This window comes from Eulemur rufifrons, chromosome 30, assembly GCF_041146395.1.
Source record: "Eulemur rufifrons isolate Redbay chromosome 30, OSU_ERuf_1, whole genome shotgun sequence".
NCBI classification, from domain to species: Eukaryota; Metazoa; Chordata; class Mammalia; order Primates; family Lemuridae; genus Eulemur; species Eulemur rufifrons.
In genome coordinates, this window is record NC_091012.1 from 90,956,299 (window position 1) to 91,072,300 (window position 116,002).

The 116,002-nt window shown below is 40.5% G+C and overlaps 2 protein-coding genes across 7 annotated transcripts; both read right to left on the reverse strand.

Moving 5' to 3' along the window:
- Positions 1–31,547: 31,547 nt before the first annotated feature.
- On the reverse strand, positions 31,548–107,796 carry TAF1 (TATA-box binding protein associated factor 1). Of its 6 annotated transcripts, XM_069463807.1 has the most exons (40): positions 107,617–107,783; positions 106,500–106,614; positions 106,241–106,357; positions 102,269–102,388; positions 100,910–101,151; positions 100,293–100,511; positions 99,652–99,870; positions 99,070–99,277; positions 96,483–96,659; positions 95,029–95,156; positions 94,827–94,934; positions 94,517–94,690; positions 93,198–93,371; positions 92,662–92,766; positions 90,869–91,069; positions 90,558–90,699; positions 89,727–89,857; positions 88,950–89,030; positions 82,856–83,005; positions 82,563–82,682; positions 82,105–82,280; positions 81,261–81,439; positions 79,595–79,808; positions 78,960–79,125; positions 77,578–77,789; positions 75,642–75,750; positions 75,326–75,424; positions 74,850–75,027; positions 72,223–72,290; positions 70,744–70,866; positions 69,950–70,042; positions 69,780–69,864; positions 43,107–43,174; positions 42,698–42,814; positions 42,543–42,548; positions 38,456–38,581; positions 37,556–37,657; positions 37,125–37,281; positions 36,049–36,226; positions 31,548–33,345 (listed from the first exon to the last, which is right to left on the reverse strand). In XM_069463807.1, the coding sequence occupies exons 1-40, from the start codon at positions 107,734–107,736 to the stop codon at positions 33,126–33,128; spliced, it is 5,727 nt and encodes a 1,908-aa protein (XP_069319908.1). In that variant the 5' UTR covers positions 107,737–107,783; the 3' UTR covers positions 31,548–33,125. The 6 variants fall into 6 exon arrangements, 5 of the variants coding, with proteins under 5 accessions (XP_069319908.1, XP_069319910.1, XP_069319909.1 ...); XM_069463809.1 differs by lacking the exon at positions 37,556–37,657 and having other exon boundaries at positions 107,617–107,796; XM_069463808.1 differs by lacking the exon at positions 42,543–42,548.
- LOC138377962 (tubulin alpha-1C chain-like) lies at positions 63,508–64,535 on the reverse strand. Its single transcript, XM_069463147.1, has one exon. The coding sequence runs from the start codon at positions 64,458–64,460 to the stop codon at positions 63,570–63,572; it is 891 nt and encodes a 296-aa protein (XP_069319248.1). The 5' UTR covers positions 64,461–64,535; the 3' UTR covers positions 63,508–63,569.
- Positions 107,797–116,002: the final 8,206 nt, after the last annotated feature.

Here is a 116,002-nt window from a genome sequence, read left to right on the forward strand (position 1 = left end):
ACAACCAAATCAATAGCCAGAGTAACATTGCCACATTGATCCCCTACACCACAGGTGACATGATTAGAACTGATGGAAACTTTCTGTGTGTGACAAGTTTCACCCCATAGATGAGGGGTGGAGAACAATGGATTTTCTCCATTGATATACAAGAGAGCCATCCTGCTCCCTTCCAAAAGGAGAGAGAAAACCTTTTGCTCCTTGGAAACAGATTGAAAGGATGGGATGCTAGTTTATACCTTAACCTTTTATAATGCAAACATGTCTTTCCAAGGGCCGAATAATCCCTTGTGTCTCCAGCTTTTTACAGCTTAGAGATGTCTCCAAGGTCTGGGCTTCAACCCTTTTGAAGTATAAACACCTAGGAAAATAGTGCTCCAGTCTTCCTGACACCTAGGAACCTAGTCCTGGCTGTAACCACTTGTACCTCTTGGGGAGAGAAGTTTTACCTTTTTAGATCAGAGCCATTAGCTAGACAAATGGCCACAGATATCATCCTCGTGATATATGAAAAGTGAACTATGTCTAGGGAAAGTGAAAGCAAACATTCTCTATGTTGTTATATATTCCTGTGTCTCAGGTGGCTAGGGCTCTTTACAGGGGCATGGAGAATCCAGGCAATCTTTTTTCCCCACACCCAGGATTTCTGTCCTCTTCTCATCTCAGCCAAATGCTCTCCCTGGACCATCCCACACACTCTTGTTTTAACCGCTACCTGGATGCTAAGGACTTCAAATATCCCACCATCTGCTAGACATCTACATCTGAATGTTCTACAGACACTTGAAATGCCACATGTTCTAAATGGAATTCCTCACCCCTGCCCCCAAACTCTTGTATTCTCTACATTAGCTAATAGCAGCACCATCTGTGTTGCAATTGTGGCTGCCCTCATAATTTGAATAGCCTTCCTATATATGGAAGAATTTCCACGTTATGAGCCCCACCTGCCCAGTATGAGTCAGAGCTATATGCCAGTTTCCCCTGTAGTTATGACACAGTCATGTGACATAGGCTTCTCCAATCAGAAACACCTGCACGAGATTGATTCGGACCTGAGCACCATGAGGAGGAAACCTGTTCTCTGTAACACTCCTGTTTTTTTTTTTTGTTGTTTGTTTTTGTTTTTTTCCTATCAGGGAATTTCCAGTGTTTTCAAGGTTAGCTTCTTGCAGTAGCAGTTTCTTCTTGTGCTCTGGGGTGGGGGGGAGGGGGCACCTGTATCATCCAGCCACTTCTGCAAAGGTTCGGGCATTGTTCCTGGAAACTTAGCCTCTAACCTGGTTCTCCAGTTCTCCCAATAATTAGGGGAGCTCCCCAATATCTTTTTTTAAATGCCTTTTCTGCTTAGTCAGCCTTTGTTGCTATTAACTAATACCTCTGACAAATATATAAAATAGGAACCTGGAGTCATCCTTGACTCTCCCTCACCACCAATATCCAATCAATCCTTAAGTGCTGTTAATTTTATCTTCTGAGCATTTATTGATTCGGACCCTTCCTTTTTATCCCAATTACCACTTCCCTGCCTGGCACAGACCCTGATAATTGTTCATCTGGACTACTGCAACAGCCTTCCAATCAGTCTCCCTGCCTCCACTCGTGTTCCTCTTCCAATGTTAGACTTCACACTGTTAATGGAAGGATTTATCTAAAACACAAACCTGACTGTCATTTACTTGTTTGAACCCTCATTACTTGCTACTTCCTATTTTGAAATTTTTCTATTACAAGATGAAACCACCTGTAATTACTCCCTATGCACGCACGCACGCACATGTACACACACACACACACCCCTTCCATCTCTTGGCTCTATGCCTTTATTTGTGCTTCTTTGTGCTTCTTTCCCTCTGCCTTAAATGATCTTCCTTCCCTCTTCACTTGGCCACTTCCTGCTCATTCTTTCATACATGCCTAGGCTGTCATGGGTGATGCTCTGTCTTACTTCCATAATACCTTGTACATACATCTCTCACTGCACTTACCACAAGGCACTGCAATTGCCGATTTATGTGTCTGTCTCTCCCAACTATTAATAGATTGTCAGCTCCCTGAGAGGGCAGAAAATTTAGCCGGGCATAGTGGCATGCGTCTGTAGTCCCAGCTACTCAGGAAGCTGAGGCAGGAAGATCCCTTGAGCCCAGGAGATGGAGGTTGCAGTGAGCTATGATGACGTCACTGCACTGTAGCCAGGGCAACAGAGTGAGACTGTGTCTCAAAAACAAAAAAAGGTTTGTTAATTGATTGACTTAGTTCAAACATCACTTCTGTGAAAATTTCTTTAAACTTTCCCGCCCTCCCATCTTCTAGACCCCTTTTGAAGCGGCTAGTGTTTCCTTCCCTTATGCACTCGGTACATTCCTCGTTTTAAAAAATTGATGTAAAATTCACATAACAAAATTAAACATTTTAAAGTGTACAATTCAGTGGCATTTAGTATATTCACAGTGTTGTGTAACCATTCCCTCTATCTAGTTCCACAATATTTTTATCGCCCCAAACAAATCTCGTACCCATTAAGCAGTCATTCTCCATTTCTCCCTCCCCCAAACCTCTGGCAACCACTAACCTGCTTTCTGTCTATGGATTTAGCTATTCTGAATACTTAACACAAATGAAATCATACAATATGTGACCTTTGTGTCCGTCTTTTTCACATAGCTTGGTTTTCAAGTTTATCCATGTTGTAACGTGTATTGGTATTTCATACCTTTTTATGGCTGAATAACATTCAATTGTATGATATATCACATTTTAAAAATCCATTCATCCATCGATGGACATTTGGGCTGTTTTCACCTTTTGGCTATTGTGAATAGTGCCGTTGAACGTCTGTGTACAGGTTTTGGTTTGAATACTTTACTTGTTTTCAATTGTTTTGGGTATAAACCTAGGTGTAGAATTGCTGGATCATAGAATTGCTGGATCAATTCTCTTTTCTTACCCCCTGTGAACTAAAATAAAATGTTAAGGCTCACCGCCGCCCCCCCACCCCCCGAGCCCACCGGCTGACTGAATGGACCCCTTCTTGGCCAAGGGGATATACTAAAACTAAATTGCCAGCCACTGGGAGGGAGGTCAGACTAGCCTCATCCTGCCCCCCTCCGTGCTTGGAGACATCCTTTGTAACCCATTAACAGGCCTAAGGGTATGCAAGGCAAACCTGCCGGTCCCCAATTTACACAACAAATGCGTGTCCTGCGATTGGGGCTGGTCTCGGATTAACGGATTAACGGCGCCTTATTTTAAAACATTCCAAGCCTTCAGACAAAGCTTTGCATATTTAACAAATTACAATTCAAAGAATCTTTAAACCTACCTGTAGCCTGTAAGCCTCCGCTTCGAGAAGGCCTACCTTTTCGGGCCAAACCAATGTATGCCTCCCATGTATTGATTTATGACTTTACCTGTAACCCCTGTCTCCCTGAAATGTATAAAACCAAACTGTAACCCAGCCACAGCGAGTCCGCTTGCTCAAGGCCTCTTGGGCGGGACTCCGGGTCATGAGCCTCAAATTTGGCTCAGAATAAATCTCTTTAAAATTATTTTAGAGTTTGGCTTTTTTTCTGTTAACACCCCCCTTCCCCAACCAGTAATTGTATTCTTAAAAAACTTTGAGGAACTGCCAAACTGTTTTCTATAGTTACTGCATCTTTTTACATTCCCACCAGCAATGCACAAGGGTTCCAATTTCCCCACATCCTTACCAACACTTGTTATTTTCCTTTTTTAAAAAAATCATAGCCAGTCTAGTGGGTGTGAACTCATTGTGAGTTTCGTTTGCATTTCCCTAATGACTAGTGATGTTGATCATCTTTTCATGTGCTTCTTGACCATTTGTATATCCCCTTTGGCAGAATGTCTAAGTCCTTTGTCCATTTATTTTAGTAGACTTAATTTTCTTAGTAGAGTTTCAGATGTACAGAATTGAGCAGACATTACATAAAGTTCTATGTATACCCAACCTACCCTCTCCATCCCCATGCAGTTTCCCCCATTGTTAACATCTTGCAATAGCGTAATATACTTGTTACAATTCATGAACCAATATTGATACATTGTTAGTATATAGTTCACATTTGGGTTCACTCTTTGTATTGCACATTCTATGGGCTTTGACAAATGTTTAATGACACATCCACTATTACAGTATCATACAGAATAGTATGACTCCTCTAAAAATCCCCTGTGCTCCATTTATTCAACCTTCCCTCCTTCCCCCCAAACCTCTGGCAATCACTAATGTTTTTACTGTCTCCATAAAGTTTTTTTTAAGAAGTTTTATATTTACAGAAAAATCGAGAGGATAGTACAGAGCATTCCCATATATTCCACATCCCGTTTCCCCTATTATAAAAATCTTTAATTTTTTTTATTTCAGCATATTACGGGTGTACAAATGTTTAGGTTACATATATTGCCCTTGCCCCCACCGAAGTCAGAGCTTCAAGCACGTCCATCCCCCAGACGGTGCGCACTGCACCCATTCGGTGTGTAGATACCCATCCCTTCCTCCCTCCTCCCACCTGCCCGACACCCGATAGATGTTACTACTATATAGGCACATAAGTGTCGATCTATTAATACCAATTTGATGGTGAGTACGTGTGGTGCTTGTTTTTTCATTCTTGTGATACTTCACTTAGTAGAATGGGTTCCAGCTCTAGCCAGGATAGTACAAGAGGTGCTAGATCACCACTGTTTTTTGTGGCTTAGTAGAACTCCATGATATACATATACATTTTATTAATCCACTCATGTATTGATGGGCACTTGGGTTGTTTCCACATCTTTGCAATTGTGAATTGTGCTGCTATAAACATTCGAGTGCAGGTGTCTTTTTATAGAATGTCTTTTGTTCCTTTGGGTAGATGCCCAGTAATGGGATTGCTGGAACAAATGGTAGTTCTATTTGTAGCTCTTTCAGGTATCTCCACATTATTTTCCACAGAGGTTGTAGTAGTTTGCAGTCCCAAAATCTTATATTAGTATGGTACATTTGTTATAATAACCAATATTGATATATCATTATTAACCAAAGCCCATACTTTATTCAGATATGCTTAGCTTTTACCTACCGTCCTTTTTCTGTTCCAGGACTCCATCCAGGACACCACATTACATTTAGTTGTCATTTCTCCTTAGTCTCTTCTTGGCTGTGACAGTTTCCCAGACTTTCCTTTTTGCTGATGATCTTAACAGTTCTATGGCGTGCTGGTCAGGTATTTTGTAGAATATTCATCAGTTGGTATAGTTGATGTTTTTCCCGTGATTAGACTGGGGTTATGGGTTTGGGGGAGGAAGACCACAGAGGTAAAGTGCCATTTTCATCACATCATAGCTAGGATACAGCCTATCCACATGACTTTTCACTATTAACATTGATCTTTTTTTTTATTTCAGCATATTATGGGGGTGCAAATGTTTAGATTATGTATATTGCCCTCCCCCCCCCCGTCAAAAAAGTCCCAAAACATTGATCTTGATCACCTGGCTGAGATAGTGTTTGTCAAGTTTCTCCATTGTAAAGTTATTCTTTTTTCCCCCTTTCTTTACTCTTTGAAAGGAAGTCACCGTGCGCTGCCTATGCTTAAGGAATAATTTTCCACCTCCTTGAGAGCAGAGTATCTACAAAAATTATTTGCAGTTTTGTTTGTTTGTTTGTTTGTTTTTGAAACAGAGTCTCCCAGGCTAGCATGAAGTGGCATCATCAAAGCCCACAGCAACCTCAAACTCCTGACCTTGAGCGATCCTCCTGCCTCAGCCTCCCAAGTAGCTGGGACTACAGGCATGTGCCACCACGCCTGGCTAATTTTTTTCTATTTTTGGTAGAGACAGGGTCTTGCTGTTGCTCAGGCTGGTCTCAAACTCCTGACCTCGAGCGATCCTCCTGCCTCGGCCTCCCAGAGTGCTAGGATTACAGGCGTGAGACACTGTGCCCAGCCTATTTGGAGTTCTTCTGCACTGGAGATTTGTCTCTTCTGCCCCATTTATTTGTCTGTCTGTTTGATCACTTATTTATATCAGTATGGACTAAGATATTTTCTACTTTGCCCACCCTCAGTTTTAAGCTCAGTTATTTTTACATTTTTTAAATCTATCTACTTATTTATTTATTTAGAGACAGAGTCTCACTCTGTTGCTCAGGCTCAAGTGCTGTGGCATTAGCCTAACTCACAGCAACCTCAAACTGGGCTCAAGCGATCCTTCTACCTCAGCCTCCCGAGTAGCTGGGACTATAGGCATGAGCCACCATGCCCGGCTAATTTTTTCTATATATATTTTTAGTTGTTTGGCTAATTTCTTTCTATTTTTTTAGTAGAGACGAGGTCTTGCTCTTGCTCAGGCTGGTCTCGAACTCCTGAGCTCAAGCAATCCTCCTGCCTTGCCTCCCAGAGTGCTAGGATTACAGGCCTGAGCCACCTTGCCGCAGCCAATTTTTACTTTTTTTTCTAATACAATTAACAGTAGTCTGGCAACAACCAACTAACCAATAATAGGGTGGTTCCATTTGACAACACTAGCACATTGCTCCTGACACTAGGTAACACTTCCTGGGACCTGAGGAACGTTCTTTCCTGTCAGAGGCAATGACAGCTCTCGGTAAGTATTCTCTGAAATTGGTCTCCCCCTTGAGGGGCAGGTAAAAGGGTTTGAGGAGCGCCTGCCTATGCTTGTCTTGTCAACGAGATGAGTTCCCGGACTGGATGGAGAAAATACTTTGAAGGATATCGCAGTCAGGGTTCAATCAGAGAAACAGACCCGGTAGATGATATACATTAAGAGAGTCATTGCAAGAAATAGGCTTACGCAGTTGTGGGGGGTTGTCAGGCAAGGCCAAAATCCCCAGGCAGGCCATCAAGAAGAGCAGGCTGGAACTCAGGCACAGGCTAAGGCTGCTGTTCACAGGGAGAATTTCTTCTTCATCAGGGAAACTTCTGCTTTGCTTTTAAGGCCTTTCAACACATTGAATCAGACCCACTCAGATTGTCAAGGATAACCTCCCTTACTTAAAGTCTACTGGTTATGGACTTTACTCGCATCACACGGCCTGCCTTGTGGATTGTGGCCTTGCCTGACAACCCCCCACAACTGCGTAAGCCTATTTCTTGCAATGACTCTCTTAATGTATATCATCTACCGGGTCTGTTTCTCTGATTGAACCCTGACTGCGATATCCTTCAAAGTATTTTCTCCATCCAGTCCGGGAACTCATCTCGTTGACAAGACAAGCATAGGCAGGCGCTCCTCAAACCCTTTTACCTGCCCCTCAAGGGGGAGACCAATTTCAGAGAATACTTACCGAGAGCTGTCATTGCCTCTGACAGGAAAGATGTGATTAAAGTAGATGTAGCCTAGGCTACAGTCCCCAGTTATTATTTTAGTTATTTTGAGACATCAAAGTACTATCATGAATGAGGAGGAGGGGAGCAGAGGGGGAGAAAAAGAAGTGAAGGAAGAATAAGGAGGAAGGTGAGGAAAGGGAGGAAGCCAGGAAATTAGCAGAGGGATTCCATAACCATGGTCACGATGACAAGTACAAGATTGTGAAAAGAAAAAAAAAAAAAAAGCATTAAACCAGCCACGTTACACCACAGACACAAAGCATTCTCCCTAAAGGATTTATGCAGATCCACTAGACACGATGTTTTATCACATACTCCAGAGAAGAGGAGGGAGGATTCTGCAAGTGGAAACAGAAAGAAGTAGAAACAGTTGCCCTTGGCAGCAGTAGCAGAGACTGTGGAAGTGGATGGCTTGCTGCCACACAGTGTTTAAGAGAGCGCTGGGGGGAGGGGGAGAGGGCTTAAAAATTTTTTTAAAAAGAGGTCAGTGGATAGAACCTCCTTGTGGCCAATCAAAAGGGATAGTGCCATATTCATTGATCTAGAAATTCTACTTTGAGGAATGTATTCTATATTTTATTCTAGATATTCTATAAATTTATTCTATATATTCTATAAATACATGTTTGAAATATACATGTACAAAATATTCACTGAAATAGTTTGCAAGAGCAAAAAAACTGGAAGTAACCTGAAAGTCCACCAGTAGGAAATTGGTTAAATAAACTATGGTACAGCTAGCAGTATAATACTGTGCAGTCACAAAAAAACAGTGAGCAGCTCTATGTAGACTGACATGGAAAGGTCTCCAGGATATATGAGGGCTGTCCAGGAAATATCCAGCCATTGTTTTTTTTTTTTTTTTTTTTTTTTTGAGACAGAGTCTCGCTCTGTTGCCCGGGCTAGAGTGAGTGCCGTGGCGTCAGCCTAGCTCACAGCAACCTCAAACTCCTGAGCTCAAGCGATCCTACTGCCTCAGCCTCCCAAGTAGCTGGGACTACAGGCATGCGCCACCATGCCCGGCTAATTTTTTCTATATATACATTTTTAGTTGGCCAGATAATTTCTTTCTATTTTTAGTAGAGACGAGGTCTCGCTCTTGCTCAGGCTGGTCTCGAACTCCTGAGCTCAAGCGATCCACCCGCCTCGGCCTCCCAGAGTGCTAGGATTACAGGCGTGAGCCACCGTGCCCGGCCATAGCCATTGTTAATGTATTTTTCATATTACATGGCTGGATACTTTTTGGACAGCCCTCGAACACTTAAGCGGAAAAAGCAAGGTGCAGAGCAGTGGGCATATAATGCTACAGTTTATGGGGTTTTTTTAAAAAAAAAATGTGTCTTTTTTATTAGAGACAGGGTCTCACTATATTGCCCAGGCTGGTCTCAAACTCCTGGCCGCAAGCAATCCTCCCCCCCTCAGCCTATCAAAGTGATAGGATTATAGGCATGGCCACTGCACCTGGCATTATTAATGTTTTTTTAAAAAAGGAATATACAGAGATATTGATAAATGTATAGAATATCTCTGGAGGGATATAAAGAAACTGATAACTGTTGTTGCCTCAGGGAGTGGAAGTGAATTGGGGGACGGGGAAGGAAGGGAAACTTACTCTTTATCACATACCTTTTTGAAGACTTTACTTTTTATGCCATGCATCATGTACATAAAAATTAAATACCATATGAATAGTAATACTGAAAGGAGATGAGGTGCTGTTTTCTCTCAAACCATGAATCTGGAATATATCACAGACTCTATCAAACTTTCTGATGTCTGTCTGCTCTTAGTGCCTGACATGGGGTTGAATAGCACTTCCACAAGTAACTTGCAAAGCACTTTTACAGAAGGACACCTGCGCAAAAGCTAAAAACCTTGGGAGCATAAGGGGGCATTTCCACTTTTTCCAACTGAAAGCAGGGATTTTATTTTTTATTTTTTATTTTTTTGAAACAGAGTCTCACTCTGTTGCCCAGGCTAGAGTGCCGTGGCGTCAGCCTAGCTCTCAGCAATCTCAAACTCCTGGGCTCAAGCAATCCCTCTGCCTCAGCCTCCCGAGTAGCTGGGACTACAGGCATGGGCCACCATGCCCGGCTAATTTCTTTCTATTTTTTTAGTAGAGACGGAGTCTCGCTCTTGCTCAGGCTGGTCTTGAACTCCTGAGCTCAAGCGATCCTCCTGCCTCAGCCTCCCAGAGTGCTAGGATTACAGGCGTGAGACACAGCGCCCGGCCTGAAAGCAGGGATTTTAGAAGAGCAGGGAAGATATAGCAGTGGCAAATGCATAGCTATTTAATAATGTCAGAGAACATAAAATTTGGCCTTTTGGACTATGACTTAACACATTGGAATGACAAGGTTTTAGCTACAGAGAGAGCATGTTTCATAAGGGCTAGAGTGAGTGTGTTTACTTGGAGATATGCCAATCTGATCATGTGGGCTTTAAACAGAAAACAAAGGAAAAGTTAGAAACATGGTCAAGTGAAACTAAAAATGGTTACAATGGAGCACATTAAGAATGGCATTAAAGAAAGAATGGGGGAGATCTACTCAGCCACAAAAAACAAAGGTGATCTAGCACCTCTTGTATTATCCTGGATAGAGCTGGAACCCATTCTCCTAAGTGAATTACCACAAGAATGGAAAAACAAGCACCACGTGTACTCACCATCAAATTGGTATTAACTGATCCACACTTAAGTGCACATATAGTAATAACATTCATTGGGTGGGAGGGAAGAAGAGGGGATGGGTATATACACACCTAATGGGTGTAGTGCGCCACCGTCTGGGGGATGGACATGCTTGAAGCTCTGACTCGGGTGGGGCAAAAGCAATATATGTAACCTAAACTTTTGTACCCCTGTAAGATGCTGAAAAAAAAAAAAAGAGCAACCACTTAAAAAAAGAGAGAGAAAGAATGGGGCAGGGCGGGGTGGCTCATGCCTGTAATCCTAGCACTCTGGGAGGCTGAGGTAGGAGGATCCCTTGAGCTCAGGAGTTGGAGACCAGCCTGAGCAAGAGCAAGGACCCCTCCCCGCCCAGCATCTCTACTAAAAATAGAAAAAATTAGCCGGCGTGGTGGTGTGCACCTGTAGTCCCAGCTACTCAGGAGGCTGAGGCAGGAGGATCGCTTGAGCCCAGGAGTTTGAGGTTGCAGTGAACTACAATGACGATGATGCCACTGCACTCTAGCACAGGAGACAGAGCAAGACTCTGTCTCAAAAGAAAAGAAAAAAGAAAAACAAAGAATGACAATAGAGGTGTGCCACCTTCACAAGATTGGAAAAAAGGTCAGAACTGATATAAATACCCCTGATGCTTTGTTTCCTTTACACACACCTGAACCTGTTTTTCCCATTGTTCAATTTTCTCAGAGCCCTTTCCACTATGCCCTCTGGAATCCTGCTCCATGAGAAACAAAGTCCCCTATAGCTGGCTTTCTTCACTTAACTTTCTCTTCCTGTCTTACCTGAACTGGGCTCTCTCCTGAGGCTCCTGCTTCCCTGTAGACCTCTCCAGGAGACTGCTGCTTTTCTCACTACCCCCGCAAAGACAGGGAGTTGGGAGGGGATGAGAGACGCTTTCTCCTGACTCCCCATTGCCAAATCCACCACTCCTGGGGAAAAAATTCTACTACTTTGAGGCTCATGACGTCAGGCTTTACAACCTTCTACATGACCTCAAAACTAGCATTCCAGCTTCTTTATTCAGTAAGAATTTTTCAAATCTAGCTTTCAGTTTTCATCTCTACCCCATGTCCTGTCATCAGCTGGAAAACTCCAGAATGAACCTGGATGACTTTCTGACCCCCTGGATTCCCAATTTCTGGACTTTCTCAATTGCCTTTAAGAAAATATCCAAATTCTTTAGTATAACAGAATCGGTCAAATATAGTCACCTGTCCGTTTCATTTCCTGAAATGATTTCTGCCTCTTACTCTGTTTTGTGCTGCTGTAACAGAATGCTTGAAAGTGGGTAATTTACAAAGAACAGAAATTTATTTTCTCACAGTTCTGGAGGCTGGGAAGTCCAAGATCAAGGAGCCAGCAGGTTCAGGTAAGGGCTGCATCCTCTAGAGAGGAGGAGGGGAGTAACACTGTGTCCTCACATGGCAGAAGGAGGGAGGACAAAAAAAGCTGAAGGCTGTGTGAAGCCTCTTTTGGAAGGGCCTTAATCTCATTCAGGAGGGAGAAGCCCTCCTGGGCTAATCACCTCTTAAAGGATTTACCTCTTAATACTATCACATTGGCAACACCTGAATTTTGGAAAAGGGACCCATTCAAACCATAGCATCTTCTTATGTACTTTATATTCCAGCTATAAGAAATACTTTATAATTCTCTGAAGCTACTGCTAATTTATTCCTCCAGGCCCTTTGCCCATCCTCATCCCTCTATCTGCAATGCCAATTCTATTCCTAGTTACTTAGCCTGTTAAGCATCTGTATAAATGACTCATTTAACAATTTAACCTTACATCTCTTATTAGGCCTTTGCCCCAGGAACTCTGTTTTCCATTCCATTTCAGCCCCCACTCCCAGGGCCACACCCTGGGCTGATCTTCACTGCCCAGAAGAACCCAACCTCTGAAATCTTAAACCCCAGTCTCACAAAAGGGCACAAGGACTTCGACTTTTGGCCAACATGAAGTAATTTACCCTACTGCTTAAAACAATAGCAACATAAAAGGACAAACTATATAAAACTATGGTTTCCAGACATTGGACATCAGGTAGCATATGATAGTAATCACAGAAAGAGGAGAAACAAATAAGATGAGTCTTGTGATTGCCCTAGCATACTGCCTGGAAAGTGTTTCTAGGCCACAGTGCAGGGAGGAGGAACACAGGCAGAGCCTAGCAGTCTCTAAGCTGAGAAGACAGAGTCGGGAGACTAGGGAAGCCAAGGCAGCTAAAGTTCACAGAACGGAGTACTAGAAAAAAGATAGAGAGCTGCACAGAGAGAAAACTCTGGTGATCTGGATCTGCAGAGGATGCATCTCAAATCTTCAGCTGAGGACTAGACAGTGCATGCCCATAAAGAAACTACCTAAAGCTAGGGGAAAGAACCACCAGAAAGGATTAGAGGGGGAAAATGCTCAAAGCTCACACAGGGACCAGAATAGTTTGTGTGCACACCAGCCTGATTGTGGGTGGGAAAACTTCATAATTTATAAGACAGAGGGTAGAACACTAGGTAGAATACTCCTTCAGTAGTGGAGCAAAACTAGCCCTAGACTAAAAGGCTGCTTTGATCCTGTCTTAAAAACCAATCAAGCAAACAAAAGCTTAAAAGCTTCAAAAAAGATCAAACTGGTTCCAAGTAACTTAACTTCCCAGAATAAAGCTTAAGAATATTTACAGTGGCTGGGCGCGGTGGCTCACGCCTGTAATCCTAGCACTCTGGGAGGCCGAGGTGGGCGGATCGTTTGAGCTCAGGAGTTCGAGACCAGCCTGAGCAAGAGCAAGACCCCATCTCTACTAAAAATAGAAAGAAATTATATGGACAGCTAAAAATATATATAGAAAAAATTAGCCGGGCATGGTGGTGCATGCCTGTAGTCCCAGCTACTCGGGAGGCTGAGACAAGAGGATCGCTTGAGCTCAGGAGTTTGAGGTTGCTGTGAGCTAGGCTGACGCCACGGCACTCACTCTAGCCCGGGCAACAGAGTGAGACTCTGTCTCAAAAAAAAAAAAAAAAAAAGAATATTTACAGTAGCACAAAAATATCCAGTACCCAACAAAATAAAATTCACAATATCTGGCATCCAATAAAAAATTAACAGACAAGCAAAGAAGCAGGAAAATATGCTTCACAGTGAGGAGAAAAATAAATCAGTAGAAACTGACCCAAAAATGACACAGGTGATAAAGTTAATAGACAAGGACAATAAAACAGTTATTATAACTACATTCCGTATGTTCAAGATGGTGAAGGAAAAATTGAGCATGTTAAATAGAGATATAGAAGATATAAAAAAAAGACAAATCAAACTTCTAGAGATGAAAAAGGCAATGCCTAAATAAAAAAAATACACTAGATGGGATTAACAGCAAAATAGATACTACAGAAAAAAGAGTAATGAATTGATGACATAACAATAGAAATTATCTGAGTGAAACAAAGAGAAAAAAGACTGGAAAAAAAAAAAGAACAGGCATGGTTGGCATGGCCTGTAGTCCCAGCTCCTCAGGAGGCTGACGGAGGAGGGTGGCTTGAGCCCAGGAGTTGGAGGTTACAGTGAGCTGTGGTAACGTCACTGCACTGCAGCCTGGGTGACAGAGCCAGACCCGTCTTTTTAATTTAATTTAATTTAATTTTCAAGACAGAGTCTTGCTTTGTCAACCCAGCTAGAGTGTAGCGGCATCATCATAGCTCACTGCAACCTCCAACTCCTGGGCTCAAGTGATCCTCCCCCCTCGGCCTAGTACCCAGAGTACTAGGATTACAGGCATGAGCCACCGCGTCGGACTCAGACCCCATATCTTAAAAAAAATGTTGCAACTCTCTCCCCTCAACACAGATACACTCTCTCTATAACCTTACCTTACTTTAGTTTTCTTCCTACGTCTTACCACCCATCACCTTACGTACATTTATTCATTATCTCCCTCTGCCCACGAAAAGAAGGACTTAATTTTGTTTAATGCTTTATTCTCAGCACTTAGATCAATGCCTGGCATATAGTATTCATTCAATTAGTTTTTTTTTTTAATTTTGAGACAGGGTCTTGCTCTGTCACCTGGGCTAGAGTGCAGTGGTGTCATCATAGCTCACTGCCAGCTCATAATCATGGGCTCAAGGGATCCTCTTGCTTCAGCCTCCCAAGCAGCTGGGACTACAGGTGTGCACCACCACGTAGGCTAATTTTTCTATTTTTTTTTTTTTTTTTTGGAGAGACGGGGTCTTGCTTGTGCTCAGGCTGGTCTCAAACTCCTGGCCTCAAGTGATCCTCTCGCCTCAGCCTCTCAAATTCATAGGATTACAGGCGTGAGCCACCATGCTCAGCCAACAAATATTTCTTGAATGAATAAATGAATTAATGATTTCCAACTCTTAGAACAGTGGGTAACTACATAATTGAATAAATATATCTCTGTGCCCCAGGGCCCAGCATAGTACCAGGTACACAGTGGGTAGTCAATAAATGTGTGTTAGGGTGGGCGTGGTAACTCTCACTGCCTGTAATCCCAGTACTTTGGAAGGCCAAGGCTGGGGGATTGCTTAAGGCCAGGAGTTTGAGACCTGCCTGGGCAACATAGAAAGAATCCTCTCTACAAAAAAATGTAAAAAATTAGTCAGGCGTGGTGGTGTGCGCTTGCAGTCCCAGCTACTCGGGAGGCTGAGGAAGGAGGATCGCTTGAGGCCAGGTGTTGGAGGCTGCAGTGAGCTATGATCGGGCAACTGCACTCCAGCCTGGGCAATAGAGCGAGACCCTGAGACCCCATCTATCAAATAAATAAATAAGTAAAATAAAATAAGTGTTTGTTGAATGACGCCTATAAACATGCACATATCTTACAAGTCTTTTAAAAACCTTCTGGTGTCATCTATAAAGTGGAAACTAAAAACAAAGAAAAAAAACCTTCTCGTGATGCCATTTCTCCCTCTAGCTGTTACTATCATTCTGCTTCCTTTGATGGCCTAGCTTCTTTCTTACCTTCCAATCACTGTTTTTTCAGCTTAAAAACTTTTATGAAATGTATCATAAATACAAAAGAATATATATATATTACATTTATAATATATGGCATGTATGTATAATTTAAAGAATAATAAAAAGAATGCACATGTACCCACCAACTAGCTTATGAAGCAGAACATTATCAGCACCTCGGAAGCTCTCTGTAGGCCCTTCTGGACTCTGTCATTTCCTTCCCCTCCCTGCAAGATATAACTGCTATGGGAATTATGCTTTTCTTTATGACTTTCTCATCTGTGGTTTTGAATTTTATAGACATAGAATCATATTGTATGAATTTTTCTGAACTTTCTTTCTCTCTACTTTATGTTAGTGGGATTCATCATGTTGATATTTCTAGCCGTTGGTATTCATTTTCACCAATGTATAGTTTTCCATTTTATGATTACACCACAATTTATTAAACCATTTTCCTGCTGAAGGACATCTGAGCTGTTTCCAACTTTTTGCTATTAAGATCAGTGCTGGTATTAACACTCTTGAATTCTTTATTTTTAATTTTTTTTATTTTTTTTGAGACAGAATCTCACTCTGTTGCCCGGGCTACAGTGCCGTGGTGTCAGCCTAGCTCACAGCAACCTCAAACTCCTGGGCTCAAACGATTCTCCTGCCTCAGCCTGCCAAGGAGCTGGGACTACAGGTGCATGCCACCACACCCGGCTAATTTTTTTCTATTTTTAGTAGAGACGGGGGTCTCCCTTTTTTCAGACTGGTTTTGAACTCCTGACCTCATGTGATCCTCCTACCTCAGCCTCCCAGAGTGCTAGGATTACAGGCATGAGTCACATTGCCCAGCCTGTTCTGATTTTTTTAAACTGTGTATTAATGTTACATAGATAACAATTTACAGAATTGTTTTTGACCTTTGGCCTAATAATTATACACTCAAGAACTGATGTTAGAGAAGCAATTTGACAGAAGTAAAAGCTATATGCACGAATTGTTCATTATTGTATTATCTAAAATTGAGGGGCCAGCCACAGTGGCTCACACATGTAATTCCAGCACTTTGGGAGGCCAAGGCAGGAGGATCCCTTGAGCCCAGTATGAGGTTGCAGCAGTCAGCTCTGATGATGCCACTGCACTCTAGCCGGGGTGACAGAGTCAGACTCTGTCTTCAAAAAAAAAAAAAGCTGTATTGTGTTTAAAAACATGGGTTTCAGAAACAGCCCTGTATTCAAATCCTGGCTCTATCAACTTACAAATATTTGATCTTAGAATATCAAAATCTTTCTGATCTTCAGTTTTCTCATCTGTAAAAAATGTGCATAGTATCACCCACCCTCACGGTTATTGTGAGGATTAAAGGAGATAAGTAGGCCAGGTATGGTGGCTCATTCCTGTAATCCTAGCACTCTTGGGAGGCCAAGGCAGGAGGATTGCTTGAGGCCAGGAGTTCGAGACCAGCCTAAGCAAGAGCGAGATCCCCATCTTCACAAAAAACTGAAAAATTAGTCGGGTGTGGTGGGGCATGCCTATAGTCCTAGCTACTGCAGAGGTTGAGGCAAGAGAATCGCTTAAGCCCAGGAGTTTATGGTTGCAGTGGGACTATGATGAAGCCAGTGCACTCTAGCCTTGGCTACAGAGCGAGACTCTATCTCAAAACAAAAACAAACAAAATAAAGGAGACAATTTAGATTAAACCATATGAAATTGCCAAAATTCAATTGGTTTGACCTACAAAAATGTTTTTCATTTGTTTCAGCCTAATACATAAAGCATGATATCTGGCATATTAGGTGATCAATAAATGGTAGCTGTTGAAATTATTATTATGGAAGTGGGATAATAGAAGTTAATGGCATCCTTACTGAAACCCCCAAAACCTAGAAGAAATAAGCACAAACTCCTAAAGAAAAACCTTTTAGAAAAGCAGTGGAGGCCTGAAGAATAAAAAGGAAGCTGGGCGTGGTGGCTCACACCTGTAATCCCAGCACTTTGGGAGGCCAAGGTGGGAAGATCATTTGGGGCCAAGAGATCAGCCTGGGTACCACAGTGAGGCCTTGTTCTCTACAAAAAATTTTAAAAATACCCAGGTGGGTAGCGCGTGTCTGTAGTCTCAGGTACCCGGGAATCTGAGGCAGCCTGGGTGATAGAGTGAGACCCTGTCTCTAAAAAAAAAAAAAAAAAAGAATAAAATGGAAAAGGGGAAGTAGCGATCAATCAAACAACTATGGGGAAAGAATTGGAGACCACCTGCCTTTTCACATCTGGAAATCTCTCTTGTAGTTTACATTCAAATATTACTTTGTGGAAGATGGGAAAATGCAAATTTTCCTAAATTTCAAAAGGAAAATAAGGAAACTATAAACTATATAAATAAGGAAACTATAGAATAGGTTTTGTGTCCATGTTTAGCTATTGCAAAACAGGGAGAAAAGAGAAACGCCATAAACCAGTGTTTCTCAAATTTGATCTAGCCAGGCACAGTGGCTCACGCCTGTAATCTTGGCTACTCAGGAGGTTGAGGCTGGAGGATCCTTTGAGGCCAGGAGTTTGAGACCAGCCAGGGAAACATAGGGAGAACCCCATCTCAAAAAAATTTTTTTTTGGTCTAAAAATAAGAATCAACTGGGAAGCTTTTAAAACTAGTTTCCAAGCTCAACGCCCTAGACACAGTGAATCTAACTCTAGAGGCAGGGCCTATAAACAAGTCCCCAGGTGATTATGATAACCAGACAAGTCTGGGAAACTGATATACCTTATGGCTTTTTTTTTTTTTTTTTGAGACAGAGTCTCACTCTGTTGCCCAGGCTAGAGTGAGTGCCGTGGCGTCAGCCTAGCTCACAGCAACCTCAAACTCCTGAGCTCAAGCGATCCTCCTGTCTCAGCCTCCCGAGTAGCTGGGACTACAGGCATGCACCACCATGCCCGGCTAATTTTTTCTATATATATATTTTTAGCTGTCCATATAATTTCTTTCTATTTTTAGTAGAGATGGGGTCTCGCTCTTGCTCAGGCTGGTCTTGAACTCCTGAGCTCAAACGATCCGCCCACCTCGGCCTCCCAGAGTGCTAGGATTACAGGCGTGAGCCACCGTGCCCAGCCCCTTATGGCTTTTAAGAAAGCAAAGGCAAACACATAACCTCCTGGATGAAGAAATATGAGGTGATGATAGTACAGGCAATATTGGTAATGATAAAATTAGGAAGAGTCAAAATGTAAGGGGTCTATCAAAAATTTATTAATCATTGTGGTGGTTTTAATATATGTCCACAACTTCTTGGGTATGTCTCCCTCTAGGAGGTGGAACTTAATTTCTGCTCCCCTTGAGTATGAGCTGGACTTAGTGACTTGCTTCTAAGGAACAGAGTATGGAAAAGGAAAAATTGTAATTTTATAGTGGAGAAACCTGGCAGACAGCTGCTTAACCTAAGTGATCAATGTTAATGTCACCAGTAATAAGTTATGTTGATATGTGTACCACCTGATATGATGCGATGAGAAAGGCACTTTACCGCTGTGGGTATTTTTCCCAAAAATGCATTACCCTAGTGTAATAATGAGAAAAATATCAGACAAACCAAAATAAAGAGACATTCTACAAAATACCTGGCCAGTACTCTTCCAAAACATCAAGGTCATGAAAGACAAGGAAAGACCAAGAATCTTTCACAGATTAGAGGAGACTAAAGAGACATGATGACTACATGCAACATGGATCCTGGAACTAAACTGGATCTTGGAACAGAAAAAGGACATTAGTGAAAAAGCTAATAAAATTTGAATAAAGTCTGTAGTTTAAAGAACTGTACCAATACTAATTTTTCGGGTTTTTTTTTTAGACACAGAATCTCATTCTGTCACTCAAGCTAGAATGCATTGGCATGGTTACAGCTCACTGCAACCTCAAACTCCTGGGCTCAAATGATGCTCCTGGCTCAGCCTCTCAAAGTGTTGGGATCACAGGTGTGAGCCACCAAACCTGGCCTAATTTTTTAGTTTTAATAAATGTACCATAATAAGGTGTTAATGCTAGAAGAGCATACAAGAACTCTCTATAGTCTTTGAAACTCTTTTGTAAATCTAAAATTATTTCAAAATAAAACCATTGAAGGAAAAAATGTAACTTTTTTTTTTTTTTTTCTTGAGACAGAGTCTCACTCTGTTGCCCGGGCTAGAGTGCCATGGCATCAGCCTAGCTCACAGCAACCTCAAACTCCTGGGCTCAAGCAATCCTTCTGCCTCAGCCTCCCAAGTAGCTGGGACTACGGGCATGTGCCACCATGCCCGGCTAATTTTTTCCATGTATATTTTTAGTTGTCCATATAATTTCTTTTTATTTTTAGTAGAGACGGGGGTCTCACTCTTGCTCAGGCTGGTCTCGAACTCCTGACCTCAAGCGATCCTCCCTCCTCCGCCTCCCAGAGTGCTGGGATTATAGGCGTGAGCCACGGCTCCCGGCCAAGATTCTTAATAACTTAGTAAATGTTTAGATGTCAGTGTGATTTCTGGTTTGGACACAGCTTCTGATTGGTGAGACTTGACACCATCGGCTAGGATGAATGCTATCAGTGGTCAACTAACTGGGTCTTCTCTGTGTGGACATACTACCCTCAACAGTTTCGCATTCACTATTTTACCAGCATGCCCTGTTTTTCTACTTGAACTGCAACACTAGTAGCTTGTGACTGAGGAATTGATGAGCAGTGGAATTAGAACAAAGGAAGGTCCGCTTCCCTTCTGCTGAACTCATTATTATTTATTATATGTAATAAAATATAACTATGTTGTTAACACTGAGTGCTTACTATGTGCCAGACATTATCTAAGCACTTCACAATATATTATTTCATTTAATCTTTACAACAATCCTATTATCCCACATTTACAGATGAGGAAACTAAGTCCCAGGAGACTTGCCTAAAGAGTCAGAGTTTGAGCACAGGAGTTTAACTTCAAAGACATGTTCTTAGGCATTAATACTATCTTAATTTGAGAAAAATGTCAGATGTCATCTAGTTTAATTATTTTGTAAATCATGCACATGAAACTCTCTTAACTATCTCTAGGCTCTAAAGCAGCATATTACAAACTAGGCAAGCACATATGTCCCTGGCAAAGTGTTCAAGGATAGTGTGCAGGATAAAAGCAACTTCATCTTGGATGCTAATCTGCCATGTTGACTTCTGGTTAACTTCTGTTCCGGAATGCCTCTGAGAGTTCTACTTTATCTACCATTACCCTAAATCCTGCCCTTAGGTCAAAACAACCTTGACCATAAATCCTGCCCTTAGGCAGATCCACCTAGCATTTTTGCTTTTCTTCTTTCTTTCTTTCTCTTTCTTTCTTTCTTTCTTTCTTTCTTTCTTTCTTTCTTTCTTTCTTTTTCTTTTATTTCTTTTACAGGCTATAGCAGAAGCATTTTTGCTTTTCCCTGAGAGGTCAACTTTAATTGTCCTACATATTCCTTACCTAAGGTATATAACCCTGGGTCTGGGGTGGGGGGTAATGGGGTGGGGATCCACCATCTTGTGTCTCCTTGCCCCTGCCCAAGACATAGCTTCTGTTCATAAATCCCTATTAAATTTTTCTTTCTAAGAACTAGATATCTCAGCTTCTTTCTTCGGCCTTTCAGCTTCCTCGGACTTTGGGGGTAGGTTTGCATAGACCTGTTCACTATGAAATAGCTTATGTTGGAGAAAAAAAGAGTTAATGGAAATTCACAGTTACATTTTGTAATGAATATTGGGGGCAAAAGAATAGGGCAGCATAGCCTCTTTTACCTTCATATTGAGAGACTATATTCTAAATTTAGTGGCACTATGTATGGTTAAGACTTGACACCTAGGGAAAGCTCCAGGCAGTCCTTTTTATACAGTTCCAACTGACATCAAAAGCAGTTTGTTTATTTATTTATTTTTTGTTGAGACAAAGTCTTGCTCTGTTACCCAGGCTAGAGTGCCATGGTGTCAGCCTAGCTCACAGTAACCTCAAACTCCTGGGCTCAAGCGATCCTCCCGCCTCCGCCTCCCAGAGTGCTAGGATTACAGGCATGGGCCACCGCGCCCAGCCCAAAAGCTGTTTAATTGCTTGGAGTTTTTTTATTTCTTGAGACAGGGTCTTGCTCTCTCAGGCTGGAGTGCCATGGCATGATCATAGCTCACTTGCAGCCTCGAACTCCTGGGCTCAAGTGATCCTCTTGCCTCAGCTTCCCGAGTAGCTGGGACTACAGGTGAGCACCATCACACCTGGCTAATTTTTAAAATTTTTTTTTAGGGACGAGGTCTCACTATGTTGCCCAGGCTGGTTTCCAACTCCTGGCCTCAAGTGATCCTCCTGCTTTGGCCTCCCAGAGTGCTGGGATTACAGGCATGGGCCACCATGCTTGGCCTTTTAAATTTTTTTATCTTCTATTTTTTTAATTATTATTTTTTTATTTATTTTTATTTTTTATTTATTTATTTATTTTTTAAATAGACATGGGGTCTTGCTCAGGCTGGTCTGGAACTCCTGACCTCGAGCAATCCTCCCACTTCGGCCTCCCAAAGTGCTAGGATTACAGGTGAGGCACCGCACCCGGCCAAATCCTTTTATCCTCTAAATATTGATTTTAAAAATCACCATGCTAGGATTCAGTTAAAGGAAACAACTTCTGGTTTAATTGTAAGAAATCTTTGTCTTACCTTTTACAAAATTTATATTACATTTTCTGGCAAACAAACTCTACCCGGTCTGGTATTTGTTGCTCAAAGTTAGGAGAAACCATACTTACTTGGTGATCTGAGAGTTAAATGTTAACTTATAATTTAATTATAAAGTTAAAAATGAAATAAGAGAAAATGAAATGAGAAGCAAACCTTTTAAAACTCCAAAATTTTATTCTAAACTTGAATTTTGGAAATACATGAAGAAACTATATTATAGTACTTGGAGTTGTCTAGAGCCCTCAAGTATCTATTTGCTTTTATTTGACTGTGTCATAAAGAGGTGTGTGTGTGAGACAGGGTCTTGCTCTGTCGCCCAGGCTAGAGTGCAGTGGCATCATAGTTCACCACAATTTCGAACTCATGGGCTCAATTGATCCTTCTGCCTCAGCCTCCCAAGTAGTTGGGACTCCAGGAGCGTGTGGCCACGCCCGGCTAATTTTTCTATTTTTTGTAGGGATGAGATCTCACTCTTGCTCAGGCGGGGCAAGAGTTTATTTTAAATAAAGAGTAAAGTAAATTGAAAAGCTTTGTTTTCTAGCCCTGTGAGAAACAGAAGATGAAGTCACTAAATGGTTCTGAAGCTTTTCCCCTACCTTTATACTTTTTCATCTGTAACAGTGGGGCTCACCAAGGCACTGATTTAAACAAATCTGAATGTGGGGAAGATTAATGGGGGAACGGGAGTTTGAAAAGTCTCTCAGGTAATTCTGACAAACCCCTTCTCTTTGTCTTGAGAATTTTTACTTAGTCTGGAATATAAGACTGGTATTTGGAATTTAACATTAAGATGTCACATTAAGGATAGTTAGAATAACTTAAATTTGTCTAAATGTATGAACTTTTATTGCTTATTCAGAATAGATAACAATAGGTAACATTTACTGGATGTTTACTATGGGCCAGGCACTGTGCTAAGCACGTTATATGCATTATTTCCTTTAATTCTCACTATAACCCTGTCAGATAGCTGTAATTGCTCAAGGTCACAATTAAGTGGTGAAAGCCACAAGTATGACACTCATGCCTATATTTCAAACCACCACACTACACACCCTGGGATCCGACATGTGGATTTTTGTTGAAATGTTTTTTCCTTCTAGCCCAGAAAGAGATTCTACTGGAATCTGGAGTTCCAGCTGGTATTTAGAAAGTTGGAGGTGGTGGAATGATTCATAAATTTACCTCAAGAGAATGAAAATGTGTTTTCCCAACTTCTCTTTTTATTGTAAACTGGCAATCTAGCCTGCAAGTTGCTTCTGATTCTTTCTCAAGATATAGGTGTACTTAAATTATGTTCTATTGTTTGAGACTTTAAGACATCTTTGGAAAGAAAATCACTTTAAACTCAGACTATACCTCTATCTATCTATCTATTTATTTATTTTGAGGCAGAGTCTTGCTCTGTTGCCCAGGCTAGAGTGCCCTGTCGTCAGCGTAGCTCACAGCAACCTCAAACTCCTGGGCTCAAGCCATCCTCCTGCCTCAGCCTCCCAAGTAGCTGGGACTACAGGCATGTGCCACCATGCCTGGCTAATTTTTTCTACATATTTTTAGTTGTCCAGATAATTTCTTTCTATTTTTAGTATAGACGGTGATCTCGCTGTTGCTCAGGCTGGTCTCCAACTCCTGACCTCAAGCAATCCTCCCCGCCTCAGCCTCCTAGAGTGCTAGGATTATAGGCATGAGCCACCGCGCCTGGCCTATACCTCTTTTTAAATTAGTTTCTTAACCAGGAGCCCAAGAGAAGCCTGATATTAAATATAAAACCTTATGTGTATACGCATTTTTCCTAGAGGGAAGGTCCATAACTTTTATCATATTTTATAATAGTTCCAAAATTGTCTATATCCCCCCTCCCCCCGCCAAACAGGTTAAGAGCCATTATTTTAACCATCGGTTGGTAGAGCAGTGCAAAGATAAAAGGCTGAGAATTCTTCATTGATAAGCAATCAGGTGGTTTTGAATTTAAATGCTGAGATCTTAGAAATTTTGCAATATAGGAGAAACTTCATCAAAATGTACAAATCAGGGATGGGGGGAGGCCTCCCTATCAATTGGAGACTTAAAAAAAAATCTTCCACATTCTGATGAGCTCTGCCCCCCACTTGCACATATTTAAGAGAGGTACCCTTACCCCACCTTGAGAATCTAGAAATTTGTTTACTGTGAACTAGCTTACCTTAAATCCCCATGTGTGTTGAGGGAACAAACAAAGAAACAAAAAGTTTGGTTTAAACTCTTGCTCACATGGTCGTAGTATGTGCCTAGCACTATGCTATTATTTTAAAAGATAGGCAGAATGCAAAAAATTGGGATAGAGAAACTTAGGAAGTGAGTTGTCTAAGATAAACAGCTTCTGATACACTTAGTGATATACTTTCTTCTAAATATACTTCACAGTTGGGGGAATTGAAGCAAAGTATCTCAGGCACTCTAGCAATCTTCATTTTTCTTTTTTTTTTTTTTTTTTTTTTTTTGAGACAGAGTCTCACTCTGTTGCCCAGGCTAGAGTGAGTGCCGTGGCGTCAGCCTAGCTCACAGCAACCTCAACCTCCTGAGCTCAAGGGATCCTCCTGTCTCAGCCTCCCGAGTAGCTGGGACTACAGGCATGCGCCACCATGTCCGGCTAATTTTTTCTATATATATTTTTAGCTGTCCATATAATTTCTTTCTATTTTTAGTAGAGATGGGGTCTCGCTCTTGCTCAGGCTGGTCTCGAACTCCTGAGCTCAAACGATCCGCCCACCTCGGCCTCCCAGAGTGCTAGGATTACAGGCGTGAGCCACCGCGCCCGGCCTTCATTTTTCATTTATAAATTCTTTTTCCTTCCTAAGCATTTAATTACTTCTCTAGTTTTGAACATTTATTTGCTTCCAATTTTCCAATATAGCCCTTTCCTTCATTTAAAGTATTCCTGATTTCATAGGAAGGAGGAAACACAGGAAGAGAGAGTAATTTTGTGATCATTGATATGAAATGCCTCAAGGGAAACCAAGTAGGTGGGAGTGGGGAGGAGGGGACAATGCATGTTACCTTGGTGATGGGCACACGTATAACTTTGACTCAAACTGCACAAAAGCAAAGTATGTAATCAAAACGTTTGTACCCCTGTAATATTCTAGAAAAAAAAAAGATATGTCATGCCCTCCAACTATTAAAATGTAATTTAATTCTGCTTACTCTAGTTGACCATTTCTTACATATATTATAGGATAACTGAGTCAAAATTTTGGCTAGTGGAAGGTCTTATTTATATTACATAAGTGATAGAGTCACAAACACAGGATATAAGTGCACATTTTTATTTTATTATAAATCAGGATGAATGGATATTTAAAGTTGAAAAGCTGTAATATGGAGTTGACTGAAACAATGGATTCCGAGTCCCCAAAATGTGGAAAATCCAAACCTATATAGGCAAAATTTAAAAGAAATGATTTTCAAAATCTTATATTCATTTAAACCAACCTGCAGAATTTATAATTTATATTTATAATTTATATGTAATTATAATCACCACAGTTTATGTATGACATAAATAAATGAAATATAAAATATTAAGAGCAATTTATTATTTTAAAAACTTTCACTATTAAGTTATGAACTAAAAAGCCAAGGATAAATATGCAATATGATATACCCGATAGTTAAAAAAATTATGACTATATTTCTTCTAAAATACTTATGTTTACCAAAGGATTATTATTATTAATGTTACTATTATTATTATTTTAGGGACTATCTGTATCAGAATGATAGGTATACATATTATAAATGCTCATTCCAAGCCCAGGAATTGAAATTTACAATAAGCAATCCCCTTTTGATGCACACTAGTTTAAGAACAGCTGATACAGTGGACATTAATTTGAGAATGTTGGTAGATCAGTTTCCCAAACTTCTCAAATAAGAATCACTTGGGCCATCTATAAAATATACAGACTACCATCTCTTCTCCCCTAGATATTCTAGTTTAAAAGGGCTGAACTGGAGCCTAGAATCAGTGTTTTTTAACAAGCACATCAGTTGTGATATTATCTTTAAGGTTGAGATGAGGGGAAAAGTTAGATTATTATATTTAGCAAATATTATACTGTAATTTCTATGACCTTAGAACTGCAAATGAAGCATCACTACCAATAGAAAAAAAACTTGGCTATTTTCATATTGATTTGGAAATACAAACCTGAAGTCACCTTTCTAGGCTTTACCTCCTTGTCATTGCAAAGTTTCCCACTACTCTAGAATAAAGACAAAACTTCTTAATAGGGCCTACAATGTCCAAGGGCATGGTTTTGCCGCCTTTCCACTGCATATACACGCATCTTTCTGGCCTTACTTTAAAGGTAGTCCTTCCTTCTCCAGTCCAAGGCTAATCCCTCTACTTGTATGAACCTCAACAAGTTTCCTCATTTGTAAAATGGGAATAATAATACCTATTTCATAGATGGTTCAGAATTAAATGAGGTCAGAGTTCTCTACAGAGAGGCTGGCACAATGAATGATAGCTATTATTTAAATCAAATCACATTCAATTCTTTTTTTTTTTTTTTTTTTTTTTGAGACAGAGTCTCACTCTGTTGCCCAGGCTAGAGTGAGTGCCATGGTGTCAGCCTAGCTCACAGCAACCTCAAACTCCTGGGCTCAAGCAATCCTACTGCTCAGCCTCCCGAGTAGCTGGGACTACAGGCATGCGCCACCATGCCCGGCTAATTTTTTCTATGTATATATTTTTAGTTGGCCAGATCATTTCTTTCTATTTTTTTTTAGTAGAGACGGGGTCTCACTCTTGCTCAGGCTGGTCTCAAACTCCTGACCTTGAGCGATCCAACCCGCCTCCGCCTCCCAGAGTGCTAGGATTACAGGCATGAGCCACCGCGCCCGGCCTACATTCAATTCTTAAACCACTTGCCATCTGATTTCAGCACCCACCATTCCAAAGAAACTCCTTTTACCAGGCTCATCAATTGCCAAATCCAAATAAATTTCAGTCCTTATCTAATTGACCTTTTTGCAAGTACTGGACATTGCTGACCACTCCATCCTTTTAAACTCTCCTTCTTTGGCTTCCCTCAAAACAGTGTATCCTGGTTTCATTCTTTTCCATTTTGGGGTTTTTTTTTGCTTTCTTTCTTTCTTTCTTTTTTTTTTTTTGAGACAGAGTCTTGCTCTGTTGCCCAGGCTAGAGTGCCATGGTGTCAGCCTAGCTCACAGCCACCTCAAACTCCTGGGCTCAAGCGATCCTTTTGCCTCAGCCTCCCAAGTGGCTGGGACTACAGGTATGTGCACCATGCCCGGCTAATTTTTTCTGTATATTTTTAGTTGTCCAGCCAGTTTCTGTTTTTTAGTAGAGATGGGGTCTCGCTCTTGCTGGTCTCAAACTCCTGACCTCTAACAATCCTCCCGCCTCAGCCTCCCAGAGTACTAGGATTACAGGCGTAAGCCATGACGCCCAGCCTGTTTTTTTTTTTTTTTTTTTTTTTGAGACAGGGTCTCACTCTGTTGCTGAGGCTAGAGTGCCGTGCTGTGATCATAGCTCACTGCAACCTCAAACTCCTGGGCTCAGGAGCTCCTCCTGCTTCAGCCTCCTGAGTAGCTGGGGACTATAAGTGAGCACCACCATGCCCAGCTAATTTTTTGTAGAGATGGGTGTCGCTATGTTGCCCAGGCTGGTCTTGGAACTCCTGGCCTCAAACTATCCTCCTGCCTCAGCCTGCCAAAGTGCTAGGATTACAGGCATGAGTCACAGCGCCTGGCCTGGATAGTCTTTTAACGTATCTTTTGTGGTTCTTTCATTCCTTACCCTTTTCAAATTTAAAAAAAGTTTTAACTTTACTGAAGTAATATGTGCATATTCATATGCCAATGATAGCTACTCAGCAGGGTCTTCCCTGACCATTAAATTAGCACCCTTGGCCAGGTATGGTGGCTCACACCTACAATCCCAGCACTTTGGGAGGCTGAGCCAGGAGAATCACTTGAGGCCAGGAATTTGAGACCAGTCTGGGCAACACAGTAAGACCTTGTCTCTACAAAAATATTTTAAAAATTAGCTGGGCATGGTGGCACAAACCTATAGTCCCAGGTACTGAGGAGGCTGGTGCTGGGGGATCACTGGAGCTCAGGCATTCAATGTTGCAGGGAACTATGATCATACCACCACACTCCAGCCTGGGCAACAGAGTGAGACCCCTCTCTTAAAAAATAAAAAAAAACTAGCACCCTCATGCCATACCCTCTCACATTTATTTTTTTCTTCATAGCACTTCTTAGTTTTATTTGTTTATTGTCTACCTCCCCCCACTAAATTCTAGGCTCTTTGAAGGAAGGGACTATTTTATTCATTGTTGTATTCAGAGCATCTAGAGTAATGCCTGGTACTCATTAGACTTAATGAATATTTACTGCCTGATTAAAATATTCATGACATCTAACCGGTCACCAAGTCTTACAGATTCTACCTTCTAACTTCTCTCAAATCTCTGCCCACTGTTCTTGCCTTATAACTGTCTTGCCTAAATGAGTGCTATAGCCATTTCCAATCCTGTTCTATCATCCACATTCTGAATTGCTGCTGAAGTGATCCAAGTCCTTCAATAGATCCCTATTGCTTTTAGGATAAAATCCAAATTTTTTAGCAAAGCATAGAGAGCTCTGGGAAGGTCTCCCTTAGCTCCAGAGTTGAGGTTAAATGTCTTCTGTACACTGTATTTTATCATTTCACTTATTATACTCTTGCATGGACTTGTCCAACACTAGACTGTAAGTTGTATTCACAGCACCCAGTATAGTGCTTGGTACAGAGTTGTAAAGAAAGGGTTATTGACCAGGCACAGTGGCTCATGCCTGTAAGCCTAGCATTCGGGGAGGCCAAGGTGGGAGGATTACTTGAGCTCAGGAGTTTGAGATCAGCCTGACCCCATCTCTACAAAAAATAGAAAAATTAGCTGGGCATGGTGGTGTGCATCTGTAGTCCAGGCTACTTGGGAGGCTGAGGCAGGCTTGAGCCCAGGAGTTTGAGGTTGCAGTGAGCAATGATGAAGCCACTGCACTCTAGCCCAGGAGACAGAGCAAGACCCTGTCTCAAAGAAAAAAAAAAAAGAAAGACAGGGTTATTGAAATGAAATGAAACCCACCAGTCTATCGCTTATAACCAGGGCTTCGTCCCAGATTGCTTTACCTTTTCTGCTTCTACACTCTGACAGCTGTATTGCTAAGTACCTCTGGAGAAAAATCGCACAATAAATTGGTACCATTTTATTTATTTTTTTGTTACCATTTTAATTAATAGTCTTTAACCTCACTTGTGTATTAAAGATTCAGTAATCCTTTTATGGATCCCTAGTTAGCTCTAGTTTCGATTTCCTCAGTGATCATTAAAAAATAAAAAACAGGCCAGGCATGGTGGCTCACGCCTATAATCCTAGCACTTTGGGAGGCTGATGTGGGAGGATCACTTGAGCTCAGGAGTTCGAGACCAGCCTGAACAAGAGTGAGACCCTGTCTCTACTAAAATAGAAAAATTAGCCGGGTGTGGTGGTGCACGCCTGGAATCCCAGCTACTCGGGAGGCTGAGGCAGGAGGATCGCTTGAGCCCAGGAGTTTGAGGTTTCTGTGAGCTAGGCTGATGGCTCGGCACTCTAGCCCCGGCAACAGAGCAAGAATCTGTCTCAAAAACTAAAAATAAATAAAATAAAATGCTTAAATAGAAAGGTTTAAAGTGAAAACAATGAGCCCCTCTCCCAATTCCGCCTCACTCCTAGAGATGCTAGCAGTCTGAAGTGCATCTTGCCCAATCTTTTCTGTGAGTATGCAAACATGGATTTATATCCCCTTTGTCCTCCAAACAAGTGAAATCTAACCCTGGCTTATTTTTTCAAGAATATCTTTCCACACTAGCACATACAGATTTTTCTCATTAACAGCCGCATATTTTTCACTGAATGGACATACCGTCATTCAACCCCTCTGCTACTAATGGGCATTTAGCTTGTTTCCAGTTTCTCATTATCCGCCCCCTCAGTAGTTTAACCTTATTCAAGCCCCATTCTCATTTTCATTTTTGTCACAAGGATGATCCCTATTTTAGAGAGGAAACTGAAACTTTGAAGTGTAAACTCCTCAAACTTCCCATCTCCCTTATCTACACACTGATCTGTAACTGCATCCATTCTTTTCTCGATCTCAGAGAAAGCAATCTCTCCTCATAAGGCAAATTTCTCTACGTTAGCTAACATCCCCTCTTTGTCTTCATAGGTCCTTCGAACAATTATCCTTTCTTGCTTTTTCCAGCCCTCCTCTATTGCTTTCCCCTAAGCCTATGTAAGCATACTTATTAATCTTCCATCCTAAGACTCTCCCTCTTTTATTCTTCACAGCCTAGCTTCTTGAAAGAGTAGTCTATGATCTCTTGATCTCTGTTGTAACTTCCTCACCTCCCATTTTTTTCTCACCCCCCTCACCCTGCTCGCTGGATTCCAATCTCACTACTGTGCTAAAACTGTTTTTGCTAGCTCAGGTCACCAGGGACCTGCTAATTGGACCAAATCCAAATGCTTTCTCTCAGGCCTGATTTTTACTTTTCTGTGGTAAATATGTTGTCTTTTTCCCCCCTTTAAAACTCCTTCCTTGGTTTGAGAAATACTGCTCTTTATGTTTTCTATTTCTCACCACCCCTAAATATTGGTGTGTTCACTGGGATTCTATCCTCCATGCTCTTCTGACTCTACACATGCTTCCTATGTGATCTCACCTATTCCTAAGGTGGTTCAAATCCTAAGCTTTATATATATTATACTTTAAGCTTACATGCTTCAAACCAAGCTTAGCTGTTTCCCCTATCTTCCACCCTCAACCTGTTCAGTGAATGGTATCATTTACTCATTTACCCAGTCACCTAAATCATAAAACTAGGTTCTATTATTTTTCCCCCCATTTCCAACCAGTCACCAAGATGTATCTCTCATTCCATCCTTACTGTCAATGCCTCAGTCACAGTTTAGATCTCCATCATCTCTCATCTGGCATCATCCCTCTCCTACTCTATTTTCATACTACTGCCAGAGTGATGGTTCTAAAATGAGCATTTGATTTTGAGCTTGTAATCACTATACTACATATGTTCCTTATTTTCCAGCCATCCATAACCACTTATAGTTCTATGAACATGTTATTTCGTGCTCCTAAGCATTCTGTTCCCTCTGCTTAGAATGCGCTCCCACCCTCTACCCCCTATGACTCTCTGGTAAATGCCTCCCTACTCTTCATGATCTTTTAAGGGTCTCCTCTGTGAAGCATTTCTGTCCTTTCTCTCTAAGTAGAGTTGAGAACTTCTTCTCTCACCGAATCTTGTAAATAACTATTCATTGCAATGATTGCTTTTTATTAAACTTATTTATTTACATATCTATCTTTCATTCTAGACCTAAAGTTCCTTGTAATCAGAGATTATATTTTACTTCTCTATCAGCATCTGATAGACTGCTTGACAAAAAATAGGTGGCTTGGTAATTGTTGAAATGAATGAATGAATACCATGTACCCACCCAATCTTCCAATCCAAAATTCTGGAAGCCACTTTCCATTCTTCCTCCTCCACCCCCAAATGCCAATCCTGTTGATTCTATTCCCTAAAGATCTCTTAAATCCATCCCCCTCCTCTCCATCCCAATGCCACAGCCCAAGTTTGGGTTCCTTTCCCCCTTGCTTGAACTAGATCTGCTCCCCTCCAAACCATTCTCCACACTATTGCTGGAATTAAAAAAAAAATTTTATTACAAAAATAATACATACTTGTAAAAAAATTCAAACAATACAGAAATAAAAGCACAATACCCCACCCGGTATACATACAAGCACATAAACCCCCTTCCCTCCAAACTCATTCCCCAGAGGTTATCATTGTGAACAGTTTAGTGTATATCCTTTCAGACCTTTTTCCTTCGCATGTACAAGTATATATACATACACATAAATAAACACACATGGTTTTGTCTTTTATAAAAATGGAATCACACGTCTTGTTACATATGATTGATTCTTCAATTTCGTTCTTCATTCATTCAACATACAGAAAATTCCTACAACACAAATCTGATTATTTCACTCTTCTAGAGCTTATTTCCCATAATATAAAATTCACACTCATTAGTATCAAATGCAAAGCTCCTGATGATATGCTTCCTATCTTTTGGTCTCATCTCTAGCCATTCCAGCAATAAAGGACTAGAACATAAACCATCTTAAATCCTTTCTGGAACAAGGCAGGTACAAACAAACAAACAAACAAACTAGGAACACACTCTGCCATTTCTAGACTTTGGCCTTTTCACTTTGTGTTACACTCTGCCTGGACTTTTCCACCTGGCAAGCTCCTACTAATTCTTCAACAATCAGCTTAAAAATTCTCTAGGAAGACTTCCCTCCCTAACTTTTTTTCAGACATGATCACTCCTCTATTTTCCCCTAAACTTTACAGCTAGCTTCTTAATTGCACTTATCTCACAGTTCTATAATGATTTATTAACATGTTTTGAATTCTACTCCCCCTTCCCCAACTTCATGGTAAGCTCTTTGGGTAAAAGAGATGTGTCTTGTTTACCTTTGCACCCCAAGGATCTGGTAGAGTGCTTACCATGAAGCAGATGTTCAGTAACATCTACTGAGGATTTTGTGATTTTAGGAACATTTACTGAGTACCTACTGTGCACAGAACCATATCCTAAGCATGAAAAGAAACAAAAGACACAGTCTTTGCCCTAAGAAACTTACCATTTTCCTACCATTTCCCCTGGGGGGGGAGGGAGAGAACACATTTACATGGCAACACATCATTTCTGACATATAGGCTGTTTCAAAGATTTATAGTCACTTGCCTCAAATCCATTTTGGAACAAGGCATTGTATAATCAAATAAATAATAAAATAATGGGCAGTTTGTCCAATAGGTTTATTTTTTAGTGTGGCACAGAGTCCACCAGAACCCATCTCTGTCCCAGCAGCGGGGTTCTCACCTATTCCAGCCTGCAAATTAGAAAACTGAGATGATACCATGCTTGGAAAATTTCTACTACATCAAGAGGACATAAAGTTATTAGTCCTTTCATAATTTCTCCTCCTTCCCCAGGGAAAAATTATACCAAGAGCAATAAATAGAGTTAAAGGAAAAAAGGAGAAGAATGAGCTTGCTCTCTCTTTTTGGTAGTGGTAGGGGGAAGGGGATTGTTAAATGGAAGGGTAACATTACCCCATGAAGATCAGGAGACATGATTTATTATCATTTACTATTTTTTTTAAAGGCTAAGGTGTTAGTTAATCTGGTGATTTCATGATCAGACACTGTACAAATATAAATAAATTGGGGAAAGGTAAACCACCTAGGCTGGAGAACAGGGAAAGCTGACCAAGGAGGCCCAAAGGAAGCCTCATTCATCAGAGTCCAAGTCACTGTCCCCAGCAATGGAGTGGAAATCCTCACTGTCCTCCTCGTCCTCTGACAGGTGGACCTGGCTTAGTACGCTCCGCCCAGACCGCTGCTCTTCCTCCTCATCTTCTTCCTCCTCTGATACCTCATACCCACCGATGCTGCTGAAGCTTGTGTCTTGGGTGTTCGACTTGGGATCAGGCTCCTCATAGCTCCCATAACTGAGAAGAGAAACATGTCATCTCTCAAGCTCGGACACCGTCCTCTAGCTGACCATTCCCATTCTCAGTGCCACCAAGGGATCAGCCCATCTCACCTCCCCTGGACACTAAAGTGACTAGTTCTGGACTGTTCTACATGTCTCTGAGAGAAAAATGGTCCTGTTCAAGAACATCAACTTGCCAATTTCGTATACACGAGAACCTAAATTAAACTCCCCTACATCTCTGAACAACGCACACTGCCAGCTTACATGACCATAAATGCTCTGACAGCCTAATGGTTACATCTACCACTTACAGTATCCAATTAGTCAATAGTCCTGAAGATTCTCTCTTCAATGTATCTTGTCTCTACCCCCTCCTTTCCATCCCTACTCTGTTTGCCTTGGCTTAGTCCTTTGTTAGCTCTGGACTGCACTACTGAAATAAGTCTTCATGCCTCCAGTCTTGCTCTCCTCCAATTACTTCTTCATACTTCTGCCAGAGTGCTCTTTATTTTTTGTTTGTTTGTTTATTCTTAATTTTACTTAAAAAAAAAAAATCACACAAGTAATGCATGTTCACTGGTAAAAAAAAAAAAAAAAAAAATTAGAATACACACCAGAAAAAAAAAAAGAAAAAAATCAGCAATAACTCCACCACCTAGAGATAATCATTTGGTAGATGACCTTTCAAATTTTTTTCTATGCACTTTAGATGCTTAAACATTTTTTTTAATTTACAAAATTGGGATACTCTACATACTCTCCAGGAAATCTGCTTTTTTTCCACTAATGATTATAATAAACATCTTTCCATGTCAATAAACATGTCCATAGTATAATTTTCATAGCTGCATGGTATTCCGATGTATGGCTATAACATGATTTAACAGTCTCTCACCACGACATTTAAGCTTTCTCCAATTTGTCCACTATTAGAAACAATGCTGTGATAAACATCCTTATACAAATATCTTAATGAAGGTGTTTAATTATTCCCACAGAATAATTTCTCAAATGTGGAAATTTTGGGTCAAAGGGGATGTACATTTAAATTTTTTTATTTATAATGATAAATTGCTATACCTCTCTCCCACCCACCCCATTTTGTCAATTTACATCACGACCAGCAGTTTAAGAATGTCTTCCCCCTCCCTTTATATCCTTTCCAACACTGGGCATTATCATTCATTCATACCTTCACCAATTTGATAGGAAAAAATTGCACTTCATTGTTTTTCTTATTGTATTTCTTTGATTATTAGGGAAGTTACTTTTTTATATATGTATTGGCTGTTTGCATTTATTTTGTGAATTATCAGTTCACTCCTTTTGCCCATTTTTCTTCTGGGGTACAGAGTAATCTTTGTAAAATGTAAATCTGATCATACTATTCTCATTCACTGCCTGCCCAAAACTTTCAGGCCCATCAAAATTTGGTCCTTACCTACCTCTTTAAATTGTTTCTATCACATGGATCATAGATTTTACATGGATCAATCAAAAGCTCCAGTCACACTGAGCTACTTGTGTTCTCTAAAAGTGTTTCATGCCTCTGTATTTTCACACATGCTGTTCCCGGCATCCAGAATGCCCTTTGCTTTCTTCTTCATCTAGCTAATTCCTATTCATAATTGGCTCAGTTTCCTTCTCTGACCAGCTCCCCTCTCTCACCTCTACCTAAGTTCCAGAAAAACCCTGTGGTTGCCTGTCATAACACTTTTCATGTTACACTGTGATTGCCTATTTACCTGCTTTAGGTTACCTGCTAGACTGAACTCCCTGAAGGAAAGGACCACATATTAGTAGTTTTTGTACTTATGATAAATATTTGCTGAATGAATAAATTCTGCCTGCTGAGTAGATGTATCATATGTACATTAAGTCCAACATGTCCAAAAGCCAAATCCATTTTCCCTCCTTTCCTACCCTATTTAATACCTGTTCTTTCTCTTTCCTACCTCAGTGACATTCTCATTCATTATTTATCTGACCTCTTTACCTCCTAAATCTAATTGATCTACCTTCTAAACAGCTCAAGTATGTCTCTTCATTTTCCCCTTGCTCCTGACAGATCCCAGTTGATATCCTCATCATCTGTCGCATATTGCCCAAGAGTTATTTCATATACAAATTGGATGTTACTTCCTTTTCCTTCAACTGATGATTCCTATTACATATAAGATAAAATCCAAATGTCTTAGCATGACATTGAAGTTCCTCCACAATATAATCCTTTGCTACTTCTGGCACCTAAATTCCCTAACAACCTCCCTTTGCTCAACGTCCTTTGCATTGTATTTCTGTGCCTTTGAATCTCCTTACCTGCAGTCACAATACCTATTTAGTAGACTCCTATTCATCCTTTAAGGCCCAGTTCAAATGTTTTTTTTTTTCTCTGAAACTTTCCCTGATTACTCTAAGCAGAATGAGGCACTGCCTCCTCAGTGGTGCCTTGGCACTTTGTACTTACTTATGCTATAGCACTTATCATGTTATATTTGTAATAACTTATTTGTGTCAGTCTTTTCCACTAGACTGTGAGCTCCTAAGGGGCAGGACATGTCTTGCTCCTCTATATATCCCCAGGGCCTAGCACAGTACCTGGCCCTAGTAGGTGCTCAGAAAATGTTTGATGGATGAAAGTAATCTGATGCTGAGCCCTCTGACATCATAGCTGGGCACTGATGCCACAGCCCTGTAGCATGTTGCTGCCGATTACCTGATGTTGCTATCCTCCAAACCATGGGAAGCCTCCCCACCGTCTCCCTCATAGGACATCATGCTTTCTTCATTTTCCATGCCCATCCTTGTGTTCTCCTGAAGCATGCGGGGCTGTTTGGGTCTTATCCCACCAGATCCCACATCAGAGTCACTTCCACTTTCACTCAGCTGGATAGCTGTAAAGAGAGACAGATCCTGGTTTATCAAGAGATAAGCTTGGCCAGGCGTGGTGGCTCACACCTATAATCCTAGCACTCTGGGAGGCCAGGGAGGAAGGATCGCTTGAGGTGAGGAATTAGAGACCAGCCTGAGGAAGAATCAGACCCCTGTCTCTACTAAAAACAGAAAAAATTAGTGGGGCTTGGGAGACTGAGGCAGGAGGATTGCTTGAGCCCGGGTGTTTGAGGTTGCTGTGAGCTAGGCTAATGCCACGGGACTCTAGCCTGGGAAACAGAGCAAGACTCTGTCTCAAAAGAAAAAAAAAATAGAGAGAAGCTTGATAGAATTAACATCTTTGGCTTGGTCTTCTAAAACTAGTCACTCTCACACATCTACACAGGCATCTTGCCTGTACTTCTCACCTCAAAGGCCTAGGATCAACAGTGGCAAGATCTGTAGTTTAGAAACTGAATCCTTTACAATTTCTTTTCTCCATCTCAGTCCAATCTGTTTTTTTTTCCCTACCATTTCCTCCTATACTTTTCCTCTGCCATTGCCATTAATTCACAAAACATCCCAAAACAGGATCTTTTTTCTTCATTTTCCCTCCCTGTTGCCACACCTAACACTTTGTCCTCATCTTTAAGAAATATCCAAATCAAAGCCATTACTTAGGCATTGCCTTTTCCACTGCTGTCTTTTGCATCTCCTACTACATTGTGTTTCTTTACTTTCTCTAAAGCTAATGAATATGATCATCCTATGAAAGAGTGCTTAGTCCTCTCAGGTCTGTTAATGGAACTTGAATAAAAGAGGCAGCTTCTGATAAAAACTTACGTGGACAACAGCTTCCTACCCAGTCTTGAGGGTGCTATGGTGAACTAGATAGGAACAGAAGCAATGATCAAGACTTACCAGAGAAAGGATTATCTCCTTCTTCATCACTCCCAGCATCTTCCTCATCATCTTCTCCTTCAGACATAAGCAAATCCTCATATAGGACACTGGCTTGAGGCTGTTGCACAGTTCCTTCCTCTTCATCTGCAAGATCACCATCTCCATCTTCACCTTCCTTAATGAGACCAGTTGGGGGTCAAAGCCCCATCAATTGACCAAGTAAGAGACCAGAAGCCACCACCAGGCACCCCCCTCCCTTGCTGCCTCATAAGAAGTTAAGTAATTTCGGTGGATAGACTTGTTTAGCTGGTTCCAAGGATTAAAGTCAGATTGGGGCTCACTATGGAGACCCTCTGATATCACCTTGGGATTTGGCCTGCCCTGTACTATTGGGGCTCCTATCATGTAAGGGTGTAATGTAACCATAAGCTTTCTGTAAGCATACTCACTGGGGCTGGAGTCTTAGGTTTCCCATCCTCCTCCTCCTCCTCATACCCTTCAATATCTACATCAGAGTCTTCCTCGCCCAGCCTACCTCGGCCCTGGCGCATCTGAGTAAGGAACACAAATAGCACATCATTGAGGGACGTGCCTGTAGGAGGAGTTAACCAAGGACTCTCACCCAGGATGGATGCTCCTCCCTGATGTCCCAGCCAACCCCACTGCTAGTGGGGGCTGTTTACACAGCTCAAGGCCTGTGTATTTCCCCCCATTCTTTGGAAATTATGGCCAGGGTAAAAAACCCAAAGAACAGGAAGGTCCTTAGTCTACTCTTACTGTATCAAGGAGACTCTTCCTTTCTAACTCAAGCTTTCCTTATAGCTTGTGTTGGACTCTTTGGGATAGAAAAACCCTCCTTGGTTTTACACCTTCCAATGGAACCCTGGCTGATAATAGCTACAGGATTTCTGGCTTCAGACTAGGAATATCTTCTGATACCTCTAGAAAAAGCCAATTTTTAAAATTTAATTTTATAAATAATTTTAATTTAGATTGTAACATACATATAATAAAGTAGCAGGCCAATTATTCTGAACTGTCTCCGAATGCAGTTAGCCTTTCTAGTCACCTGTCAGGTTACTCTGATGCCTCATATACTCTTTCCACACTTGTGCCTTCCCTGAAGTTCTGCTGTACCTGACTCTGCCCATAGGGACAGACAGAAGACAATGCCAGTCATGTGACCTGTCACCATCCAACTTTGAAATCATTATTTCTAAGCCTTCATTCCCAGGGCCAAGGGGCCCAGTCATCCTTGATGTATGTCACACATCACCATTACCACTCTCCCACCCCCACCTCCAGGCATACTATCAATCTTGCAAAGAAAAAAAATGAACACATCCTACCTGTGTTACTTGCTTTTCTGGAGTGGCAGTGGGAATATCCAGGACAGACATATTGCTCTCATCTTGAAATACAGAGGCATCTCGAGACATACTGAGGGATGTGTTGGTATCATACAAATCAGGAGGCTGTGGCACAAAACATAAAACTTAGTTTCTATCTAAGAAAGGGAAAAGAAATACAGATAACTCCCTTTTAGAGCATTCACTGCAGAAAAAGGTCATGCAGAGCAATCCAGTTAAAGAGAAAACATAGTTTGGCATAGCTTTATGGCAAGTTTTGGGGAATCTTACAAATGTTGCCTATTCTAAGCAGATAAGCACCTGATGTATGTGATCAGAAGCCTGAAGCAGAAATGCATCAAAGCCATGGAAAAATTTTATGTTCTAACAGCCTTTCTGGTCAACAACCTAGTTTTTTCTAAGCCTTGTCTTACTGTTTTAGGCCCAGGGTTTCAATGAGTGCTATTTTGATTGTTTGATTTAGAGACATTTAAGAGAAAATGGGATAAAAAAAAAAGTTCAATTCCAACAAGAGCATGGAATGCTTTCATAGTTTATGAGCTTGTCAGAGGGTGCTATGAAGCAAAATGGTGTGGTGAAAAACCACAGGCTTTGGGGTAAACTGCCCTGGGTTTGAGTCCTGGCTCTAATACTTACTAGCTGAGTAACTTAAACAAATTACTTAACATCTCTAAGCCTTGGTTTCCTCAACTATATAATACACGTCTGATAACGTCTACCTCATAGGGCTGTTGTGAGAATTAAGAGATATGTGTAGGCCGGGCGTGGTGGCTCACGCCTGTAATCCTAGCACTCTGGGAGGCCGAGGTGGGCGGATCGTTTGAGCTCAGGAGTTCGAGACCAGCCTGAGCAAGAGCGAGACCCCATCTCTACTAAAAATAGAAAGAAATTATATGGACAGCTAAAAATATATATAGAAAAAAAATTAGCCGGGCATGGTGGCTCATGCCTGTAGTCCCAGCTACTCGGGAGGCTGAGACAGGAGGATCGCTTGAGCTCAGGAGTTTGAGGTTGCTGTGAGCTAGGCTGACGCCACGGCACTCACTCTAGCCTGGGCAACAGAGTGAGACTCTGTCTCAAAAAAAAAAAAAAAAAAAAAAAGATATGTGTAAGCGCTCCTTACCCAACGCCTGGTACTCAAATTATAGATCCCTTCCCTCTTTTCTCTCCTTAAAAGAAGAGGGATTTAGCAAATAGGCTATTCAGTGTCAGGAGGGTAGGAGGGACTAGATAAAATGCTCACAATACAACACAAAGTGAAAAGAACAAGACAAAAACGACATTGACCAATTTCATTTTAAAAGCGTGTTTATAAACATAAACACATACACCACAAATATGAAAGAAATACATCAAAATATTCATAATGGTTGATGTTCTTTCTGAGTGGTAGAATGATTACAGGTAACTTATTTCTTGTTTGTATTTCCCAGTTTTCCCCAATGAATGTCACTTTTATCAACAAAAACCGCACATATGTGTTACTTTGTGTTTTTTACTATAGCAGTTTTTTTTGTTTTTTGAGGGGAGACAGGGTCTAGTTCTATCGCCTGGGCTACAGTGCAGTGGCATCATCATACCTCACTGTAACCTCCAACTCCTGGGCTGAAGGGATCCTCTGCCTCAGCCTTCCAATTAGCTGGGACTATAGGCATGTGCCACCACATCTGGCTACTACTTCTATTTTTTGTAGAGACTGAATCTTTTTTTTTTTTTTCTTTGAGACAGAGTCTCACTCTGTTGCCCAGGCTAGAGTGCCGTGGCGTCAGCCTAGCTTGCAGCAACCTCAAACTTCTGGGCTCAAGCAATCCTTCTGCCTTAGCCTCCCGAGTAGCTGGGACTACATGCATGTGCCACCATGCCCGGCTAATTTTTTCTATATATGTTTTTGTTGTCCATATAATTTCTTTCTATTTTAGTAGAGATGGGGTCTTGCTCTTGGTCAGGCTGGTCTCGAACTCCTCAGCTCAAATGATCCACCTGCCTCGGCCTCCCAGAGTGCTAGGATTACAGGCATGAGGCACCACGTCCGGCCTAGAGACTCAATCTTACTCTTGCTCAGGTGGTCTCAAACTCCTGGCCTCAATCAATCCTCCTGCCTTGGCCTCCCAAAGTGCTAGGATTACAGGCATGAGCCACTGTGCCTGGCCCACTTTTTTTTTTTTTTTTTTTTTTTTTTTAAGAAAAGCACACAAGCAAGGAAGACTGCCTGAGAAGAGGGTTTTGGAGAAATAGAGGCAAAACAGAATTCAAAGCATTACGGAGCAGATAAACCAGTGTGGAACGGAAGAAGGGAAAATAAGGGGATGAAATCTCTGCAAAATCCTAAAGCATAGTGTGGAAAAAAGGGCTGTGTGGGAAAAAGTGTTAAGCTGAATGGATGATGCAATGCAAGCTAGGTGAAAATATATTATTGACTACCAACATTTAAAAGCTGAAAGTAAGGTATGATTACTGTCATGCTTTTATACAATCAGAATTGTATTAGGGCAGGTTTAAACTTTTACAAACACTCTAATACATTTGAGTTTGATAGTAATAAAGAGTCAGGACAGTAACTCATGTGTATCTTCCTCAAGTTGGGCTTACTATCTTAAACTGTGTATGTGTGAATAAAGGGAATGATGAAAGGGTAACCCGGAATAATAAAGCAGTACTATCTAACCCTATCTTCATAGGAAACCCTCTAACTGCATCAAACGAGAGCTACTGCTCAAGAGGGAGAACAGTTGACAGGTTTTCTTCAGCCATTTGAGGTAATAGGGGAGGGGTAGGGAAGAAAGGAAGACGACTTTTGGGTCCAAGGCTTTGACTCACCAAAGGACTAGGATTAGGCTGTCCTAGAAATGAGCAAACCATGTGCCACTCAGTGGCTAGACTCTCCTGGGGAATGATGGCTAATACCCAGGCTTTAACTTACCAGAAAGTGCCTTGTGGAAGCTGTGGGCCTATTAGCAAATAGGGCCTTCCTGGGCAACATCACTCACCCAAGCCCCCTTGACCCAATCTGCCCACACACTCCAAGAGCCTTTCCTTGTTCTGGGCCTTGAAGAAGTATCTGAGGGTTCTTTATACCTGGCCCCTCAGTAACCTAGGTTTTGGGATGAAAGAGAGAGTAAAAGATAGATAGGGCAAGTGCATGAACGAGATATAGAGATAGCAATAATCCAACAGAGATCACATAGGTTGCATTATCAGTTCAGAGTGAAACCTAGGTAGAATGAAAAAAAAATTTCCTGTGGGAAATGGGAGAGTTCTGCATTAAAATATCTGGTTAAATCTGAAAGAGCTTTTCGGAACTTTATAGACAACTTTCATATAGAAAAAGAAATAAGCATTTACTGAATATTTACTATGCGTCTGGCAAATTAACTCATTTAATGTTTACAACAATCTTGAAAAGTAGATTTTAGAGAAAAGGAAACTGAGAAGTTAATTTAACTTTCCAAGATGACAAAGCTAGACAGTATCAGAGCTAAGACTCAAACCCAGGCCTGTTTTATGTCAAACCTAATGTACTTTCCATTCTACCATAATGCCTCCAATACAGACATCAAGCACCAGTTATATAGTCTGTTAAGTTCTATTCTTCAAATTTGCCAACCCTCTAAGAGTATAGTATAGGGAAAATATACTCTTAGTTTATTCAAGGGTTCAGTCAGACCAGAAAGACTAAAAATTTCTTATACATCCTGCTCTCTTGTCTTTTGACACGTAAACTTAAGAATATTATAAATATTACCTGTCTTTGTTTACTAGGAGAGGGAGTCATTCCAGGAAAATGGGTGACATCTGAGCTACACTGAGATACCTCTGAGGGAATGAGTGGAACAATGGGGCCCATGTCTATAACTGAGAAGTCTACATTGCAGGGATGCCATAGAGCCCCCAGATTCACGGTCAAGAGAACTCCAGAGATTGTGAGAGGATGCCTCTGGCTATAGTAGTCAGGAATCTGCTACTCACAAATATTGCCTAAACAACTAATGCCCAACCCCGCTCATTCATCCCACAGCTGCCTCCTCTGGATTCAAAAAGGCCACCAAGACCCATGGCCCTCACTCACCTTAGCCTTTGAGAAGACAAGAAAGCACACGAAAGGCATATGAAGAGGAAGGACAGAGAAGAAGGGTATCTCAGTAAATACATCTGATAACATGCTCCCAATTTCCCAAACCAATAAGAAAACTGTAAGAGGAAGTTCCTAGTCCTCAGACTCACCTGAGGTGTGTAGGGCCCTGGGGTCATTGGATCTAGGCTTTCTAATTCTGCTTCTTCCAAAGCTGCTTCTTTAGCAGTACAAATATCCTTCTCAAGTTGAGTCAAATGCTCATCATACTGAGAAATAAAATTAATAAATTCATTCAACATGTATTTTAAGCACTGGGGATAGAAAAGTAAATAAAACAACAGACAAAAATATCCCTGCCTTCATGGAGCTTATATTTTAGTGGTAAGACACAGATAATAATCAAAATAAATAAAACTGAGAAGGAAACAGGGGATGCAGAGTGAGGGCAGAGGGGGTGGGATGTTACATTTTAGAAAAGGATAGTCAGGGAAGGCTCCTCACTCAAAAAAAGGATTTCAGAAAGCTAGATTACAAGGAAATCTTCTCTTTACCACCTACCTCAGTCAATGTCTGGTAACAGATGTTCACAATCTCCTGAGCAGTCTTAGTATACTGACTCTCGGGCCCTATAAATGAAATAAGAAACTGTCATTATCTTTGCAGACTTTAGTTCCAGAATTGTACATTCTGTCACCAGCAGTGTCCCATTATCCTAGACCTAGAAAAATTATGCTTCAGCTTTTTTTTAACCTTTGTTTTATCTTTATTCTAATTTAAAATGTTTAAATTACTTTAGGCTTTTCTTTCTTTTCACCAGGTTTACTTCCAGAGTGCATGCTTCAGCTTTAACTTGGACTCTTGTACTTTTAGAGGTAAAAATTTCAAACACATACAAAAATAGATTAATATAATGAACTCCCATGTACTCATTAGCCAGCTTCAAAGATTATCAACATTATGGCCAATCTTTTTTCATTTATATTTCAACTTTTTAGACCTCTCCCAAATTATTTTGAAGCAAATTCTAGCATCATTTCATCCATACATTGTTCAGTACATATCGCTATGGATGCTTTTAGAAAATAATTATATATGATACTATAATGGTAGATACATGTCATTATACATTTGTCAGAACCCATAGAATCTACAACACCAAGAGTGAGCCCCTATGTAAACTATGGACTCTGAGTGATAATGATGTGTCAATGTAGGTTCCTTGATTGACACAACTAATACACCACTCTGATGCAGGATATTGATAATTGGGGAGGCTGTATGCATGTAGGGGCAGGGAGTATATGGAACTCTGTAACTTCTGCTCAATTTTGCCATGAATCTAAAACTGTTCTAAAAAGTAAAAAGTCTATTTAAAAAATAAAGTCTATTAAAAAGACAAACCAACCGTACCATATCTAAAATAGTTAACAATAATTCTTTAATATTATCAAATAGCCAGTCAAGATTCAAATTTCCCAAATTATTTCATAAATGTTCTTTTACATTTGATTTCTTTGAATCATAACCCAAACACGGTCCACACATTGCATTTGGCTGATGTGTCTCTATAAGACACTTTTACCTATAAGGTGATCTTAACCATAGAGTTCCCCACATGGCATTAGTTACAAGTTGCAAACTGGTGGCTTGCCAGTCAATCCACTTTTGTTTGGCCCACACAAAAAATTAGTTCAGTTTGTAAAAATGGATTGAGCGATACACCCATAATACATATACTTTTCTGTGTATCTCAGTAAAATGCTTAAAAAAACTTAATTAGTTGACAATATTTAACAATTAGAAGATTTCACATAAAAACCTAAATTCTGGCTTCTCTTAGAAAATTAAAAGATGTGGCAACACAGGGTCAGCATTCTCACAAGGTACCAATGGGATGGAGCTGAGTAGCAGCTGCTCCTTTTAGAAAAGGCATGTGTTCTCAGTTACCACAGTCCTTACCAGGTATGCTTAACTCATTTATACCTGGACCCTGAAAGCATTTGAGTTTTTAAATCCCTGCCTTAAATGGTTTATAATATTATTTAATATACTGTTCATTCACTTATTTATTCATAAGACAATTTCTGAGTGCCTTTTATGTGTCAGACATTAGAAATTATAGAAATTAGTGAGATATAGGCCATATCCTCAGGAAGTTTATAGTCTAAAATACAGTGAGATACACACTGTAAATAAATATGGCAATACAATGCAGTGCAAAAATACATACAGTGGCACAAAAGAGAAAGTGGCCAATTCTGGGAAGTAAGAGGGGAGGAAGAATTAGAAAAAGCTTCACAGAGGAGGTGATCCCTGAATGAAACCTATTGCTTATCAGGATAGAAAGGATAAAAAGGCCGGGCGCGGTGGCTCATGCCTGTAATCCCAGCACGCTGGGAGGCCGAGGCGGGTGGATCGTTTGAGCTCAGGAGTTCGAGACCAGCCTGAGCAAGAGCGAGACTCTGTCTCTACTAAAAATAGAAAGAAATTATATGGACAACTAAAAATATATATATAAAAAAAAAATTAGCCGGGCATGGTGGCGCATGCCTGTAGTCCCAGCTACTCAGGAGGCTGAGGCAGAAGGATCGCTTGAGCCCAGGAGTTTGAGGTTGCTGTGAGCTAGGCTGACGCCACGGCACTCTAGCACGGGCAACAGAGCAAGACTCTGTCTCAAAAAAAATAAAAATAAAATAAAAATAAAAAATAAAATAAATGGTGCTGGAAAAACCAGATCTCCATACGCAGAAGAATAAAACTAGATTCCCATCTTTCACCATATACAAAAATCAACTCAAATGGATTAAAGATGAATGCAAGACCTGACACTATGAAAGTATTAGATGAAAACACTGGGGAAATGCTACAGGACATTACTCTGGGCAAAGACTAAGACCTCACAGCACAGGTAACAAAAGCAAAAATAGCCAAATGGGATTACACCAAGCTAAAAAGCATCTGCACAGCAAAGGAAACAATTAACAAAGACACAACCTACAGAATGAGAGGAAATATTTGCAAACTATCCATCTGACAAGGGAGTAATAACCAGAATATAGGCTGGGCGTGGTGGCTCATGCCTATAATCCCAGCACTTTGGGAGGCTAAGGTGAGAGGATCACTTGAGGCTAGGAGTCCAAGACCAGTTTAGGCAATTTAGTGAGACACCATCTCTACAAAAAAAAAAATTAAAAATTAGCCAGGCATGGTGTCACACACCTGTAGTCTTAGTTACTTGGGAGGCTGAGGGAGGAGGATTGCTTGAGCCAGGAGTTTGAGGTCACAGTGAGCTATGATCATGCCAATGTACTCCAGCCTGGGTGACAGAGTGAGGCCTTGTCTCTTAACAACAAAAAAGTCAAACAAAATACTGAAGATATTTAGTTATTTAGCATACAAATAAGGATAACCAGAGATGACACACAATCAAGAATAGTTTCAGACTTTCCTTATTCGGATGAGAGAACTTCAGAGAAAGCCTTTCCCTTCATTTGCTATTCCCTAGGTGCTCTTGGTTTGAAGTCCAAAGTGGCATATTTTGGGGTATTGTTTTCCCGAGCCCCAACAGTAACCACTAGCTACCTATGTTATTTGAATTTATTTATTTATTTACTTTTACTTTTTTTTTTTTTTGAGACAGAGTCTTGCTCTGTCACCTGGGCTAGAGTTCCACGGCGTCAGCGCAGCTCACAGCAACCTGAAACCCCTGGGCTCAAGCAATCCTCCTGCCTCAGCCTCCTGAGTAGCTGGGACTCAGGCTCGTGCCATCATGCCCGGCTAATTTTTTCTATTTTTAGTAGAGACGGGGGTCTCGCTTTTACTCAGGCTGGTCTCAAACTCCTCACCTCAAGCGATCCTCCCACCTCAGCCTCCCAGAATGCTAGGATTACAGGTGTGAGCCACCGCGCCTGGCCTGTTATTTGAATTTAAATTCAAATTAATTAAAAAAGAGATACAGGCCGGGCGTGGTGGCTCACGCCTGTAATCCTAGCACTCTGGGAGGCCGAGGTGGGCGGATCGTTTGAGCTCAGGAGTTCGAGACCAGCCTGAGCAAGAGCGAGACCCCATCTCTACTAAAAATAGAAAGGAATTATATGGACAGCTAAAAAAATATATATATAGAAAAAATTAGCCGGGCATGGTGGCGCATGCCTGTAGTCCCAGCTACTCGGGAGGCTGAGACAGGAGGATCCTTTGAGCTCAGAAGTTTGAGGTTGCTGTGAGCTAGGCTGACGCCACGGCACTCACTCTAGCCTGGGCAACAGAGTGAGACTCTGTCTCAAAAAAAAAAAAAAAAAAAAAAGAGATACAGTAAAGATTCAATTTCCCAGTTGCAGTAGCCACTTGCTAAATGCTAAACAGACACATTTAGCTAGTGGTTACTTTTTTGGACAGCATAGACATGGAATACTTCCATCACTGTAGAAAGTGCTATTAGGCAGCACTCTCCTAGTAATCACTGAGCAGGCCTTTTTTTTTTTTTTTTTAATAATGTGTAAGTATGCCACTGAAAGAAACTATCACCCTCCAACAAAAGGAATCTTTTAGAGATTTCCTTTTCTACCTTCTCCACCTCTTCCTTTTTTTTTTTTTTTTTTTAAAATAAAATAGAATCTGGAAACAAAACAAAAAAAGAATAGTTTCAGTGATGAGAAGACTACAGCTCAAGTTTCTGGAGTTCTGATCATTCACCGGTAGGTTGGTTCTCAAAATACTGATAGAGATAGACTACAAAAGTCATCAGACAAGCTTGCATATTGATGGTAATGCATGCTACAGAAAACAGAAAGGCTGCATATAGGTTACATGTCTCCTTCACCGAGACAATACAACACCAGTTTCCTACAGTATATGCTGGCTCTTCCCACCTACAGGGAATATCCCAGCCTAGAAATTAGTAATTCAGTCTTTATTCTCCTTTAGGTTTGAAACCTAAACATAAAACCAACCTCTAAATATCTCAATTCCCTCATTTTAGAATAAAAGTAAAAGTTAATTTTATATATTTGCAAAGTTTCTCTCTTAAACCATTTTGAAGATGAGACCTCTTTCCTACCCATTTTCTTTGCAACACCTAAATACAAATCTGGGAACGACACCAATTGGATATCAGACTGAGGTGGGGGGTGAGGGAGGGGATGGGGGTATGCCTACACAATGAGTGCATTGCACACGCACCGTTTGGGGAGTGGTAACACTTGAAGGTGCTGACTCAGGAAGAGGGGGGTGGGGAAGGGAGGGATATATACCTACATGATGGGTGCAATGCGCACGACCTGGGGAACAGACACGCCTGGAGCTCTGACTTGGGGGGAAAGGCGGTACAGGAGCAACGTATGTAACCTGCAATTCTGTATCCCCCATAACAAGATGAAATAAAAAAAAAACAAACATATGACTCTAAAGAAATACTAAAAATAACTCTAGAATATTAAAAAAACACACTTATATAGCTGATAAACTTGTTTATGTCTTTTGATTACTGGCTATTTGTGCCTTAACAGTTTTAGACAGTCCATGTTCTCAAGTGTTACAAGGGTTTCAGTTATTTAACTCTATTATTACACTATCATATGCAAAGTAGCACTGAAGCCTTTTTAACGAAACACTGTGGTAGAGTTAACACAGCAGATAAAAATGCCCAGATGCTTTCTTATCCTACCTCTATCAGGACTTCTTGGAGTGGTAATGAGAGAGAGATTCATGAACCCCCTAGAACTGTAAACAAAATTATGTATATAATATACATTATTTTTAGAAGATCCATGGTTTTTCATGAGTCTTAAAAGGGGTCCATAACCACCTCCATTAAGCTAAAAACACTGCCCTACATTCTGCAGCAGTCAAGAGCTTGCTAAAAATAGGATGATCAGATATAGGTTTTATACCTTAGAAAGAAATGAGGAGTCCAGTAAAGAGACATACAAAGACAATAGTTCCTCTATGGGAATAATAAAGGTGATGGGGCTACTGTGGGTGGAAAAAGATTAAAGAGAAACTGAATCCCAATTTCCCAGTCCCTAAAGCGTTATTATATAGCAAATCAGAATTAAGTTATAAAGAATAATTTCAAGAATAACACCAAAATGAACATGAAAGATAAGGTCATCTATAAATATTATCACAGTTCCCTTTAGAATAAACTATCTGCTCATACAAAAAAAATGTTTTTCCAAGTATATTTTGCTTTCTCTCTCTCTCTCTTCTTATTAAATCATGGCCAAAGTAACTGTAAATGTCTTATTGAAAAATGTATTTATTTATACTTTGCCTCATACCAAATGAGGATTGGCAGAGCCTACAGAATCATATACAATTCAATCTCAAAAGTCCTTAAATAGTGGTAATTCCAATGACAGCTTTGGAAATTTGATATTCCACCAAAATCAAGAAAATCCCTTTTGCTGTTTCTAAGTTAATTTCCCTCTGTATAGTGATGTGAGGAAAAGAAACATTATAAGCTTCATGGTTCTAGTTAGAAGGGGAAAGCAAGCATTATTACTACTAGCTTTCTGAATGGTTTCAGAGAAAAACACCAGTCAAATTGGTGAGCAGTCCTGGGTAACCAAGGAGAAGAGGAGATTTGTGATCAATCCTAGGCTCACATTTCCCTTGAGAACTCTTCTATAAATACTAAAAATAACTCCTTCCTAAGAAAATAAGTACTCTGCCCAGAAAAGCATAAATTATTACCTTGATAGTGAATGGTGTGGGGGATACGCATTTGTTCCAATGTGAATCATTAAAATGAAAAAATAAAATGTTAGTAGCATTAGAAAGCTTTTAAAAAAATCAGTGCCAGGTTTAAAAAAAAAAGAAAAAAATTCTGCACAGCTTATTCCCAAAGAACTTAGAATTACTAAATTCGATTATGCAAAGTCCACAGATCCCAATGAGCTCTGGCTTCCCGATTCTTAGATATTTATCTCAAACTAGATCCAGAACAAGTAAAATGTAAAGAAAAGTGAATCTAACCTTTCACACTATAGCTAGGCTCTTTACATCATGTAGGATGAGGATCAGATGCAAATTAAGATGTTTAGTTTCCAAGATAAGAGGTTCAGTCTCTCATGCCAGAGTAACAAAATCTTACTCAGAATCTGGACTAGAAATTCAAGAAGGTAGAAACTATCCGGAAGGGAAGTGAGGTATTAAATCTCACTGGCCACAGGGTTAACATTTAGCAACTTAAAAAAAGAAAGAGAGAGAGAGAGAGAGAGAGAGAGAGAGATGGCCTTGGCTAAATACATATTTCATCAATTAGAAAAAATAACTAGACATATACCTCAAAACACCTTTTCCTATAGAGTAAAATTTATAATAGGGCTTAATTCTTTGCTTTTCTTTTTTGAGATATAGAGTCTCACTCTGTCGCCCTGGGTAGAGTGCAGTAGTGTCATCATAGCTCACTGCAACCTCAAACTCCTGGGCTCAAGGGATCCTCCTACCTCAGCCTCCCGGGTAGCTGGGACTACAGGCACATGCCATGCCAGGACACCCACCCAGCTAACTTTTCTATTTTTAGTAGAGACAGTGTCTCACTCTTGCTCAGGCTGGTCTTGAACTCCTGAGCTCAGGCAATCCTGCCTCAGCCTGTGCTAAGATTACAAGCGTGAGCCACCACGCCCGGCCTTGACTCTTCATTTTTAAGTACATACTATAAATAAGCCAGGTACAGTGCCAGACTCTGGTAATATAAAAATAAAAACCAAAAGCAAAATAAGAGATAGGTCCTTGTCCTTGATGTCCTGTAAGGCCTCATGGAAAATACATACATACAAACTCATAATTTCAAGAAAGTACAAAGTACCAAGGAACTATAGAGAAAGGAGTTACTATGTCAGAGAAGGAGGCATTAATTAATACCACTTAATTAAAATTGTTCCCATCCAGTCAACAATGATACACTAACTGCCAAATCCAGTTAACATTTTTCAGACTTGACCTTAGCAGCCCTCTGTTACATTTGAAACTGATAATCACTTCTTAACTCTAATGCCATGTCTTCTACAGCACCACTCTATACTCTTTCCTAGTACTATACCCCCAATCTTTGGCCACCGATTTAATCATTCATCAGCTATTCAGTGAATATCTACTATGTGCCACGCATTATCCTAAGTAACAGGTATATAAGGTGGACATGGTCCCTGCCTTCATGGAACTTATAGCAACTAAACTCTCATGAGATTTAAGCCACTAAACCTACTGGTGCCCATTTTTCTTTCTATATTCTTTGCCCAACTCTACATGATACCAACTACAATAACTTACATAGGATAAACATGGGGGAAGTTAACATTGATTTATATCCCTCATGGTAAAGTTCTATTTTAAAATACATTACAGAAACTTTAGCCCTGACATATAAAGTCCCCTTGTGTCCTTTTTCTTTTAACAAATATAATCTTCATTTTCCCAAATATGCTTTAAAAGGTGGATTTTCTTGTAGCCTTAATATTTTATGGTACATATTCGTTTAGTGACCTTTTTTTTTTTTAAGACAGGGTCTTACCCTGTTGCCCAGGCTACAGTGCAGTGGCTTCATCACAGGTCACTGCAACCTAAAACTCCTAGGTTCCAGCAATCCTCCTGCCTCAGCCCCCCAAGTAGCTGAGACCACAGGCATGCACCACCATGCCCAGCGCTAAGTTTTTAAAAAATGTTTTGTAGAGATGGGGTCTCACTATGTTGTTCAGGCTACTCTCAAGCAATCCTCCCTTGGCCTCCTAAAGTGCTAGGATTAGCATAAGCTACCACGCCTGGCCGAAAACTGAATTCTTGAACAACAAAGCAGTATTGTTACAGAAAGGAAATGTCAAATGAGTTACCACTGGGCAATCTCCCTCTATTTCAGCCACATTATTTTTAAAAACAAAGTGGAAATCCAATTTAGATATATTTTTTCAGGAACATTCATAATGGCATCCTTTGCCTGTTTAAGTCCTATGTGAAGAAAGGCATATATGATTTATCTAACTTAAATTTTACTTAAAGTTAAGATCATATACTTACATGAATGAAAAATTGTCCATAACATATTGAAGTGTCCAATTATAGAACAGAATGTAAATAAATGATTTCATTTATCAAAAAAGAAAAAGTATATAGTATACATACAAAAAGGTCCAGAATATTTCATACCAAACCTAACAATGGCTACACTCTGGAGAATGGGATAGGAGGAGGGGAAGGACAGGGCGATTTTTCTCTCTTTTTTTTTTTTAATTTTTTTTGAGACAGAGTCTCACTCTGTTGCCCAGGCTAGAGTGCCCGGGCATCACCCTAGCTCACAGGAACCTCAAAGTCTTGGGCTCAAGCAATTCAACTGCCTCAGCCTCCCGAGTAGCTGGGACTATAGGCATGTACCACCATGCCCGGAAAATTTTTTCTATATATTTTTAGTTATCCAGTTAATTTCTTTCTATTTTTTAGTAGAGACGGGGGTCTCGCTCTTGCTCAGGCTGGTCTTGAACTCCTGACCTCAAGTGATCCTCCCGCCTCAGCCTCCCAGAGTGCTAGGATTACAGGCCTGAGCCACCATGCCCGGCCGATTTTTCCTTTTCACTTTATACAATTCTACATTGTTTCATTTTTTTAATGAACATATATGTAATTTTTACGATGAAAAAATGTTTTAAATTATATACTTGAATTTTACAGAAAAGGTTTGGCAAAGATTTTAAAGCATTGATAATTTCCAGTGTTGGGGAGGTTGTAGGGAAACAGGCATTCTCCTTCACTGTCATTTTGACTATGAATAGGCACAGCCTTTTGGAACACAATTTCAGAACATCTATCAAGATTTCCTACAGAGGCCGGGCACGGTGGCTCACATCTGTAATCCTAGCACTCTGGGTGGCCGAGGTAGGTGGATCGTTTGAGCTCAGGAGTTTAAGACCAGCCTGAGCAAGAGCGAGACCCCGTCTCTATTAAAAATGAAAGAAATTATATGGACAGCTAAAAATATATATATACAAATTAGCCGGGCATAGTGGCACATGCCTGTAGTCCCAGCTACTTGGGAGGCTGAGGCAGGAGGACTGCTTGAGTCCAGGAGTAGGAGGTTGCTGTGAGCTAGGCTGACGCCATGGCACTCTACCCTGGGCAACAGAGTAAGACTCTGTCTCAAAAAAAAAAAAAAAAAAAAAAAAGATTTCCTATAGAAATTTCACACAAGCACACAACAATATCAATGAAATATAAAATTATGTGAAATAGCAAAAGAACTAGAAAACAGTTTTGAAAAAGAATAAATGAGAGGAATCACTCTACCTGATAAGACTTCCAGAAATAAACACTCAACTGTGTTTTTTTGATATTGCAACTTGACTTTACCCATCAGCTGATTTTTGATAAAACTGTACATATAAAGCAATTCAATAGAGAAAGGATAGGTGTTTCAACAAATGATGCTGAAATGGACATTCGTAGGCAAAAAATTACGTACTTCAACCTCAACCTTATACTGTATACGATAACTAATTCAAAACAGATCATGGATTTAAGTGTTAAATGCTAAAACTGTAAACTTTTAGAAGAAAATATAAGAGAAAACCTTTGTGACCTTGGGTTAGGCAAAGATTTCTTAGAGCTACAACACCAAAAGTATAATCTATAAAAGAAAAAATTGATAAGCTTCATCAAAATTAAACATTTGTGTTCTTTGAAAGATACCTATTAGGAGACTGAAAAGGCAAGACACAGACTGGGAGAAATATCTTTGGAAATCATATATCTAATAAAGGTCTTGTAGCTATACAATATATAAAGAACCCTCAAAACTCATTAAGAAAACAACACAATTAAAACTGAGCCAAAGAAACAAACAGACACTTCAAAGTAAATATACAGATGGCAAATTGGCAAATAAGCACATGAAAAGATGCTCAATATCAATAGCCATTAGGAAAATGCAAAGTAAAACCACAATGAGAAGAATAGCTAAAATAAAAAAAGTGACAATGAATGCTGCAGGAAACTAGATCACTCATATATTGTTGATGAAAATATAAAATGGTATAGACACTCTGAAAGTATGTTAGTTTTTTACAAAACTAAACATATGTTTACCATCCTACTCTTGAGCATTTATCCCAGAGAAATGAAAGCTTATAGTCACACAAAATCCTGCACATGAATGTTCACAGCAGCTTTACACATAATAGCAGAATACTGGAAACTTGATGTCCTTCAATGAGTGAATGGTTGAACAAACTCTGGCACATCATCAGAGTGCCAGACACAGAATCCTATACAACAATTTAAAAAATGAATTATTGGCCAGGCCAGGCGTGGTGGCTCACGCCTATAATCCTAGTACTTTGGGAGGCCAACGCAGGAGGATTCCTTGAGCTCAGGAAGTTCAAGACCACCAGCCTGAGCAAGAGCGAGAACTCGTCTCTACTAAAAATAGAAAAATTAGCTAGGCGTTGTGGCATGTATCTGTAGTCTAAGCTATTTGGGAGGCTGAAGGAGGAGGATCACTTGAGCCCAGGAGTTAGAGGTTGCAGTAAGCTATGGTGACGCCACTGCACTCTGCCTCAGGTGACCAAGTGAGACTCTGTCTCAAAAGAAAAAACAAACTATTGATACATACAACAATTTTCATGGATCTCAAGCAAATTATGCTTTGTAAAAAAAAGTCGATCTCGGGCCGGGCGTGGTGGCTCACGCCTGTAATCCTAGCACTCTGGGAGGCCGAGGCGGGTGGATCGCTCGAGGTCAGGAGTTCGAGACCAGCCTGAGCAAGAGTGAGACCCCGTCTCTACTAAAAATAGAAAGAAATTATATGGACAACTAAAATATATATATACAAAAAATTAGCCGGGCATGGTGGTGCATGCCTGTAGTCCCAGCTACTCGGGAGGCTGAGGCAGTAGGATCGCTTAAGCCCAGGAGTTTGAGGTTGCTGTGAGCTAGACTGACGCCACGGCACTCACTCTAGCCCGGGCAACAGAGTGAGACTCTGTCTCAAAAAAAAAAAAAAAAAAAAAAAAAAAAAAAAAGTCGATCTCAAATAGTTACATATTATATTATTCCCCTTATATAACATGTTCAAATGTCAAAACTAGAGACGGAGAACAGATAACTGGGACAGGGACAGTGGTGGGTGCATGTGTGTGGGGGATACAGATACAAAGAACAGGGAGTTCTTCTGTAGTGATAGAATAGTTCTAAATCTTGATTGCGGTGATGGTTACATGATGTACATATGGCACAAAATTGCACAGAACTATATACACATACATGCACAAATGAATACATTTTTTAAAAGGTGAAAACTCAATAAGGTCTATAATTCAGTTAACAGTAATGTACCAATATAAACTTTCCTAGTTCTGATACTGAACTACAGCTATGTAAGATACCACCACTGGAGGAAGCTGAGTGAAGGGCACGCAGGATTCTGTACCAGTTCTTGAAATTTCCTGAATCTATAATTATCTCAAAATAAAAAGTTAAAGGCCGGGCGCGGTGGCTCATGCCTGTAATCCTAGCACTCTGAGAGGCCGAGGCGGGCGGACTGTTTGAGCTCAGGAGTTCAAGACCAGCCTGAGCAAGAGCGAGACCCCGTCTCTACTAAAAATAGAAAGAAATTAAATGGACAGCTAAAAATACATATAGAAAAAATTAGCCAGGCATGGTGGTGCATGTCTGTAGTCCCAGCTACTCAGGAGGCTGAGGCAGGAGGATTGCTTGAGCCCAGGAGTAGGAGGTTGCTGTGAGCTAGGCTGACGCCACGGCACTCTGGCCAGGGTGACAGAGTGGGACTCTGCCTCAAAAAAAAAAAAAAAAAAAGTTAACAAAAAAATGATCAGGATATATTTGTGACCAAAAAAGATCAAATTACAGAATAGTTATGTATGAGAACAGCAATTTTTATGAAATAAAAAATTTAAAAACTATATGTAATTTATTAAACATGTTTTGTATAAGGATATATACCAAACTGATCTCTGGGGAATGAAACTATGGGAGATAGGAGTGGGAGGACAGGCATAGATTTTAACCTTTAATTTTATATATTTCTAGATTGTTTGACCTTTTTTTTAGTTTTTTCTTTTTTTTTTCTTTTGGAGACAAAGAGTCTTGCTCTGTCACCTGGGTAGAGTGCAGTGGTGACATCGTAGCTCATTGCAATCTCAAACTCCTGGGTTCAAGCGATCTTCCTGCCTCAGCCTCTGGAATAGCTGGGACTACAGGCACACGCTACCACGCCTGGCTAATTTTTCTGTTTTTAGTAGAGATGGGGTCTCACTCTTGCTCAGGTTGGTCTCTAACTCCTAAGCTCAAGCAATCCTCCCACCTCAGCCTCCCAGAGTGCTAGGTTATAGGCATGAGCCACCACGCCTGGCCCATTTGACCTTTTTATGAGAGTTATGAATGTCAATCACAATATAGCTTTAAGGAAGGAATGGTCAGTGATGTCAAATACTTGGGTGAGGTCAAGCAAGAGAAGGACTGAAAAGTGTCCATAATATACAGCAATTATGTAATCGTGTTCACTTGGCAGACTACGCAGGGAAGAAGCCAGATTAAAGCTAAGTGAGGCATTATTAACAGATGAAGAAATAAAAATCTGTTACACATTCATAAAAGAAGTCTGACTGTCATAAAAAAGAATTAAATTTGGATACATGCTACAATGTGGATGAACCTTGAAAACATTATCGTAAGTGGAATAAACCAGACACAGAAGGACAAATATTGTATGTATTGTATGATTTTACTTATATGAGGTACCTAGAATATGCAAATTCATAGAGATAGAAAGTAGAATAGAGGTTACCAGGAGCTGGGGGGAAGGAGGGAATGGGCAGTCATTATTTAATGGATATAGAATTTCTGTTTAGAATAATTAAAAAGTTCTAGAAATGGATAATGGTATGGATTCACAATGGTTGCACAACATTGTGAATGTACTTAAGTGTACTGATTGGTACACTTAGAGTTAAAACAACAAATTTTTATGTTATGTGTATTTTACCATAATGAAAACAAGATCTGGATGTGAAGAGAAAGGATGGCAGGAAGACGCTAAGCAAGATTGGAAGAGTTTTTATTTTCTTCAATGATGTAAGAGACTCAACCTTTACATGAGAATACTGGTATCTTGGCCCCAATCACTGAAGGAAAAAAAAAGACCTTATAATTTATTAGTGGCCAAACTTACAGAGTAGTAGCAGCATAGCACAGATTTAGAAACTAGTATTATGGAAATATTTTAAGCATTATACTTAACCTATAAATACCGAATCGTTTATTTATGTTCTTCAAACTGATTGAAACCTTTAGACTTAATAACCAGTTAGGAAAAAACAAGTTAATATACAATAGCAGGAAAAGTTTTAAATTACCTAAGAATAAACTCAACAGCAAAAAAATTCAATATCTGATGCCATGGCACCCTAGCCCAGGCAATAGAGCGAGACTCTGTCTCAAAAAACAAAAATTCAATAGCAAAAAACCCCCCTATAAAATATATACGAATAAATTAAACAAAGGATGCCTAGAAACTGTATAAAGAAAACTGGAAAGCTTTATTGAGAGATGTAAAAGAAAACAGGTGTAAATAAAGAAATATAAGCTCCCAGATGAAAAAATGCAAGATTATAAAGGTATACACTCTCTCTTGAAATTAATCCATAAATTAACTAAGCTCTTCATAGTGTTTATCAGCTGGGTGAGGTGGCTCATGCCTGTAATCCCAGCACTTTGGGAGGCCCAGGTGGGAGGATCACTTGAGGCCAGGGGTTCACAGCCTGGGCAACAAGTGAGACCCCATCTCTACAAAACATAGAAAAAAAATTAGTGTTTATTTGAGGACAAGTTAGAATCTAACAACAATGATCCTAGAGTTTATTTAGAATAATTAGATGAAGATAGCCAAGGAATTTAAAGTCATAAAGCCTCAGTGATGGCCAAGCATGGTGGCTCACACCTGTAATTCTAGCACTCTGGGAGGCCGAGGCAGGAGGATCGCTCAAGGTCAGGAGTTCGAGACCAGCCTGAGCAAGAGCAAGACCCACGGTGGTGGTGGCGCACCTGCACTTCCCAGCTACTCAGGAGGTAGTAGGATCGCTGGGGCAGGAGGATCGCTTGGGCCCAGGAGTTTGAGGCTACAGTGAGCCATGATGTGATGATGCCACTGCGCTCTAGCCCAGGTGACAGAGTGAGACTCTGTCAAAAAAAAAAAAAAAAAAGAAGCTATGAGGAGGTAGAACCTATAGGATTCAGTTATTTATTGAATATGGAGTGGCAGGAGTCAGGCTTGAGGTCAGGAGTTCGAGACCAACCTCAGCAAGAATGAGACCCTGTCTCTACTAAAAAATAGAAAGAAATTAGCCGGACAACTAAAAATATATAGAAAAAATTAGCTGGGCATGGTGGTGCATGCCTGTAGTTCTAGCTACTTGGGAGGCTGAGGCAGAAGGATTGCTTGAGCCCAGGAGTTTGAGGTTGCTGTAAGCTAGGGTGATGCCATGGCACTTTAGCCCGGGCAACAGAGCAAGACTCTGTCTCAAAATAAATAAATAATAAATAAAGCCTTAGTGATAAAAACAATTATAATTATCTGGTAATAATAATACCAGATTAGACAAATAGAGCAACGAAGCGGAATAGTCCCCAAATAGGATGAAGAATATGTAACAATTTAGCATATTATAAACGTACCATTTCAATTAGTAGAAAAAAACTATTTCATAAATAGGACTTGGATACTTTGGCTAATCATATGGGAAAGAAAATAAGTTAGATAAGTTTATACTTCAGATTCTATTCTAAAAATTAGATAAACATTTAAATATTTAAAATATTATACATACCAAAAAACATATAGCTGGCTATCTTGGGGGAGGGAAGATCTTTTAAACAATTATACCAAAGACAAGAATCATAAAGGAAAAGACTAATAAATACAAATACACTATAGTATAAAAACTAGTATTATTTTGAGACAGGGTCTCATTCTGTTGCTCAGGCTGGAGTGCAGTGGTACAATCATAGCTCACTGTAACCAACTCCTGGGCTCAAGTAATCCTCCTGCTTCAGTCTCCCAAATAGATGGGCCTATGGGCATGTGCCACCAAGCCTGGCTAACTTCCCTAGTTTTTGTAGAGGCATGGTCTAGCAAGACCAGCCTGTTGTTCAGGCTGGTCTTGAACTCTTGGCCTCAAGTGATCCTTGGGATTATAGGCGTGGGCCACCACACCCCGCCTATTTTTATACTATATAAAAATAAAGTTCCTGTATGTTGGAAGACACCATAAATAAACTTAAAAGACTGTCTGGGCATGATGGAGTAAATGCTATTGGATTAGTCCTAGTGTAACCAGAAAATGAGAAAAAAAACAAACGAAACAACTGTTTTCAGACACTGACCAACAATACGTGTAGTACTGTATGATCCTTTAGAGAAGGAAAATAAAGGAAGTCAGCCCTACAATTGTTCCTGGCTTTCTGCTAAAGGTTTCTGCTGGAGCCAAGACAAGCAAAGCAATCTCACTGAGCTATGGAGACAGATATTGGAGTCTCAGGAAGCTAAGACAGCTGGAAATGCAGGGCAGAACTGGAGAGGAAGAAGCACCACAGAAAAATAATTTAAGATCTGCAGAGGCTCCCTTTAGTCTTTGGCTGGATACTAAGCTGCACATACGTATGATGAGACTCTGTAATGCCAGGCAAAAGGCCCTATAAGCTGAACAACTATCAGAGCTCACACAAGGTTTGGAGTTAAACAGAAGTGGGGGCAAAAAACTTCTCAGTTTTCCTTTGTAAATGTTTTAATATCTAGGTTGTGGGGTCCCACTGAGCATTCTCAAATTTCAGGCTCAGGTTTTATCAAACATATTCTACGTATCCTAGGTCCATCCTGAAGATAGCTTCTTATCACAGTTGATTTTTGGTTTAAAGAGGACTGGAGGAGAAATTTGCTAAGCAATCTTTGGGAAAAGGAATCTCATCATGACTAACTCAGCATCACCTATTGGTACACACCATGCAGTGCATTGCAGATGAGATCGGGCACGTTCAGGATGGTATGACCAGAGACTATGCAGCTAATTTCAAATTTAACCAAACATTAAACAGTAAGGCCTCTGCCAACTTTGTGAAGACTGGCAAAAATTCTAGGCTGTATTTTTCAGAAGAGATTTATCTACATGACTCTCTCCTTTTTTGGTGGCTGGGGGACAGGGTCTCGTTCTGTTGCTGGGCTAGAATACACTGGCATCATCATAGCTCACTACAACCTCAAACTCCTGGGTTCAAGTGATCCTCCTGCCTCAGCCTCTCAAGTAGCTGGGACTAAATGTGTGAACCACCATGCCGGGCTAATTTTTCCTGTTTTTTTTTTTTTTTTTTTTTTTAATAGCAACGGGGTCTCACTATGTTGTTTAGGCTGGTTTCCAACTTCTGGCCTCAAGCAATCCTTCCACCTTGGCCTCCCAAAGTGCTAGGATTATAGGCGTAAGCCACCATACCTGGCCAGGCTCTCTCCTTTAACTGACATGGAATGTTGTGTTCCTTTTGGGACTACTGCAAATAACTCCAGCCACTTAAAGTGTTGGGGTTTCCCTGATTATTGTTTTTTTCAAATGCTACATGAACATGAACACAGGGTGAAAACAAAGCAACGTGGAAAAATAAAAGAACATGAATAGAGGTTCTGAGATTGATCTAGAACCTATGTGGTAGCTAGAAGGCACAGAGCTTAAATTCTATAATTAGTGTGCAATTCATCGTCACCATTTAAATCTAAGTACTCTCATACATACTGCATATGTCCAGCTGCAGTTTTATATGGAGTGCTACTTATCTTCTGGTTTTCGCTTAATGACCCTAACCTTAGGGCTGCAGCCACTGCCGCACCGTGGGCCAAATATGTGATTCATAAAGGGTAAATCAATTAAGTCAATTTAAAATGCTATGGAAATATGCTCATATGCAGTGTGATATTATGTGTGAAGGATCTAAATAGAAAAAGTCAAAATAATGTTAACTAGAGATAACATTCTACTAATTTTGGTAAATAAAATTTTATAAAATAAAAATTTTAAAGTAGAGAATAAAGTCCATGTGGAATTATACAATTAAAAACAGAGGCAGGATCGTATTTGGTAGAACCAATGTCTTCTTTTACTTACTTAATTTATTTATAAGAGATTGGGTTCTTTCTTGCTCTGTTATCCAGGCTGGAGTGCAGTGGCACAATCATAGTTCACTGCAGCCTGGAACTCCTGGGTTTAAGCAATCTTCCCACCTCAGCCTCCTGAGTAGCTGGGATTACAGGTGCAAAATTAACTGTGCCCAGCTAATTTTTTCCATTTTTTTAAAGAGATGGGGTCTCCGCCGGGCACAGTGGCTCACGTCTGTAATCCTAGCACTCTGGGAGGCCGAGGCAGGTGGATCGTTTGAGCTCAGGAGTTTGAGACCAGCCTGAGCAAGAGCAAGACCCTGTCTCTACTAAAAATAGAAAGAAATTTTATGGACAACTAAAAAAATATATATGTATAAAATTAGCCGGGCATGGTGGCACATGTCTGTAGTCCCAACTACTTGAGAGGCTGAGGCAGTAGGATTGCTTGGGCCCAGGAGTTTGAGGTTACTGTGAGCTAGGCTGACGCCAAGGCACTCTAGCCTGGGCAAGAGTGAGACTCTGTCTCAAAAAAAAAAAAAAAAAAAAAAAAAAAAAGAGATTGGGGTCTCACCATGTTGTCCAGGCTGGTCTCAAACTCCTGGCCTCAAGCTATGCTCCTGCCTCAACCTCTCGAATAGCTATGATTATAGGCACAAGCCACCATATCCGGCCTGACAAAATTTTAAACAAAAGTATTATTTCATGTATAGTATGTGATAGTAGGAAACATTTCATATGTGCCTTTAACTCCACAAATGTCTTTCTATCCCTTAGAGCTCTATTCAGAAGTTTCCTATTCTCTCATCCACTGGTTAAGAGGGTGGAAAGTTGGTCTTCTAGGCTGCCCACTGCTTCTACCAAATCATTATTTACTTTTCCTTGGGGAAAAAAAAAATCTCTCGTACACTAAGGCCTGTTTTCTATTATGCCAAGGTTGAAAACTTGGAGCCAGATTTGGTTTGCAGTCAGATGTTTTGATTTGGCTCATAGAGCTAAAGGACATGCCTCTGTAGATGTAATATGTACTCTTCTAGTTTACCACAATCCCCATCTAGCCTACCTTACTAATTTATATAACTTGCCTGGCTCTTACAGGCCACTTGAGTTTGAAATCTGTATTATTCATCTTTAGTCACCATTGACAGACTCTCATTCACAAGACTTACACACCTGGTACATTCTTCCTTTCCGCTCCAAATCCCTCCTATCACAGTGGGTTATTCTAATGTTCATATCTACCGCCCATCCAAAATCCTTGCCAATCTTCATACCAATGGTTTGTACCCTCACTCCAGGCCAAACATACCCATGCCTATATTTAGAATGTTGTCTTTAATGAAAAACTGCCTTACCTCTGAAAGTTTCAAAGCCAATATCCTACTTTCTTATTATAGCCTCCTATCTGTCAAGGTTTTTCATTCTCTTTCTGTGACCTCAAGAAATCCGCCAGGCCCATTAACTCCTATCTCCCAACCTATGAAGGCTCTTCTGGCCTTAGTTTCTTCCCTAATCAGCCACATGCATTAAAAACCAAGGTAATATATAACAATATGCCAAAGTAAGCTACACGATCATTGTGGTATAGCTTCTTAAGTCAGTAATTTTACTTGAAGATTGGAGGAGAGATGTAAAGTAATTTGGTAAGAAATTTAAAATATGTTAAAGTACAAGCAAATAAGCCTAATGTAAAATTTGCATAAATTTTTAAGATAAAACACAAACTGCCAAAGAAATTTCAAACTTTTATGAGCTGCTTTGAGATATTCCCCAAGACTGGAGACTATATAGTCATAATCCTGTCATAAAGGGTCCTCTGGTAACAAAATATGAGATGCCTAAACTTCAACAATTTTTTTTTTTTTACTAATACCTTCAATTCCCGATCTTTCCAACACACCCACAAAACAAAATTCCAATCCTTAATCAATTTTATAATCTGCCTTCTCAGTTTCCTAACTTGGTTTGATGAGCACTGACAAAGAAAATCACACAACTGTGCCAAGTGATGCTATCATAAAAATTAATGGTCTCCAACTTAAGCTGGACCCTCAAAAGCTGCTCAATAGACTTCTGAAATATCACTAATCAGCTTCTTTTCCAATCTCCTCCAATAGATAATTCAAACCCTTATCTACATTTCTATTCAAATTCCTTCTCCCACTTTACAGGGAAAATAAGAGGCTACTAGGCAGACACTTTCTCAATATTTCTAGGTAGGGCCGGGCGCGGTGGCTCACGCCTATAATCCTAGCACTCTGGGAAGCCGAGGCGGGAGGATCGCTTGAGCTCAGGAGTTCCGAGACCAGCCTGAACAAGAGCGAGACTCTGTCTCTACTAAAAATAGAAAGAAATTATCTGGACAACTAAAAATATATAGAAAAATGTAGCCGGGTATGGTGGCGCATACATGTAGTCCCAGCTACTCGGGAGGCTGAGGCAGAAGGATTACTTCAGCCCAGGAGTTTGAGGTTGCTGTGAGCTAGGCTGACACCACACACTCTAGCCCAGGCAACAGAGTGAGACTCTGTCTCAAAAAAAAAAAAAAAATCTCTAGGTACACACTTTCTCACTAGCTATCTCTCCACTCCTATAGGGACCTCATATCCTTAATTTTCTTCTGTCACCTATATAAAGGTTCCCTCTGTCCAAGCACCTTCATCCCCTCAACATATTGACTACCATCTTCCTTCTTACCTCCACAGGCAAATTCTACTATTTTTTTACTTTCCATTCATTCATATACCCTGCAATTTGGCTTTTGATTCTACCACTTCACTAAAATAGTTCTTCTATTGTGGAGAAAACTCCACAACGGAGTTTTCACAGAACAGAAATAAGACAGTCCCAAGACAACGGAGTGTAAAATTATAGCAGAGAAGTTAATACTCTTCACCCTCATCTTCTCCCTCAGCACTATCTGCTCCAACCTCCTCATAATCCTTCTCAAGGGCAGCCATGTCCTCACGGGCCTCAGAAAACTCTCCTTCCTCCATCCCCTCACCCACATACCAGTGAACAAAGGCATGCTTGGCATACATCAGGTCAAATTTGTGGTCCAGGCGAGCCCAGGCCTCAGCAACGGCTGTGGTGTTGCTCAGCATGCACACAGCTCTCTGTACCTTGGCCAGGTCGCCACCAGGCACCACAGTGGGAGGCTGGTGATTGATGCCAACCTTGAAGCCAGTGGGACACCAATCCACAAACTGGATGGTACGCTTGGTCTTGATGGTGGCAATGGCAGCATTGACATCTTTGGGAACCACATCACCACAGTACAACAGGCAGCAAGCCATGTATTTACCATGGCAAGGGTCACATTTCACCATCTGGTTGGCTGGCTCAAAGCAAGCATTGGTGATCTCTGCTACAGTAAGCTGTTCATGGTAGGCTTTCTCAGCAGAGATCACAGGGGCGTATGTGGCCAGAGGGAAGTGGATGCGGGGATAGGGCACCAGGTTGGTCTGGAATTCTGTCACATCAACATTCAGGGCTCCATCAAATCTGAGGGAAGCGGTGATGGAGGACACAATCTGGCTAATAAGGCGGTTCAGGTTAGTGTAGGTTGGGCGCTCAATATCGAGGTTTCTACGACAGATGTCATAGATGGCCTCATTGTCTACCATGAAGGCACAATCAGAGTGCTCCAGGGTGGTGTGGGTGGTGAGGATGGAGTTGTAGGGCTCAACTACAGCTGTGGAAACCTGGGGGGCTGGGTAAATGGAGAATTCCAGCTTGAACTTCTTGCCGTAATTGACAGAGAGGTGCTCCATCAGCAGAGAGGTGAACCCAGAACCAGTTCCCCCTCTTTGGTCTTCTCCATTGCACCTGACTTGGCCATTTTCCCTCTTTGAAATTCTTTTTTTTTTTTTTTTTGAGACAGTGTCTCGCTTTGTTGCCCAGGCTGGAGTGAGTGCCATGGCATCAGCCTAGCTCACAGCAACCTCAAACTCCTGGGCTTAAGCGATCCTCCTGCTTCAGCCTCCCGAGTAGCTGGGACTACAGGCATGCACCACCATCCCCAGCTAATATTTTCTATATATTTTTAGTTGTCAAGCTGATTTCTTTCTATTTTTAGTAGAAACGGGGTCTCGCTTTTGCTCAGGCTGGTCTCAAACTCCTGACCTTGAGCGATCCTCCTGCCTTGGCCTCCCAGAGTGCTAGGATTACAGGCGTGTGCCACCACGCCTGGCCTGAAATTCTTTTCTCTTGGTTTCCAGTACATTACTCTTTCCTGATTTTCCTTCTTTCATTCTGGCCACTCCTCAGTATTCACCTGATATCTTAAATGTTGGAATTCGTAAGGTCTATTCTCATCCTACATCCCTTCTTAAACAGCGATTCTCAAGTTTTTGGGTCACACACTTTTTTTTAATTCAGGGTATTATGAGGGTACAAACATTTTGGTTACATGTAATACATTTGCCTTGCCCAACTTTGATAATAACAGCTATGATCTTTCTACCCCGAAAAATATACAACCATATTTTACATACATCAGAGGGTTCAAGGAATGTACCCTATTCCCTATTTGAGCTTATCTACTTATATTTTTATATACCGATGATTTGAAGAGAAATCTGTATTTACAGATTCTCTTCTCAGCTTTGGACCTGTATACAGCTAACTACCTACTCAAAGTCTTGGGGTTGTCTTACTTGAATACGACATATCCCAAGTTGAACTCTACCATCTTTTCTCTAAAACTCCTCCTCCTATATTTCCTGTATTAGTCAATGGCACCACTAGTTGCCCAAGTCAGAATTTTGGATATCATTTGACTTATCCATCCTTCTAAAAATGGAAATGTCTTTCTTTTGTTAATTACAAGTATTATGTGCTCACTTAAGAAAATTAAAATACTGGCCCAGGCGTGGTGGCTCCCGCCTGTAATCCTAGCACTCTGCGAGGCCGAGGCGGGTAGATCATTTGAGCTCAGGAGTTCAAGACCAGCCTGAGCAAGAGTGAGACCTTGTCTCTACTAAAAATAGAAAGAAATTATCTGGACAACTAAAATATATACAAAAAAAAAAAAAAATTAGCAGGGCATGGTGACGCATGTCTGTAGTCCCAAGCTACTCGGGAGGCGGAGGCAGAAGGATCACTTGAGCCAGGAGTTTCAGGGTGCTGTGAGCTAGGCTGATGCCACAGTACTCTAGCCTGGGCAATAGAATGAGACTCTGTCTCAAATAAAATAAAATAAAATAAAATATAAAACAATGGAACTCAAACAAACAAAACAAAACAAAACAAAACAAAAACTTCATCTCTTACTACCAAACCTAGTTCTCAGTCTGCATTCTAGCCAAACTTAACTATTTGCACTTCCCCATCTAAGGCACTTTCATCTATTTTTGCTTTTGTGCTGCTGCCTGAAACTTCTTCTCTACCTTTTTCTACTTGACTATCTGCTTGGCACAGGTGTTCAGTAATTGCTATTATAAACATCATCCTTCAAAATTCAGCCCAAAAGTCACTTCCTCTAGAAAAGTTCTCTGCCTCTTACACCAGTAAAAAACTTGAAAAACACACAAAAGATGAAAATGAAGACAAGCCTAACCCCATATCTCATAGATAACCCCTATTATCACTGTAGTGCATTTTCTTCCAGCTGTTTTTTCTATGTATATACATCTTTTCCAAAAACGTTACTGAGATGAAATGAACAGTTTTGCGTTCTGCTTTTCTCACTTAACATTGTGAGCGTTTTTTGATAATTAGTTTTCCCAAAGAGTTTTTATCTTTACCTAATAATCTACCATATAGGTGACACTATAACTAACCATTCCCTTTACATTAACCATTCAGGTTTATTTCTCGTTAATATAAATAACATCATGAACACCTTTGTCTACATCTTTGATTAGGACAGATTATAATCTTACCATGTGCTAAACACTTAACATGCATTATTTTATTTCATCCTCACAATAACGCTCTGAGGGGAAATACTATTATTATTCCCATGTTACAGACGGGAAAGCAGAGGCTAAGTTACTTTCCCAAAGTCATAATGCTATTATTAAGTGGTGGGGCCAATACTCAAATCCAAATCCACTTAACTATAAAATAGTCACTTAACTATTTTTAAGTCTCTCAATGTTGCCAAGTAGCTTTTCAGAAATGTCTCACAATTTTCTATTATCAACGGCAATATGTGAGAGTACCTGCCTCACTAGCATTGAGTACTTCCATTAAAAAAAAAGAACGTGGGTGGGTATGGTGGCTCATGCCTATAATCCCAGCACTTTGGGAGGCTGAGGCAAGAGGATCGTTTGAGGCCAGGAGTTTAAGACCAACCTGGGCAACATGGTGAGACCCCATCTCTACAAAATAAATAAATCAAAAAAAATTAGCTGAGTGTAGTGGCACACGCCTATAGTCCTAGCTACTCAAAAGGCTGAGGTGAGGGGATCACCTGAGCCCAGGAGTTCGAGGCTCCAGTGAGCTATGATCATACCACTGCACTCCAGCCTAGGAGGACAGAGCAAGACCCTGCCTCAAAAGTAAAATAAAATAAAATAAAAGAAGAAAAAACTGAGCTTAAGGTTAAAAAAAAGGCATTTCTTTCAGTTTGCATTTCTTTGATTACTGGTGCAATCACATATTTATTCATGTTTGTTAACTATTTAATTTTTGTCTTCTGTGATTTGTCCATCTGCCCTCTGCTTGTTTTTCTATCATCGCCTTCTGGGTTTTTCTTATTGCTTCACATAAGCTCCTCCTAAGTCTGCCCTATGTCTTAAGTCAGCCATCATCAAGACAAGCAGCCTTCTTGTAACACTCTTGCTTGCTTATCACTTACTATATATAGTCTTTTTTAGATGTCTGTGAGCCCACATCCATTACCAGAATTATGGATGATTAACTTTAGGTGTTTTCAGGAAACAATAATAGAAAGATAATTGACCTAACAAGGGGCATTTCCACTCTGTAATTTCCAATGAGTATAAAAAGAATACAAGGGAGTAATAAGAGAACAACCGGACCCAAAAGGAACAAAGAAGGCAGTTCATCTCCTTAATGATATATATTCTAGTCATGTACAGTTCCCTAAACTTGCCCTGTTCTTTCATTCCTCCATGATATTGAACATTCCGTTCTCTGCCCAGAATGCCCATTTCCTCATCTGTCTTTCTGGTTGTCCCCTCCTTCACCTGCTCTCTCTGATTCTTTATCCCTTCTATCTGACAAATTTATAGCCATACTACTTGGGCTGCTAAATATTACAAGAAAAAAGTCATACAATCATGCGGATTCTTAGTTAAGACCTCAGTATGCTAGGTAATTCTCTCAAATTCCCTTAGCTCCCTCTTCTATTTGCGTAAGGAGTTATATGGAATCATTGTTTCTCTGCTCCATTCATTCAATGTTTTCCCACTTAGGATAAAGTAAAACCTCTCAAGTATGGTACACAAGGCTCTCTCTGATTGTCTCCTGTCTACTTCTCTAAACACAGAACTGGTTAGTCATTCACTAACATGTACACTGAACTGCAATCCCAACATCTTTTTTTTTTTTTTTTAATTGTTGTTGTTATACAGACGGGGTCTCACCGTGTGTGCCCAGGCAGGTCTTGAACTCCTGGGTTCAAGCGATCCTCCCGTCTCAGCCTTCTGTGTACCTGGGACTACAGGCACACACCACCAGGTCCAGCCCCAATGTCTTATTTCTTAAACCTATCATGCAATTTCAGGCCTCTGTGCCTTTATATATTGTTTTTCTCTTTATCTATAAGACTTTCTCCTCCACGTTCTTTGCCTAGCAAACGTCACTGATCCTTCAGAACTCAGCTTAAGAAAATCCTCTTCTAGAAAGATTCCTTTAATACCACTCTGATTTAGATACCCTGTTCTGGCCGGGCGCGGTGGCTCACGCCTGTAATCCTAGCACTCTGGGAGGCCGAGGTGGGCGGATCGTTTGAGATCAGGAGTTCGAGACCAGCCTGAGCAAGAGCGAGACCCCATCTCTACTAAAAATAGAAAGAAATTATATGGACAGCTAAAATATATATATATATAGAAAAAATTAGCCGGGCGTTGTGGTGCATGCCTGTAGTCCCAGCTACTCCGGAGGCTGAGACAGGAGGATCGCTTGAGCTCAGGAGTTTGAGGTTGCTGTGAGCTAGGCTGACGCCACGGCACTCACTCTAGCCTGGGCAATAGAGTGAGACTCTGTCTCAAAAAAAAAAAAAAAAAAAAAAATTAGATACCCTGTTCTGTGGCACTCTGTGCATGCTTCTAGCACAATATTTAGGTACTGCATTTCTTGGTGAAAGGAATTAAAAAAAAAAAAAAGAAAAGAAATAAGTACTGCAATTTTTCTTTTCTGTTTCTCCAACTAAACTGTAACCAGTTTGGGGGCAGGGATCATATTTAATTGTATTTTATATTTGTAGCATCTATAAGTGCCAGTACATACAAGGTATTCAATCAATGTTTGCTTAACAAATGAATCATTCAAAACTGAGCTGTATTAGCTTGTTTATGAAGCTTTCCCTAACCCTCAGGTTAAGATACTCCTTTGGTATACTTCATACATCCTTCTATTATAGCCCTTGTCAAGCTGCATTTTAACTCTCTCCATCAACTGGATTGTGAATTATTTGAGGATAGTGACTGTCTTTCCTATCAGTAGATTAAGTAGCTAGGACAGAGCCTGGTATATATTATTCAATCAATTCATATACTGAGCAAAATTCGATGCACCAAGGAAACTCACAAAGGTCTACAGCCACACACTTCCCTAAGCTCCACCTAAGGGTTTGGGGCACAGTTGAGTTTTCACATCTCATGGAAAAGCAGTGATGGCTCAAAGCCCAAAGTAATATTCATTTGATTTTTATTCTCACCCAATTTTTCTATGCTTTCCAAGATTTCAAAAGTAAGCATGTTATTTTTTCATCATTAATAGTTAATAACAAACTTTACACACTATAGTATGTGCCTGCTTTTAAAAAAAAAGCAGACTAAGTCACTTGACAATTTCTGCCACCACTGCTCAAAGCTGCATTATGCACTTAAATTTTAATAATGCTAACTAATGTTGGATGGATAGATTGATGGACAGAGAGAAAAAAGAGAAATACCCACCATTGTACTTAACACTGTTGGCCAGAATAAGGTTTACATCATCTAGAAAGCTCTCTCGACTCTGGTACTTGTGCTTAGAGATGTTCTGTAATGAAAAGAATCAGGCACTCAGATACACATACAAAGTCACTTCTTGAATACAAAAAGGCATTTTTAGATCAAATATTCACCTTACGTATAGTCTCTAAATCCATTGGATTGATAATCACTTTGTAATAATCTGGAACAAACTTCTTATTAACTGGGTGATGAAATGGCCAAGACTAGTAAAAAGAAAGCATGGGAAATTAAATGGAAACCATTCTTTATACCAGAGATTCTCAACCTTCGTTGTGTCACAGATATTCCTGACTAAAGCTATGGACCGTTTTTCCAGAAAAACACATAATCATATAAAACTCTGTATATGATTTAAGGAATTCATAGATTCCTTTAAGGGTTTCTGTGCCCTGACAGGGTAAGAACCCCTGCTTTACACTGACACTTAAAATTCCTTATTCCCTAGTCCCATCCAGAAGTTTTATAGCATTACACATGTAGAAAATATGCCCACAGTGCAAAAGGAAACTCAGTTAATTCCTGGGAAGGATCATTACAACAACAAAATTAAACAAAAGATAACAAATACTTGGTAATTAACAAAGTGTCATTTGCCTAGAAGCACCTCTGAATCAAGAGCCTCCCATTAATTGGTATCCTTTCTCTCCAGAGCTATTCAGGAGCATTCAAATACTGAATGCCAACAACAGAAAGCAAGAACCTCTCTATATGCAGACTCCTGGCCTCTTTGATGACAATGATAATACGCTCATACAGCAAAAAGGTCAATATTTAAAATTACATACCAGTCTCAATGAACATACACTACTACTCAGGCTCTCCAACATACATACACATGCACACCCTATACTTTCTTTCTTTCCTCTGTACTATCCTCACAATATTTAGCACAGAGACCACTTACATCTGGAACTGCCATCATTTTCTGGGTGACGATGTTGTCCAGAATGAAAGAAAATGCCACTTGGTCATCATCATCAAGCAAGGGGTTGATAGCTTTCTCTAAGCGAGCCAATTTGTCTTCTTTCTGAAATAAAACAAACCAAAGCCAAGACAGAGGTTTCCCTGAGGTATGATCACTACAGAAAAGTTAAGATATAATTTAAGGTTCAGCTAGCTATTACCCTTGCCCCAAAAAGTTTAACTCTGAATTGTCTACTATACAGTTCAAGGCAAAAAGTCCAGATAAATAATATTCCAATAAAAGGGACAAAAATGACATGCCAACAATTTCCTTGGGTATTCTACATTCTATTCCTTTTTTTTTTTTTAAAGAGACTTGATCTCCCTCTGTTGCCTAGGCTGTAGCACAATGGCGTGATCACAGCTTAATGCAACCCCAAACTCCTGGGCTCAAGCAATTTTCCCACGTCAGCCTCCCAAGTAGCTGGGACTACAGGCATGCACCACCATACCCCACTAATTTTTTCTTATTTTTCTGTAGAGAAGGGAGTTTGCATTCCTGATCTCAAGCGATCCTCTTTCCCTGAACTCCGAAAGTGCTAGGATTATAGGCATGAGCCACTCGCACCTGGGCCTCTACATACTATTCTTCTGGATCACCAAAAATATATATCCCTGGATATCAATAGCTTAGCTCCCACTAAAAAAAAAAAAATCTTTGGCAAGTTAGGCCTTAATATCATGCTGTTTCTGCTATAGAACTGTTGCTGAAAATACTGAACATTACTGTTGATTAGTGACTTTTGTATAAGGGGACCTAACCCAATAAATTCATTTCAGACTCTATACTAGGAAAAAGTTTATGTTCCCATTGTTCCACATTCTCATCAACACTTAGTACTGTCTTTTTAATATTAGCCTTTATGGTGGGTATGTAGTGGTATCCAATAGTGATTTAAATTTGCATCTCCCTAATGATTGCTCAAGTTGAGAATCTTTTCATGCTTATTGGCCATTTAGTTATTCTCTTTTGTGAAATGTCTACTTCAGTATTAACCTCATTATAATTGTACTTTTGTAAGCTTATAAGGTGCCACAATTGTTTTTGGTAAGAAGATGGAATATAGATTATCATTTAAAAATTAAAATTCCTCCCTGCCAAAACATTGGCTAATCTCTTAGCTACTGCTGACTTCCTGAGAAGTCACTTTCCTTTGCCCTTTCTAAAGATTTATGTAGGCTCTGGATCTTAATTCTAACTTCATGATGCCCAGAGCAAGTATTTTCTTCTAAGGACTTAGTTTTTCCATCTACAAAAGGGATTGGCCTATATGAGTTCTAAAGTCCCTTCTAGCCTTTACATACTTAAAATCTGCTACTTCCACATATACTCTTTCTTCTGTTAAATTCCCTACTTCCAAAACCTTGCTATCCCCCAACTTCAAATTCCACTGCTTTTCTCTCATTCTAAATGTCTTACCTCTTTGAGTTTTTCATCACAGAGATCCAGCATGGATTGAGAGATCTGGGTCAATGAGTGCTTTGGCCCTATAGAGGAAAAGTAAGACATGGGACCATTAAAAATGGGAGTGAAGATCTATCAAGGCTTCCCTATACTTTTAATACATTTACTTAAGAACCTAATATTATGCCACACACCAGGCCTAATTGCTGGGTTAGATACATACGCTAGACTTGAGGCTGGGTGCAGTGGCTCATGCCTGTAATCCTAACACTTTGGGAGGCTGAGGCAGGAGGACTGCTTAAGGCCAGGAGTTCAAGACACGCTAGACTTATCTCCATTTTTCAGTGCCAAACATATAGCAGGTACATAATATGAATAAATGAACTAATTTTAACTCTTTTTTTTTTGAGACAGGGTCTTGTTGTCAGCTAGGTTAGAGTACAGTGGTGTGATTATAGCCTCACTGCAACCTCAAACTCCTGGGCTCAAGTGATCCGCCCACCTCAGCCTCCCGAGTAGCTGGGACTATAGGCATGCCGCCACACCTGGCTGATTTTTTTTTGGTACCACACCTGGCCTTAACTCTTTTCTTCATTTGTGTGTATCCATGCATGATAATAGTACTGCTCCCTTTAATACCTTGAAAATGATACTATGGATGGGGAATAAGAATTTGAGGATGGATGAAAAGATTCAATGGATAATTTATAATTTTTCCATACAAGGCATACACAATTTGTAATTGTGGATCCAGCAATTAGGATGTTTCTGGTACTTCAACAGAAGGCAAGTGCAGGGTTGTGAGGTGTGAACGGGAACTGAGAAAGCAGAAGAGTGGCCGGGTGCAGTGGCTCATGCCTGTAATCCTAGCACTCTGGGAGGCCAAGGCAGGAGGACTATTTCAGGTCAGGAGTTTGAGACCAGCCTGAGCAAGAGTGAGATCCCATCTCTATAAAAAATAGACAAATTAGCTGGACATGGTGAGGCACGTCTGTAATTCCAGCTACTTGGGAGGCTGAGAGATGATGATTGCTTGAGCCTAGGAATTTGAGGTTGCAGTGAGCTATGATGACGCCACTGTACTCTAGCTAGGGTGAGAGAGAGACCTTATCTCAAACAAACAAACAAACAAAAAAAGCAGAGAAGAGTATATGGAGCATGGTGGTTAAGAGCACAGGTTCTAGAGTTAGACATACCCAGATCAGCATCTCTACTCTGCAACACTACAGGCCTGTATGTTCACCCAGAAAATGAGGATTATAATAGTACCCATTTCAAAGATTTCTTACAGTGAAAGATAAGAAAATTATACAAGTAAAGCACTTGGCATCACTAGGTGTTACTACTACTGTTATTATCAGCATTTGAGAATGAGGAAGACAGAATAGTCAACTAGAGGGAGAATGCAAAGCAGTGATAAAGTTATGATTTTTAAAATTCCAATTTTTTTTACTAACATCTCCACTTCAATGACCCATAGGCATCTCAAGTTCTGTATCTTCAAAATTAACTCATACCTTTCTTCCCATCCCCTTCCAATCTGATTTTTGTTTAATTATCCTTGTAACCCGAATGACAGTTGGGCCTAACAAATTTATTTTTCCCTTGTATATATGTAGCATTCTGCTAGGCCCTGGGAATATAAACATAAATAAGACACAGTTTCTCTAGAATGTCACAAAGTGGCATTCTCCCACCGGAGAGTCAGATATGTAATTACGGTGTAACAGTAAGAGCTATAAAAGTTGACTTAATTGTGTGTGTGTGGGGGGGGGGTGGCACAGAGGATAGAAAAACGGATATTTTAGGCAATTTGGATAAATCTTTATGAGGAGATGGTATGAGTTGGTCTGGAAATACACATGGAAATTTACCACTGAACGGAAGAAAGGACATTCCAGAGAGAGAGCAAAGACATGAAAAAATGGCATGGGATATTTAGTGAAATATAATGGTGAATGTGGCAGGAGGTGATAGTGGGTATGGGAGCCAGTCATTGAAAATGGAGGAAGCCATGAGAAATTAAATAACTTGTTTAGGGTAGCTCAATCAGTAGGTGACAGAGCCATGATTCACACTTTATCTGTCTGTACTCTGAATTCCTCTACTTATATATGAATCTGTGCTCAAGGATGCAACTAGAAACCAGAAAATCTTTTTCTTTATATGCAGAAATTATATTGTTTCCTCCCTTTTAAACAGATTTCTTCCACCTTGACTTTCTAGCTTTTAAGCAAAGTAGACATATTAACAGCCTCTCTAACAAATTTGTAGACCAAATCAAAGATTAACTACAGCAAATATGGTCACAAGCACATACTCTGCATAGGTTCTAGCCACACTGAATGCCTTTCTCTTCTATTAACCTAGGCCCACTTCTTCCTCCCACTACTCCACATGTAACTGTTTCATTTTAACAGATAGACTCCAAATTGTCCAGAGGATATAAGAATAAAATAGTGGGAATAAAAAGTAGCAGTATTTATTCAATGACTGAAAATGTACATTACCTGATTTCCACACCCCCAAATACAATAATAAACTGTAGTCTTTTCAGCTAGTCTAGTCTGAATTTAGGACTAGTAAGGGATAAATCAGGAACTAAAAGGTGACCTTTATAGTCAAGAACAGGTGATTCTTACCATTGTAGGTTGCACTATTTTTCACAATTAGCTCCAAGTGCTCTCTGAACTCTTCCCGAGATGGGTAGAGGCGTTTACGCACATTTTCACGGAGTGTTTGTAGGTCCATTGGTCGAGTAATGATTTTGTAGTAGTCCTTTACAACCTTTGCATTGACTGGAGTGTGGAAAGGGTATGTCTGTGCAAACAAGAGCCAGTGCGATCCATGAGCAAAGACACTTGCCAGAGCCAGTTCCTGAAGACTCTCACATCTTACCTGTCTACCTGGCCATCAACTCTCAAAGGAATCTTTCTAGATGGAGGTCTGTTTCCTGTACTAAACTGTTTAAAAAAAAAAAAAACCCAAAATACTACATCCCAAAGAATTAGGAATTCCAGGTACCTAGGTCTATACACTACTACCCTATATCTGAAATCACAAACAGAATAAAGAGCCTTGCCATCCCTACAGTAGATATCCAATGCAATGAACTCACATTTGGAAGATCTCTCATGTCATTGATGATAGACTCCAAGATGGATGACAGTGTCACCATAGGGTCTGTCCGGCGCCGGTGGATGGACTTATGAGGTCTCTATGGAAAAACAAGAAATCAGAATGCTTCTTTAGACCAAAAAGCCCCACATTCTCTAACCAGGCAAATATATTTTAGAAATCTTTTAATGAATAGTACACATAATCTTAGGGCAAGGCCAATGGGAGAATCTAAGGCTGTCAAAGCCATGGCATAGAAGGCTGGGGGAAATCAATGAGAACTCATTTGATCAGAAGGAAGCAATATAGATACTCACATTTAAATAGTCACAATGAACAGTGGTTCCAACTCGCCGTTTCTTCTTGGGAGGAAGTTGCTGTTTAGGGAACTTGAGGACCAGAGATTTTCTTCGAACCTCATCTGCACTGTAATCAATAACACTTTAATAAGATACAGCCCCTATTTCTAGTTCCCAGAAAAAAAAAATGCAACTACGATGAAAAAGTCCAAAGTACCTGAGCATGAGCCTGGGGAGGAAAAAGCCAAACCAAAGGCCAGACATCCACCTTCTAAGGCTCAGATCAGGCAAGGCCTCATAGGATCTCTAAATTAATAAAGAACTAGGCAAGTCACAACTTCACCTCAGTTTCCTATTTGGAAGATAAGGGAACTAGCCTAAAGGAATTTTAAGAATCCTTCCAGTTTTAACATTCTGTTTTAGGGTTAAAGGGCTAGGAAACCTAACTCATTCAGAATGGAAACAAGAAATTAAAAACTGATTTAGAAAAAAAAAACTAGTTTGGGTTTTCCCTTAATCTTTAAGCCCATCCACCTTCTTCCCTTCCATTGTAAGGGATCAAGATACCACATTTGCCTTTTCTAATGTGCTTCAAAACACAATAACCAGCCGGGTGCGGTAGCTCACGCCTGTAATCCTAGTACTCTGGGAGGCCAACACGGGCGGATCGTTGGAGCTCAGGAGTTTGAGACCAGCCTGAGCAAGAGCGAGACCCTGTCTCTACTAAAAATAGAAAGAAATGATCTGGACAGCTAAAATACATATAGAAAAATTAGCCAGGCATGGTGGCGCATGCCTGTAGTCCCAGCTACTTGGGAGGCTGAGGCAGAAGGATCGCTTAAGCCCAAGAGTGTGAGGTTGCTGTGAGCTAGGCTGATGCCATGGCATTCTAGCCCCGGCAACAGAGTGAGACTCTGTCTCAAAAAAAAAAAAAAAAAAATAGACAAATCCAGAATGTGGGATATTTTATGAGATAATTGGCTTGAACTCTTCAAAAAATTCAATGTCATGAAAAACAAAAGGCAGGGAGGATCATTCTAGATTAAGAGAGACTCAAAATATATTTAATGTTTGAACTAGGATTAGATCCAGAATTGAGAAGGGGAGGAATAAAGGATATTGAGACAATGGGAAATTTGAATGAGGTCTGAGTATTACACATTACTGTTAACTAACGTTAACTTTCTTAGGTGTGATAATAATATCATGTTGTTATATTCTTATTCTTAAGAGATGTGTGCTAAAGAATTTAGGAGTGAAATGTCGTAACACCTGTAACTGACTTACTTCCAAACGGTTCAGTGAAAAAAAAAATAGGTATACAAAGATGAAGAAAATGTGGCAAAATGTTAACAATTGGTGAATTTAGAGAAACAGTATATTGTATTCTTTCAACCTTTCTGTATGTTTGCAATTTTCAAACTAAAAAGTTAGGGAAAAAATTTTCAAAACTTCTCCATTTTATTATCTATTAAATTCTTTGAGGGCAAAAGATAGGTATATGCATAGTTTATATGTCTCCTCAATCTTTTTAGATGGTCTATTATCAGAACACTCTGAGATTAGGGACCTTGCAAATATTACGAGTGCCTGGAAATAGAACAGGAAAAGAGAATTAACATCTACTGAGCATCTATTAAATGTCAGGTACTGTACTATATTCTTTGTAGTCTCTCTCATTTTATCTTTAACTACCCTGGTAAGGGTGATCTTATTTTGTAACTAAGGAAAGTAAGACTCAAAAAAATTAGGTAGCATGCCCAAGAGCAAGTGGTAGAACCTAATGAGTGGTGAAATTTTCATCATTGGTAACAATTACTGAGGAAAATTAATCAAAATCCCTATACCCTCAGTTCCAATTCAGAGAACATATCACATCCACCCCTGCCACCCACCAACATCACCAAACTCCAATAGATCTGTCTCATAGTACTTCCTGCCTGCTATCCCTTACCTCTCAATTAGCTGTTTCCCCAAGACAATCTTGGTCCCTTCAACCTTGATAAGTTCTTCATTATCATTATGAATGACTGTCTTTTCCAACTCCTCCTCCTGCTCCTCTGTCATGGCAACAGGGTTGGAAGGTGGAGCATTTGTTTGATAATAGAGGGGGCAAAATTTGTTTGTCCTCATGTGTCCAATGGCACCACATGCGCCACATTTCAGCTGCAAAGGAAAAGTATCAAAGCGTCAGAGGTAAGCAGGTAAGAAGTACAGTCGTCCCTCAGTGTTCGCAGGGGACTGGTTTCAGGACTTCCTGAGTATACCAAAATCCAAGCATACTCAAGTCCTGCAGTTGGCCCTGTGGAACCTGAGCATATAAAAGGTAAGCCCTCCATATATATGGATTCCACATCCCATGATCCGTGCCTGGAAGTCAACCTATACAGTTCAAACCCATGTTGTTCAAGGGTCAACTGTATATATATGGCAGGGGAGAAACAAGAGCAGCTTCAGAACTTTTGCTCTAATAGAATTGTTATGCACCTATCAACCAGAACCCACTAGACAAAAGGGCATGTAGGGAAATGACGTGTGAAAAATAAAATGAAATCCAGGGACTCAATATTGCTTTAAAAATCAAGGAAGGAAGAAAAAAAGAGGATACCACTCCCAATTTAAGCTGTGAACTATAAAAATATTAAATATGCAAGAGAAACGTTGCTAGAAGCCCAAGCCCACATGCAGTAGCACAATCAGCCAGATGGGTGTATTCCCAGCCTCTAGTAAAAACAAGGAAAAGGCTCAATGATACCAAGTCTCCACCTCACTTTTGCAACTAAGTGGCATCGGTATCCCAGACCTCAATTTCATCTGTAAAAGGGGGCCAATACTGTGTCTAATATCACGTACAAGAACAGAACATTAAAATTATGACCTCAGTACATGTTAATAACAGTGCTTTACTTTTTTTCAGTATTTTACAGTCTATACAGTGCTTCCTATGCATTATATCATTTAATACAACACTGTAAGACAGGTGTCACTTTATAGAAAACAGGTACATTCGTGTCCCTGTGCCTATATACACACACATACACACAGAGACACGAACGTATGTGTAAAAAAATCCACCAAACCTATCTTGACTTCTAGGAAATATTTCAAGAGAAGAATAAATGACACCCAATGAGAACAATGGCACCAGACTGGGTGTTGTGCTGCCAGTACCATTCATACTAGTACTACTAACACCGAAGTAGCCACATTAATTCACAAACTAGCTTTCCACAATGCTGCCCTCATTCCCAGTAACAGAGGACACCAAAAGCTAAGGAAAAAGGTATGCTTTCTTCCTTTGCTTCACTGGTTGTGATCAGATCACATTATATTTACTTTTAAGTCAGGACGCTCCTTCATTTTTTTGGGCTTCTTCTCAGGAGGACCCTTAAGCTTCTCCTTTTCCTGGTTCCGCTTAAGTCGCCTCAGTTGTTCTTGAATCCTCCGCCGCTCTTTTCGCATCTCTTCTCGATGCTGTTCATCAAAAAGGGCAAATTTTCGACTAAACAACAGGGGGGAGGGAAATCACAGGACCATAAGCAAACCTAAACCAAGAAGATTGTCTTTATAGCTAACATATCAGAATTAAAGTAATCCATCCAGGCTGAAATAAAAGGGGCTACCACCTGCCATTCTCATCTCCCTCACCAGTTAGCCCTCCATCTACAGAGAGGCACCTCTTTCACAATAAGTCCTGAGTAATCCCTAAGATTTTTGCAAATCAACCAATCAAAATGCAGAGAAGCCAGATGGAACTAGGTATGTCTTTATTATGCAGCAAATACAAAATTTTCTCTGTGATTTGGCTCTGTTCAAACCCAAAGATCTAAAGGCAAGATAGTTTCCAATTACAGTAAAGTTTTAGGGACGACTGAAGAATCCTATCACTAAAACTCAAAGCACCAACTCTCCATTCCCCACCATTATTACTATTCTCCCTATCACGTCTGAAAGCAGTGAATCAAACTTACATGAATTCCTCATCTTTTGTGGTCCGTATACGCACATAGGCATCAATGACAGCTGGTTTTCGGACCGTTTCACAGCGAACGTACTCTTTCCCCTCTTCATCTCGAAATGTGCGATAAATCTTTAGACAGCGGCCAGTGGCAGAAGAGTTAAGGCTAGTCACAGAAGCTGTATCATCATCTCTGTGATTGTTTCCTGATGCTGCTGAGCCTGCTGCTGCAAGGTAGAAAAATATTTCCAAACATTCCCCCTACCACTTAAATAGTCATTTTCTTGGGGTTGAGTGGAGACACTGAAGCTCAACATGCTACAAATCTATGTTTCTACAGAAAGCATCAGTCACCACCAGCCCCAAGAGTACATTGATTTATCCTTTTCTGACTTCATTTTACTACTGCCAATTTCTCCATTTTTACAAGTACAAAAAGTTCTGACAGAACCTCAAAGAACTACATGTTTGCTATAGGAGACAGAGGAGCAGTAGTGGTATTCTGATTTCTCTGAACAAGGGAAGAGAAAAGTCCAAGCAGAAAGTAGTTCATGATCACATTAAAGAAAAGCACCCAACCAAGCACTCAGGGGGGGAAAGTGACACCACAGAAACAAGTGCAGAGTCTTAAGGCCTAGCATATGCTTCTTAAACTTCAATATAAATAGGAATCACCTGAGTATTTTACTAAAATGTAGGTTCTAATTCAGTAGATCTGGAGTGAGGCCTGAGATTCTGCATTTCTAACAAATCCCCATGTGATGTAAATACTGTGGTCTAGGACCACACTAGTAAAGATCTAGAGGACCACACTGGTGGAAGGACTGTATCACATCTTTACAAAGTAGCCAGAAAAATAAAATTGCACAAAACTTTTGTAGAAAGGAGGAAACAAAGGGAAGACTACTGTGAGTGAGAATATTCACTTAAATCTTCATCTTCAGCCTTTATCCTCTCTTCTTAGTATCTACATCCAAGTTTTCAACTGCCTACTTGACATCTACACTCAGGAGTGTTCCAGGGAACTAAAACTCCTCACATTCCATATTCTCTTCCTAAACCTGCTTCTTTCTCTGAAATTTACTACTTTGATCAATGATACTAACATCTTTCTAGTAAGCCCAGAGTGAAATCTTAAGGTAGCCTGATTTTTTCCCTTTTGATCCTCAATGTCCATATCCCAACCCAATTCAGGTCTTTATCATCATCCTTGCCCGCAAATTCTGCAATTTTTGGCTAGTGATTTTGAACTCTTTTTAGGGTCTAAGACTCCTTTAATAATCTTCTCAGAAAAAGCACATTTCCATAGAATTTTACATGTTATTTCAGAGGGTTCAAGGACAACTCCCCAAACTCATCCACAGATTCTGTATTAAAAACTCTTACCCTCTGGGATGAGTGCCCAGAAAGCTCATTTGAAGTACAGCACTGATAGCCCTGGCTTGGCCAGGTGCCTGATACAGACAGAGGCAGTAGTAGATTGACAGCATCTCTTCAATTTGTCCCCCAAAGACAAACCTAGAGTCCAGTTTGCAGAAAGCTCTCTACCTCATCTACAGGCTTTTCTACACTCATTCCCTACTTCTTCTGCCTCCAGCTTTGCCTCAGTTATAGTCTTCAGTTATTTACGCTCCTTTTTCGATCCTTTTCTTTCTTTTCTGTGAAGCCACTACCCTTACCGAGTAGCATCCGCTGTAGTTCCTTCCGCTCCTGCTCTTCTCGTTCACGTGATAGCTGAGAGCTGGTTTTCTTATTCTGCAACATGTTCTCGATGTTCTTTCCCATTTCTTCAAAGTCACTATCTTCAGCTGAACTGCTGTCTGTGTCAGTTGATAAGACTTCAGTTGATGACAAAACCCTAAAGAGAGAAAAAACAATGTTAAATTAAGACCAGGAGATATACAAAAGGATGGAAAGAGCTAAGAAAATACGGTTACAGGAAAGAGTAGAAAATTGGAAAATCTACCTTAAAAAGGCACACTCAAAATCCACTAAGACATGGGGCCCTTAACAGAAAAGCTTTGCAAAGTTTTCCTAAATATTTAGCCAACAAGGCAAGTTTGAAAAATTACAGTAACTCTTCAAAACTCCTACAGAAAACTTGAGAAACAAATCAGCACACTGGTCATTTTCAATAGCACATTACCATCCTCTCACAACTAAACCTTCAGAAAAAACCCTATCTGTCACCTATTCCTATTGTTCTGGCTTTCAGGTCCAAGTAGGCCATAAGAGTTGCCATTTAAAACTTTTGCCAAGCTGCTTTGAAGGGAACAGGTACTCAAGTGGTACTATTACAACAAATACTACCCTGTCATCACAAATATCTGACCACCTAGTCACATTTTTAGATGATCTCCTCTTCATTAGAAAATAGTGTCTGGGACCCTTCCCTTTTCCAGCTTGGATTTTCTTTTTTTGTTTGTTTGTTGTTTTGATTTTTTTTACCCGGAGCCACGCCCAAGAAGCCTTGAGCAAGTGGACTCCCCAGCTTGGATTTTCTATAGCACTAAAACAACACACTTGTTCTGTAGGTCAAAGATGCGCTGACATTCCTCTTTATAACGTTCCTGATGTTCTGCCACAGAAAACCTTGATCCACGGGCAAATTTACTCATGGGCCCCTCTCCAGAGCGAGCCTGTTCTGTTGACATTGTGCGCACCACATCAATCACTTCCCAGCGGGACAACTTTTTAATCTACGAGACAAACAGACATACACATACATAAATACATACGTACAAATCATTCAAGGATTTCGAAGGACAAACCAATCCCACATAATTAGAGCTAGACCAAAAAAGAAAAACCATCCCAAAGCAGATTAAAAAGAAAGCTTTGGGAAATCTAACTCCTGAAAAAGTATCCAAGACCCAGCATACTACAAAGTTCTCCAGATTGTTCTTTAAACCTGCCTCCTCGCCTTTCCCTCTTTATACAAGGCCCCTAGGATCCTCTAAGTTTTTATCTTCCATACTCACCTCTTCCTCAGGCACACCAAATTTACGTAGAAGCTGCTTGGCATTTTTCAGGGAAAGGCGACGGAGGTCTGCATCTGTTCCTGTCACTGTCTTCTTCACTGGCTGAGGCTCTTTATCATCCTATCTCAAACAAAAACAGGTGAGAATCCTAAGAAACTGAACTCCTTATACTAAACATCTAAGTCATTCTGACAATTTAACCACTTTCCAGGTCCTCCACCTCCATTCATCTCCATTCAACCTCCACTCTTTCTCCCTTGACTTTCTTCTTCTAGAAATTCAGACATTCTTACCTTCTGCTGTGTTGGTTTGTTTGGAATCTTCACATAGGAGAATCCTTCACCACACCCTGTGGGATCTGCCACCCCGGTCACCTCTAGGAGACACTTGCCCTTCATGGCAGCAATGAAGGCCCTTGTGGTATTCCACGGAGCAGTGCGAACCTGAGATACAGAAAAAGATTCTCAGGCCTGTAGGAAACATTTGCTCTATGTCTAGCCATTACCTAGAAGGGTAAAATAATTACAATGAACTTTCTTAAACTGTTCACAAAGATCAGCAATTAAACATGGCTGCCTAGTACTCAGTTCTTTTCTTTTGTATGTATGATACTTAAGTCATGACAGTAAATAGAGGCCAAGAGTTCAATCAGGGTAAGCAGAAATATAAGGAACAGTACTATCCTTCAGCCCCATATCCCTTGGACTTCACTAAGCATTCTCAAGTAAAGTGTTTTCCCCTACCCTCACAATGCTCAAAATTAGACTGATGACTGCATTTGATTATCCAATTGCTCGAATAGCTTCTTTAGAATGATCTATACGTTCTCAAAATAGATTATATGCATGCTTTCAAAGCACTGGTCCCAAACGTAGCAGCACTAAATCAAAGTCCATTATTCTATCTCTGTCACAGGTTTGGTCAAAAAGGTCTGTCCTCTCCTGGGACCTTGAATAGTGTTTACCAATCCCACAAAATAATTAAGAGAATTAAGACAAGGGGAAAATGTGCTCACAAACTAGTCAACAGTATACACGATTGGCTAGAAAATGGACAATTCTTTATTCAAGATTCAATCTTGAAGGCCATTCAACAGAATCCTTAAATTCTGAAACTCTTAGACATCCACTCATTTTTCATTCTAGCCATGAAAGAGTAGTACAATGCTTTGCTCATTCTCTGCTTTTTACAATCAATTACTCATGTAACAAATATTTATTGAATACCTAACTACATGCCAGGCACTACCTTCTCATGAACCTCATGTCAGGGAGGAAAAAACCAAATAGCCAACCAAGTTCAATGTTATACTATCAATATCATGATAAGAAAGTGAAGGGTGCTGGCTGGGGATGATGCCTCATGCCTGTAATCCCAGCACTTTGGGAGGCCGATGCAGGAGGATTGCTTGAGGCCAGGAGTTCAAGACCAGCCTCGGCAACATAGCCAGACCCTGTCTCTACAAAAAAATTTAAAAATTAGCCAGATAGGCCGGGCGTGGTGGCTCACGCCTGTAATCCTAGCACTCTGGGAGGCCGAGGTGGGCGGATCGTTTGAGCTCAGGAGTTCGAGACCAGCCTGAGCAAGAGCGAGACCCCATCTCTACTAAAAATAGAAAGAAATTATATGGACAGCTAAAAATATATATAGAAAAAATTAGCCGGGCATGGTGGCGCATGCCTGTAGTCCCAGCTACTCGGGAGGCTGAGACAGGAGGATCGCTTGAGCTCAGGAGTTTGAGGTTGCTGTGAGCTAGGCTGACGCCACGGCACTCACTCTAGCCTGGGCAACAGAGTGAGACTCTGTCTCAAAAAAAAAAAAAAAAAAAAAAATTAGCCAGATAGTCCCAGTTACTCAGGAGGCTGAGGTGATAGGATTGCTTGAGCCCATGAGTTGAAAGCCACAGTGAGCTATGATCCGGCCACTGCACTCCAGCCTGGGCAACAAAGTGAGAACCTGAGACCATGTCTCAAAAAAAAAAAAACCAAAACCCGAAAAGAAAGAAAGGTAAAAGGTGCTATAAGTACATAAAGGGAAGGATTATCATCCCATCCTAACCCCAGGGTGAGAATGAGGGAAAGCTTCCAAGAGATTATAATTTGCAGATGAAGGTCAGATGGAAAGGGAGTAGAGAAAAAAATATCCCAGGCAGAAGAAATAACAGTTGCAAAATTCTGGAAAGTAAGAGAAAGAAATTCAGGGAACTGAATCAACTTCAGTATGTTTGGAGCTTAGAGTATAAGATGGGCAATGACAGGAGATGAAAGACAGTTAGAATTATATGCAAGGGCCAAATCATGTAGAGTCATAAATTATATTAAGGATTTTTCTAAAAGAAGGATCCAGAGAAAGTTTATGGGCAGTAGAATGATATGATCAAATATTGGGGTTTTCTGTCTTTCTTTCTTTCTTTTTATTTTAATAGAGGCAGGGCCTTGCCCTATGACCTAGGCTTGAGTACAGTGGTGTCATCATAACTCACTGCAACCTTGAACTCCTGGGCTCAAGCGATCCTCCTGCCTCAGCTTCATCAGTAGCTGGGACTATAGGTGTGCACCACCATGCCAGCTAATTTTTCTTATTTTTTGAAGAGATGGGGTCTCGTTCTTGCAGGCTGGTCTTGAATTCCTGGCCTCAAGGGATCCTCCCACCTTGGCCTCCTAAACTGTTGTGATTACATGTGTGAGCCACTGCGCCTGGCCAAATTTTTGTTTTCACAGGTAATTCAACTCTTTAACAAATGGTGCTGGAATAATTAGACATTCATATTTTAAAAAACAAACTTTAGCCCATACCTTGCACCCTATACAAAATTCACTCAAATCTAAATGTAAGATCTAAAACAATGAAACTTTTAGTAAAAAACATAAAAAAAATCTGTGACCTTAGATTAGACAAAAATTTCTTAGATACAGCACCAAAACCACAAGCAACAAAAGAGAATATTGAGAAATTGGACTTCATAAGACATTAAGACAATTAAAAGACAAACAACAGATTGGAAGAAAATCTTTGCAAATAAGTTACCTGATAAAGGACTCTTACCTAGAATAAGTGAAAAACTCTCAAAACTCAGTAAGAACACAAACAACTAATTAAAACAAAAATGGACAAAAGAGATGAACAAACACTTCACCAAAGAAGATACATGGATGATGAATAAGTACACAAAAATATGTTCAACATCTTTAGCCATTAGGAAAATGCAAATTAAAACCACAATGAAGGCCAGGCACAATGGCTGACGCTCAGGAGTTTGAGACCAGCCTGAGCAAGAATAAGACCCTGTCTCTACTAAAAATAGAAAAAATTAGCCAGGCACAGTGGCACGTGTCTATAGTCCCAGCTACTTGGGAGACTAAGGCAGAAGGCCAGGAGATGGAGATTGCAGTGAGCTAGATTGCACTACTCTATTCTAGCCAGGGCAACAGAGCGAGACCCTGTCTCAAAAACAAACAGGCCAGGCACCATGGCTCATACCTATAATACTCTACTCATACTCTACCCAGGGCATCACTGCACTCTACCCAGGGCGACAGAGGGAGACTCTGTCTCAAAAACAAACAAAAAAAAATCACAATGAGGGACCACTTCACACCCACTAGGAGGGCCACAAATTAAAAAAAAAAGGAAATAACAAGTATTGGCAAGGATGTGGAGAAAATGGAACCCTCCTATGTTGCTAGTACGAATAGAAAATGGTTTCCTTCACTATGGGTTTCAAGATGAAAAATGAAAAAATAAAAAGAACGAATATAAAATGGTACAGCTGCTGTAGAAAACAGTGACAGTTCTTCAAAAGGTTAAAATTACCATATGACTCATCAATTCTACTTTTAGGTGTTTACCCAAAAGAAAAGGAAATATATATTAATGCAAAGATTTATATGTGAATATTCACAGCACAGTTATACACAAATTTTTAAAATGGCTTTATTTGTAATAACCAAAAACTGAACAACCAAAATGTTCTAAGGCAATTAAATTGTGGTACATATGTACCATGGAATACTAATAAAAAAGTAAAAACAAACAAGCTACCAATACATACAACAACCTAGACGAATATGCTCACCAAATGGTGCTGGGGAAACTGGACAGCCACATGCAAAAGAATTGAAGTTAGCCCCTTTTTGACACCACATACAAAAATAACTCAAAATGGATCAAAGACCTCAACCAAAGAGCAAAAACTGTACTACTCTTAGAAGAAAACATAGGGCAAAAGCTTCATGACATTGCATTTGGTATTGACTTTGGAATATGACATCAAAAGCACCAACAATAAAAGTAAAAATAGACAAACTGGACTATATCAAAATTAAAAACCTCTACATATCAAAGAACACAATCAACAGAGTGAAAAGGCAACCTATGGAGTGGAAAGAAATATTTGCAAATCATTTATCTGATAAGGTGTTAATATCCATAATACATAAAGAATTCCTACAGGCTGGGTGCGGTGGCTCACGCCTGTAATCCTAGCACTCTGGGAGGCCGAGGAGGGAGGATCGCTCATGGTTAGGAGTTCGAGACCAGTCTGAGCAAGAGTAAGACCCCGTCTCTACTAAAAAATAGAAAGAAATTATCTGGACAACTAAAAACATATACAGAAAAAATTAGCCAGGCATGGTGGCGCATGCCTGTAGTCCCAGCTACTCCGGAGGCTGAGGCAGGAGGATTGCTTGAGCCCAGGAGTTTGAGGTTGCTGTGAGCTAGGCTGACACCATGGCACTCTAGCCTGGGCAACAACAGAGGGAGACTGTCTCAAAAAAAAAAAAAAAAAAAAGAATTCCTACAACTCAGCAACAAAAAACCAAACAACCCAGTAAAAAAGTGGGGCAAGGGACTTGAATAGTTATTTCTCCAAAGACAACATAAAAAGACCAACAAGCACATGAAAGAAAAGATACTCAGTGTCATTAGTCATTTGGGAAATGCAAATCAAAACCACAATGAGATACTACTTCACATCCATTAGGATGGCTACGATAAAATAAAACAGAAAATAACAAGTGTCGGCAAGGATGTGGAGAAATTGGAACTCTTGCACACTGCTGGTGGGAATGCAAAATGCTGCAGCTGCTATGGAAAACAGTAAGCAGGTCCCTTAAAAAATTAAAAATAGATTACTATGTGGAGTCACTAATCCTGTTTCTGGGTATATATCCAAAAGAACTGAAAGCATGGTCTTCAGGAGATACTTGTATACTCACATTCACAGGAGCACTATTCACAATAGCCAAGAGGTGGAAGCAACCCCAAATATTCATCAACGAACAAATGGATAAACAAAAGTGGTATATACATAAAATGGAATATTATTCAGCCTTAAAAAAAAGGAAATTCTGACACATGTTACAACATGGATGAACCTTGAGGACATTATGGTATTTATTGAGGACAATAAACCAGTCACAAAGACAAATACTGGCCGGGCGCGGTGGCTCACGCCTGTAATCCTAGCACTCTGGGAGGCCGAGGTGGGCGGATCGTTTGAGCTCAGGAGTTCGAGACCAGCCTGAGCAAGAGCGAGACCCCACCTCTACTAAAAATAGAAAGAAATTATATGGACAGCTAAAAATATATATAGAAAAAATTAGCCGGGCATGGTGGCGCATGCCTGTAGTCCCAGCTACTCGGGAGGCTGAGACAGGAGGATCGCTTGAGCTCAGGAGTTTGAGGTTGCTGTGAGCTAGGCTGACGCCACGGCACTCACTCTAGCCTGGGCAACAGGGTGAGACTCTGTCTCAAAAAAAAAAAAAAAAAAAAGACAAATACTACAGGATTCCACTTACATGAGGTATCTAATGTAGTCAAATTCACAGAAACAAAGTAGAATGAATGGTAGTTGCTAAGGGCTGAGGAGAGGAGAAAATGGGAAGGGTTGTTGTTTAACGGGTATGGAGTTTCAGTTTTGCAAGATGAAAAGAGTTCTGGAGACGAGTTGCCAAACAATGTGAATGTACTTAACACTACTGAATTGTACACTTAAAAATTAAGATGTTTAACTTTATGTTATGTATATTTTACCAGAATTTTTAAAAAAAAGCATACTATATGATTTCATGATCTAAAATTCTAGAAAATACAAAGTAATCTACAGTGACAGAAAGCAGATCAGTGGTTGCCAGGGTACAGACACAGGGTAGGGAAAAGAAGAGGCAGAAAGGAGAAAGAGATTTCAGTAGAGAACAAAGAAATTTTGGGGGGTGACAGGTATGCTCATTATTTTGTCATGAGGATTTCACAGGTATAAACATGTCAAAACATATCAAATAGTATACTTTATGTGCAGTTTATTATATGTCAATTTTATCTCAATAATGCTGTTTCTTTAAAAAGGATAACTGAGATGCACTAATAAAAATTAGCGTAAAGCCTTACCTCATCATCAATCTTCATCTGAAAATCTTCCTCATTTTCTTCTTCCGGAGCAAAAAAGGACTTCTCACCATAGCCAGCATCCTAGAAGAGGATAAATCCATGCATACATCAGTCAATTGAAAAACACAAAGCACAAGTTTTATTGAATATTAAGTATAGAATATCAAAGCTTATTTTGCATAGACAATGAATTCTGTAAAGTCTTCACTGTATCTTTCACCACTGTACAATCCTTAAGCTATTAGAAGACATATTACCACATTCTAAGGAACTTACTAGCTAATATACAAATAGGGCCTATAAGGACGCTAAACAGAGGTGCTCATTAACTGAGACTCACTAACTCAGTGGGACAGAGCTATACTGTCCCACCCAGATAGATCTTTTCTGTTTTGGCCTTATAAGGATTCTGTCCTTCTCTAAACCATACATCTAACGCCATCATCATCTCTGCCCACTTGGGAAGCTAAAAAGTACTCTTCCTGCTTATATGCCTGTCTTGCAAAGAGGAGAGATTCAAGTCACCACGGATGAGCAATCATTTTCAAAGCAAAGCAATATGCCTTAAGTCCCTCATTAAACCTTCCCACTGACATTTAGCTACATTGTAATTTTCCCCAGAACTGATACACACAGGGAGTACCTCATACAGTTTGAATTTTTTAGTAACTGGTAACAATCTAGTAACTATCTCTAAGACGGTGAGAAAGAGTCTTCTCTCCTATCTCTCTCAAAAACAACACAGGCATAAGCAGTGCCTAAGAGGAAGGTGTTCACCTTCAGTCGCTGCTCTGCGGCTATCATGCTATAATAAGCGCAGCACTGCTCTGGTGACACCATAGCTCTGATCTCCTCTTCAGTTGGTAAACGAAAATCAGACTTTAGCACCCACCAGTTTGAGTCCATCCCTGGAAAAGATGCAGAGAGAGAGAATGAGACTGTTCTGAATTCCAAAGGCCCTGACATTCACTGACAGCAATAGGGATAGCAAACCAAGACTGAACCAGGCAATGCCTAGAAGGTAACATGCCTAGCCACAGTTGTTGACATGACTGTCTGGCCAAGAAAACCCCTGCTGCTAGGTTTCCTACATATAAGATATCCAACAATCACACACTGAATTTCCTGGCAGCCAAAATAAAAAAATTAATCAGAGCCTCCATAGATTTGCTACCTCCTACCTTTGATGGCCAATAATTTCTATTTTATTAGCTGTATGCTTATCCCTTAACTGAAAGCCATCATAATTCTTTTCTTTTTAAAGACAGGGTCCTACTCTGTCACCCAGGCTAGAGTGCAGTGGTGCAATCATAGCTCACTCCAACTTCAAAATCTTGGGCTCAAGTGATCCTCTTGCCTCTGCCTCCCAAATAGCTAGGACTACAAGCATGTACCACCACACCCAGCTGATTTTTCAAAAAATTTTTTTTGCAGAGACAGAATCTTGCTATATTGCTCAGGCTGGTCTCAAACTCCTGGTCTCAAGCAATCCTCCTGCCTTGGACTCCCAAAGTGTTGGGATTATGGGCATGAGGCACCATGCTTGGCCCCGTAACTCATTTCTTGGAAAGAGGCAGACAGGACAAATAACTAGTCACAACTGATGACCTGTGCGTTTGAAGTCAGCGCAGAGCTTTAGCCTCTTTCGGATGCTGCTTTCTGAATGGGAAGGAAAGGCTTTTTTTATATCTTCCATTCGGATCCGCCGTGGCCGATCTTTACTCTTCCAGAAAAGGCGATAAATAAAAACCTGCCCAACAAACCAAATGTATTTTATTTGGCAAAGAAAAGAATAAAAGTTCTCACTAGGGCCTCTTTCCCCACTAAGTGCCAGTATTTTCATCTTTCCTGATGTGCTCCCTAACCCACATACCGTTTTTATATACATCCTGACCCCCTTCCTATCTTTCCAGCCTTACCTGTAGAAAGTCTCGAATATGTGTATTGGCCCTTTTGGAGTTGGGCCCAGGAACTTCAAACAAGGGGCATTGCTGGCCAACCACAAAAATATCTACTAATTCCCGAATATAGTAACCCTGTCTTGTCCGAATAATCAGGAAGTCAGTTTCTGGCATCTTATGAAGATAAATTGGAGCACGAAAAAGGTTGTTCTCAAATGCCTAGCAGAAGTAAAAACATAAAAATTATATACAGAAATGCCCTAGTAAATTCAGTCAATTAATGAAAAAGGAAATTTAAGCTTGTTGCTCTCCATCTGCATTATGCTATCTAACGTCTATCCAGTAATATAAACAAATTATAACATGGAATATCAAAAGGGATTAAACAATTTTTTATCCACTGTCTTTTAGTATCAGTAGTGAAGAAAATAAAGGATTTGGATTCAGGTGATGGTAGCTCTGTCATTACCTGTATGATATCAGACAAATTATTTAATCTCTCTGAGCTTCATTTTCCCCAACTACAAAATGGAGTTACTTAAAATATCTATACCTCATAGGATTGCTATGAAGATTATACACGAAAATCACTTTATAAACTAACAAGTACTACATTACTACCCTAGACTCCAACATAGCCCCTGACAGACAACAGGTGAAATCAAAACATGTGTTGAATAAATTAGTGAATTAATTAAAAAATAAAACAACAAAAACAAAAAATAACCAAATAGGTACAAACTATATTAGAGAGGACAGAATAAACACAAAGGAAAACACAGGACAGTAGGACAGAGGACAGCAGAACAGAAACATTTATGAAGTAGTTTAAGCAGAAGCCAGATGAGGATTAACTATTACAAGAAGCCTGTGAGTCTAAGGAAAGTCTCTCCACAAAATCAGAAGAGTGGCCAGAAAGGAAGATCTTCATTATATGGGAGTGGAAAGAAAATTCTAAATGTGAAACGTACACAGAAAAAGAATTACATGAAAAGATAGGAAAGGATATTTAAGAGACTACAAAAGTAGCCACAAAAGGAGAGGATGGATTGGTAGAAAACCTCAATAGAAAAAAACCTCAATAGAAAGTTACAGTAGAGGAATGCCAAAGACAGTATAAAGACACTCAAAACCTAGTGGGAAATGGACTACAGATGTAAAAAATAAAGATAAAATAGGCTTTGCAAGTGCTTTAGGAGAGAAGCAATAGCAATAATGGAATAAACTAAGTGTAAGAGTAGGGAAAATGGCCAAGGTTCCCAAGAGAAATGAAGTGGAGGAAAAAAACAAGACAGGAGACTGCTAGAGATTTCCCCACATAATTTGTGGACCTCCATACTTCCCCTTGAATATATAAAAGCTGTTACCAGAGGACCTTTCTACACCCATTAGAACAAAGGAGGAAAAAAAAACATTTCACTATGGCTGGGGACTATAGATGGCACAGTTCAGGTGTGGTTCAATACTCACAATGACCAAATTAATATGATCAAAATGCACCCATTTCACACACAGGAATTAAACATTCATAAATTATAGTAAATTATTAATCTTAGGTTGGCTTCTCTATGCCATCCAAATGTTATTGGGCTTCCCTAGTTTTCAAAAAACCGTATATAGCCTAAGAGCAACACAATTCAGAGCCAGTTTTAGGAAAAAGATTTTTTAAAAAACATTTTTGAATTATACTCATCTTCCCCATATTTGATACACAACAGCCTCTCAATCAACTAAAATTGGTTCTTTCTGAGCTGACTAACTCATCTGTCAATTTCCTTAGAAAAAAGTAGAAACAGGAAGGAATTCCTCACCTGCAATAATTGGCCAGGATGGAGAGAGCCTAGGAAGGGAGATGTATGACAATAAACAGTTTCCCCATATTTACAATCTGGTGCTCCAGGATCTTTTCCAGGTTTCTATAAGGAACACAGCAGACCCAGTTACTATCACAGAATATAATACAATTAATAATCCTACACAATATATTCCAAGAGCATGGCAATTTTCTAATAAAGGTTGAGTATCCCTTATCCGAAATGCTTGGGACCAGAAGTGTTTTGGTTTCTGGAATATTTACATTATACTTCAGTTGGGCATCCCAAATCTGGAAATCCAAAATCCAATGAGCATTTCCTTTGAGCTTCATGTTAGTGCTCAAAAGTTTTGGATTTTAGTTTCATATTTTCAAATTTGGGATGTTCAACCTCTATTACTAAGTCCAAAAAAGATACTACTCCTTTCTCCTCCCAAATTTATAACATAAAAAAGACAAAATACATGCCCATAGTTTATCACTAGATATTTAACTATAGCTATATTAATAACAAAAATTTGAGCAGAGACTCACCCGTTTATAATAGTTCTTTATCTTCGTTGCCATGCCAACCTGCATCATTAAGGGCCCATTTTCCTCACTATATTCTGCAAGAATAAGATCTCCATCTTTGCCTGTGAGGTCCTGAGGTGTGCGCATAAAAAACATCTCTCCACCACCTGAAGCTTGCCTCTCTTGTTCTCTCATCTGCCCAGAACAAAGAAAATACAGTCCAGCTCCCGATAGGACACTAACTACACACACTAATGTATTCAACCTGAGACAAACACACCAAAAAAGATTTTACTTGGCTATTTTTCAAATTCATTATAAAAATTTTGAAACATACTACATAGTAAAGTTGAAAGAACAGTACAGTCAACCCTCCATATCTATGGGTTCTGCATCCATGGATTTAACCAACCAACCACAAACCAAAAATATTTGGGAAAAAAATTGCATCTGCACTGAATATGTACAGACTTTTTTTTGTCATTATTCCCTAAACAATACAGTATAACAACCATTTACACAGCTTTTACATGGTATTAGGTATTATAAGTAATCTAGAGATGATTTAAAGTATATGGGAGGATGTACATAGGTTATATGCAAATACCATGTCATTTTATATCAGAGACTTGAGCATCTGAGGATTTTGGTATCCATAGGAGGTCTTGGAACCAATCCCTCAGAGATACTGAGGGATGACTATACTATGAACACCTATTATCCTACCACCATGTAACTATTTATATTTTGCCATATTTATCTGTAACTGTCTTTCTACAGATTTCGCTGAACCATTTTTAAAAGTTGTAGTAATTGTGATACTTCACCATTAAATATTTTCACATGCACTCCCTAATAAGGACATCCTCCTAAATAACCAAAATAACATCCTATCACATAGGATGAAATAAATACATAGGAGAGGTCGGGTGCAGTGGTTCACACCTGTAATCCTAGCACTCTGGGAGGCCAAGGCAGGAGGATTGCTTGAGCTCCCCAGTTAGAGGTCAGCATGAGCAAGAGCAAGACCCCATCTCTACAAAAAATAGAAAAATTAGCCAGGTGTGGTGGTGTGCGCCTGCAGTCCCAGCTACTTGGGAGGCTGAAGCAGGAGGATTGCTTGAGCCCAAGAGTTTGAGGTTGCAGTGAGCTATGATGACACCACTGCACTCTAGCCAGGGCAACAGAGCAAGACTCTGTCTCCAAAAACCATAAAAATAAATAAATAAATACATGGGAGAAAATAAATAATTCTCTGATATAATCCAGTATATTCCCCCCATTTGTACTGCAATATCTTTCAAAGCTGCTTTTTTTTCCCAACCAGAATTCAACTATACCTTGGCCTTCTTTTTGATGTGCTTTAGCAAAGGCTGGACTGAGTGGGGACCTGGCTGAGACAGTGCCCCAAAGGAGTACTTTTTCAGAGGTGGGCGATGGAACTGCCGGAGTTTGATGGGCCCCATATGGGTAGGAAAGAAGGGCTGCCGTAATTCCACAGCAGGAATTGAATGCTAAAACAAGAAATAGAAGTATTTTTTAGTATTGAAAATTAATGTTAACTCTAGCCTAGGCCAAGATTTACCCATATCCTCCCATCAGAACAAAGCAGGAGGTTCCCCTCCACCATATAAAAGATAGTATTTGTACCTGGATAATATTCCCTCCAAAGGTGCCTCGAAGACCCTGTTGCTTGGGGTAGTAATACTCATCATTGGAGAGATTCCATGGATCTTTCACTTCTGGCTGAGACATGTTCTAATGATAGATCATGAAATAAGCCTTAGTCAGACTACCCTTCTCCATTACCTTTCTCTGCTCTAAACATCAAGCCCCTTTTCTCTTCACAGACCTGCTGTGGTTCCTCCTTGATGACTCCTGTTTTCCCTAAGAGAATTCGACTCTTCTTCAGAGATGATTCCTTCTTATTCTCCTTGGAGGGAGAGTTAGAGGTGGCCTCTTCCTTCTCATCAGGAATTTCTGATGAAACAAAAATCACTCCAGTTGCTATCCCTGAAGATTTATCTTTCTTACCAACATCTTTGCAGTTCCTAACTAGCTATCTCATCCCATTCCAGACCAAATCTAATCCATGATTCACTCTAACTGAACAAACTACACTGACGCTGCAAACGTTCCACTTTCCAACATTCCTACATGAGTTTTCCCTAAACTATACCCAAATACTACAAACTGACAGCCATAACTTTGCCCTCTCAAACTGCCATCTGGAGTTTCTAGTCTTAACCTTCCCCAGTCCTTCTGATTTCCTCCTGCCCTGTGGGGAGTTAGCTATGTTCCCCGCAAAGAGGTCCTTTTCTCTTTGTTCTGATCAGGTCTCTAAGTTGACTACGCCAGTTTGCAGGGAGTTAGCTACGCTCCCTGCAAAGAGGTTTTTTCTTCCCATCAGGTCTCTCAGGCAGGTCATCGCAAAGGATGAAAAATATAGTAGGAAACAGAAATAAAAGATAAAGTAATGGCAATAATAATACACAGCGCCAAAGATATAGTTTATAAAGTAAAAGTTTATGAAAATAGATAAAGAAGGGTATCCAGATGGAAATATTTTACCCGCATAAAATACCTCCCTGACTGAAACTCCACACAGGTATTTTATAGGGTACATACAGGCTCCCCGTTGCCAAGGGCAACGGGATTTGCATACTAACAGGCAGTTTGCTTTAGGGTCAAAGTCTCCTAAAAGGCTACTACAGATCCTTTAACTAGCTCTAACTAGGGGAACAATGAGTTATAAAACTGTCTTGGGGCAAACTTCTAAGTTTTATGATAAGGCTATTACTTTAGCAACAAACAGAGACATCTTGGCTCTGGTGATTGTGTTCTTGGAGACAGAGATGATCCCAGAAGTCAACATGGGCTGTGCTTTGTGTTAATTACTTTAACCGCATGGTGCCATGCTTGGGCATTATTAGCATATCTATAACATCAGCTCTCATCTGGGGGGGGGGGTCTACCTGTCAGCTCCAGCAACCTTTGGTTCTAAGGGAGGCCTGCCTTGTCTTTCAAAACAGGTGAGAACCATAGGCCCAGTTTACAGCTGTCTCTTTGAAGTGCAGCTTCTACTGACCAGCAAGATGCCCTCCTGAGATGTGGCAGCTTTTGAACTAACACATTTATTTTTTCTTTAAGGCAAAGCCTTACTTGACTTCTGAAATCAAATTTTGTCTCCAGAAATACAGGGAGCATTTCTATAACTCAGTATTCTTAGGCTCAACACTGCCCCTTGACATTAACAGCAAGCTGTCAAAGTTGGAAAAGGAACACTGGCCTCTGCCGGTAACATACCCAAAATAAGATTTTCATCATTGGGATCAAGTGTCAAAACAGGAGGCTCCAACAGGTGGGGCATGGCCTGAGCATCCCAAATAATATTGTCCTCCCAGCGTCCATACACCAGATCCTCATTGTCAATGGGAAAAATAGAGTACCAAGGTTTGTCATCATCCAGAGTGGCTGCAAAACCTATTCAAAACAGAAAGAGGAAATACTCAATAACAGATAAAACATTTATACCCCTTTCAATCATGATTCTAACAAAGCTCAAAAGAGTAAATGTTAGAGTTACTCATGTAGCTAGTGAAAAGGAACCTAAACAATGTATTTCTCACTTTAAAAAAATGATGTAAACAAAAACGTTCACTGTAATATTATTTATAATTGTCAAAATTGAAATAGCCTAAATGTTTAATAAGAAATGGTTAAATAAAGTATGGTAATAAATTGTGTGGTAAAATATGCTAACAATAAATGGTAATAAAACATATTAAGTACAACTATTGGTTGTAACAAAATACAATTATTGGTAAATTATGAAACATTCCTAAAAGAATACTATGCATCCAGTAAAGTATCTGGGCATAATGGAAGGGAAAAGGGAAAAAACTTATTTCCTAGATTTAAAAAATTAGACAATTTTGTTTTTCCTCCAAATTATAAAAGTAATCCAGGTTAACTGAAAAAAAAAATTTGGAAAATACAGAAAGGTAGAAGGAAGAATCTGAAGCTGTCTCTGATCTTACAAATCAGAAATAACCAGGCTGGGCGCAGTGGCTCACGCCTGTAATCCTAGCACTCTGGGAGGCCGAGGCGGGTAGATCACTCGAGGTCAGGAATTCGAGACCAGCCTGAAAAAGAGCGATACCCCGTCTCTACTAAAAATAGAAAGAAATGATCTGGACAGCTAAAAATATATAGAAAAAATTAGCCGGGAATGGTGGCACATGCCTGTAGTCCCAGCTACTTGGGAGGCTGAGACAGAAGGATTGAGCCCAAGAGTCTGAGGTTGCTGTGAGCTAGGCTGATGCCATGGCACTCTAGCCCAGGCAACAGAGTGAGACTCTGTCTCAAAAAAAAAAAAAAAGAAAAGAAAAGAAATAACCACTGAGACCCTTTAGTATATTTTTAGTCAGCTTTCCATGTTTATATAAAACATAGAAACATGCATTTTTTACACAAATGGGATATCAAACATGTTGTTTTATATCTTTCTTTCTATTTAAAATGAGTTTCGCAAGCCTGGCAGGGTGGGGCATGCCGATAGTCCCAGTCACTTGGAAGGCTGAGATGGGAGGATTGCTTGAGCCCAGGAGTTGGAGTCCAGCCTGGGTAACATAGTGAGACTCTCTCTCTAAAAAAATTAATTTAAAATGAGTTTCCCACATCATTAAACATTTTTATTAAAAACTCTGAATGACATAGAAAAATATTTATGTTAAGTGAAAAGCACAATACACAAAACTGTACATATAGACTGAATTACATACACATACAAAGAATGAAAATAAACTATACCAATGAGTTAACAGTCGATAATCTCTGGATAGATTACTGATAATTTTTTTTTTTTTGAGGCACAGTCTCACTCTGTTGCCCAGGCTAGAGTGCCGTGGCAGCAGCCTAGCGCACAGCAACCTCAAACTCCTGGGCTCAAGCAATCCTCCTGCCTCAGCCTCCTGTGTAGCTGGGACTACAGGCATGCGCCACCATGCCCAGCTAATTTTTTCTGTATATTTTTAGTTGTCCGTATAATTTCTTTCTATTTTTAGAAGAGACGGGATCTCACTCTTGCTCAGGCTGGCCTCGAACTCCTGAGCTCAAATGATCCACCCACCTCGGCCTCCCAGAGTGTTAGGATTACAGGCGTGAGCCACTGTGGCCCAGCCTTTTTTTTGACACTATACCATATTTTCAAAGTTTTCCACAGTAAGCATGACATACCTTTTTAAAAAAATCTATTTAAGGAGGGAAAAGGCAAACTGTAGAATTATAAAGACAAAGGGGCTTTGGAAACAAAAAATATACCATAAAGATAAAGCTTTGTTATACTTCAGAAAGCTCTTTAACTTCAAAATGGCTTTTACATTTCTCTAATAAGAAACTATGTGGCTGGGTGCAGTGGCTCATGTCAATAATCCCAGCACTTTGAGAGTCCAAAGTGGGAAGATCACTTGAGGCCAGGAGTTCAAGATCAGCCTAAGCAACATAGTGAGACCCCCCCCACCATCCCCCAGTCTGTATAAAAAATAAGAAAAAATAGCCAGGTGTGGTAGTATGTGCCTGTAGTCCCAGCTACTCAGGAGGCTGAGGCAGGATGACTGAGCCTAGGAGCCAGAGGCTGCAGTGAGCTATGATGACGCCCACTGCACTCCAGTCTGGGTGACAGAGCAAGACCCAGTCTCTTTAAGAAAAAAAAAAAAAAGAGAGAGAGTCTATCCTAGCTGATTAATAGGGCAAAAAATTACATGGACTAGAATTAGGGCTTAGATCCAAAACATTTCACTATCCCTCAGCAGCCCAAAAGATCACAGCTAAGCCAACTAGGATAACTAAGATGAAGGGTAGTGTGCTAGACACAGCAGGCATGGAATCACACCTTGCTGAACATTGTAAGCCATGGCATTCCTAGTCATGCTGGAAGGAAGCCAGCCTGCCAGGCTTGCACGCTGAGGTTTTGTCCCTTTGTGTTTGACATCCTCCCCATCCCAGATGATATCATCCTCCCAATGCAGCTGTGTCACCATCAGGAAGTTTTCATCAGCCAGAAGATCAGTGCCATTGCTTTCTTCAAGTTTCCTGAATTCCTGTAGAAGTAGGGAAGGAATAACAAATCCCTGATTGGTCACTGGTCAATGTTCCCCCTCCAAATCCCACAACAGAGATACATCACACACCTTATAAACAGTCCTTTACTTGAGAGAACCACCTGATAATGGAGGAATACCTACCACTTCCCACTCCTAGTTTGGCACAGCACTCATTTCACAAACAGAATCCTCAGAATGGGGCCTTGTTACCAGGGTGATATACTACACCAAACAAAACGCTAAGTTTAGATACCTAAAATCTCCTACCAAGGAAGCCCTACACAGCATCTACCCAATTAAAAAACAAAGTTACTAAAAGTGATAGGTCCTTGGACATACTGATTCCTTTTTCACACACCAGTGTTGCTCACCTCCATCATTCTACATTTTATCACAGGTTCATGTTCTGTCTTTCTCAGTTTGAAGCCATAGTCAAATCCACTTCCATCTTCAGGGACACCCAGCATATCGTACCACAGTCGGGCAGGCCCATAACGCCACTCAGCCACTCTTGGTTTGGTATCTGTCACTTTATCTATATCTCCAGTTGACTGGGAAAACTTAGACTCCACAGGAGCCATCATTGTGATCTGTAACAGAACAAGGTAGGAGGATGTCCTATGGCTACAGAGAGTCAATAATCAGGAAGCGAATTTATAGAAGCCATAAGGCTGATTCTTGAACAGGAATCTTTACCTGGAGTTACAATGTAAACAATGGAAATATATCATGGCACATTCTGCCTATCATTCAAACCTTCCTACCATTCAAACCTTCCTATTTAGCAGTGTATTATCATCTACTTTTCTACTCCCCGGTCCTCCCCCACCAATTACTTTTCTATTACAATAGGGAAGGGGGCAGTCACTGTGATTGAATTTATGATTACTCATTGAGAATGAGGATGGAATTCTGCCTGCTAAGGTGTTACTTCCAATTTAGACATAAGCTAGGGGAGAACTCATTTATTTGCTCCCCTCGTGGGCCTTAACCCCAGGTCTCTTTTGCCTACTTCATCATCAGAGAGACATTGCTCTGGAGGTGGTGGTGGAGCGTAGTCATAGTTCCACAAAGACTTCTGGTTAACTTCTGATTCTACTGAGCATTCCACCTCCTGGATCTGCTCTTCCTGTATCAGCTCACGGTGCTTCTTTTTCCTCTTTCTCCGAGCACTCCGCCAAACAGATGGGACATTCTTCCCTGGTCCAAAAAGACGTAGGAAGCGTAATACCTAAAACACAGAACACATTACTATGCCAAATAGGAAAACAAAAGCATCTGAGCCTGAAAACTCCCTTCAACTGTGAGGGAGGAATCAAGGAGTGCTGCATTCAGATTTATAACATCCAACGCAAATACAAGAAGTGCCCTGTAATAATCTGGAATAGCTCTTTTAAGACAATAGGTCAGTTTCTAATGAGAATAGCTTAAATCGCATTTACTATCAATATACACAACTTTAAAAAAAGACCTAATACAGTGTGAAGAGCTCTTATATAGCCAATAATATGTCACTAAGTAAGGAAACCCTTAGCTCTTATCCATTCTATATTTTGCATCTTAACAAGAGAACTCAGTATTTGGAAGAGGTCAGTGGTTTGCAATGTGGGCATTCTCCACAGAAAGTACCTTTCCAGGCCGAAATTCTGGAAAAAGTTCTGTGACACTTGGCAACAGCTTGGTGGCATCATGCTGCATAATCCCGGCCAATGGTAGAGTCAGCTTCCCATCCTCAGATTCTGCCTGTGTTGCTTCCTGAGGTCCCATCTCAGATTCTGAGTCAGAGGAACTACTGAAGTCCACTTTCTCTGAGGCCAAAGAGGAAGGGGCAATGATGGAGGGCAAGATGATGCCTTCTCCATCTTCAGACACTGCAACAAGGAAGAGAAACCCCTTTGGCATGTAACTGTGAGCATATTTCTTCAAATTCAGCCAACACCCACTCTAGGCTATACACATGGCTCAATGGCAGGGGATGTAGTCCCAAGCACCCAGATTACAAGTATGCAACCCAGAAAACTCATTCCAACTCATTATCTCCCAGCATCCCCAACTCACCTTGTACCTGGTACCCTAGGGTTGTGATAAGAGAAAACAAACACTATTACTACATTTACTACTTTCTGTAAGTAACCAATATCGTAACCAATGGTGTGATCAATAGCAAAATTATATGATACTTTATACCAGTCAGGCTCTATCATGTACAGTTCAGGGACCCATAAGCTGGAGAATTTTTTTAAGCCCACAGGATAACAATGAGATTGTTTAGCATAAAATAAGATCTATGACACAAAGCTAACAGTTGATATTTACCCTGCAGACTAAAAAAGGAAATGGCTTAAAACTTCAACACGAAGAATTCAGGTTAACATAAGCCTCAAAATATGGGAGATCAAAAACACTACTCTTCTCCAATCTTCTAGCTGAGGACAGGGTTATTACCATTACAGGCATAGGACTAGATGAGATGATCACTGAAGACCCTAACATCCTTTGAAGTCTCTGAATATCTGATAGTCAATGCTATATGATTTATACACATTCTAGGGTACCTTCCCTATTTAACCATTTCATTTAAAAGAAAGCCACCTAAACAGGTAGTTTCCAAATACCAGTATGCAGATCAGCTGCCATCAGAAACTACTTGGAGAACTCTTTAAAATTCCAGGACTCTACCCTAGATCTTCTGAATCAGACACTCCAGGGGTATTTTTTAAAGACTTGAGGTGATTCTGACGGGCAGCCAGATGTAGGAGCCACCAACTACACTACTGCTTCTTAAGCACATGTTAAAACACTGATGCCAAATGTTTTAAAAGTAAAGTTTCCTTTTAATACTAAAATTTGAGATTGTATGAATCTCCACAAGTTTTATCCTTTCCTAGCAGCTTAATTTTGTTTAATCGCCCTTTACGTGTGTGCCAAAAACCTGTACTTATGAATGGAAACTTTCTCCCTAGACAAAAGCAGACACTCTCTACTTACCACCAGTAATAGCATCTTGGTCCTTATCCTTCTTCATTGGTCCTGGGGGTGGAGGTGGGGGAGGCATCAACTTGCAGTCAATGTCTTCACAATCAGCATCATAATCATCTTCATCATAATCTAACAAAACCGAGAAGGTGATGATCTCAATATCTAAAATGTTATGCAACCACCTTGAGCTCCCTTGCCACTCAAAAATTTAAAGCACCACATGAAGTACTATGCATACCCCTTAAAAACACATGGGAGATGTAGCTTCAGCCTTCAGAAAGAGATGGCATCATGGTATAGCCAAATACCATAACATTATGTATAGTATCTCATACAGGATATGAGAGAGCTTCCAAGAGCTGTTTGAAATGTTTTGTTCCTTTTCCAGATCATGTGTCTTTTTTTAAATTTTCACTCTGTTCAATCTCATAATTAAATTGAATCTTCTTTCTCTGTCAGTTTCCCATAAGACGGGTCTTTCTTCTCACCTCCCAAGTCTTTGACATACCTCTGTCTACCATCTGCAGTTTATTATTCTTTTCATTGTTCTTTAACCATTGGCATCATTTAATACTTGGTCCTGAACACTCTTTTATTCCCCTACATGCCCCCTTTCTCAAGAATCACTCTTACCTAAATTAAACCCAAACCTATAAAACATTTAAATATCCTTCAATTCTTTTAAATTCCCTTTTGTTACTATCAATATCATATCCATCCTCATTTTCCCAGCTGTGACTTTAGTCTGTTGACTCCTTCATCAATCTCTTAATCCCCAACATACACATTTTCCAATCAATCGTTAATAGTAATTACAGCAACTTCCATTTACAAAACTCCCATTATATGCTGGGCATTTCTAGCTGTGTCATACATAATCTTCCCAATAATATTGCAAAACAGGAAATATCCTGAGATACAGAAGTTAAGTGACTTACTTAGAGTCACACAGCTTTAAGTGACAAAGTCAGAATTCAATTGTGGTTTAAGAACAAAGCCTATACTCTTTCCAATATACTTCCTCACTCACCAAGACCTACTGATGTTTTATAAGCAACTCTCAATTTGACCCTCGCTATCATTTTCCACAGCTGTCACCCTACTCCAGACCTTGATAATTTTACATCTCTAGCCCACAAGAACAGTCTCCAAGTTAGCCTGCCACTCAGTCTTTTAGTAATCAAAATCCCAGAGCAACAAGTAGCAGTTCTCTAAAGCATCACATAGAAATGAAAGCCAACTAACAATTACAGAGCATCCACCATAATACTATACTATATAAGTACTTTTACATCATGTGATAATAAACAAACTCTCACAAAAGCATAATAATTACTAAGTAGTTACTATCATCTTTACTACAGACAAAAACACTGAGGGATTATTACAAATGAGAAATCCAAGCCTCAAAGATTAAGCAACTTGCCTAGGGTCACACTAAACATGGGGTTGGGATTTGAACCTATGACATTTTGAACCTGGGACATTTTGACTCCAAAGTCCATTTTCTTTTCATTTTACCACCCTGCTTCTTTTTTTTTTTTTTTTTTTTTTTTTGAGACAGAGTCTCACTTTGTTGCCCGGGCTAGAGTGAGTGCCATGGCGTCAGCCTAGCTCACAGCAACCTCAAACTCCTGGGCTCAAGCGATCCTACTGCCTCAGCCTCCCGAGTAGCTGGGACTACAGGCACATGCCACCATGCCCGGCTAATTTTTTCTATATATATTTTAGTTGGCCAGATAATTTCTTTCTATTTTTAGTAGAGACGGGGTCTCACTCTTGCTCAGGCTGGTCTCGAACTCCTGACCTTGAGCGATCCACCCGCCTCGGCCTCCCAGAGTGCTAGGATTACAGGCGTGAGCCACCGCGCCCGGCCTACCACCCTGCTTCTTACTGAACAATCTATGTTGGTTTACAATTCTTTATGGCATCAAATCCCAAGTAATGCATACATAAAGATACTGTGGGCCGGGCACGGTGGCTCATGCCTATAATCCTAGCACTCTGGGAGGCCGAGGCAGGAGGATCGCTCAAGGTCAGGAGTTCAAGACCAGCCTGAGCAAGAGCGAGACCCCGTCTCTACTAAAAATAGAAAGAAATTATCTGGCCAACTAAAATATATATAGAAAAAATTAGCTGGGCATGGTGGCGCATGCCTGTAGTCCCAGGTACTTGGGAGGCTGAAGCAGGAGGATTGCTTGAGCCCAAATGTTTGAGGTTGCTGTGAGCTAGGCTGACGCCATGGCACTCTAGCCTGGGCAACAGAGTTGAGACTCTGTGTCAAAAAAAAAAAAAGTTTCAAACAGTGAGGGATAGCACAGGGCAGTACAAAGAATGAACTATGATCAACAGCTGTATGTTCCAGACCACTTAACTGAGCTCCTGAAGATTAGAAAATGGATTTTATTATCTTTGCACCATACTGCTTATTTCAGTTTAGAGTACATAAACAGGTACTCAATCTGTCTAATGAACTGCGTTCTTAAATTAGTCAGGGTCTGCAACGAGCTAACTGTAAAACTTGTGATAAAGTTCTACATTTTGTTAAAGTTCTCTGAAGTTTGTTTTCCTTATCTATTAGGAAGTTAAAAATAAATAATTGCTAAGACCCCTTCCAGCTGACATTCTGATTCTACAATGTAGCAGCTGGCATTCTGAATATATAATGTAGCAGCTGACATTCTGATTCTACAATGTAGCACCTGACATTCTGATTCTATAATGTAGCACCTCATACCAGGGAGAAAATCCTTACATTGGAGAAAGCATTAAGTACATTGTGTCAACAGGGAGGTGGGCAAGTAATATGAGCCAATAGATACATGTATTCATTTACATATTACATTGTATACTTACTCCTCCTCAAACTATCAGTTCCTTACCCACAAAGACTGAGTTTGTTTCATAGTCTCTAACTTTGAAGAGCATCTAAAAGAGTGTATGAACCCTGTGGATACTCAAATACCAGGTGACAAGGAGCAAAGCATTATCTTCCCTATTTGTCATTAACCAAGAATTTGGGACTCACCAGTACAAGGATTAACAGCTTGAGTACAGTAAGACTACCCCAGAAGAACAACAAAAAGAATAGCAGCTACTTGGAACTGAGCTGGCAAAGGGAGAGAAGCAAAGGCATAGAGAGAGCAGGAACAATGGCAGAAAGCAGGCATAGAAACCAGAGCCCAAACAGAACTATACAGCAAGAAAATGTACTGGAAAATGAGATACCACCTAACTCCAGTAAGAATGGCCCTTATCAAAAAGTCCCAAAACAACAGATGCTGACGTGGATGCAGAGAGAAAGGAACACTTATACACTGTTGGTGGGACTGCAAGCTAGTATAACCTCTATGCAAAGTGGTATGGAGATACCTCGAAGAACTCAAAGTAGACCTACCATTTGACCCAGCAATCCCACTACTGGGTACTTACCCAGAGAAAAAAAAAAAAAAAAAATTTTATAAAAAAGACACTTGCACTCAAATGTTTTTAGCAGCACAATTCACAACTGCAAAGATGTGGAAACAACCTAAGTGCCTATCAATACATGAATGGATTTAAAAAAATGTGGTATATGTATACCATGGAATACTACTTGGCCATAAAAAATGGTGAACTAATACCTTTTGTAACAATCTGGATGGAACTGGAGACCATTCTTCTAAGTGAAGTATCCCAAGAATGGAAAAACACCACATGTACTCCATACTAAATTGGAAGTAATCAATCAACACTTACGTGCCTGCACATATGGAAGAGAACTCAACAGAAATCAAGGAGGCAGGAGGGGGGAGGAGGGGATGGGTAAATTCATACCTAACAGGTACAATGCACACTATCTGGGTGATGGGCACACTTCTTTAACTCAAACTATACAAAAGCAATTATGTAACCAAAACGTTTGTACCCCCCTAATATTCTGAAATTAAAAAAAAAAAAAGAAAGGACTGGAATGCTCTATCCATGACACCAAAAAATTACCTGAGTGGCAAAGGGGCTGCAAGGTCCCCATGGTCTGCTGATATCTTCGGCTTTCATCTTCTGCTACCTCATTGATGTCTGAATAGTCCACAGCATCTTCTGTACTCCTGATCCATCCTATAAATAAAAAAAAAAAAAGGGCGGGAATCTCAACAAAGAGCAAGTGACTCTCACTCCCTCAGATAATTCCCATTTAAAAGTACATGTACAGTAAGTGTAGCCTCCTCCCCCGCCTTACTCCCCATGACCCCGACTTCACCTTCATCATTTACCAAGGCACCGTCAGTCCCAGTCAATTCTTCATTTGCCGTGAGTTCAGTGATCAGGCTGCCCAGACCCAAAGCCCCCAAGCCTGCCAAGTGCTTCTTACACTCCTGAAAAAGGGACAGCACCAGAGTCGGAGATAACAACTAGACCTAAGCTTCCCACACCATAAAGCTTATCTCCCTGGTCCACAAAGTCATAAATCCATAAGAAAAATGACTGCGGTGTGGTAAAAGGAGTATCCCATTCAAGAACCATAAACCTTCCACTAAACTCGACACTGATCAAATCTTTATTAAAGCACTATGTCTAATTTCACCTCCACAGTTTAAGAAAAGATTATAGAAAGAACCACCACCAAGGCTGAATGAATGGAATAGCAGTTCTCTGAATAAAAGGCAAGGCAACTGAGGTCATTTGGATGAGCAAGGCAGGGCAGGGCAGGGCTTTGGGGAGGGGGCTATCTTTTGTGTGTTCGTGTCACAGGAGAGTGGGAATATTGGTCAACAGCTTTATTCCTTGAGAAAATGAAGCTAAAGGAAAGTAGGTGACTTTCAGTTGAGCACACGAATACATTTCAGGAATGTCAGTGAACACACTGGGACCAGAAGACGTCTGCCCCGGGCCATCTGAACAGTCACTGTCCTAAGGCTCGGGGCCAGAACCAGACGATTTGTTGCACGTTCTGTCCAGTCCTATGGCTCTAGAACCATCTCCGCTGGGCGACGTCAGAAATGCAGACAGCGTCAAGAATCTCCAAGGAGGTTCCCAGAGTAATGGTTTGGAAGCAGTTTCACTAGTGTACACGATTCTTTTTCCTACTGTCTGGTCCGGCAGAACACTGTCTCCAAAGCCACCCACTCCACACTCCTGACTCCCGGGGCTCACCTACCGTCCCCCTCACTTCTACCTACCCAGCACTGAGCCCTGTCACTCTGCATTACTCCCACATCTACGAGGACGGGATCCCATTACGTTAACTGTGCCCGCTCCGAGGGGGCCACATCACCCTCTACTCTCTCTTCCTAATAAGCACCCTCTGCTTTCCTCACTCCACTTACTCTCCTTAGCCGTACCACCCCGCAGCCCTATCCCCACGCCCACCCCCTCACATCATCCAAGACGTTCTCCCCCTCCAGTTGCCCGGCTCCATTGATGTTGCCGAAAAGAAAACCGGTTAAAGAAAACGGCCCGCCTCCAGCAGAATCCTCGTCGCTGTCCGTATCTGACATGATGGCGGCAGCAGTGCCAGCGGCTGCTGCGAGCAGCAGCAAATCCAAGCCTGGTCCCATAGACCGGAAATAAAAACAGCAGTCGCCCACAAGTGACTTACAGAGCCCCTTGGCCCTCCCCGCCTCTACCGGAAGCGGAATAACGGGGAAAAAAAAGCAACCGGAAAGACCGGCCATCCTACGAGAAAGGAGAATAAGTGCTACTACTTTACTAACGGCTTTTGATTCGACCACACGCGGTCAGGAGGCTGATTATGAGGAAAGCGGTTGGCCAGAGAAAACGTTCAGTCCCGCCCCCTTCCGCTAATTTGCGCAGGGTCATTCTCAATGCACAGAGCCACGGATCTTCCTCCAATGAGAAGGAGCGCTTGAGTCACGTGGCTGACAGTCTGGCGACCTCGCGTCACGACGCCACAAGGGTGAAAAAGTAAGAGTAAGAACTGGTTCCTCTGTGTGCTGCCTACGGCTTCACCGCTCCGTCCCAAAGGGAAATTTGTCGTAAATTGTATGGACGGTCCCCAACTGCTAAAGGTACCTTTGCAAGTTACTTGTTTTGAATTGGCGTTTCCCCTATAGGAATGGATTCCCCCCCCCCCGAACGTTTTATTTCAGGAAATGTGAAGGGTTAGTAAGATGAACGGTCGACCCTTCACTGGAATTCACAATTAACGTTTTGCCAGGGTTTTTTCGTTTTCCCCTAAACCATTTGAAAGTGAGTTGCAGACATCTTGGTTCTTCACTCCTAAAAACAGACATCGTACCTCATAACTACGCTACCATTATCACATCTTTGAAAATTAAGTCAGTGTTATTTAACACACAGTCCATATTGAAATTTCCCCAGTTGTCCTAGTTGGAGCATTCTACATTTTTTCAACCTAGGATCCATTCAATGTTTGTGCATTGTATTTGATCATCTCCCTTTAGTCCAGAATTTACCTGCCTTTGTCTTTGTTTTTCATGATACTAAATATTTGGAAGAATCCAGGTAAGTTGTCTTGAAAACATTACATGTTCTGAATTTGTCTGGTGGTTTCTTTTCTTTTCTTTTTTTTTTTTTTTTTTTTTTTTTTTTTTGAGACAGAGTCTCACTCTGTTACCCGGGCTAGAGTGCTGTGGCGTCAGCCTAGCTCACAGCAACCTCAGACTCCTGGGCTCGAGGGATCCTTCTGCCTCAGCCTCCCGAGTAGCTGGGACTACAGGCATGCGCCACCATGCCCGGCTCATTTTTTCTGTATATTTTTAGTTGTCCAGCTATTTTTTTTTCTCGTTTCAGTAGAGATGGGGTTTCGAACTCCTGACCTCGAGCGATCCTCCTGCCTTGGCCTCCCAGAGTGCTAGGATTACAGGCGTGAGCCACCGCGCCTGGCCTATTTTTTTTTTTCACACAATATTTATTTTTAAAAATACTTTAGTAAGACAGGGCCTCACTTTTGTCCAGGTGGTCCCCCTGGGCTCAAGCGGCCCTCCTTTCTCAGCTTCCACTGGCTGGGACCCCAAGCATGCCACTGCCTGAAAGGCTCAGCAGGGCAGAAACCAAGGAAACCCAGGTCAGAGCTGCCATGAGCAGCAGGTGGGGCCAGCAGGCTGCCTGGAGGAAGGACGGTTAGTGAATCCTAAATGCAGTTGCTCTTGGAAAATAAGATGTCTTCCTCAGTGTTTTGTGTGGGTTTTTTTTTGTTGTTTTTGTTTTGAAACAGAGTCTCTCTCTGCTGCCCAGTGGCATCATCATAGCTCACAGCAACCACCAACTGGAGACAAGCAATCCTCCTGCCTCAGCCTCCCGTGTAGTTGGGAATATAGTTGTGTGTCACCACGCCCGGATATTTTTTTCTATTTTTTTGTAGAGAACGGGTCTCGCTTTTAAGGCTGGTTTGAACACCTGACCTCAAGGGATCCTCCTGCCTGGCTTCCTGGAGTGCTAGGATTATAGGCGTGAGCCACCATGCCCAGCAGTGTTTTCGAAATTGATTCAGGTTAAATATTTTACTGGACAACAATATCAGGTTGTCCTAATATTGGTGATGCTAAATTTGATCACTATGAAAAAGTAGTGACTGGCAGATTGCTCCATTGCAAAGGTGTATTTTCTCCTTTTAATGTAATTAGTAAATAATCTATGGATACTTTGAGATTATGTGACTATTCTGTTCCCAACTGCCCTTTTTTTCTTTTTTCTTTCTTTTTTTTGAGACACAGTCTGGCTCTGTTGCCCAGGCTAGAATGCCATGGCGTCAGCCTAGCTCATAGCAACCTCAAACTCCTGGGCTCGAGGGATCCTCCTGCCTCAGCCTCCCAAGTAGCTGGAACTACAGGCTTGTGCCATCACGCCCAGCTAATTATCTTTTCTATTTTTAGTTGCCCAGCTAATTTCTTTCTATTTTTCTAGTAGAGACCAGGTCTCAATGTTGCTGAGGCTGGTCTCAAACCCCTGACCTCAAGCAATCCTCCCGCCTGGGCCACCCGGAGTGGCTAGGATTATAGGCGTGAGCCACCACACCTGGCCCCCAACCGCCCTTAAACCAATTTAGCATCCATTGATGACCCTTGCCTGAATCACTTATATTGGGAGAGGGCAAAAGGGTGATTTTTCTAATTCTTAAATTCTTTCTACGTTTATTAGCCAGGGTGGCTAATAAACCTCCAATTTAAATCCAATACCACAGGGTTCTTCCTCACCTTTGTCCATTTTATATTTGTATCTTCCGTCTCTTACAGTGAAAAACACTGGTTGCATTCCGAGGGGAGGAAAAGAAAACACTGGTTCCCAACATCAATGTATTATTTCAGAATTACATGAACACTACTGCTACCAAGAGTAAACCTAGGTAAACTTCAGGATTTCTTTGCAGTTTGTTTTTGTTTTTGTTTTTTGAGAGATGGGGTTTTGCTGTGTTGCTCAAATTCCTGACCTCAAGTGATCCTCCCCACCTCAGCATCCCAAAGTTCTGGGATTCTAGGTGTGAGCCACTGCGCCCAGCCTTCAAATTATTTTCGAACACAGTACTTATATATCCTTAGTGGGATATATGATATTCTAAGGACAAAAACTGCAAAGAGGCCAGGCATGGTGGCTCTCACCTATAATCTCAAAACTTTGCAAGGCCGAGGCAGGAGGATTGCTTGAGGCCAGGAGTTCGAGACCAGTCTGGTCAACACAGGAAGACCCTGTCTCTACCAAAAAAAAAAAAAACTGCATGGGCACGGTAGTGCATGCCTGTAGTCCCAGTTCCTGGGGTGGCTGAGGCGGGACGATTGCTTGAGCCCAGGAGTTTGAGGCTGCAGTGAGCTATGATTTTGCCAGTGCAGTCCAGCCTGGACTGCAGAGTAAGACCCTGTCTCTTAAAAAAAAAAAAAATTACTTGCCAGGTGTGGTGGCTCACGTCTGTAATCCTAGCACTTTGGGAGACTGAGGCAGGAGGATTTTTTGTGGTCAGAAAACAATCTTGTTCAGGAGACCAGCCTGAACAAGAGCAAGATCCGGTCTCTACTATAGAAAAACTTAGCCAGGCGTGGTGGTGTGTGCCTGTAGTCCCAGCTACTTGAGAGGCTGAGACAAGAGGATCACTTGAGCCCAGGAGTTGGAAGTTGCTGTGAGCTAGGCAGACGCCACGGCGCTCTAGCCTGGGCAACAGAGCAAGACTCTGTCTCAAAAAAGAAAAAATTACTTGACTCCTTTTTTCCTCTATGGAGTTATTTTATATACTTCTAGAAACATTTGTTTCTGCTTGTATTCAACTTTAGGATTTGCTTTTATCTTTTTTATATGATTTTTTAAAATATGTAAACCTTTTACGTGGTTCAGAGTCAAAACTCAGCCTGGGCAACATGTCAAGACCCCATCTCTACAAAAAATTTAAAAAATTAGCTAGGCATGGTTGCACATGCCTATAGTCCTGGCTACTTGGGAGACTGAGGCAGGAGTATCACTTGAGTCTAGGAGTTTGGGGTTGCAGTGAGCTGTGATGATGCCACTGCACTCTAGCCCGGGCAACAGAATGATACCCTATCTCAAAAAAAAATTTTTTTTTTAACTATATAAAGAGCTATTCTCAGAGAAAGCTTACTCCCATGCTAATGTCCTCAACCCTATTCCCACCCACGTTCTGTAAGGAACCATTTCCATTAATTTCTGGTTTATCCTTCCTGTGTTTCTTTTTGCAAAAGTAAGTAAATGTGTGTATATATATTGTAATTTCCTTTTTCCTTACACAAAAAGGTAGCATACTATGTTTGCACTTTTCACCTTGCTTTTTTCTCTTAATAATATAGACTGGAAATCATTCTGTAACACTCCATAGCACTCTTCCTTATTCTTTCTTATAGGATATTGCTTGGATGTCCCATGAAATGTTTTACCAGTAATATTTCTAGGCCAGACAAAAGTCTGCCCAAACCTGTATGATAACTGAAATGCTGTACTTTGGTAACGAAGTCAGTAGAATACTATTGCTATACTAACATTTAATACAAAAACAGCAAAATGGAACATGTTTTTTAATGTACCTTTTAACAGTTATTTACTATACTATATTGCCTCTTGAAAGGTAGATGGAGGGTTGTAAGTTGTGGAAGGAGACTTCAGATACTATTAATATTAAAGACACCATTCTTGACTCAAAACATGGTTTTATACAAATTTGCCACGTCTCCTAGTTTTCTGCCCAAGAGAATTAAAAACATATGTCCACATAAAATCTTATACATGAGTGTTCATAGTAGTGTTATTCATAATAGTCAAGTGGAAACAAATGTCCATCAACTGATGAATAAGCAAAATACAGGATATTCATACAATTGAATATTATTCAGCCATAAAAAACAACAAAGTAGCTGGGTGCAGTGGCACATGCCTGTAGTCCCAGCTGCTCAGGAGACTGAAACAGGATTGCCTGAGCCCAGGAGTTCCAGGCTGTAGTGCCCTATGTTGGTGCCTGTGAATAGCCACTGCACTCCAGCCTGGGCAACACAGTAAGACCCCATCTCTAAAGAAGCAAAGAAATTAAGTACGGATACATGCTACAAAATGGATGAACCTTGAAAACATGCTAAATGAATGGAGTTACAAAAGACCACATAGTATATGACTCCTGAAATATCCAGAAAAGACAAATGTATAAAATATGAAAGTAGACTAATGGTTGTCTCGGGCTGGAGGTGGGAATAGGGATTAACTACATGAGACATCTCTTTGGGTTGATAAAAATGTTCTAAAACTGGATTTCAGTGATGGTTGCACAACTCAGTATATTTACTAAAGATCATTAAATTGTACATTTTAAATGGGTGGGTTGTATGGTATGTAAATTATACCTCAATAAAGCTGTTTTGTTTCAAATGAAAACATGGTTTTCCTCTTCCTTACTAATACACCAGCACTACACACAATTACCATCCAGAATTAGTCAGTAAATGATGTGCCTTATCTTTACAACCCCATCCCCAGTATAGTAATGTTTATAACATAGTAGGAGCTTAATAATTATTTACTGAATGTATAATGTTATTAATACAGGGTATCCCAAAAGTTACCATATGTAGGGAAAATGGGAAACTGTAGCTAAATGTACCTTTATAAAATATTCACTACAAAATTTTTCCTTTGGAGACTTTTCCCTGTATTATAATAATAGTATAATATAATACATGAGAAAAAGTGCCTACAGGAAACTAACTGATCTGTCATTAGTGAGAACCCAGAAATGAAGCTAAATCCCAGAGATGAAGTAGCAGGGGTAGAATCGACAGAATCAATGTTAGAAGAGCAGACAGTTCCCTACCCTGATTGTCTGATGCAGAAAAACAACTACAGTTACATACGGGTGCAGTGTGCAATATGACAGTTTTAGTTGTTTCATCTTTTGCAAGTTGAGCACACAGAAACCACTTAAAGGGGAGACGGGGTAGAATTGCTTTTTGTTGTTTTAACAAAGCAATGGACTCAGTAAAATCGGAGAAGTTTATTACCCATTCATTATGAATAATTTAAAAGTAATAGCAAATTGGTCTTCATACAAATTCCTTTTAAATATAAAAAGATGTCAGTGTATGATCAGTTCCATCAAATCAGTCCAATACAAAAAGGACTGATTTTTTTTGTCAGTGTGAGAGTACTCCCATTCTCCCAGACTCGAGCATTACACCTCCATTTATTAGAGGAAACAAGTTTGCCCAAACAAAACCTAGGTTTACATTTAGGAATTTGCCAGGCAAAGGAGGAGCAGGAGGCACTATTAAAAGCCACTTAAAAAGATTCCAGTAGCTAAACGGAAAGTTCCCAGAGACAGCCCCACAAGTGACAGTCATGTTTCTAGCTTAGCCCCTTTCAACCGTGAAGTCCTGTAAGTATCCCAGGCAACATCAATCAGAACATCCTGAGACTAGAATACATTGGAGATTTCATTTGGCTGGCTGTAGGAAAACTCATCTACAAGCCCACAGGCCAGTAGACTCTTACAGTCCCCACACTGCTGTAATAGCAGCCCCACTTTCCAAAGTGCTACTGGGCCTTAGTTGAAGAGGGCCACCACACCTTCTTCCAGTAAATATACTGCTCAAACAGAATCTCTGCCACCCCCCCACAGGGGGCCCTGGGTCTCACACCAGAAAATAGATACAGTACATTGAAATTGAGATAGCATCAGCTGGACGATAGACAATCAATGGTGTAGAAACAGACACCAGTGAAGAACTGTGGAGGGTGCACTGATGAAAGAGAAGCAAAATAAAACACTTTAGTCCATGATGAGGGAAAAGGGAAACTGGAAAGGAGGAATAAGGAGTTTACATAACCTTTTATCTTCCATCAATTCTTGGTATCTGCTTGACCAGGTTCAATTCTCCAAGAGTAGCGTTGCCAGATTTATCAAATAAAAATACAAGATGCCCCATTAACTTTGACTTTCAGGTAAACAATAATTTTTTTAGTTTATGTTCCAAATAGTTCATGATGCATACACTAAAAAATTATTTCTAAGATTTGAAGTTCAGATTTAACAGGACCTTGTGTACTTTATCTGTCAACCCTATCCAGGAGATTCAGTTAGCCTGAGGCTACTCTGACCATATCTTGTCATAGAGCAACACAGAGACTACCACAGAACAAAGCACAAGACACTTCACCCACAGCAGGGGCAGGGGAAGGTATGTGATACTTTTAGCTCCCAAACTCAAACCTGATGCTGTTTGGCAGGGAGGGTGTGTGTACCATGGAGTTATCTACCGCTATCTGCCAGGTAAAATTTTCCTTCCACATCAAATGAAAGTTAAAACTAAAACTAGGGAAAAGGAGAAGCAGGCCCACTGGGATATGTAATCTCACTGATAGCCCTAGGGCAAATTGAACAACTCCAGCAAAGCCTAAAGTCCTATACAACCACAAGAGGGACAGCTTCAGGGTGTGGAGATAAGGATTCAACGTACTCCAACTGGAGCAACTAGAAGACCTCAAAGCCAAGCATGATGGCATGTGCCTGTAGTCCCAGGTATGGAGGAGGATTGCTTGAGCTCAGGGGGTTTAAGTCCACCCTAGGCAATGTAGCAAGACCCCATCTCTTTAAAAAAACAAACAAACCGTAATCCCAACACTTTGGTAAGGTTGAGGTGGGATGATCACTTGAGTTCAAGACCAGCCTGGGCAATACAGCAAGACCCAGTCTCTAAAAAAAATTTTAAATTATCTTGGCATGGTGGCACACACCTGTAGTTGTAAATACTTGGGAGGCTGAGGCAGATGACTTGAACCCAGGAGCTGAAGGTTACAGTGAGCTATGATTGTGCTACTGCACTCTAGCCTAGGCAACAGAGGGAGACCCAGTCTTTAAAAAAAAAAAAGGCCCACAGGGCTCAATAAACACACTGCTAAGTGTACTAAGGGAAGGATAGGAAGCTAGCAAGGCAGCCTTTATAGACTCACAGAAATGATGGTGGAAGTCCCAGAAGAAGAAAGCTTAGAACTCCCTGACAATGACTGGCAGGACAATTTGTTTGTTTTTTTGTTTGTTTGTTTTATTTGGGTGGTTATCCTTAAGTAGTCTATCCTTAAAACAAAAAGTAACAGATTCAAAGAAGGTGGTGAAGAGAGAAAAAAAAGTGAAGACTCAGGCACAGTTTTTCATGGGGGATTGATAATTCCACATCACAAAACCCAAACTGCTATCAGAATCTGAGAGCAGATCCCATATCCAATGCACCATCATGACTAGTACAAGACCCATCTCCTTGGCCGGGCGCGGTGGCTCACGCCTGTAATCCTAGCACTCTGGAA

Coding starts and splice junctions, on each gene's coding strand:
- TAF1 (XM_069463807.1), bottom strand. CDS start 107,736: ATGTCAGATACGGACAGCGACGAGGATTCTGCTGGAGGCGGGCCGTTT. Junction 93,372..94,516: donor ACATCAAAAAGAAGGCCAAG/GTATAGTTGAAT, acceptor TGTTCTGGGCAG/ATGAGAGAACAAGAGAGGCA. Junction 37,658..38,455: donor CAGAAAAGCAAGTAACACAG/GTAGGATGTGTT, acceptor TTCCTTACTCAG/ATGCGCCAGGGCCGAGGTAG.
- LOC138377962 (XM_069463147.1), bottom strand. CDS start 64,460: ATGGAGCACCTCTCTGTCAATTACGGCAAGAAGTTCAAGCTGGAATTC.